The 144,179-nt window shown below is 43.0% G+C and overlaps 5 protein-coding genes and 3 long non-coding RNA genes across 15 annotated transcripts in view; 4 read left to right on the forward strand and 4 right to left on the reverse strand.

The window, feature by feature from the left end:
- The first annotated feature begins 14,813 nt into the window (after positions 1–14,813).
- LOC311018198 lies at positions 14,814–15,385 on the forward strand. Its single transcript, XR_014597690.1, has 2 exons — positions 14,814–14,947; positions 15,059–15,385. It is a non-coding gene; the product is annotated as an uncharacterized lncRNA (long non-coding RNA).
- A 919-nt stretch (positions 15,386–16,304) lies between these two features.
- On the forward strand, positions 16,305–17,044 carry LOC311018935. Its single transcript, XR_014597767.1, has 3 exons — positions 16,305–16,456; positions 16,571–16,787; positions 16,906–17,044. It is a non-coding gene; the product is annotated as an uncharacterized lncRNA (long non-coding RNA).
- An 8,246-nt stretch (positions 17,045–25,290) lies between these two features.
- cd59b (CD59 molecule (CD59 blood group) b) lies at positions 25,291–28,853 on the reverse strand. The gene is made up of 3 exons (XM_084017538.1): positions 28,580–28,853; positions 27,594–27,695; positions 25,291–25,654 (listed from the first exon to the last, which is right to left on the reverse strand). Exons 1-3 carry the CDS (start codon positions 28,836–28,838, stop codon positions 25,443–25,445), a joined length of 573 nt encoding a protein of 190 aa, XP_083873664.1. The 5' UTR covers positions 28,839–28,853; the 3' UTR covers positions 25,291–25,442.
- Positions 28,854–36,634: 7,781 nt separating this feature from the next.
- On the reverse strand, positions 36,635–46,365 carry prdm11 (PR domain containing 11). 2 transcript variants are annotated; one of them, XM_084016701.1, is made up of 8 exons: positions 46,187–46,362; positions 44,234–44,318; positions 44,011–44,076; positions 43,455–43,714; positions 42,861–42,928; positions 42,494–42,681; positions 39,492–39,998; positions 36,635–39,194 (listed from the first exon to the last, which is right to left on the reverse strand). In XM_084016701.1, exons 3-8 carry the CDS (start codon positions 44,036–44,038, stop codon positions 37,033–37,035), a joined length of 3,213 nt encoding a protein of 1,070 aa, XP_083872827.1. In that variant the 5' UTR covers positions 44,039–44,076; positions 44,234–44,318; positions 46,187–46,362; the 3' UTR covers positions 36,635–37,032. The 2 variants fall into 2 exon arrangements, with proteins under 2 accessions (XP_083872827.1, XP_083872826.1); XM_084016700.1 differs by lacking the exon at positions 44,234–44,318 and having other exon boundaries at positions 46,187–46,365.
- LOC311017989 lies at positions 46,275–48,622 on the forward strand. The gene is made up of 3 exons (XR_014597672.1): positions 46,275–46,407; positions 47,664–47,711; positions 47,859–48,622. It is a non-coding gene; the product is annotated as an uncharacterized lncRNA (long non-coding RNA).
- Positions 46,622–52,833, reverse strand: LOC311017988 (uncharacterized protein). 2 transcript variants are annotated; one of them, XM_084016703.1, is made up of 8 exons: positions 52,476–52,831; positions 51,828–51,948; positions 51,506–51,597; positions 51,116–51,416; positions 49,375–49,557; positions 48,659–48,807; positions 47,628–47,970; positions 46,622–47,247 (listed from the first exon to the last, which is right to left on the reverse strand). In XM_084016703.1, exons 2-8 carry the CDS (start codon positions 51,940–51,942, stop codon positions 47,186–47,188), a joined length of 1,245 nt encoding a protein of 414 aa, XP_083872829.1. In that variant the 5' UTR covers positions 51,943–51,948; positions 52,476–52,831; the 3' UTR covers positions 46,622–47,185. The 2 variants fall into 2 exon arrangements, with proteins under 2 accessions (XP_083872829.1, XP_083872828.1); XM_084016702.1 differs by lacking the exon at positions 46,622–47,247 and having other exon boundaries at positions 47,338–47,970; positions 52,476–52,833.
- A 1,206-nt stretch (positions 52,834–54,039) lies between these two features.
- On the reverse strand, positions 54,040–94,507 carry phf21ab (PHD finger protein 21Ab). 5 transcript variants are annotated; one of them, XM_084017554.1, is made up of 19 exons: positions 94,308–94,507; positions 89,234–89,273; positions 88,063–88,114; positions 87,635–87,724; positions 85,912–85,944; positions 85,641–85,706; positions 77,742–77,894; positions 76,439–76,675; positions 75,155–75,244; positions 72,500–72,841; positions 67,132–67,248; positions 66,504–66,555; positions 66,341–66,420; positions 64,460–64,520; positions 62,586–62,692; positions 62,022–62,177; positions 61,614–61,689; positions 61,432–61,535; positions 54,040–60,774 (listed from the first exon to the last, which is right to left on the reverse strand). In XM_084017554.1, exons 3-19 carry the CDS (start codon positions 88,102–88,104, stop codon positions 60,004–60,006), a joined length of 2,577 nt encoding a protein of 858 aa, XP_083873680.1. In that variant the 5' UTR covers positions 88,105–88,114; positions 89,234–89,273; positions 94,308–94,507; the 3' UTR covers positions 54,040–60,003. The 5 variants fall into 5 exon arrangements, with proteins under 5 accessions (XP_083873680.1, XP_083873679.1, XP_083873681.1 ...); XM_084017553.1 differs by having other exon boundaries at positions 67,132–67,251; XM_084017555.1 differs by lacking the exon at positions 62,586–62,692 and adding an exon at positions 62,792–62,814 and having other exon boundaries at positions 67,132–67,251.
- Positions 94,508–107,477: 12,970 nt separating this feature from the next.
- Positions 107,478–144,179, forward strand: part of dgkzb (diacylglycerol kinase, zeta b) — a 48,954-nt gene continuing 12,252 nt past the window's right edge. Inside the window, exons 1-23 of one of the 2 annotated variants that reach the window (XM_084017551.1) lie at positions 108,058–108,151; positions 128,567–129,587; positions 131,689–131,785; positions 132,938–133,033; positions 133,416–133,493; positions 133,574–133,630; positions 133,718–133,786; positions 133,864–133,935; positions 135,727–135,843; positions 136,496–136,570; positions 137,070–137,171; positions 138,178–138,260; positions 138,361–138,421; positions 139,004–139,117; positions 139,987–140,127; positions 140,208–140,286; positions 140,876–140,931; positions 141,111–141,173; positions 141,283–141,356; positions 141,565–141,676; positions 141,973–142,172; positions 142,969–143,069; positions 143,238–143,329. In XM_084017551.1, coding sequence (XP_083873677.1) covers positions 128,608–129,587; positions 131,689–131,785; positions 132,938–133,033; positions 133,416–133,493; positions 133,574–133,630; positions 133,718–133,786; positions 133,864–133,935; positions 135,727–135,843; positions 136,496–136,570; positions 137,070–137,171; positions 138,178–138,260; positions 138,361–138,421; positions 139,004–139,117; positions 139,987–140,127; positions 140,208–140,286; positions 140,876–140,931; positions 141,111–141,173; positions 141,283–141,356; positions 141,565–141,676; positions 141,973–142,172; positions 142,969–143,069; positions 143,238–143,329 — 2,919 coding nt within the window. In that variant the 5' untranslated portion in view covers positions 108,058–108,151; positions 128,567–128,607. Of the gene's footprint in view, positions 108,152–128,566; positions 129,588–131,688; positions 131,786–132,937; positions 133,034–133,415; positions 133,494–133,573; positions 133,631–133,717; positions 133,787–133,863; positions 133,936–135,726; positions 135,844–136,495; positions 136,571–137,069; positions 137,172–138,177; positions 138,261–138,360; positions 138,422–139,003; positions 139,118–139,986; positions 140,128–140,207; positions 140,287–140,875; positions 140,932–141,110; positions 141,174–141,282; positions 141,357–141,564; positions 141,677–141,972; positions 142,173–142,968; positions 143,070–143,237; positions 143,330–144,179 lie in introns of both variants that reach the window. The other variant, XM_084017552.1, reaches the window with a different exon arrangement.

A 144,179-nucleotide genomic window follows, 5' to 3' on the forward strand; every position in this document is an offset into this window, starting at 1 on the left:
GGCGGAAACACCTCCGACTAGCCAAACACTTAAAGGACAAGAACCCAGACCTCCACACTGAGCTCAGGGAACGACAGGTCATTTACTCAGGAAGAAAAGCCCCATTCAGTGCTAAAAGCAAGCGCCACCGCCCTTCACTCTTAACAAAAGTAGCTCTGGAAGAAAACAAAAAGAGCTGGTTTATTTATATTATTATATTTTATATTATTGTATTTATATTTTAACATTTTTAAAATTGTGTGCATTAGAAAAGCTTGTCTTTGTGGTATTTTATTTTATTTGCTGATTAATATGTTATTGTTCTAAGATTTTCTATTAAAATAAAGTCAGTAATGACATTTTTTACGTTCACTTTTTATTTGAAAAGTAAAAATTTCTAAAGTATCGAAAAGTACCGGTACCGGTACCAAAATGTTGGTATCGTGACAACACTACTCCTTTCAATAAACCTCTCTCTGCCCTCCTCCCCCTTGGAGTTCCGAGAGCTTCCCCCACCTACCCCCCGCCCTACTCAGCAGTCTCCCCCTCAGCGTCACTCCCCCCTCTTACCTCCTACCCCCACACTCCACGCTCTCAACATCCACCTCCAGCAGTTCAGTTCATCCCAGCTGTAACGCTGCTCACTCCCCCCCCCCTTTATGGCCACCCCTCCCCACCCTGACAGCAGTCCTGAATATTACTGAGACAGAAAAGGGTTCAGCAGTAGACCGCATTATCAGCTGGACCCAAGGTCGCCTACATCAAAACATGGCACCTTCTGCATTCCTGTTGTGACAACTAAGAGAGTAAACATTGGGAAACTTGAACACACAGCTAACCTAAACAATCTCATTCCTGTTCTCTCAAAATCAAAGTCAACCTCAAAGCTTGTCAATAACACCATCAGGATGGGTCTGCTTAATGTTAGGTCTCTTAATAACAAATCATTTTTAGTCAATGATTTTATTACCACTTCTAAACTAATTTTATTGATGTTTGTAGATCTGGGAAAAGAGGTGGAGGGGTTGCTGCTATATTTAAAAATACATTTCAGGGGAAACAGATGTCACTTGGTGTTTTTCCATCATTCGAATATCTTTGTGCTGTGTTGAAATGCTCTCCCAGAGTTCTCCTGTTAATTATTTACAGGCCACCTAAATATTCGTAAAAATGTTTTGATGATTTTACTGAATTATTGTCTAGCATCTCCACTGATTTTGACTGCCTAGTTATAACTGGTGACTTTAATTTTCATATTGATGATTTGAATGACAAGGGTGCAAAATAACTCTAGACACATTTGACCTTTCTCAACATGTGAAAGAGGCTACTCATTGTAAGGGACACACCCTGGACCTGATTATCACAAAAGGTCTCCATGTTTCTGATGTTTTTGTGACTGATCCTTCATTGTCTGACCACTTCTGTTTTCTTTATTATTGCTTTCATTCCTGACACATAAACTGAATCAAATAAGGTCAAAAAGCGGTACATCAATGAACATGCCAATGTACTCTTTAAAAATGCCATTTCCTCGTTACCACCTCTAAACCCATGTCATGCTGATGATCTTGTAAACATCTTTAATTCCAAAATTCTGAATGTCATAGATGTCATTGCACCTGCTACGGTTAAAACAGTTTCTGGTAAGCAAAAGGCACCCTGGAGAAAAGCTGCTGTTGTGACAGCCCAGAGAAGAGAGTGCAGGAAGGCTGAACGAATCTGGCTAAGTAGTACTAAACTTCATATTCACCATGACATCTATAAAGAGAGCCTCCGGGCCTACAATTTAGTCTTAAAAAGTGCGAGAGAAACATTCTACTCCAATATCATAAACAACAACACTAATAAGGCGAAAACCCTATTTGCAACTGTTGACAGATTGACCAACCCCCCCAACACAAATACCAGCTAAACTCCACTCCACACAGAAATGCAATGAGTTTGCATTCTTTTATACTAATAAAATTGAAGGCATCAGACGCGCCATCAATATCTCAAACAAAAAGTTGGATCACCACCCTGTTAAGGCAAAAGTAACACAGCAATGTTGGCAAGCTTTAATGCCATAGACCAGGGGTCCCCAAACTTTTTCCTGTGAGGGCCACATAACTTTTCCCTTCTCTGATGGGGGGCCGGGGTCAGTTTGTAACAGAAAAAGTTTGACGATCGCAGGTGTGCCTAAACGTAAAAATTTATTGTTTTCCAGAAAGCCACACATAACCAAATAACCCTCTCTGGGTTCTTCACAGAAAAAAGTCAGGAAATAAAGAATAACACTATTTATGAAATCAATAATAATCAAATAACCCTCTCTGGGTTCTTCACAGAAAAAAGTCAGGAAATAAAGAATAACACTATTTATGAAATCAATAATAATCAAATAACCCTCTCTGGGTTCTTCACAGAAAAAAGTCAGGAAATAAAGAATAACACTATTTATGAAATCAATAATAATCAAATAACCCTCTCTGGGTTCGCCTGGACTTTGCAAGTTTCGTGCACCGCGCAGGCTCGCGCAGGCACACCTCCCGTCTCGCCCACCGGCGCAAGTGGGAAAGAGGGAGGAGAAGAAGGCGTGAGTGGGAGACGAGGAGGAGACGAGGCGTGGACTGGGATTAATACAGCCGATTCAGATCTTCACCAATCAAATGAGCTCCTCTCCTCACCTTTAATGCGTTAGGGGAGGTTCAGTGCAAGTTCCGTCACTTGACAACCCACTAGGCTCGTTCGACTTGATGTAGCCGCCTGCAGCGCGCCATCTAACGTGATGTATTGTGGGTTGAAAGCGATGCATGATGGCTAGAATTTGTGTCCGACTTAGCAGCCGACTGCAAAGACGTCACAGGGTCGCGACCATATCACGTGACCCAAAACATCGCGAGAACAAGTTTTTAAGAGCCGCTTCTTGCGGCGCTTGGCAGCGCGGTGAACGGTGGCTGCAACCGGCTTGTCCACACCTCCGCTACAGCGGAATGGTTCTCATTGGTTAAAAGTTCAATGACGTGTGTTCAGGTCCGCACTCGGCGGCCACCTTGTGGTGAAATGATACTTTTTATTTTGGTCGCATTGATCTCATGGCTTGATCTAAAGTTCCGTGCATTGTGTTGTGAGTAGGCCTATTATAGGTCTGGTTATAATACAAACATAGAATGATAATACAAATATACTGGGAAAAAATAATGCTTCCACATGTTGCCTTGCGTGTGTGTGTGTGTGTATGTATGTACCGGTATTTATGTATATATGTATGTGTGTGTGTGTAATATATATATATATATATATATATATATATATATATATATATATATATATATATATATATATATATATATATATATAGCAGGAGTGCGTAAAATCTATATATATATATATATATATATATATATATATATATATATATATATATATATATATATATATATAAAACATATCCTCTTTGGTTTGCTGCTGTGTTCTATCGCTTGAGCACTATAGTCACGTTGATTTTGTTGTCCGACTTGACGGCGTTTGGCTGCCGTCTCTTTTAGAGCCCGCCCCCTCAGACACCCGCAGCTCTCGTCGGCGTGATAAGTCAAGTCAAGCCAAGCCAAGACCATCCCGAACGAGCCTGATGACAGAAGCAGCGCCGCCGCTCCCACCACGCGCTGTGCGCGCGTATCATAATAATAACAATGCCCATATTATAAAAAACAGGAGAGAGAGAGGGAGATGTTTTGGTCCGAGAGGCTGAGTTTCCGTTACGCGTGCCATCCGCCTTTGATCTGACGTCAGATGTGACGGGACAAAAAATTCACGTGTTGATTCAATCAGTTGCATTAAATAGTGTTTGTTGTGATTATTTATTGCATTTAAATGTGCCTGGAACTGTGGAAACCTGCCTGTGAGGTCTCGGTGACGTGTGCGCACTGCGCGCCGTCAGCCAAACTTCCACTCCGCCAGCTGTGATTCGCCTTGAATGAATGGACTTTATTTACGCCTTGCGCCGAAAGTAGACCAGGTTGGAGCTGGCGAGCTTTCAGCGCAGTCTCGGTGAGGCTTTTTGCCACGAAACTTCCGCTACGCCAAGCTGAATCTGTGACGCCTCCCCCTGCTGCGCCGCCACACCCACCTTGGCGCAGGCGATCCACCAAACTGCCAAACTGACGGTGCGCAAGGTGAAACATCCGTTTTAATGTGGGGGTATATGTGGCAGGGAGGTAGAGAGGAGTCAGGAACTAGGACCCAGGCAGAGGGCCAGAGTCTACAAAAGGGGGCGGATAGCTCACCTGGGCCCTTCACTTCAATTGATTCACCTGAGTGAGAGCAGCTGAGGTGCTTGTGGTATGTTCCTTTTTTTTTTAGAATGTCTCAAAGCATGATTTTAATTTGCCTCTTTATGTTCTATGTCTTTATATTCAGTTGGACTATTTGGGTGGGTTTTGTTTGCACATTGAGTTGCATTATTATTTTTTGTATGGTCTCCATTTTGAATTCCATGGTTTATGCTAGATTGTGATTTTCATCTCTGTGATTATTTCAGAAGTAGAACTTTGCTACTAGAGTGCTCCTTCATGGTCCTCCCGCAGGTTTGATTTTACTATAATTACTGGGATGTGTCTCTTGTCTAAATACACCTTGAAGAAGGCGCAAGCCGACACCCGTTGGTGTTTTTTTTTAAAATTACCCACTAAAATAAAGGGTTTTTAACTTTTTCAAACTCACCTGAGTGCCTGTACTTTTTTTCTTCATGATTTTAATTATTACAATGTCTAATTAAATTGTACTGAAATTAATTATTGAAGGCATTTGTGTTTTAGATTCTGCATGTTCGATGGGAATTCAAATTGCTTCAAGTGGTTGTTTTATATCAGCCAAGAAGCCAGGCTACATAAAAAACAATGTTTTTTAATAGGTTCTTAAGTCCTTTTATAAAATAATGACTTTTTTATGTTCTATTCCAGTCACCTGAAGCAGTAAACCACTGTTTTTCCCATGTTTTCAGATTTTTAGTTTACTTCTTAGCTGGGGCCATTAGTTATTTTAATTGTTGGGTTTTCAGCCATGTCGAGGAGGGCAGTACAGATGGAGTAGCCATCTTGTGCGGGTGTTTTTTATAGTTGTAGTGGTTAAGTCCCATTAGCATGCTGGGAATGAGTAAATTGGGGTAGCTGTAGACTAGTTGATTTTGTGTGCAGTGGTGACAACGTCCCTTATTTAGGCAGCACTATATACTAACCCCCCTCGGAGTGCAGTTTACCCCACCTTGGTTACTTTTCGTTTGCTTTATTTTCTTGATTTGTTTTCATTTATAGGTATACTCAGTTTATGTTAGTCTATGGTCTTGCTGTTCACCGAGTCTATGCAGGCAAAATAAAATATATATTTTTGTATACTCAGTCTCTGGTTCCAGTTTATCCTGGGTTTTACACACGAAAAGTACCTGGTCGCATTGATGCACAGGTGTTCAGCAGGTTACCAGTAGTGGCCTCAGCAACCATTGCATCAGTTGTTGTCCAAGCATTCCAGTTCATATGCTCTCCTGAAGAAGATTCTGCCACCTTAAATGCTGCGCAGCAATCCCTGAAAGAAAAAATAGACACAAAGTATAGCCATGAATGTTAAAGCAGTCATATCAGTCACCATGTGTTGTCCAGTGCATTCAGTCATGACAATACAATTATTCGTATGAGCTAAATAAATGCAAAGGGACTTTTTTTCATCAAACTGAACATATGAAATATGAAAAGCAATGTTGTGATTATGAGCTGTTTGTGTCACCAGTGAAAGCAAAGAATATTGATCATAACTAACCTATCTACCCACTGGTATTGTGCCTTCTCTGTGCCTGCAGTGCTGTAGCGGTGTGCTAGTCCCTCGTACATGGGCTTCAGTGACTTCTCCGTCTCAGACTGCACCATCCCCCACGAAAGGATCATCCAGTTCTCGTTCATGACAGCATATGATGACATGGTACCGGATGAAAAGGTGACCTTCCTAGCAACTTTACGCGTGTGGTCTGAGCGGAAAGCCTGTCCAAAGGTGCCCTGCAGAAGCTTTTTGATGGCAGCCTCCTGGTGGTGGTACTGATACAGTAGGCAGTCAGTTAGTCAGGTAGTGTGCAGACACAGAGATTTCCAGCCATGGGATCTTGTGGCAGCTGAATCACATGCAGGGTGAAGGCGCGAAAGTTCCTGTATGGATCCCCATCAGAGGCACATCCCAGCAGGAGGGCTATCATTTCCATCAGGCTCATGGGTCACTGGAACTCACGTTTCCACAGAGCTGTTTCAAGCTCAGGGGATGACGGGGGTGGTGCGGTGGAATAACCAACGCCTGGTGGAGTTGAAGCAGCTAGGTGTTCAACTTCCAGCCCACACCCGTCGCTATGGGCGGGCCATGCTTACTTTTTCATTTTCTAGTTCATTATGGATATTCGTAAGTGGTTGAAAAGGTGGAAAACACACGAGGCCTCGGAGCGGAGGTTCGCGTCGAGGCCACGGGGCTGCTTCGTGCCATTACGCAGCGCAGTTTTATTTTCTTTGCACACCTTGTTATGAAACTGTTGTCACTTTTCGAGCCGCCCAACAGACTACAAGCCGAAGATATGGACTTGTTCACCGCGGTGACACTTGTGAACAGCGCTTCTGACTGCGTGAAGACACCGCGCACAGAAAAGGAGTTTTCTGCACCGAGGCTGTGCCGGTGACCGACCCCGGTCCAAGCAAGAGAAGACGCCCAAGTAACAAGAACCTCCGCGGATTTGCAGTTGAAGAAACAGTTGGTCAGCCACAAAGTGACATAGACGAAAAGACTGAGTTTAAGAGAGTATTTTACAGTGTTATCGATGCTGTGCAAGAAGAGATGGATGCGCGTTATGGAGAGCGCAGTGACGAGCTCATTGGCGCACTGGCTGCTTTGAACCCAGAGGCCGGGGACATTTCCTGGACCCATCAAAGGTCTCTCCTGGTATTAGCTGGGACTGATGTGGCTGAATCTGAATATACTGTGGCTCATGAGTTCCTGCTGAAGAAAATGACTGACATCCCGGTTCCCCCTGAAGACGGAAAATGGACAACAGCCAAAATGTCCTCAGCACATTCAACTGTGCACTCCAGGCTATGCCGACTATTCTCACAGCCTACACCCTTGCCCTAACTTTAGGAGCTTTCACAGCAATGTGTGAAAACTAATTTTCCACGCTCAAAAGCGTCTTCTCGGAGCATCGGCGCAGTATGCTGCACAGACGCAAACCCAGCTGATTCAGCTTGCTTTTGAAAAGGACCTCACTCACAAGTTTAAGTCCGAGTGGAAGGATACGTTGATGAGGAGGTTCAGCTCGGAGAAACGCCGCCTCCAGCTGCACTGGCAGGAGGGACTGGAGAGAGGGCAGCGCTGCCTCCTCTACCGGTAGGTTCAAAGTCTCTGTGCGTGTGTATGTGCGTGCGTGTGTGTCTAATGGCAATGCTTTCAAATGCAATGTTCGAGAGATGCTTCTGGTGTTACCTGCTTCTAATATGTTGTATAGGCAAGTGTTTTATGGATATTCATAACATTGCTTCTATAATAGTTTGCTTGACATTATTAGGACTGATGTTGGCTATACCTGGTCATATTGCTGTTGGTTATGTTTAACGTGATGCTTACGTGCTGCGCGAGTAAAGGATTATTAAAAATATACGCTCTGTAGGCTAATAATAATTGTACCCCCCCATGCATTTCATATGCCCCCCTTAAGACTGAGGTCTGGTGACGGGTCTGTTCCAGCTGTCTTTGATCCAGCATTAATGGTGGAAATGAATGTAGCCTCTGAACGGGTATTGGGGCATGCAAAATATCCAGCTTTTATTTAGCAAAGACACAAGAGAGAAGTTTGGCTTGGAATACGTTGTAATGGGAATTTTGGATGTTTGTACTTTATAATCAGAATATTTGTCAGGCCAGACGTCGATCCGCATCTCCTCATCTGACTGTTATGCTATGACGAAAATGAATGCCTGTTTGTAGATGATATGAACATGAGTGCCACATTGACATAAGATAATTTCAGGACTATGACGCCTGTGTTCTGTAAATCTTGACCTTGCCTGTACATCTTGTCTTTGTAAGATAGGACATGATCCGTCCTTTGTCCATGGTTCCTCCTCCTTAAAAGGGAGATTGTTGTTAGACTCAGAGTCGTTCCTGCTGATTCTGAACCTTTGCATCAGAAGGCAGGGGTGAACAGTACTTTCTTCTGCAGATGAGAATACTTAGTGGAATAAACCTCGGAGAAAAAGCTGATCCTGGTTGTTGATCTTTATTGGGCAGATTCATTTTTCCACAACAACGTCGATCCTGGTTGCCGTCCAGTTCCTGTAGACTGGGATAAGCGCAGGAGCAAGACAGACTCCAGCCATGCCCTGAATGCACCTCCTCAAAGCAGCCCACCTACTGTCCAGTCCGAGCTTCTTCAGTCTTCCTCCATGGCACCACCCAAGCTGTTTCAGTTTCCTGCTTGCCCTCCTGCTGATGTTGCTGTCAAACCAGATGTGACTCCAACTACAACTCCCGAGCCTCAGACAGAGCCAGGTAAACTGTTGACAGACACACAGAGTAGTGGCCAAAAATTCAGAATCAGTGCCTGGGGTTCAATCATATTTATTTTGACAAATAGCCTAATAAATGTGTTGCATCTTTCTTTTCTTAGATATGTGACAACATGAGGGCCTTATGTAATGTGTTGGGACCTAACCGTTAGGACTACACAATGCGGCCTACAAAGCCTACACAATGCGGCCGGACAATGGGACAAAGGAGATAAAAAACTACAACCACCATTTTAGTGTCACCTCCACCTGGTCGCGAGATCTGACATCACACAACTGGGGCCCTATTGGCTGACAACTGCATGGGACTCCAGGGGGTCCCCCGGACCTGCCGTGAGCTATAAATCCCGGCGCCACCAGATCCCTCCCTCTCTCCAAAGTAACTCGCGTTACGCCAGGAGGTGAAGATTACGTCTGCAGCGTTTCCCTTTGTCCTAGGCCGCAGTCTTTCCCCCAAACTCGCTGGACGAGCAACAGACTGTTTTACCCCTCTTTTTCTTTTGTTTATCATTTTGGATCCCGAGGAGACCACCGCGACAGCGCGACTCTTACGTTCCCCGCGGTAAGGAGAAAAACTTTCTTCGTCCCAGCTGCCAGCAGAACGGATAACTCGACCCGTCTTTGTCTGAAATCAGCTGACTAAATCGCTGAGCCCCGCGATTCATCATTTCCCTGCAGAAGGAAGAATAACTAACGGTTTTCTTCAACCAATTGGATCCGGCCCTGAACGAGCGCCCACGAACTACCGTCCGTTGCCGGCGTCAAGGAACGCCATCACCGCACGGGACGAAACCCTCACATCGACGCATCTCGCATCGACAAAAGTAAGAGGCTATTTGTCTGGGCAGAAGCAGAGATTCGATAGTGTAGGACATGCTTGCAATTCTTGTTAATGTGTTTTTAAGTTCTGATCGCGGACCGCCGAGTCCGTTTGTTCATGTGCTGCTGTATGTGAATGCTGATCGTGTACCCACGCAGCTGGGTTGATTTCTGTAACAGTGTTTCCGACTAACCTCCGCCATATTCGCGAGCTCAGAAAGCCTCTACTATCAGTTAAAAGACCGGTCTCGCGGAATAAACGCCAGTTCATTCACGCGCGCCCGGGTGATAGCAGCACGTTTTCTGTGCCTCAGAATATCGCTCGCGCATTCTCTCTCTCTTTGTTTGTGTCCCGCTAACACACACACACACATACACGCCGCACACACGTGTCCTAAGCCAGCTGTTCCCGGCGGACGCTAGGGACATAGCTACATCTGGTGGCTACATACGGCTATCTCTCTCTCTCTCTCTCTCTCTCGCTACTCCATCGGACGTCAGTGGCTCCGCCCCTGAACGCTGCGAGGAATAGCTCCACCTCTCTCTCTCTCTCTCTCTCGCTACCCCATCGGACATCAGTGGCTCCGCCCCTGAACGCTGCGAGGAATAGCTCCATCTGGTGGCCGCACATAGCCATCTCTCCCTCTCTCTCTCTCTCTCTCTCTCTCTCTCGACACGCACGCACGCACACGCACATGCACACACACACATACGCACACACACACTCCACGTGTGTCTCTCCTTCTGTTTAGCTTAGTTTTGTGTTTGGTAGTTAGGTAATACGGCTTTGTTAATTGCAGTGTTATTGATTGTGATCATTATTACTGATTTTAATAAATCTTATTATATTATAACTAGCGGTCTCTTGTGCTTGTTGTGTATATGTCACTGGATAACAACAGGTTGTGAAGGCTAGTGCTTGAATTTCACGCCCTTCTTAATTGTTAGATTGTTTTTATGCTTCCATGCCAATGATCACGATGATTGGCATGTGAGTATAAAACCTTTATATTGAGACTGAATACAGTTTTAGGTTATCTTTTCCCTGATCCCAGGGTGGTGCCCCGTTTATTCATGATTATATCATGATAATATATTAAATATAATTATTAATACCGATAATCATATTGATATTGATAATTAACTGTTGATAACCAAATCTGCTCCTGCTACAACCCCAACATAAATGGTGCCCCGTGTGAGGGCTTCTTAAACCAGCTTTATCCAGAGATTTATGCACAATAACCTGAGAGGTATAGTAATAATAATAATAGCAAATATTATTATTATGAATATGATTGTTTAGAAATCGATTTTCAAGAATCGATTTGTTTGTTCCCCATTACTATTTGCCAAGCAAGTACAGTTGAGGGTTGCATAATCATGTTGTGATTAGCCATTTATTGTTTAACAACAATACTAACAAACACAGGGTTAGGGATACTAAGACGCGTTATAACACTGTTATCACTCACCAGAGGTGCTAGAGACACCTCACTACCAGTCCACAGACTGTAGAAGTGTATTAACATTTCCATTGTAAGTCACAGGTCGACGCCGCTCACCTGTGCACCCACATCAGCATAACAACATACATTCTTTTCGCTGTTAAAACCAAACAAGTGAAGCCACCGGGTTCTGCCTTTTACTAGAGGTAAAATGAGCAACTACGGCCCGAAAGAACAAGGAGCTGAGGCTCCCCAGGTATCAGTCGACGCAGACCTGCAGGATGCGGTCGCTGGTCTCCTCCCCCTGTCCCTTGAGGACAGGGAAAACCTGGAGCACTACGATGTAGTGACATGCAATGATCAACTGCAGGAGCTTGTTGATTATGTTCATCACCCGTCAGGGAAACCACAACACACAATCACTGACGTGGTGGGTCGAATCCTCCTCCTGTCTCAGCGCAGAGCACAACTGCAGAAAGCTGAGGATGAGGAGCTAATCAATCGACTGGGTCATGCAGCCACCTCCCTGCGACAGGAAGTGGCCGAACTGAAGGTGGAGAGGGAGGAAGCCCTCCGCAGGCCGTGCAGGGAGGAGGAGAGAGAACTCCAGCGTGAGGAAACTCAGGCTGCCCAGGTAGGTACACCCCCAGACACGGATATGCCTGACCTGTCTGACCTTGAAACCGCGCCCCCCACGGACGCACACCGTCCCATGCGCAGGGAGAGACTTGTACAGTCGGAAGAGCCCGAACGTTGGCGCTACCAGGCGCCACCGTCCACCCACCCACTGGAATGAGAAGCCCCACCTCACAAGTGGAGCTACTCCCAGCGGGACGAGTCCCCACGCCGAAGCGTGAGCCATTTCCCAGTGGCTCGGAGCTCGACGGGGGATTCCAGATTCCCACGTATGCACCACCGACACTCGTTAGGAGAGTCACGCATGCCTCGGACTCCATCCCCACCTCCAAGGGGGAGGGGTCACTCTGTCCGAGACAATGACCGTGGTGATAACGGGTCGTCAAGTGAATCAGATGGCCCATATCCAGCCGCAAACCATGGCCTGCGCACCCGACAGTTAGAGTCCCTCGCCAGAGGTACGATACGATGTCACCATGCACTGCAGGACATACCGACTCACCATGCAAGAGGTTCGTAATTTCGCACAGATGTCATGGGAGACCCGGATGCGACCCGCACGGTCACCCGGGGAGGACGCCAGAGTCCTGGGGATCCAAACCGCGGAACACACAGGCCTAGGTCTGGAGGGAGATGAAGTGCCTCAGCCAAGGGTAAGTACCAGACCAGTACAACAGGCACACCGGGAACCTAACCAGCAACAATGGCGACAGAACCAAGGGGGTGAGCAGAACGCCCCTGGAATCACACAGAGCCCAGGAACGAAAATAACCCCAGGAATAAGGTCCAGTTTGAACGCAAACAAGAGGGTAAGTATAATTCCTGGACGACAAACTCCCGAATGAAAGAAAAGGATATGGACGACCTGGTCGACAAGCTGACAAAAGCGATAGGGTTACGGCTCGACGCGGCCCAATGGTCACAGCCGGCACCAAGCTCCCCACAAAAGCCCGGCAAAAACCCGGACATGAAGCCTCCGCCTACATGACTAGGACGGGCTTTTCCCACTTCCACCGCCAAGGTTTGCTTGGTAGGATGGGCGGGGGAACCAAAATCAGACTCGGCAACCAAGGCCATCGACCCGTCGCAACCCCCTTTCTTGACTTTCCTAGGAGATCTTGTTCGCAAAGGCCACGCTAGACGCATTTATACCTCGGTGGTGGTAGGGGGGTGTGTCAACATCCTCGCCCTACTCGACTCAGGCTCTGAGATCAGTCTAATGTGCCAACGCACCTTTGCGGAGGTGACCCGAACCATGCTCTCCCTAGGTAAACCACTTCAAATTGAGCCCTGCCACTGGACCTGTGAAGACTGGTGAGAGGGTGTTTGTGTTGGACCACAAGTGCTGGCCAGCCCCTATGAAGAAAGTTATCAATGACCTTCTTAATAAACACATTGGGCAGAAGGACATGCTCAAACTTGTGGACCAGGACTATGCTGCTCTAGTTCACAACTCCTGTAGAGACCCAAACAGCATGCTCCACCCAACAACAAAACTTCATATTGCACAGTATGTTAAGCAGCTCAGCAAGTTGTTGAACACCAGCTCCTCTTTAAACACTAGTCCAGAAAAACTGCAAGAGAGGCGGGAGCTCTGGCATTCTCTGACAGAGGGGAGTGAGATGACAAGTGTGCCAGTTGTTACCATGCCTGTTGCTGTCAGTAACCCACCTCCACCTGTTCAGACCCTAAAGGCCCCCACACACCGCCCAGACGTCCAACTGCCTTATCCGACCACTCTCCGCCCACTCTGTTGCCTCTCGTCTGACCCGTTCGGCAGAAAAGTTGCGTTGTACACACCGCGTCGACGTGCTTCCGACACCACAGCAGCGTGTACGTTCTGCGCTTGCGCGAGATGCAATAAGCCTCCTTAACAGCGGGTGGCGCTAGTCTCGTGCCAGTACTCCAAAACAGGAAAACAGGAAATGACGGAACGGAGTGCAGATAAAAACAATGCACACACAGTCTTGGTTCAGTATTCGTTCGACTCGAGAAGACCTTTGTGGACTAAATACTTGGCATTTCTGGAAAGATGGCTCTGGCTAGGGTGACACTCGCGTTGTGTGCTCTCAGGCTCATTATTTTACGAAGACATCGTCTCAGTAGGGAACGAGTAATACGGAGTTTACCATCGTCACTTCCGCCCCGCCCACACACCGCCATTGGATACTCTGATTCGCTAGCACACCGCCAATCAGAGTATCCAATGGCTCAGACGTCCAACAGCCCACCTCCTCAGACTTCGCATGCTCAGTCTGATCAGACAACGTCCGCGCGGCTCCGAAAGCTTCCGACGCAGCTGTACACACCAAACATATGTGTTCCCGACCTCGTCCGAGCCTCTCCAAACGCTTCAGACGTCCAGCGGTTGGGCCGGTGTGTTCCTGCCTTAAGACTCTATTGAGATAAATAGTACATAGCATCATGGAGAAGAAGCAGCAGCAGCCGGAACAAAAGAAGGCACAGACAAAAACGTGTCTTTCCTGTAGCCAGCCAAAGTCGGAGGTATAAGAATGATGGTTCGTCCATCCACTTTTTTTACCAGCAGGGCCCTGTCACACCAGTAGTAGGACCCACACCAATAGTAGGACCCACACCAGTAGTAGGACCCACACCAGTAGTAGGACCAACCAGTTCAGGTCTCATATTTAGATCTACATCTTGATTCAAACAAACTCACTGTTTCCTCACCAGGAACTCGTATGATTCCCGCTGACTTAAATGGTAAATGGTAAATGGTAAATGGCCTCATTTATATAGCACTTTTCTCCAAAGCGCTTTACAGGAATGACTGTCTTTCACCCGTTCACTCACACATTCACACACCGACGGCGGAGTCAACCACACAGGGCGACAGCTATCTCGTCAGGAGCAATTAGGGCGAGGTGTCTTGCTCAGGGACACCAGGCACTCAGCTAGGAGGAGCCGGGGATCGAACCGGCAATAATGTGTCATCTATTGAATGAAACCAGTTCACAGCAGCCATGAAAGGATCTGTCAGTCACATAAATTCACAGTTTTGAAAATATAAATACCTGTTGATACTAATTCATGGTTGGTAATTAATGTATCAATCTTAAACACGAAGGTGAGATGGGTCCATCTGGTTGTAGCTGCAGTTTTATTTCAGCTCAGATGTTCTTCGTTAATAAATGAAGTAGACTTCTTTATATATGGTCTCAAATTTCTGTTTGTTATGTTACAATGTTAATATCATTAGTATCAAAGATGAAACGGGAAACAGAACCTAAACAGACCGGTTTTATGTTGGCCTGCAGTTAATCTGGACTCAGTTTCCCATCATTTAGGACCATTATTATTCCTATAGCTACAGCCAAAAAGCATATTGTAAAATAATTATTGGACTGAGTGACTTGATTTGATTAGAATCCAAAAACTATAATAAATCCTGTGACGTGTCTTTCTCCCAGCAATGTACGAACACAAGATCTTTGTGCAGGGCGTCATGTGGGACATCAACAGCTATGACCAGTGGGGGTGAGTGAGTCCAGTCTGCCTGGACTAAATCACAGTAATAGTAATAATAATAACAGGAAGTTGATTTAATGATCTACATGAAACACTAAATGGCCTTTAACTGTTTCCCAGCGTTGAACTCGGGAAGCAGCTTGCGAAGAAGATCGAGCCGGAGCTGAACGACTCCGAGGTCACCTCCCATGACTCGTCCACCAACGGCCTCCTCAGCTTCCTGAAGAAGAACTTCGTCTGACGACTCCTCCTCCTCCTCCTCAGCTAGCTCCTCCCACCAACTTGTCCTGTCTGATTGGCTGAAATCCTGTGCACTTTATGTCCGTAGATGTGTTACAAAGGGAATTTATCAGAGAAATGTGCAGATATTACTGTAGGTGATGACACGCTGCGACATTTACACAGTCAGCACTCACTTTAAAAATAAAAGCCCCGTTTGTCACTGAATCTGGGTGTCTTATTGTGATACATAAATGGTCCTCATTTATATAATGGTATAAATGAGGACCATTGAAACATCTCCATTGGTGTCAGAATATGGTTTGCATCAGCGGCCTGCAGACTTGCTTGTGCTGCAAGTCGCTTGTCACAGGCGGGTCTCTTTCATCGGGGATAAAGGGTTAATCTGTGATTTTCAGGAAATGAATGGCCAGCAGTCTTAATATTTAATTGTCTGCCATCACTGAGCATAATAAGTTATTTCCACTATCTTCATGCTTTATCATCACTAAATTCTCCCTGATCTACATTCCAGACTTCTGGAAAAAAATGTAAAAATGGTGAATTATGAAGAATAAAATTCATATTATGGCCATGCACACTGCACGACCTTGGTGTCGTAACTCACGTGTAGAATAGCATTGTCGAAAGAAATGTCTCCAAGAGATATACAACTGTAAGATGAATGTACTGTCCTCATGTTAGTATCACCCCTCCACTGTTTATACAGCAATGAAGAAGGCAACGCGTCCGTTCCTGGATTGTTTAACTTTAAAAAATATATCAAACTGTTTGTGCTTTTTCAGTTCACATTCACTGGCCTTCAGTCGGCGGCCCGGCCGACACCTGCCAGTGGTCTTCAGTCGGCGGCCTGTCTCGTTGTCGGTTCATTGGGCCTCATTTATCAATCTTGCGTGAAAACGGGCGCAGATCTGAGCGCAGATTTGGTCTTACGACAGGACACACGTGCGATTTATGGAACGTTCGTATCTGACCAATCTCAGCGTACGAATGAGCGGGCCTTGATAAATGCGGCGGCTGATTTCGATCGTCATTAACATGTTACGCCCATAAATATTCCTGTTTCGGAGGTCAAACATGGAGAGACGAAACATGGGTAAGAAAAGAAACTTTTCTGACACGGAGATCGGCATCCTGACATCGGAGGTGGAACACAACAAGACAGTGCTTTTTGGCAGCCTGAAGGGTGGCATAAAAGGGGCTCACAGAAACGCTGTCTGGAAAAAGATAACGGAGGCAGTCAACAGCGTTGCCGTAGAGGAACGGACTCCAGCTGAGGTTTGAATATAATTCTCAATAACTTAACCCATGCCTAACGACTTAAATCGTCTTTTCATCCGCAGCCTAAAAGCTTATGTCTGCTAACTGATCAAAACAATTCTTTACATTTAGGTCAAGAAAAAATGGTCGGATATGAAGCTGGCCACCAAGAAACGCGTTGCTGCGTTTAAACGCAGCATCAGGCAGACTGGAGGAGGCCAAACAGACTCCAGCCTGATCTTGACGGGGACGGAGGAAAAAATTGCCTCCTTAATTGGGTCGGAGTCGATCTGTGGCATAAGTGGTGGAGGTGACACAGACGCACTCGCAGCAGACCCAGAGCAGAATGGTAACCAACAACCCCCTTTTGCTTGCATTAAAAAAATCAGACTGTACACCATTTCTTACAAATAATTAGGCTTACACATGTTACATGGGTGACATTTCTATTGTATTAAATATTTCAGAGCCAGGCACCAGCATGATGTCAGCCAGATCTGCTCCCCAGAGCAGTCCCACTACTGCCGAGTGTGAGCGTGTGCCCTCGGCCCCCCGTGCTGCGCCCAGACCGAACCTGATCACGGCAGAGGTCCTGGAGAGACAAGGGGAGATATGCAGGTTATTGGCCTCAGTCGTCGGCGCACTTGACGCATTAATGAGACACTAAAAGAAATCAATGAAACTCTAAAAAAGCCATAATAAAATGTTTAAATGACTAAATGTTGTCTGTGTTTAGTATGCCTTTAGCCAATTCCACCAACAATACTTCACATTACTGATTCATACTGCAGAGCATTTGCAAGAGTTTAAGGTATACTTTACGTCTCCTCCGTATAGCCCGCTGTGGAGGCTGTGCGGGCCACGGCTCCATGGGCATGGGCTCATCCGGCTGCGCCGGCACATCGAAGGGCACTTGTGGGAAAATGTTTTCGTTTTAATAATCCGTTTTGATCTGTTCTAAATATGTGACTGCTTATGCTTAATGACAGCTGAGGTTTGTTCATTATTTTACGCCAGATTTTGCTGTGCTGCACCGCAAATCCACAGACTCGAATTTGCGTACACGAGCTCAGACCTGACGTGAGATCTGATCGCAGCTTCCGCTTACGTCCAAATTGATAAATGCCGAAGTTTGCGTGGAAATGGTCGTACGCACGGTTTTCGGTCGTACGTTCGTTTGATAAATGAGGCCCATTGTGTTGTCGCTGTCGCTGTCGTTCTCTTCCCCTGCATGCTGCACCACGTCTTGTCTCTGGATTTTTGTACCACGTCTTGTCTTTGGATTTTTGTACCTGCGTCCTGCCTCCTGTGTCCCTTTGTGTTTTGGATTTTTCGTAAGTGCTTCATTGACTGTCGTTTTTGCCCTTGAGGTCTTCTTGATTTGATACTTTGTTTTTGTCTTAGTTCTTGTTTTGTATTTAGTTTATTATTTAAATAAATCTTTTTTTGAACTGCATTTGGGTCCTCACCTCCCCTTTTTTCAAGTCCACGTCTTGCCCGAACTTGACAGCTAGGCTGATAAACCTGTGTTGGGTAAGGGGAGATACCTGGCTGGTTAGTGGTGGGCTGCTGTACGACTCGTGTCTCTGAGAAGTTAGGACGTGGGAGACTTTGAGGTGGAAGGGTGGCCGTGGGCCTGTGCACGCTGGTCTGGGGCAGATGGGCAGAGGCGATGGTGGTCTGCACAGTCGGCTGAAACACTGTAGGGGTTGCACTTGGGGTAACAAGGGCTGGTAATGTGGACACTTGAGCTGGAGCTGCACGGGCATCGGTATAGGGTGACAGCCTTGGGGGTGCCGGGGTATAGGGTGACAGCCTTGGGGGTGTCGGGGTGAGCTGTGCACCCAGTCCTGAGTCTGTGGGCTGCCGGACTGGAGTGTGATACTGCAGCTGCTAACTAGGGACCTGGAGAACTGTTGGTTGCTGGTGCTGGCTCCTTCACTGGAGAGGTGAGTATGCATCCCCCTTGGAGAGTCATAGCTGTGGCTTGTTACTGGCCCAGGGGTAGGTGGGGGACCTGATGTTGCTGCAGAGGGACCATGCTTCAGTGGAGAGTCTGCATATTCACTCATCATCTTCAGTGTTCTCTATTTCAGATTTAAGCAGCAAAATTCACATGTGTGTGAATTACTTGTTATATGCTTAGCTGCGAGTGAGTGTAACTATGTTTAAATGTAATAACCAAAATAAAATGTGTGGGACAATTATCACGTGATACTCCAAAAACTCACATTAAACTTAAATTTTAATTTTTAAACTTAATATTAATCACAGATAGACTGGCCACCTGTCCGGGGTGTACCCTGCCTTCGCCCAATGATAGCTGGGATCAGCTCCAGCCCCCCGACCCTGAATACAAGATAAGCGGTAGACAATGGATGGATTAATCACAGATTGTCCTTATAGTGGAGCAGATAAGTGCTTATTTTTGTCAGAATCTTTCAGTTGATGATACAAGCATGAAAATTGGCATGAGCAGTCTCCATGGGTCACTTAACAAGAAAATTGTCCGAGACATTTGACATTTCAAGATGGCGGCCATGTTTCAAGATGGCCGACACCTTAGTGGAGCAGTTAAGTGATATAATGGTTTATTTGGTGATACAAGCGTGAAAATTGGGATGAGCAGTCTCCATGGGTCACTTAACAAGAAAATTGTCCGAGACATTTGACATTTCAAGATGGCGGCCATGTTTCAAGATGGCCGACACCTTAGTGGAGCAGTTAAGTGATATAATGGTTTATTTGGTGATACAAGCATGAAAATTGGCATAAGCAGTTTCTGTGGGTCACTTGACAATAAGCCACCCACAGCTATTTGAAATTTCGAGATGGCGGCCATTTTAACGGCCAAATAACTCCCTTCTCGTTTCAGGTCACTTGCCCTTCCTCATGTGTTCCCTGGTCTTATGTCATCCCTGGTCCCTGATTGTTGTCACCTGTTGCTCGTTATCCCTCTGTGTATTTAAGTCTGCGTCTCCCCTTGTCTTGTGCCAGTTCGTTCCTGTTTCTCGTCACGTCACGTTCCACGTCATGTTCCATGTCACCTTCCACGTCACCTTAAGTTAAGTTGGTATTTTTGTAGTTTTGTTTGTAGCCTCGTTTTGTTTCCTCCCGGTGGAGTGATTTTGTGTTAATACCTTTTATGTTAAGAATAAAAGCCTTTTTTTACACTGCCCCTGCATCTGAGTCCTCCCTCCTTGCCAAACCTGACAGAACGAACTGGCCAGTAAGGACTCAGCAGGGCAGCAGCAGAAGCCAGCATGGACCCAGCCATCTTCCGGATGGAGTTTACTGAGGTTATGGACAGCCTCCAGTACCTCCAAATCTGCTTCGACTGTGAAGAAACCAAGGGGGAGAGGAAGACTTTCCGGAAGGAGGCGGGGGAACTGGTTTCCTCCAGGCCGGGGCTCAGGGGCTCTCTGCCTGACTGGGTTACACACCTGGTTTCCGCCCCTGAACCCCGGCCATCCACAGCCAAGCATCTAGCCCAGGCCTTAGCCATAGCCAGGCATCCAGTCCAGGCCTCAGCCACAGCCAAGCATCCAGTTCAGGCCTCAGCCACAGCCAAGCATCCAGTCCAGGCCTCAGCCACAGCCAAGCATCCAGTCCAGGCCTCAGCCACAGCCAAGCATCCAGTCCAGGCCTCAGCCACAGCCAAGCATCCAGTCCAGGCCACAGCCAAGCATCCAGTCCAGGCCACAGCCAAGCATCCAGTCCAGGCCACAGCCAAGCCACCAGCCCACGCCTCGGTCACAGCCAAGCCACCAGCCCACGCCTCAGTCACAGCCATGCCACCAGACTATGTTGTAGCCACCGCACAGCTTCCCGGCTCCGGCCCCGACCCGTTTTGGGGTACTCGCCTGGCCCGGGGAGGGCCAAGGAGCGTCCAGCTGGCTAACCGGCAGTTGGCTCGTCGGTTGCCGGCCTCGAGGAGGGGCGGCACGAGGAAGCGAGCCTCCCCGATTCTGCGCTCATCGGTTCTGACGGGGGTTCGTCCGTCACCAGTTCCAGCGGAGGCCCGCCCGTCCAAGCCAACGGTCCAGGCCTTAGCCACAGCCAAGCATCCAGCCCAGGCCTCAGCCACAGCCAAGCATCCAGTCCAGGCCTTAGCCACAGCCAAGCATCCAGCCCAGGCCTTAGCCACAGCCAAGCATCCAGCCCAGGCCTTAGCCACAGCCAAGCATCCAGCCCAGGCCTTAGCCACAGCCAAGCATCCAGCCCAGGCCTTAGCCACAGCCAAGCATCCAGCCCAGGCCTTAGCCACAGCCAAGCATCCAGCCCAGGCCTTAGCCACAGCCAAGCATCCGGCCCAGGCCTCAGCCACAGCCAAGCATCCGGTCCAGGCCTCAGCCACAGCCAAGCATCCAGTCCAGGCCTCAGCCACAGCCAAGCATCCAGTCCAGGCCTCAGCCACAGCCAAGCATCCAGTCCAGGCCTCAGCCACAGCCAAGCATCCAGTCCAGGCCACAGCCAAGCATCCAGTCCAGGCCTCAGCCACAGCCAAGCATCCAGTCCAGGCCTCAGCCACAGCCAAGCATCCAGTCCAGGCCTCAGCCACAGCCAAGCATCCAGTCCAGGCCACAGCCAAGCATCCAGTCCAGGCCACAGCCAAGCATCCAGTCCAGGCCTCAGCCACAGCCAAGCATCCAGTCCAGGCCTCAGCCACAGCCAAGCATCCAGCCCAGGCCTCAGCCACAGCCAAGCATCCAGCCCAGGCCTTAGCCACAGCCAAGCATCCAGCCCAGGCCTCAGCCACAGCCAAGCATCCAGTCCAGGCCTCAGCCACAGCCAAGCATCCAGCCCAGGCCTCAGCCACAGCCAAGCATCCAGCCCAGGCCTTAGCCACAGCCAAGCATCCAGCCCAGGCCTTAGCCACAGCCAAGCATCCAGCCCACGCCTCGGTCACTGGCCTTCAGTCGGCGGCCCGGTCGACACCTGCCAGTGGTCTTCAGTCGGCGGTCCGGTCGACACCTGCCAGTGGTCTTCAGTCGGCGGCCCGGTCGACACCTGCCAGTGGTCTTCAGTCGGCGGTCCGGTCGACACCTGCCATTGGCCTTCAGTCGGCGGCCCGGTCGACACCTGCCAGTGGTCTTCAGTCGGCGGTCCGGCCGACACCTGCCAGTGGTCTTCAGTCGGCTATCCGGTCGACACTCTCCAGTGGTCTTCAGTCGGCGGCCCGTCCGTCACCAGTCCCGGCGGAGGATCGTCCGGCACCAGCCCAGACAGGGGACCGTCCCACACCTGCTCCACGCAGCCTTCGGGAGGTCCGCTCGTCACCCGTTCCTGTTCCGACGGGGGGCCGTCCGACGCCTGCTCCACGCAGCCTTCGGGAGGTCCGCTCGTCACCAGTTCCTGTTCCGACGGGGGGCCGCCCCACGCCTGCTCCACGCAGCCTTCGGGAGGTCCGCTGGTCACCCGTTCCTGTCCAGACGGGGGTCCGTCCGACGCCTGCTCCGCGCAGCCTCCGGGAGGTCCGCTCGTCACCCGTTCCTGTCCAGACGGGGGTCCGTCCGACGCCTGCTCCACGCAGCCTTCGGGAGGTCCGCTCGTCACCCGTTCCTGTCCAGACGGGGGTCCGTCCGACGCCTGCTCCACGCAGCCTTCGGGAGGTCCGCTCGTCACCCGTTCCTGTCCAGACGGGGCTCCGTCCGACGCCTGCTCCACGCAGCCTTCGGGAGGTCCGCTCGTCACCAGTTCCTGTTCCGACGGGGGGCCGCCCCACGCCTGCTCCACGCAGCCTTCGGGAGGTCCGCTCGTCACCCGTTCCTGTCCAGACGGGGGTCCGTCCGACGCCTGCTCCACGCAGCCTCCGGGAGGTCCGCTCGTCACCCGTTCCTGTCCAGACGGGGGTCCGTCCGACGCCTGCTCCACGCAGCCTTCGGGAGGTCCGCTCGTCACCCGTTCCTGTTCCGACGGGGGGCCGTCCGACGCCTGCTCCACGCAGCCTCCGGGAGGTCCGCTCGTCACCCGTTCCTGTTCCGACGGGGGTCCGTCCGACGCCTGCTCCACGCAGCCTCCGGGAGGTCCGCTCGTCCACCCGTTCCTGTCCAGACGGGGGGGCGTCCGACGCCTGCTCCACGCAGCCTCCGGGAGGTCCGCTCGTCGCCCGTTCCTGTTTCGACGGGGGGCCGTCCTACGCCTGCTCCGCGCAGCCTCCGGGAGGTCCGCTCGTCGCCCGTTCCTGTTCCGACGGGGGGCCGTCCGACGCCTGCTCCGCGCAGCCTTCGGGAGGTCCGCTCGTCACCCGTTCCTGTCCAGACGGGGGGCCGTCCTACGCCTGCTCCACGCAGCCTTCGGGAGGTCCGCTCGTCGCCCGTTCCTGTTCCGACGGGGGGCCGTTCTACGCCTGCTCCACGCAACCTTCGGGAGGTCCGCACGTCACCCGTTCCTGTTCCGACCGGTGGTCGTCCTATGCCTGCTCCACGTCGCCTTCCTGAGCGGCCCCGCCCGCTGGGTCGTCCTCATGCCCGGCCTCCTGAGCGGTCCCGCCCGCTAGGTCGCCCTCATGCCCGGCCTCCTGAGCGGTCCCGCCCGCTAGGTCGCCCTCATGCCCGGCCTCCTGAGCGACCCCGTTTGCTGGGTCGCCCTCATGCCCGGCCTCCTGAGTTAAGTTGGTATTTTTGTAGTTTTGTTTGTAGCCTGGTTTTGTTTCCTCCCGGTGGAGTGATTTTGTGTTAATACCTTTTATGTTAAGAATAAAAGCCTTTTTTTACACTGCCCCTGCATCTGAGTCCTCCCTCCTTGCCAAACCTGACATAGATAAGCTTTGGCTTCTCCCGCTTTCCCTTTCGGCCATGTGTATTGTATTATTTGAACAAAGATGAAGTGTGATGATGACGATCTAATTGACATGCCCGAAATAAACAAATAAATAAAAATTAAAAAATTTAAAAAAGCATGCAAATTGGTATGAGCAGTCTCTAAGGGTTGCTTGACAAGAAAACACTCCCAGCCACTTGAAATTTCTATTTTCAAGATGGCCGCCCCGTGGATCCTCAAAAGATTAATTTGGATGCAGTAGTCCTGTGTAGTCATGAAGAGGCAGACTCTGTCCGTACTCTCCGTAATAGGTGGAAGTAGAGTCCAAAAGACTTCCCACTCCTCGTCCTGTTCCACCCATCCCCAGTTGGATGGGCTTGCCATTTGTGAATCTCGCTTCAATGCCTGTCCCCACACGTTTCCAGCTTCATAAGAAGCACGTTTGGCATGTTCTTTGAGTGCTGCTTGAGTTGGTGGGATCAAGTCTTATTGTCTTTGCTTTCTGGCAAAGAGATCAAGCCTGGCCTCGTTCACAGTTGTGACATCGCTGGACCTGTCATACATTAGCACAACAAATCTCTCCAAAGCTTGCAGGTCACTTATCTTCCACTGCAGAGGGACATTCTCTGAGTCTTGCAAATGTTTTTGAGACCTCATCACACACGTCCCATGTTTTCCAGGCAGACTTCTTTGATTTGCCATGGAAGGATGACATAATGCCACTACCACTGAAGGCATGGAAGAAGAGGATACCACATGTTTTCTCTGGTCCTATGGCTGAAACCACCTCATGTATTGGGATCCATCTTGTCTTCTCTCCTTTGCCAAAAGTCACCCACATTTTCTCAAGGCCAAGTTGCATCAAAGAGGGCATAACAGAAGTGGCTATGATTACAATGTCTGTGTCATTGGCATCGATCAACAGGGATTTGTGTTCTTGTTTCACTGCATGCTGGGCATGGAGGAAGATACGTGTGTCTGCCTCTTCATGACTACACAGGGCTACTGCATCCAAATTGATCTTTTGAGGATCCAGGGGGCAGCCATCTTGAAAATAGAAATGTCAAGTGGCTTCGAGTGTTTTCTTGTCAAGCAACCCTTAGAGACTGCTCATACCAATTTGCATGCTTGTATCACCAAATAAACCATTATATCACTTAACTGTTCCACTAAGGTGTCAGCCATCTTGAAAAATGGCCGCCATCTCGAAATTTCAAGTAGCTGTGGGTGGCTTATTGTGAAGTGACCCACAGAAACTGCTCATGCCAATTTTCATGCTTGTATCACCAAATAAACCATTATATCACTTAACTGCGCCACTAAGGTGTCGGCCATCTTGAAACATGGCCGCCATCTTGAAATGTCAAATGTCTCGGACAATTTTCTTGTTAAGTGACCCATGGAGACTGCTAATGCCAATTTTCACACTTGTATCACAAATTGAAAGATTGTAGCACTTATCTGCTCCACTATATAGTGGAGCAGATAAGTGCTACAATCTTAAGTGCTACAATCTTTCAATTTGTCTTCTTTCAATAATATATTATGGAAATGTTTCACACAGAATATACTCATTTACCACTCAAGTAACTTTACATTTTCTCCCTTTTTTCCCCAAATGAATAACCCAAGACAATAAGATGCACTTCAACCTTCAAAGGATATGTTCGAGAGGATGAAAATCCTGGCAATGCATCTCCACACTAGTAGCTCAGTTCGTCACACGATCCACTTGGAGAATAACAGTTCAACAGCGGCGTAGTGGAGGTTGCTGCCCAGTCTGACAGCCGACAGCTTCACTTCCTCTTCGGTCTCGAAGCGCCACGATCCGGAACAGGACCAAAGATGTAACCCGCAAGCGACTACTGGCTTTCTATCTTCTTTGGATCTACAATCTGAGCTTGTTATATCCCCCGGTGGCAGGGGAAAAGGCATTGTAGAAGAGGCTACAGTTTTCCAGATACCCAGATGTAGGTAAACAAGTACTTTAAGTAATGGTGATTTAATTTGTGGAGTTTTCAGACAGCATGTTACGAAACCAGAATGTGAATTTGATGCAAAATTACAACAAAACAAATATTCTTCACTTTTCTTCTTGTATTTATTGTTAAACTGGTAAAAGGTATAAAATGACATTAACCTGAGAACACAAGCAGGCGACTAAAAACAAACAGCAACACTCATTTAGTTCATGTTAACTCTACAGAACATCAGTTAATAAATCCACTAAACAAAATTTATTTCAGAGCCAACACCACCAGAGACTCAGCAGGGTCCCGACCAGACTCAGAGCCAGAGTCAGTACCGGCGGGGACGTGGCGGCAGCGTAGCCGGCATTGCACAGGTTGCTGCTGCAGCAGCGGTAGGTGAAGCCAGAGATCGCCGGGAACATCTGAGTGAGCCGGGAGTTGTCGCAGTCGGTGTACCTGATGCACTGACGGATGGTCTTCCCACCTGGATAGACGGACACACTGTGAGGACACTCATTGACCTTTAACCCAAACCTAAACCTGAACCTGAACTTTAAAACCAGGTCCGAACTCTCAAACAGCCCTTTGAAGAAGTGAGAAGCCAAAATGTCCTCACTTCCCAAACATGTCCTCAATTTCCAAACTCAGGGGTTTAGCTCAGGAGGTAGAGCGGGTTGGCTGGCAACCGCAAGATTGCTGGTTCCATCCCCGGCTCCTCCTAGCTGAGTGCCTGGTGTCCCTGAGCAAGACACCTCACCCCCATTGCTCCTGACGAGCTGGCTGTGGTTGATTCCGCCGTCGGTGTGTGAATGTGTGAGTGAATGGGTGAATGTCAGTCATTCCTGTAAAGCGCTTTGGAAAAAAGCGCTATATAAATGAGGCCATTTACCATTTATGTCCTCACTTCCCCTAACATGTCCTCACTTTCCAAACATGTCCTCACTTCCCAAACATGTCCTCACTTCCCCCAACATGTCCTCACTTCCCAAACATGTCCTCACTTCCCCCAACATGTCCTCACTTTCCAAACATGTCCTCACTTCCCCTCACATGTCCTCACAAAAGGGCCTTTGACACCGTTGACCACCGAGTACTGTTAACTAAGCTGTCAAAATTAAACACAGGCCCTCAATTGGTTTAGATCATATCTTGCAGATAGAAAGCAGTGTGTGGTGGTGTCAAATCCTCTTACCTGGACTGTCCAGTAGGGGTCCCTCAAGGTTCCATACTTGGACCTATTTTGTTTTCATTTTACATTAATGATTTCTTTGATGTCTGTAAGGGTGTAAATGCACAGTTGTACACGGATGATGCGGTGATTTTCACCCCTGCGAAAAACACGACAGAGGCTGCTCAAATACTCACGACAGCAATGGCTCATGTTCAGGGCTGGCTCACTGATTCATGCCTTTCTTTAAATGTTAAAAAAAAGTGTCTGTATGTATTTTGCTAAAAGGCCGCCAAATACTGATCATTCTGGTGTCTTTCTGGGAGGGGAGGAGCTCGCTTTGGTGAGCGAGTTCAGATACTTGGGAGTTATTCTGGACTTGACACTCTCATTCAGGAAACACATCAAATAAGTGTCTAACTCTGTCAAATACAACCTGGCAAATTTCAAACAGATTAGGAATTCATTAACCAGCAGTGCAGCTTTGATGTTTTTACATTGTATGATCTTCTCACATATAGACTACTGCTTAACGAGCTGGTCACTCGTCCTGTCCTCACTTCCCCTCACATTTCCTCACTTTCCAAACATGTCCTCACTTCCCCCAACATGTCCTCACTTCCCAAACATGTCCTCACTTCCCCCAACATGTCCTCATTTTCCAAACATCACCTCACTTCCCCTCACATGTCCTCACTTCCCAAACATGTCCTCACTTCCCCTAACATGTCCACACTTCCCAAACATCTCCTCACTTCCCAAACATCTCCTCACTTCCCCCAACATGTCCTCACTTCCCAAACATGTCCTCACTCCAATGGTCTACAGCTTTAATTGGTGCTCACAAAGATAGATGTACACACACAGACACACACACAGACACACACACACACACACACACACACACACACACACACAGTGCAACATTTATGATTTTCTTTTTGATTAATTGATTAATCTCAAGGTCAATAACATCTACACATTCTTGGACAATTTTGCCCAATTCTTATCATTATTATTATTTTTTTTGAATTTTGCAATACTTTTTTGCAAATTCCTTGTATGTGAAAACTGAAAAAATGGATTCTGATGAAATGTAAGAAAGTTTCCAGCTGCTTCTACAGGGCTGATAATGTTGAGTTGTGGCTCCATCCAAATCTGTGGAGCCAGGAGGTCCTCGACATTACTTTTACTTGTAACAGAGTATTTGTATTGTGTGGTACTACTAGTTTTACTTCAAAAGTACTTCACTCACCTCGCTCACTGAGAGATATACAGGAGTCTTCATACGTGCATTCCTGAACATCCTGACAGCGTCCTGTATAGTCAGAGCACTTATAGCAGCGAAGACCAGAACCTGGGGGAGGAAGAGGAGGAGGAGCAGGAGGAGGAGAAGGAGAAAAGTGTGGAAAGGAAGAACAGGAGAGCGAAGAAGAAGAAGAAGAAGAAGAAGAAGAAGAAGAAGAAGAAGAAGAAGAAGAAGAAGAAGAAGAAGAAGAAGAACAACAACAACAACAAGAACAAGAAGAACAAGAAAACAACAATAAGAAGTAGGAGAAGAAGAAAATGAAGAAGAAAAAGAAGAAAAGAGAAGAGGGAGAAGAAGAAGAAAATATTTGAAAATAAACCATCAACAACACTTTAATGTTCAACATAAAAGTCTCTCTCAAAGTGGACATAAAACATCATTTCCAGAGTATGGTGATGTATTTCTGAGTGGGAGGTATTTGATCTGATGGTTGAAAAGATGAGCTCACGACGTTCTCTCGCACTGTGCTGCTAAATATTTCCGATTGATTGATGGTTGGATGGATGTCATGATATTATTGGCTGAAATGGGGTGGTACTAGTCGATTTGAGCATGTTTTCCAGGAGTAAATAGATTTGATTTTGATATAAAAATATGAAGATATTGATTTATTTTGTAATTTTTTAAATTGGTGAGCAATATGACCGGGGATGTGATCTAAAAGGTTAAGATTTTCAGCTGGACTTTAAGTTCCACCCTGTAGCCAGTTAACAATTCATTAATTTCACACAAAAAAAGAAAGTCTGAAAACAGAAATGTCTCAAACGTCCTGCAGGATAATCTTCATCTGTATGCTGGAATGTAACTAAACAAAAGCAATGTAATTAAGTAAAAATTTGTACTTTTATCTTTTTATACTTTCTACTTCACTAGGTTTATCAGTTCCTTTGCAATTTAAAAACATGTAATGTGGTGTGTCATGGTCCACTCACCCTGATGAAACATCCCAGAACAGAGCAGCAGCAGAAGTAATCCGCGGCAGCGCTTCATGGCGTCTCCCTGCTGAGGAGGACTGAAACCAGGAGACAGAAGGAGTCGGGTCTGAGTCCAGCTGGGTTCTGGTGTCCACTGGGTTCCTCTGTGAGGCAGGCAGGCTGCTGTAAACTGAGAACGGCTCTTTGTCCAGGGATCCACAAAGACTCGCTGTCTGGCCAGACCTCCTCCCCCTCCTCCTCCAACAATCACTATCATGTTTGTGTTTGCTGCGTGTCTTCTGTTTAAAGTCACATTTAGTCTCTGCTGTATATGTGGTGATTATTATCTTGAATTTATGGCTGAGCCTCATTCACCTGATAGACATCTGTCACATACAAACAAATATCACAGTCAGTCTATAGAGACGCTTTAAATTCATCCAGATGATACACATTTTAAAAATCTGAAGCAAATGTCTGTATTAGAAAATGGGGCCAAACCCTGTAGTTAGTCACGTGTTTCAGGTCTGAACAAAATGATGTAACACTTTAGTGATGTTCTGTCTTTTTTCATGATCTGTGTCCACTGGATATTATGTTTGAACCCAGTCTCACTGCAGTTTGTGAAATAGCCACAAAAAGTAAAAGGGAAATGAATTGTCAATTTTTTCTCTCTGCACTAAAACAATGCCAATGGAAAGTCACACTAACATTCTACTCTTCTACTCTTCCTTCAGTCAAATGTCTAAGTATGTCCTCACTGTGTCTCTCTGTTGTGGGATTGGCATTTCAATGTTTTTGTTGCTCCAGAAACACTCACTGACGTCATCACCACAACAACAACATTTATATTCAGTTGGTCTTCTTCAGTTCTTGTTATTTAATAACTTAATAATAATAACAACACAAAAGTTGTCTCTTAAAGTAATTTATGAATGTTTAATTTCTTTATTGTGAATTGTATTTTCTTTATATTTCTTTACCTTGTTGTATAATTGTGTTTGAGCAAAGGGTGGATCTGAAAAACACAAGCGGCAGAGCAACAACCTTACTGGATTTGGATCCATGTGGATTCTGGTGTGAAGCTGCTCACAAAGGGAGGTTCGTAATTCAAGGTGAATGTTATAGCAACGTGTTGAAATCATCGTAGTAGCTAACTGCATTGGTAGCGTGGTAACGGTGGTAGAGAAGCCATGGCAACCTGTAAATCACAAGGTAGCCCCGCCCCCTAAAGCATCCCCTGCTTTCTGGTCTACTTGACCCTAAATGGACCATCATGTACTGAATGAACATCATGCTGGATTGAAGAAGACTTGAAACTAGAGCTTGAGACCATAAAGTCATGTTTACAATATTTACTGAGATAGAGTCATTTTCTCACAGACTTCCGTGCAATCAGACTTCTTTTTTTCAACCAGGAGTCGCCCCCTGGTGGCCAGTTTAAGGTACTTCAGCTTTGGCTTCACTTTTCAGAAGAGCATGTTCGATATACTGTAGATTAACATAACTTTATTTTTAACTCATGGAGTGATAAACTGAGAAAACTTTCACACAGTATCTATCTACATCTAGATAGTATCTATCTCCCATTCCTCAGGACAAGAATGGGAGGCATCTTGAAAAATGGTTTCCATCCTAAATTTTTACTGGCCACTTCCTTTTTCTAACAGTGGTCCTTCCTCTCTGTGGACTGCACCTTGCTGTGGTGGAGAGGCTTGTGTACTCGAATGAACATGAGAGCTATGCCGGCAGAGATTTTATATCCCTTGCAAGTTTAACTAAGCCGGACAGGTCGAAGGAGAGGAGGCAGACAAAGCAGACATTATGACTATTTGACAGAAATGGTGACTGTCTTGAAAATGGTCGCCATCCTGAATTTTTGAGTGGCACATACCTTTTTCCAAAAGAGACTCCCTTGAAGAGTATTTCTGCCTAATTTTATGCTTGAATCACAATTTGGACAATTTAAATAATTAATATTCTACAGGACCGGTGGCCATCTTTAAAAAATGGCAGCCATCTTGAATTTGGGACAAGCATCTTTTCCCATTATCATGTCTTTTAGAGAGTATTTATATTGAATGTGCTTGGATCACTGTTTGAATAATTTATATAATAACCATTGAATAGCAATGGCGGCCATTTTGAAAACCGGCCTGCCATATTGAATTTTTGAGTGGCCAACATCTTTTTCCAAAATAGTGGCCCTTAGACAGTACCTGTGCCAAATGTCATGCTTTTATACCAAAATGAACGATGTCTCACTAATCTGCTGCACTAATACCAAATGAAAGCTTATTATGTCAGCTAAATGTTCCAGAGTGGCAGGTTTAGTTGATTGTAAACTATTCACGTACTTAAAGTGATTGTGGGCGTGGTGCAGCATCTGGCTGCAGGAGAGATGGGTGTGGAGGGCTCAGGGAGCGGCGTCAGCTGATCAGCCCAGCTGCAGGTGATCAGGTGATGAGAAGGCGGATATATCAGAGAAGGGGGACTCCAGTCTTGTGGCTTGACTCGCGTCAAACTGATAATACAAGCATTTATAAAAATTCAACGAAACCTTTTCATACTCTCGCGTGAAACTCGTGTCATGGAAACAGCTGGGTAAACACGGAAGTGGCGTCGGCGCAGCGGTAGCGTTAGCAGCCGAGGATAGAAGCTATCAGGCAAGTGTTCTTTTAAATAAACTCCTAGTGTACTTACAAACTTTCAAATGCCTCGTTTTGTGAGTACAGACCCTATGTGTACTACTGCAGAAGTTTGGTAACATTCCATGCATTATTAGTGGGGTAATTTACGAGATATACATAATGTACCATCGGCTGATAACCCTATCGTGACCAATGCTGACCATCACTAAAATTGCTTCTGAGGGGGTGTTTTGCTGGATGTCATGGTGGAAATGACCTAGGGTGCATTTTACTCCGAACAATCACTTTAAGACCTGAGACTTGCATATGTGTGACTTACTCCCATCTCTGGGATATACAATACTGCACGGCAGGGGACCGGAGGAGACACACGGAGGAGCTGGGACCGAAGCAGCCCGAGTGTGGCGTTATATGTGCATGCGTTTGTGTGAACAAAGGGAGAAATAAATAACCAGAACGTCAATGGTTGTCCTGAACGAACACGGGGGTGGCAACGATCCATCCTACATTAATGTTTAAAGGAACCCTTTAATGATTATCAACTAGTAACTATAAAATGGCTTCAAAATTAAGATGCTGCTTGCCTGTTGCATTGTAAGTAATACTTTTACTTTGATACTTCAGTATATTTTGCTGTTGATACTTTTACTTGTAGCGTATCTCTACTTTGACTTCCGTGAAAGGTCGGAGTACTTCTTCCATTGTGTCTCTCTGATGTGGGAGCTGGCGTTGGAATGGTATGTCAGTGTTTTTATTGCTCCAGACGCCTGAGCAGAGGCTCCAGAAACACTGACATAATGTGTTAAATATGTTTCAGCTCTTATTCTTCTTGCTCTGAGAGTAGTGTTGTAAAATGTTGATGATAGTCACTGTGACAAGGCCCAATGTTCTGTGGATTACGGTTTTAAATCCTTGTGTTTGGAATGTTTTTGTTTTGGTCATTGCCGTCTTGGATGAATGAATCATAGCCTCGACATCACGGATTTTAGTCGTTGCCATCTGCATGGCTGTGTATGCTAGTGATTAGCATGCACTAGTTATGTGTATATGAGCAATCAGTGATTCACTGATATGTCTATCTGTATAAACCAGTATCTACAAGTGTGTCACTGCAGCAGGTGATGTCAGACTCTGGTTAACAACAAGAGAACAGACGTCTGCAGACAAACGTCATTTCATCCGTCAACACTGGGAAAACAAAGAGGTCACAGTTCGCCCATCAGCCAGCGTGCATTCACATTTAGACTGTGATGGCAGCACATCACTGTTGAAGCCAGTTGAAGCCGCTTTGGTTCCAAATGCATGAAGATATTCAGAGTATATTATGGGGTGTCAGATCTTTTCCTGCTTGCTTTTATTCGTGCTAGTTGATCCGTCCCCACTAATGGAAGCATTTCCTGACTTTTCTATAGACTTGAGTCCAGGCGGCTGTTAAACTTGGCAGGAGATGGTTTATTTTCAGTTACTTCCTTCCACACACTGAATAATAATAAGAGAAACTGCTCTGATGCAGAAATTGGATACATTCTCGATATAATAACAGCCTCCCCACACCTTTCCAGCTAAACCAAGTATATTTTCTTGCTTTGCTGAAAGTCGACAACGAGTTTTCACCTCACAACCAGTATTAATTCAACCGACAAAACTACTTCAGATCAAATGTCTTTTAAAGTGTATTTTGAAGCATTTGAAACAGAAGAAACAGTGAACAGAGAAATAAAGTAAGCAGTCATTTTCTTTTGGTTAATCTGTAACCAAAACGTATTTCACCATTCAGCAAACATAAACTACTTCCAGGCGACTCCAGTCAGCTCCGGAGTCACGTTACAATCAGCCAGACGTCGGTAGAAAGACTACGAACAGCCATTAAAACACATACAGAATAAGGCAGAGCACAAAATATTGGCATTCTTGAGTCAAATGTATTTGGATTGAAATAAAATGTGATCAAACCAACCGTTTCTGCTCTGAAGAATACAATCAAAACAGTAATAACTGCATGCATACGATACAAACATGCACTATATACTATATGGATCAAAACAAAGGCGTTTTATCTTTCAATGAAATGAAAGAGCGTGGAGCTAAACATAACCAACCATTCAGAAATAGTTTGACATTTTAGAGAAACAAACATTCACTTTCTTGCTGAAAGTTACATTAGAAGTGTAGAGCTGGAGCTCTGAGGTCGTCCAGGCTCATAATTCACATCTGGACAGAAAGTAACATTTGCTGCTTCTATGGGGCTGATTGGGTTTAAGTGATATCTTCAAGTGTGTGTCGTAAGACGGCCCATAATTAAAGAGGCTCTGGCAGATACAGGTCGACAATACAACGCCTCACTTGGACACCTAAAACCGATGACTAGCAGGTGTTCATTTGTGACTCCAAACAGAGAAAGTGCAGGTAATACAGAGATAGTTAATGTGGAGGGAGTATAATAATGTCATACAATACATATGAAATGTGAGTATTTCATCAAATATATATATTATACATTTACTTGAATTTAATGGTGTATTACGCAGTTAAAATAAGCTCTACATGATAAAATTCAGATCGAGCTGAAGGTCATTTTAGGCAGGTGTGAAGTCGTTTAGGTTGATGGTTGAAAACATTATTGACATTATTGGTTAAAACTGGTTACCATTTTCACTTGTGTAAAAGATCAGCAGCTCATCAGATCAATTATATTAATTAGACTCTCTCATCTGGCGCTCAGTGAATAAGCCTATTTCCCAAATGTCTAACTATTCCTTTAACTTACCAAAGCAAATACTGAGTGAGCGACCGAGTGGCCTGCTGACATCCTGCTGTCTCAGCTTGCCATCTTACGTTTATTAAATACAGGCTTACAACTAAAGTTTGGTATCAACATGCAGATTTCAAAACGGATCTCAAATTTTAGTTCAAGCCTGAGCTTCGGATCATCCAAACATGAAACCGATGCATCAGAGAAAATTAACATATTTAAAACAAATATACAACTTGCAGCAGTGACCATGGAAACAAGTATGCACAGTACAGCATGGCAGAGCAGGATAGCACCTTTTTCTTTCAATCATTATGGCACATCGTCAAATTCAAGAGAAAAATACTCTCCTTAAAAACAGGCTCAAAAGCATTTGGAATCGTTTATACAATATATACAGTGTGAAGCAGCGACGTCTGCATTTCATATAGAAATATAAAGCCTTTATACATCGTAAACTTTCTGTCAGGCACTACAAGACTGAATGTCTTCAGCAGAGAGCAGCTCAATAGATGTTTAGTTCCACACAGACTGATTGTTCCCAAAGAATAAGTGACTTTTATTCTGCCAACAAGTGTTTTATTATGTGATTTCTAAGTGCTGAGTAGCCCTCAGTTGAACCGCGTTCATCGTAGAGACAAGTCAGTCAGTCAGAGTCCGAAGACTTCAGCTGAACGTGGACGGACGGACACTCAGCAGGACGACCACGAGGCAACGCAGCTGGAGCTGCAGCTGTTGTATGCCTCTTATATCGTCCCTCTTTCTGGTCGCTGAGTGACTTTTTGGAGCCATTGTGCATCTCTATGGTTAGTTTGTGTCTTTGTGGTAGTTCTGCATCTTGTCTCTGTGGTTATATTGCATCTCTGTGGTTGTTTAAAGTCTCTTTGTAGTCATTTACATCTCGGTTTAGTCATTTTGCATCTCTATTATCATCTGTCCCTCTTTATGATTGTTTTGTATCTATTTAGTCATTTTGCATCCCTTTGCAGCCATGTTGCACCTCTATGATCATTGTGTGTCTCTGTGGTTGCTTCTCTTTGTAGTCTCTTTATCTCTTTGAGGACATTCTGCATCTCTATGGTCATTTTGTCTCTATGGTTGTTTTGAGTCTTTATGTAGTTACTTTACATATATATTGAGTCATTTAGCATCTCTGTAGCTGTTTTGTATCCCACTTTTTTGTCTCTGCTTGTTTTGCTTCTCTTTTGTAGTTACTTTACGTCTCTTTGTAGCCATTCTGCATCTCTATGGTCATTTTGTCTCTGTGGTTGTTTTGAGTCTTTATGTAATCACTTCACATATATATATTGAGTCATTTAGCATCTCTGTAGCGGTTTTGTATCCCACTTTTGTGTCTCTGGTTGTTTTGCTTCTCTTTTGTAGTTACTTTACGTCTCTTTGTAGCCATTTTGCATCTCTATGGCTTTTGTATTTTGTTTCTGTGGTTGTTGCGCATCACTTGGTGTTTTTTTTTTGCGTCTCCTCTCTGGTTGTTTTGTGTCTCTTTGTAGTCATGTTGCATCTATGTGTGGTCATTTTGCATCTCGATGGTCATCTTGTGTCTCTTTGTAGTCATGTTACATCTATGTGTGGTCATTTTGCATCTCAATGGTCATCTTGTTTCTCTTTCAGTGGCGTTTGACAGGTGAAGCCAGTTCTCTAGTCCATCCATTTGAGGAAATTCTCAGAAATGTTTGCTCAATGGAATCTATACTATGAATCAAATTGGTAAATGACTACGTTTGTTGGTCTTTTTGTTTTTAGTCATAGTTCTACATTTGTACTAGAGCCAATCTGAGTGACAATGGATGAATGATTTACAGCATCTTTACTTTTAGTAAACAAATACTTTAAAATTGAGAATAGTACGTGCAGTGCGAGTCTGTTATATTATTATTATATTATTTGCAGTATATAACCGCTGACTGTGTGCACAAACAGTTGGGTTTATTGTGTTTTAATGTTCCCAGACACTCATGAGGCCGTAAACAAGCTCCTATTGGTTAAAGTCCCAGTCGGCAACATTTTTTTGATCATATTCACCGAAGCCGACACTATGCTCCGATAGAACAACATAAATCATCCGGTTTTAGAAAAAAAAGTGTGCCTCTACGTGCACATAGAGTTTGTTTTTCAAAGATCGACAGCGCCCGGATCATCCTGTCCAATCAGCACGCAGGGATGTGTTCATGCACACACAGAGCCCCTCCCCCCTCGGGTCGTACCACTATTAGGAGGGAGGCGGAGGGAATTAGCAACAATCTTCCAATTCCTTGTTTAAAACTGGAACGAGGAAGTCCAAAACAACCAAGGAAAAGAAAACACCGGTGGAAAAGAAGGAAAAAAAGAAAGATTGCGACGGTGCCCATGATAAAATCAGAGTCAACATCGGACCCACGTTTCAAAGGTGGCGTGATCTAAGGGATTTCAAATGGCACGAAGTCGAGGGGAAGGAGCTCGGTGGTCGTGGGGGAGGAGCGTGAGAGTTGGAAACATTCAAAATCTGACAGAGTGCCCTCGATCCGCCAGACTTGCCGACTGGGACTTTAAAGACAGGACGGTGACTCGTCGGGCAACAGGAACCCACTTACTGACCTTTCCCCTTTTGTGTGTACTTCCTCCTATTCCTTTCTATCCACACACACACACACACACACACACTTTAATTTAGTTATTTGTGCATTTAGTTATAGAGGTGTAATAGAGATGTTACATGATCATCATGACTGGGATTTAATACATTCTATTATATCTGAACTAATAGTTTCTTGTGTTTGTTGTGCATGTGTATCTGGGTAACAGCTGGTTGTAAAAACCAGTGCTCAGAATCACTCCATCAACTGTTTGTACTCGTATGCAAATCGTAATTAATGATAGGCAATTAAGTGTTAACCTTTGATAATGAGACTGATTTCAAGGTTTCTCTCCTGATTCCCGTTATTGTTAATTTTCATTAATAATCCTATAAATATCAATCATTTTATTGATATAAATAATTATCTGTAAATAGCCCAACCTGCTCCTGCCTGTGCACAACACTGTGTTGTAGCACTACACTACCTGGTCTGTCAGATGTCGGGGTAAAACTCTGTGTTGACGTCAACGCTGTGCAAGACAGACTTTTGGTCGCCAGCTGACATCCTGTTCAACACATCAGCCGACAGAGAGTAACTGCTGCCAGACTTCTCCTCAAACCAGCTGTCTAACGCTCGCTTGCCATCAAAGTTGGCGATGGGCGGCCCATTAACAGCCACAGTCAGCAGGTCGTTCATCTGCTCCAGAGTCAGCCGGGAACGATTGTTCTTACACATCTTCTGGAGAGACCCACGGCCTTTATCGCAGCAGGCTGTAGAACTAGGCAGGACCCTGACAACCTGTACGATCCGATTCAGCAGAGGAAACCGCTGCTTGTACCTGCAGATGTGACTTATGACCTCTTTAAAACCATTCATGCTGTAGTAGTCGGCTTTCAGATCCTTCCACTCCACCACCAGGCTGCCTCTCGCCTCTGTCCTGGTCTGGGAGCCCTCCTGACTCCCAGAGGGAACGGACTCTAGATGGTTGAAGATCACCTGGATGTCTTCCTCCCCGTAAGCTTGGAGGTCCTTCCGGTTGTGAGGCCAGGTGGACAGGTCCAGGACCTTGCAGGCTTTGGCGAATGAACGGCTCTGCAGGTCTAGCCTCTGAGACAAGATGCCCTGGCTTCTGTTGCAGATCTTTTCTCGGATGGACTGAAACTTGGACTCTGCAACACGCAGGTTCTTTAGTGCAACGCCATTGAAACTTTCACGGAAATTTTCCTCAAACTCCTGCAGATACTCTCCGGGGCAGTCCACCAATTGGCCGATCTCCAGAATGGCCCCCTCTATCTTGGCTTCTACCTGCGACACCAGGAGGTACTCTCCCTGAAAGGTGAAGGCTAGACGTGACAGGACAGCTATGATGTCCAGAAGGAAGTATATGAGCTTTACCGACTGATAGTCCATGAGGAACTGGAGGAGGGTGAGGGCGATGGCTGCAGCATCAGCCCTCTGCGTCTGGCTGCTGATCTCCTTCAGATGGGCGACCACCTCCAGGTAATCTTTGATGAGTGCGTTAAGGACATTTGGTTCTCCTATGATCCATCGAATGGCTCTAATGTCTCCAAGGAACTCGGCCTCCTCTGACAGGGTCGGAGCAGTGGATCGCAGCTCGGCCATCATGCGAGGAGAGTAGCGGTAGAAACTAAGGAGCTGCTTGAGGTTGTTTTCCAGATCCTCCAGGCAGGAGAGCTCCTTCCCACTAATGGCGTCCAACACCTCCAGGTGGGGCCGATGGATCATGACAGGAAGGCAGAGGATCCAAGGAAAAGTCTTTTGTACAGCTATGTACAGGTTGGCTCTCATTCCTGAAGAGATGTTGGTGCCATCAACCCCAAGACCCACTACCAGCAAGTCCTGAAACCTGAGGCCGAGTACACCAAAAGCTCGATCCATAGCCTGGAGATAACCGTCTACACTGGCCACGCTCAGTCTCTGCAAGGACAGGAACTCTGTGTTTGGGGAGCCCTCGTTGGTAATGAACTGGACGTAGACTGCCACCATGTCTGAGAAAAGGTCGTCATTCTGGGCGTCCATTATGACACTCAGGAAGGGGGACAGGCGCAACTTCTCAGCCAGGTCTTCTTTTAAAGCCCGAGCGATGTGGTGCAGGAGGATCTGACAGTCTCCCTCATTCATGTACTGGTCCACCACTTTGAGCTCACATCTCTTCAGAAGCTCCGCCAGCGGACGGAGGTCAGAGAAGGGCCGTCCCTCCAGGGCCAAGTGGTACGCCGCGTTGAACAGCAGCATCATGTTCTTGCACATCTCCTCTGTTTTCTCTGGATGCATGCGCAGCTTATACAGCTGAAGACACTTCTTATGGAGGTTGCTCTGGCTGTGGAGCTTGATGGTGTGGATCTTAAACTGCTTGGAGCCGATGATAAAGGCGGAGGTTCGGGATGACTGGACGGTGTACTGGCGGCAGACGTGGCACCACATCTCATTGAGGGTCGGCGAGTAGCGAAGGAACCAGAACTTTTTCAGCCACTCCTGCTTGAAGCGACGGATCCGTCGGCCTCCTCCAGAGGCAAGCTTCAGCGACTCTTCTGGAGAAATCACAAGATCTGCAGCAATCGACTCATCAGCCGAGTCCACGTCTTGGTCGTCTTCATCCAGAACCACCTGAGTGGGTGTCAGGGGCTCCATCCCTGCAAAGACAAACACATTCAATGTCTGCTGCCAGCTTTACCTTCACATCATCTTGCAATGTAAAGAACCACATTAGCCACTTTTACTTTCCATCTAGCGCCATCATCAGGTGAAGCTGAAGTACAGCCTTCCAGAAATGTGTCAGTATTGTGATGTGAAGAGCGAAGAGCTCAACAAAAATACTGTAAAATTCAAGACAAACCTATATCGCTAAAGAATTATGTAAGTTATCACACTGACATCGAATTAAATGCGGTCTTAAACTTTGGGTCCAACCATTATTTTTCAGAACGTACCATGAAAATCTTCGACAGGGCCTTGCTCAGGATGGGGAGGGGCCTGATGCTCAGGATGGGGCAGACCGTATTGGGTCAGGGTCTGTCCAGACGTGGGTGGAACGACCACGTCCCCCCGTCCCCCTCTGACACGGGATAGCTCCTCCTCCAGCTCCTGGATCCTCCTCTGCAGTTTGACACAGTTAGGACAGAAGGAGGTGGAGGGTTCCTCGCTGCTCTGGTTCTCCTCCTCTTTCTCCTCCACCTTCAGGTCTGAAATGTTAAAATTGCCTTCAGACACCTTACAGTCACTGTGGAGGGAAGACAGGGACCTGGACTTGCTGGAGTCCTCTAAAGAAGCCTCCAGGGCGTCTTTGAAGATGAGATCGATCTTCTTTCTCTTGGTAGGAGGCTGGCCATCTGATGGCTCGCTGGGTGGTTTCCCGGGGCTGGGTTTGCCCCGCAGAGCTGACTGCTGGGATTTCAAGTCCTCCTTAATGTTGGGCAGGGCTGCCGGCTTCCCGGTATCTGGAACAAAGCAGATTTCTTTGAGATATAAAGCTGAAACCGAAGACGAATGGCAACCAGTCTGAGAATCATCACACTGAGCTTCTCTGTGATTGTGATACTTTCTAAAAGACAAACAGGTAAAACAAACAGACTTTGCAACCAATCAAGGCTCTTGATTTTGAATTAATAGGCATCTCAAATAATAATAATAATAATAAAATAAAACTCTCAAGGTGCTTCACATACTGGGTAAAAACAAATTAGGGTTGTCAAAAGTATCGAAACTCAAAAAAGTATCGATACTAAAATGTTGTATCCGGATACGATACTCATTTTCAAAAGTATCGAATAATTCTGTGCACTTTTCAGTTTCAGACTTTTTTTGTAACAGGTGTAGCTGCTGAGAATACAGCATTTCAACAGTGTAATGTTCATGTTAACTGGTTTGGCTAGTGTCATTTAGTTTATTGTTATGTATATAAAGCATAGCCAAGGAAGGAACACTTAAGTTAATTTAGTTTTTATCAGGCTTGCCTAATATTTACAACCTCAAAATATTGTTCCAATTGTTATTGTTTATTTTATTTATTTATTTTTTGCACTACCTCAGACCTGAAACTTGTTATTTTTGCATTTTTTTTGTTAATAAAAATATTTCTTTTAAATTTTGGGGTCTTTTTTTCATCCTTGTGGTATCGAAAATGGTATCGAGTATCGAATATTTTCCTGAGTATCGGTATCGAGTTGAACATTTTTGTATCGTGACAACCCTAAAACAAATACAGAACAACATTAAAACTAAACGATTTACATAAAAGAACCAGAATAAACTTTCAGGAGAATAAACTACCACAACAGCGTGACCATTAGGTCAGTGAAGTGCCTATGTATGAAAGATTTAAAATAAAAAACAGTAAATGACGACATTTTTGACTACTGGCATATTGGAAAATGTGAAAGCAAATGATCACAGAAAAACGAACAATTTGTATTATCGTTCTTCATCCACTGTACATTTGTTTTGATGTTTTAATACATTTTCTGATGAATGTCATTATTAAACATATTTTTTTAAAGAAATCCCTAAGTTAGTACTTATCTGTCATTTAATTTATGAGGTGACTGACTGATCTATAAGTGTTTTGGTAAAATAAAGTGAATGTCTACGTTGTCTCTCTCAGTTTTAATGGCATCAAAATAAGTTTGATTTCAAAGTGGGTCATCCAGCTGTGATCAGAACCTATTCCCTGTGAAATGACTTCAAGTGTTGGTTATGATGAGTCCTGTGGATTTCAAATGAACAAAACTAAGCTTGTGCTGTAATTTATGGTGGTTTTTCCTTTTAAATGTCAGCGTTAACAACACAGAGCTCTCAGTGGGACAACAGCACCACCTGCTGGAGAACTAACTTTTATATGGTGACGTATTAAATGGTTTCTTAATACTGGTGCTTATTCAGTTTCACACAAAAAATCACCAAATTCTGATATTCTGTGGGAATTAAAGTTATAAGTTAAAGTGATGGTTCGGAGTGAAATGCACCCTAGGTCATTTCCACCATGACATCCAGCCCTCGGAAGCATTTTTAGCGATGGCCAACATTGGTCAAGATAGGGCTATCAGCCGAATGGCTTAGTACTAGCGCTAATGGTACAGAGGGTATATCTTGTAAATTACCCCACGAATAATGCATGGAATGTTACCAAACTTCTGCAGTAGTACACATAGGGTCTGTACTCACAAAACGGGGCATTTGAAAGTGTGCAAGTAAACCAGGAGTTTATTTAAAAGAACACTTGCCTGATAGCTTCTATCCTTGGCTGCTAACGCTACCGCTGCACCGGCGCCACTTCCGTGTTTACCCAGGTGTTTCCGTGACGCGAGTTTCACGCGAGAGTATGAAAAAGTTTCGCTGAATTTTTATAAATACTTTTTATATTATGTGTTATGTGTTGTTTTATATATGTATTATCAGGTCAACACTTGTCAACAAGTGGCGTCTACGCTGCGACAAGAATGAGCAAAAGCCCAAAAGGGTGTGTATCTCATCCTGAATCATAATTACAGTTGAGGTGAGTCATTAGCAGATGTGTGTAACTGGGGCCAAATAGAAGCGGCACTGCAGGATCTTTGATTTGAAAGATGTAACAATTAAGCAAATGACATTCATTATATGGTAGTTAATTCATTAGTCAGTATTTTATAACCTTCATATAATGTGAAAGATATGAGCCCATAAAGTTGAAAGCATTTCTTATTTTTTTTTCTGTACTTTACTCTGTCTGTAAAAACAAAACAAGTAATTTATTTTGTAAAAAATTAGGTCTAAACTTCATCCCTGTTGGTGAGGAGTTTCTCTCATCTCTGAAACACTTTGTAGCTCACTAGAGTCTAGACTCAGTTTCTCATCTCAGTCAGCTGTTAGCTTCCAGCGAACACCTGCCGTAATCATAGCGGTAAAAGGGTCTATGGAACAGTAAGCGATTCCCTCCGAGACGACCTGTCTGGCTCACCTGTGTCCAGGTTGCGGTCAATGCTTTCCTGAGAGACGCAGTGAAGTCGTTGGATGTAGTCGTCGCTGTACCAGACCCTGAGCTTCTCTCCTGCCGCCAGCGTCCGACACACTCTGAAGTAAATGTTTTTACCGCGTTGAAAGGCTGTTAAGTTCCTGTCACTCTCCTCCGACGAGGTCCGGACAAATCTGCAGGTCACAAACATCAACAGGGCCCTCTAAGACCTCCAGCATCAACCCTACTTCCTGTCCAGCGACTGATTCTTTCAGCTCTCATATCCTGTATCAGCATTTAGTGCTGACACAAGCAGAGTTTAACAGAAAATCAAAATGTTGCTTATTGTTTGTTAAAATTAAAGAGCATGGACCTCATCCAGTTGGCTTTGGTCTCATCGCTGCCATCGATGGATTGATACGCGTTGTTAAAATCAACAATCTGGAACAACAAACAGAAAACGAGTTCAGAGCTGGACTTCTTTCATTCTGGGTGAAAGATGGAACTGAAACAAGTTTAGACTGGTTCTAACCTGATGTAGACTGGTTCTAAACTGGGGCTGGACTGGTTCTGGCCTTGTTTAATTCTGGGTGAAAATTGGAACTGGATTGGTTTAGTCAGGTTTAGTCAATTAGTCTAGACCGGTTCCAAACTGGTCTAGACTGTTACTAAACAGGTTTTGACTGCCTCTAAATGTATGTCAGACTGGTCCTGAAGTAATGTCGGACTGGATCTAAACTGGCGTTGGACTGACTCTAAACTGGTGTCGAACTGGTTCTAAAACGGTATCGGACTGGTTCTTAACAGGTCTAGACTGGTTCTAAACTGGTGTACTGGTTCTAAACAGTTTTATTCCTAATCTAAACTGGTGTTAGACTGGCTCTAAACTGGCTCCAAAGTGGTGTCCGACTGGTCCTGAACTGGTTCTAAAGTGGTTTTAAAGTGGTGTGGGACTGGTTGAACTTACTATCCAAGAAAAGAAGCCAGAGGATTTGTCCTTGCACACTAGCTCTCCCTCGTATGGTCCGAAGACCGCCCCCCTGGGGATGTTTGGATCCAGGCAGCGAACATCCACCTCTTCCCCCTCGGTGAAGACCTCAAGGCCTGATGGGACAGTTAGCGCTGCCCTGTTGGCCGACCCTGGGGCTGCAGGTGTATCGGGGACGAACAGCGGGGGACCGTGGGATGGACACTCCTTCTGGAAATAGTCCTGACACTCCTCACAGACTGGAGGACGAATATTACGTTGGGATTTAGTTTTTTTTTTTTTTTTACCATTAACAACATTATAAATACCCAAGGTTTAAAATATTTACAAAAATCAATACACACCTTCTAAAAACATTTTAGGATCAAATACATAAAAAAAACAATCTTTGGAGAAAATAAATCTGTAAATGACAATGAGGACTCCCCTGACCATCAACTGGCCAATCACATCTTAAGCAGTGTAACTGTCAACAACAGCCAGAACTGGCTGCTCTTATTGATTGATGATTGACAGAAGCAGAAGTGAAGCTTACACCAGAGGTCCAACGACTGCTCGCTCATCGTGGAACCATGTTGGGAGGAATCAGCACGTCACAAGTCTGCAGAACGATAACAGAACACGACCTTAGTGCTGCTGGAGGAGACAACCACGAACATTACACACAGAGGGAAACAAGTATAACTGTTTTGTGTTTTGCATTGGATATTTGCATATCAACAACAGATGACTCATGCCAGTCAGAGTAGTGAACTCACAGAGAATATCAGCGACTCTGTCGTTGGTTTTACAACTTTACTGTAGTGAGACTGGACACCCGGGTGCAGACAGCATTGTTGGTTTCTGACACGCGAGCAAAATATAGCAAAATAAATAATGCTTTAAGATAGAAATACACAACAGGGTACTTTAGTTTATAAATGACTTGTATTAGTTGTTGTTGGTACTCTTGAAATAGTCTTGTTAAGTTAGGATGAATAAAACAAATCATTTCAGCTTATATCCCTTCATGAACAATGTTTTCCATTATTGATTAATCTGCAGGTATCAGAATCAGAAGGAAGTTTATATTATATATATACACACACACACACACTCACTGGACACTTTATTAGGTACACCTTGCTAGTACCAGGTTGGACCCCCTTTTGCCTTCAGAACTGCCTTAATCCATCGTGGCATAGATTCAACAAGGTACTGGAAACATTCCTCAGAGAGTCATTCCTACAATTCACACAGGCTCACCAAAATTGGACAATAGAAGATTGGAAAAACGTTGCCTGGTCTGATGAGTCTCGATTTCTGCTGCGACATTCGGATGGTAGGGTCAGAATTTGGCGTCAACAACATGAAAGCATGGATCCATCCTGCCTTGTATCAACGGTTCAGGCTGGTGGTGGTGGTGTAATGGTGTGGGGGATATTTTCTTGGCACACTTTGGGCCCATTAGTACCAATTGAGCATCGTGTCAACGCCACAGCCTACCTGAGTATTGTTGCTGACCATGTCCATCCCTTTATGACCACAGTGTACCCATCTTCTGATGGCTACTTCCAGCAGGATAACGTGCCATGTCATAAAGCGTGAATCATCTCAGACTGGTTTCTTGAACATGACAATGAGTTCACTGTACTCAAATGGCCTCCACAGTCACCAGATCTCCATCCAATAGAACACCTTTGGGATGTGGTGGAACGGGAGATTCGCATCATGGATGTGCAGCCGACAAATCTGCAGCAACTACGTGATGCTATCATGTCAATATGAACCAAACTCTCTGAGGAATGTTTCCAGTACCTTGTTGAATCTATGCCACGATGGATTAAGGCAGTTCTGAAGGCAAAAGGGGGTCCAACCCGGTACTAGCAAGGTGAGTGTAGTACTTACAGGAATAGAAAGACAAGCTAAGATTATATCAAGGTGCTCAGAAAATCCAAGGACCAAGTTATAGAAGAGACGAGACAAATAAGTTGTAAACAAAACAGTGCAAATAAATAAATACTGTATGGATATAGACTGGTTGACTATGTACATATTAAAAATCAAAGGCTGCATTTTTTTAAACTGTTCAATTATAATGTATAGCGGCAGCAGTGTGGGTCTGGTGTTAAGAGGCTTATTGACAAAGTATGAAGAATGACTGAAAATAGTGAAAGTGCACATCAAATTGTTCATTATTCACTTTACTGAGACGTAAATCTGAGAATCTTTGTCAAAAAATGTTTATGTAAAAACAAACCCCACACACAGTTCTTATATCGTATACACCAACATTAACAGCGACACATAACTCCAGCAGCAGGGGTTTATATGCAGTTTATTTTTAGTAGTATAGTATAGTATAGTAATAGTATTAAACTGTGAGACTAAGGCGCAGCGTTCATATATAATGGCTCGTTGTTGTAGCTCACAGAGACTTTTGAAATGGGAATACTGTAGTAACAGACTCAGACTGTGTTCATCATGCCGCTGGATCCTCCTCCTCCCTCTGCAGTCAACACTAAACTAACACTCACTAACTAAACTTGTCTTTAACTTGGAGCCGTCTCGCCGTCTCGTTACACGTGAATGGACGTGCAGCAGCTTTCGCTTTTAATCTGCGCCACGTTTCTCTGCTCGCTTTCGACCTGCAGACAACATGCTGGCAATCTGCCTGCTGTTTTCGGAAGCCATTTTCGCTGGCCACAGTGGCTACTGACACGGACACCCACCTTGTGCACGGACGCAGCGGGGACACGGACCCTCCGTCCCGGGTGAAGCTCCGCTCCTCTCCTCCCCGGCCAAAGAGCCTCGAGCCCCGGCCGCTGGCTCCGCGGCCGCCCGCCGATGCAAAGTTGCCCGTTAATTTTTTTTGCAGCGACTCAGTCGCCTCCTCGAGCTGTGACCACCATTTTTCATCACAGGAAATGACATAAAGAACGGAAGAAAGACGGTGCGCAAAAAGTCAAGTTAACAGCGTGAGCGTGACGGTTTCACCTGCACGAGCCACCTTCTACCTGGAGACCTGGCGCGAGGCACGCGCAGCTCTACACGTCATAACAAAGCCTCCTGATGTCAGCGCTGTCCTCGTATAATGAATAACTAATGAAGGTTCATTCATGATCCGGATTTACAACAGTATATTTGATCGCTTCTATATTTATTACGTTGTGTGTATATACTCTACAGTTTATACTAAACATATCAGAGGCTGATAATAGAGTGCAAACGGGTTTAATTAAAATACAAACAGAAAATATATATTTTAATATACATATATAGAAACATATTGTATTAAGATATTTGACTACAGTATAAAAAACAGCAGAGAATATTTGCTTTCAGTCGAGATGAAATTGAACCCTTTTAAACATATTTAACAATATATGGAACTTAGAAAAAAACATACATTTCTTCATCTTCCATTTCGAACAAAATCCAATGATATTAAAACAAAATATGGCATCTGTTTACCTACGTTACTACCAACCAATAACATCATAACATCCATCCATCAATTTGCAACTTTTATACATAAGGCAGGTGTGTGTGTTGAGTCTGTAGCATGCTAAGCCCGCCCTCTCCGTAGCGGTCCAATCAGATGTGATGATTTGATTAAAACCCCCTTGTAGCTGTACACCTCAAAGATTCAGTTTCAGTGAGGAATAATCACAGTACAGAAGATAAAGAACCTCCAACTTCTGCTTCATGTGAGATGTGTAAATAGCTCATCAAACTTGGTTCTCTCCAAACAGGGTCGTGAGTCTTCTGTCTAGAGAAGACCTTTGAAGCCCTGTGAAGACAGACGGACACATTTCATTTCATCTAAGTAAATAACAATCATTCTCACGCAATAATTACATTTATTGAAGTGCAATCATTACATTTATTCTAATGCAGTATTTACATCTATTTAAATAAATTAATACTAATCTTTTGAATACTCAAAGATGCAGGACAAATGCATATAATGCAATAATTACATTTATTCTAAAGCAAAATTGAATGTGTTCCAATGCAAGTACAAACAGTATTCCAATGCAACAACTTCATTTATTTAAGTTTAAGAAATCTATATATTTTCTAATTATTTTAGGACATTTTCTGTCGGCTGTGGATGTTTGTTTGTTGAGATTGTTTTTGCTGTTAAATTAATAAAATCCTGGGACTTACATGTAGGGTCTTCAACCTCTACGTGGTCTGTCTCAGGTCTCTGCAGGTCCTGGTCTGGTTGGAGGGGAGCTTTGCTGAAGACGGGTGAGGCCTCCTGTTGTCCTGTGAGATATAACAGCTTCTCCTCCAGCTCCATGTTCCTCCCCTGCAGCCTGACACAGTTCTCACAGGAGGAGGAGGAAGAGGAGGAAGAGGAGGAGGAGGACTCACAAGTCTGGTTTTTCTTCACAGCTGGGAGCTCTAAGTCCAGCTCCATATTGCCCTCCTCGGACGGAGACACCTGTCGAGTCCTGGACCTGCTGGCGGCCTCCAGAGAAGCTTCCAGAGCATTTCTGAAAAAGTTCTGAAACAATTATTGGCCTCTTAGTTCATCAAAACAAAATGTCTTCATTTAAGTATGACACAATGTGAATACAATAAAATGAGCTGAATCTCCTTAAATTAACAACATCAAAGGATCAGCCCGCTTTAGTTTTTCACTATTGAAATCTCAATGTCTTTACTTCTATTTTTGAACTTTTAAACCCTTATTTTGACCCAGATGTGTTCTCTCTTTCCTTCTCTGATTGATGACAGCCTAAATTACATCATATTGATTAGGGGTTGAGCTTCATGGCTTTTTTAGGGCTGATACGATTATTAATAATCTAGGAGACTGATAACGGATATTTGAAATCGTTATTTGTCTCCAGTAAAATTGTTAAAAGGTGTCCACATTTAGAAGAACACAAACTCCTAACACAAAACTTTGTTGAAATACCTTAAAGCATATGTTAAATTCACAGAAACTTTAACATCACCTGAACACAGCTATCAGCAGCAGTTAGAACAAAACAAATAAAATAGTTCTGTGAAGTTTTATAAAGTAAAAATTATCAGCAGTGATAGCAGCTGTATCAAAGGCAAAGTAGCATATTTTAAAATTTAATTATTTTATCTGCAATTCACCACAAAAATGCCGGCCGATAATCAGTCGACCCCTAATTATGATTCAGCCAAAGAGAAATCATGTGTATTTTCTGCAGTCATACCCTGAAGTCGAGGTCCAACTTCTTGGCAACAGCAGGTCGTTCTTGCGTCTTGTCTCCAGGCTGTTTGCTGAAGTTGGATTCACGCTGGAGGGCTGACTGCAGCAGAGACTTCACTTCTCTCCAGGGTCGGACGTCCGGCCGCTCTGGACCTGAAACACAACACACAGCAGAAAGAAAACAGAGTTTCATGTCTACAGAACAGCCTGAACACAAAAACAGAACGCTTCACCACGAGGTGTCTCTCGGTTAAAGCAAAGGACAGACGTAGTTTGGTGACCTAGTGAAGCAGCAGGGGGTCATGTGATTCGTTAGGACTCCTTCAGTGTTCTTGGTTCGGGAGGATTTTAGCACCGAGGTCTCATCCTCTCCAAGACAAACACACCTGATTAAATGAAGCAGCTTCAAAATGTAGTATTTTACACATAATTAATACGTGTTCGCAATAACTTGATCGTTGTGGGCTAATCATCACGAGTGAGTTGTGTGTTCTTTGTGACGCTTTCTGAACAAAATGGAAAGTGATTCCAGGATGTTTTAGAGCCATTTTTAAGCAGACATATTATGCTTTTCTGCTTCTTCCCGTTCCTTTAGCGTGTTAAAAGAGTTTTTGTTCATGTCAAAGCCTGAAGTCCATGTCCTAAGTCTGACGCTCGGGCGTCCATCTCACTGAACACACACACATGGACTGTTGCTGCAGAGACACACGGGAGTCTCACCTCCTGCCGTCTCGGTCTCATGTGGAGGTCTGGTCTCTACGCTGCGTCTACCGTTCTGGTCTTTGTCACTCTGCACAGAATGGAGGAGGCGCTCGGTGCATCGGATGTTTCCTTCACTGGAACCAAAGTGGAGCGACGGCATCCAGTCTGGATCCGACGTCAGCATTTCATACGCTGGTTTACCTGCAGAGTCATCAATGTTAAAATCAGGAACAGCCTTTTAAATATGAGACTGATTCACAACAAAATCACCCCATTTCTATCAGGATCTCTGCTATATACAGATCAGCCATCACATTATGACCTCCTACCTAACACTGTGTAGGTCCCCCTTTTGCCCCCAAGACAGCCCTAACCCGTTGAGGCCTGGACTCCTCTAGACCTGTGAAGGTCTGCTGTGGTATCTGGCACCAAGACGCTAGCAGCAGATCCTCTATGTCCTGTAAGTTGTGAGGTGAGCCTCCATGGATCGGACTTGTTTGTCCACCAGTCATGTCCACCCTCACCGGTCTGTGGACAGGGGTCAGCATGGGACCCTGACCAGTCTTTGGCTACATAGCCCCAAAAACAACAAACTGCCATGTACTGTGTGTTTTGACACACAGTACATGAAATGAACAGTTCTCTGTTTTTATTTTTTTTTCCTAATGACCCAGTTCTCTTGTCCCTTGAGAACCAGTATCTGATGAAGTCACAGAGGCAGGGATCCTCCATAAGTACTTCTCAGAGGGTCACACATATGAGGTGATCCTGGATTTTCTTGAAAAAAACAAAAAACAACAACATTGTTCTGAGTCTGAGAACCTTAAAGAGGAGGCTAAAGGAAGCAGGCCTAACTAGGAGGACAGACTATACTCCCATTGCCACTGTGCAAGCAACTGTTGCCCATGAACTAAGTGGCTCTGGTCAACTGTTGGGTTACAGAGCTATGTGGCAGACATTGCAACAAAAGCATCACCTTTTGGATCCATCTGGAGTTCAACTTCGCTCCCGACGCAGGTTTGTCCGGAGAGAACAAGTGTGGCATGTTGATGGCTACGATAAACCGAAACCCTTCGGTATTATATGCAGTGCCTATCAGAGTTTGGAACTGAAAATGGCTCTATGGCAGCCATTCACTGTGCATTAAGATCGCAACATACTGATGACTTTGCAGGAGCCCTCAGTCACATGTATGGTACCTCAACTGCAAACCAAAGAATCGAGAGTTGGTGGTCTTTCTTTAGAAAGCAGAGGTACATGCTTTTTAAGGTCTTTTCCAAGAAAAAAAGTGTGTTGCTATGTAGTCAGTCCTGTATTTGTTTTTTTCCATCACTGGAAAGACAGTTAAATACAAGAATACTATTAAAATAGGACTTGTTTTTTCCCCCCTATCATTTTTCCTGTTCATACTGGCCACAAACGAGACCACATGCCTCCAATGTATGAGGTACTCTTCCGTACAAAAAAACTCCAAAGTTTACCTCTCACATCTCAGAGTAGTGACAGGGGTATGGTAACATATATGGGGAATTGTGTCAGAAAGGGGTGACATATTGGGTGGCACCCAAACAACAACCTCATCCTCCTCCTCAGCTCTGTCACCTTCCAAAGATTTTGTGATCACTCTCCATTTAAAAATATATGCCCAAATAACATGCTAAGAAACTAAATTGTAGCTGGAATCAAACAAACTCAAACTACTAATCACAAAAGAATCTGATTTGTTTTGCATTGATATGTATTGTCTTTCAATACTTACTCAAGTCCTCAAGGTTGCAGATGTACAATGTGATCCTTTGATAAGCTTTTCCAATGGCCTCTTTGTACTTTTCAATTGTAAAGGGTGCCTCAGTCCCAGGGATATGTTTTACCTGCGAGCCATCAGGATAGAGCAAGACACATTCTCCATCTTTCCTCTCTTGGTAGAAATATTTAAATTGTTTCCAGGCAGCTGCCAAAAGTTTCTCTGATGACCACCGAGGTTCAACTTGTAGAGGAAGTGTGTTCCCTCTTATGGCCTTAAAGCCATGCTTGGTCTTGTGCATCATCCCAACAGAAATCTAGATGAGAAATCAGAGGCAGAAGATAAGACTGTTGTGTCAGACAAAGCAACTAACAGCATCAAACATCAATATTAATATTAACTTACCTTGACTGTTTTCTTTTTGGGTTTTGAACATGTCTTCCTCTCAGTTTCTATTAGTTTGCTGTATCTCATGAACTGATGCACAGCTGACTTTGCTGGGATGGAACATGCATCAGTCCGAGAGAGAGAGAGAGAGAGAGAGAGAGAGAGAGAGAGAGAGAGAGAGAGAGAGAGAGAGAGAGAGAGAGAGAGAGAGACTGATTAAAAGTAGTTCCCTGCTAAAAACATCCCACATTACAATGCGGTACAGTAAATAACCCATACAGGCACTTCAGTAAGAGAATATTTGCTTTGGGCACAATTTGAGATGACAAAAGGTCTTCACCTGCAGTCCTAGATACTGTAGAAGATGCCTTGTTTATGAAGCCGATATCTCGGCCACAGGAAGAGCAAAATGTTGGCGAGTTATCCAATCCCACACCACAGAAAGGACAATACATTTTGATCTGAAAAAGACGTTTAGATATCATGTTACATTGTCTTCTGCTGTCAGTTCTTTCTTTAAAGAATGGGTCGGTATACACGTTATATAATATTCCTGCTGTCAAACTGCATAATTCGAATTTATTTCCGTCCTTGAACGTTACTTGGTGACAGTTCTGAGTAACTATAGTAAATAACTAACTAACTAAATAAAAAACACTTACTTTTTATCTAGTTTTCCAACACCACTGACGGAAGGAGACGGTGACTGAGCTGTGACTCGAAATCCGCGTCAACAAAAGCCTGTCTGGACGTGTGCATCACATTTAAGTGTCCCCTGGAAACACTTCCGTTGTGTTGGGGTCTATTTGCAGCGCGTTTTTGTAATGTGTTGTGTTTTGGTCTTTGCAGCGCGTTTTTCTAATGTGTTGAAGAAAATGTTTCCTCAATTTTCTGTTTTTTTTTTTATCGTTTTGCATGTGTTTTAAGTTGCGTGCTGTGACCTTTCAGGGCCACCGTATAAACGGTTGTTTTCTTGGTTCAAACTCACCTGAGTGAAAGTGGCCGGATCAGATACTTATGGAAGTGGGGATGTGGTCGAATGTGATGTCGTCCCGTCCCGGTTGAGAGCAGCCACCCAGGCCGCCCTCCTGCTCTTTGTTAGCTGGGATATCTGCTCTCCTTCATGCATCCTCCAGGCTGGAAATCAGTGGGAAGTTAGTCCGTTTGGGAGACTACTCCTGCGGTGGTCGTGAGACCTGCGGCGGCAGTTTACCACGCAGCAGTTTCTCCCCATTGTTAAGTCTGACACACATGAATATATATAAAAAAGTTAAAGTTACTTAGAAAACAACAAGTACAAGAGCTGGCAACAGTTAGGGCCGATCTCCCGGACGGTGAATTACGAAGTTTTACCAGCGAAAGCATGGACCACCGTCCTCTGTCTCTGATTGGCTAGTACTCATCGTCTTCGTTAGTTGGATTGGTTAGTTTTGGGCACGAGGAGTGCGATTGGTTAGCGCAGAGTAATAATATCAGAGTAAGCCAATCAGTGGCATAGTAGGGCGGATGTTGCCTTCGACCTCCGAGGACATAACATCGCCACCAAGGAATATATAAATTGATATATTAAATTATATATCACATCATAGAGCTTCATCCATTCACTGGAAACTATTAAGGATTCAAACCACACATTATACTAATTATCCATAAATTATATTCTTGATTCATGGCTATTTGGGCATCACCATCTTGAATGTTGGCTTCACCATATATAGCAGGAATCGTACAGTTTATTGTAAATATGAATATGATTGGCCTGTTTTAATGTTCCCAGCTAGTCCGATGATCGGGGAGGATAAAAAAAAACTAGCAGAGGATGGTTTCGATCCATCGACCTCTGGGTTATGGGCCCAGCACGCTTCCGCTGCGCCACTCTGCTGCTTCCGTGACGTGATCCTTCTTTGATGTATAAAACTATTAAACACACCACAGCCTGTGATAAGTTTTGTGTGGCTCCAGGATTGAATTTACTGTAAAAGTACTCTTTAACAAGTACTCAAAGCTTTAGCAAAGGCTTTACAGCGCCACTGTAGCAGGGGAATCCATTCGCATATACAGCAAGTATTTTTAACAATGTTTATGTAGAATGAACCCTTATATACACTATATTGCCAAAAGTATTCACTCACCCATTCAAATAATACATATTGAAAAATATATAGTAAATGGTAATTAAAAAAACACTAATATGAATCTTTCGTCTGCATTTGCAGTTCTCACCACATCTACCGGCATCAAACCAAGTGTGAGGTAATGTAACGTTCCAGTCGTTCCTGTTAAACCTCTCCTCAGTGATCTCCTGCTACGTTGAATTGAATGGGAAGGTCCCTGTTACTACTGTTTATGTCTATGGTTAACCACAGCACTAGATGTCATTAAATCATACACACTGTGCCTTTAAAGAATGACATAAATTGACAGCCACATCTCTGATTCAAATAGTAAACAATAAATAATGTAGGGAAACTAAATGTTAACTGGTTATCAGGTGAACGTGAGCCAGATTTAACACCTATAAAACAGTTGCAAAGTCAACAGATGAGACACGCTGCTTTTCACAATTTATTAACAAAATGATAAAATAAATAAATACAAATTGATCAAATGCTCCTAATATCAACTCCTCCCCATGTTCCCTACAGTATTTCCTAAACACTGCATACAAAGAATTCATCACAGAAGAGGCTCAATACAGAGGTAAGAATCCCACCAGACCAGTCACAATGTCAGGCCAACAGAAGACACATCTGGAACAGAAGTCAAAAAAATAAACACATTCCTTTCCAAAATCATTATGAAAAAATACAAACAATTATACAAATATTCAGATTGTGTAATTACCAATTTACACATTCAGCACACCAGGTGAACTTTTTCTTTATTCATATCGCTACAATGCATCTCACCAAATGGAAGATTAAAAAAAGACTTCTTGTATTTTTTTAATATTTTTTTTGCACTCAACACCCTCAATAATGGAATTTGCTGTGGATGAGGTAAGAAGCTTCAGGTGTACAGTTGGATCCGGACAGGATGGGTGGCGAGCGTTGTTACGGGTTGATGTCATGTTTTGACAGAATACTAGAAGGCCACAATCATGACGTGATCATTTTTAAAACTTAAAAGACTGGAGGAGGAGTGAACAAATTTACAGGACGCTTCCAGAAGAATCCGCCATACAAAGAACTGGACTTTTTTTTAATGCATATAAGACTTTCTCAAACACAAACTGAAAAGCTCTCAGCTGCCGACCTTTTCCAGCTTGGTGAATGCACACGATGCTGAAATTAATTTCCAAATGATATGCATCAACTACATGAAAGGCTCCCAAACAGAAATGCAGTGTTCTTTGGATAAATTCACTTTTAGACTGAATAGAAATCGAGGACTTTTCTCTAGAAGAGCACAATGACATTCAGCATGGTGCATTTGCCAAGTTCAAATCAAAATCTAAAGTGTCCGTTAAACATGACGTCAGGAAGAAATGTTTCTTAACTCCTAAACTGCACACTTTTGGCATCAGGATGCCAGAATGTTCTAAGAAACAAAAAAGGTGACTTGAGTTTCACATAAAAACTTAAAAAAAGCATATTAAAAAAGGTTTGACAACTCTTGTATAAAAATTTGCATAAGAAGGCATGCGTTCCACCAGACTGAGAGGACAGATGTTGCTAAATGGGTCCAAGTTGTTCACTCCAAATGCACGCAGGCTGCGGCTCACATGACCTGATTTAGCAAACTCATAGAAAAAGAACCACAGCACAGAGGGAACGATGAACGAGTCGGAGAGTCGGGACTAACTAACGCCTCTAGGAACCAGATTCATGACTGCGATTTGTGCCGCTGGCGGATCCCATTTTTACACTCCGATAATAAAAGTAATACTGGTCAAACCAAAAGTGCATCACAAAACAACTGGTTGTCACACCGAGAAAACATCTCATCAACAACAATCCCTCTTTGGAGCATTTTATTGACCACGACGACCAAACTACTCTGACCTTCGCCGGTGTCTGCGGCGACTTTTTTTTTTATATTCTTCATAATGTAAATCACGTAAAAAGTAAAATAAAACACATTTAAGGCAACTCCTATGATAAACAACAACAAAACACTATCTGGTCAATCTAAACGGCATAATATGAAATGTAGTTTCCACTTGCATTGACTACTGGCAGCCTGAGGTGAAGGGAGCGGGTCCGGGTCCGGGTCTTGGTGGGATGGGGCAGACCAGGGGAGAGCGGGTTGGGGTCGGATGGGAGGATTATCTGGAGGGTTAATAAGGTTCTACAAGTCACAGTGCAAGTCAAGAGACAAATATTATCTGCTGTTTGAAGAAAGGCACTCGAGGTACCTACTGTACAGAGGGAGAGGTCCAGTTTGTCTGGAAACATAAGTTCTGGCTTGTTCAAAGAAAAACGTGGCGACTGCTCTGCTCTATACATGAGTGACCAACGCGTTGAAAGAAGAAGATCCACCCGAGTACGCTGACAAACACAATGAACGGGATTCATAAGGAATTTGGGGACATGTTTCTGTTAGAATAGCATCCCTGGCCAGGCTGGTCCTTCCATGTTTGAATGGCTCAACTCTCCATCAGACACACAACATTTATTGGACAACAATGTGGCCAAACATGTGGAGATGATTTTCTCATTCCTTTTCCTCATTCTTCTGAATGAAGGCAGTTTGTACAGCAAACAAAAAATTAGGTGATGAGTCAGATATGCTGATTCAGATACAGAGCCTATATGATATGAAAAAGAGACGCCTGCAACCGCTTATGTTATAGTCGCCCAACAACATATTCACCCACATCCTCAGAGGACACCATTCTTGGTCTGTACAGAAATGTATAGTTTCTTTTGTTGTCATCCTGCAACGCGACTCTACAGCCATGTTAGCAACTCTGCTCAGCTAAACGGTGATTTCGTGCATCCAGAAAGTCCCATTTTTTAGTATAACTGAAGTATAAGACTGTGAAAATATGTAATTAGAATCATTAGAACCAGGATGTAATGTTACTCGCTGGATGAAACACATTAGGAAAGACAACGTTACATTTGTGATGAAACATAGCTATGTTACCAGGTCACCAAAGAACCACGAACATCACTTGCTGAGATATTTCAGTTTGGACCGACAGACAATGGATGCGGCTAGCATGGCTATGAATACATAAAAGCAGTTTGGAGAGCTGAACCTTCAGGGCTACTTGGGTGAATATGTTTTTTGGACGACAAAATTCAAGCAAAAGCGGTTCAATATTGCAAAAAGAAAGAAAAGACAACCAGAGGCACCGTTAATAAACAGACCAGAGTTTGTTAATGTCCCGAACCCAACAAGAAGCCAGAAGTCATGATCAGTTCACCAGACAAAGACAGACCCCAAGCCAACGAATGACAGCATCACATTTCAGCCCAGACGTGCTCCAGAAAGAAAAGAGATGCACTAGTCTAACTGTGAGGCGTTTCAGAGACACTCCTGCTCAAATTATGAAGTAGACTTGAGCCTTGATGTCAGACAGAGGTTTGTATTTCCTCCTAGAAAAATATTGGCAATGTGGGGATAAGTCACATCACAAAAAAGAGATGCATACTCTGTTAAATTCCATATTAACATACAAAAAGCTCTTCAGCACTTCTTTGTAATGCAGCAAGCTTGTGCTTTAATCTCAGGATTTGTGGTATTCCATCTGAAGGAGCAGGTTCATACAACAAATCCCTCCGTTTCAAGGAAAAAAAGTTCCTTTAATGTTATTGTTTAATAAGCTCTCCTGTCTCAATCTGGGGACTTCCAATTTCTGAAATGGTAGCATCTATATCTTACAACGCCAATGATTTGATCTTTCAATACAGTAAGTGGACGTGTCCCTGCTGAATTTGAATACAACATCATTTTGGCAGTTCAGGATTCAACAGAAATGTACACAATGCAAAGATCACCACTTCAAAAAGAGGACTCCTTTTAGTGTCGAAAATGCCAGTACAGCAGGTTCAGGAACAGAAAGCACTTATTCTGAAGACTAGGAAGACCTGAATATCTTTTCCTATAAAAAAGAAACACAGCCCAGATATAGTTTGTGTGTGTTGACATTGCAATATTGCAATTTCACATTTAGTGCTCACAGTTGACACACTTGACTCACGAATGAAAACTCAATCACTACACTTGACCGACACCACTGAAAACATCTGTTAGGCTACGGCGCCTGTTCGACCTCGTCCTTCATACCTGCTGAACGTGACGCTCAGTGTCTTTTCTGCCTGAGCTCAGGGATACAGGTGGGGGGAGACTGGGATAGTTGGTTGGAAGGGAGCGTTTGGTCATTGGTCGACTGGGAGAAGGTAGAGTCTTCAGGTAACTGGGTGAAGTTTGTAAGGGGGTCCAGAAGGAGGTCAAATTGGATTGTTGGTGGACTGGGGAAGGTACGTTTGGTTTTTATTCACCAGCTCAATGTCTTGTTGAAAGTAAGTTAAAAAGCATCAGTAAACTGCTGTTGCTCGCTGAACGGCGTGTGAAACTCCACACCTTCCCCAATGTCTGAATTGTTCCGTTTGGTTTTGTTGAATGAATACGTTTAACTGTCATAGACTGATTTGGAAGTTTGGGACGTTGGCATCAGCATGCTTCAAACAAAGTGTTTGTTGGATCATCGAACAGCGTATGAAACTCCCCACCTCTCCCAACAAGTTAACTGGGGACGGGGTCTGCGTCAGACAACGTGACACTTTGCCCTTTCGGGTTCCCTTTTGGGTTTCCGAGGGAGGTTACGTTCGATTGTCGGCAGACTGGGAAGGTGAATTTGGGTTTCAGTCACAAGGGGAAGGTTGCTGATATTGCAGTCTGATATTGCAATTGAGGAGGAGTGCATTTGACAAAACAATGAATGTGTTTGAGGAGAGATTGTCCGGATGTGTGCTCTATTATCACCATTTCAAGGATTCGCGCGGTCGGCTTTCAACCTTGCTGTCTGGTGAGGACATTTAGATGGCACTTCGTATGAGCTACTTTATTCTAAGCGTACCGAGCCCTTTCGAGTTTAAGAGGGAGGTCAAGTTGGACCAATAGTGGACTGAAGGAAAGTAAGTTGTGGTTTAGTCACTATAAGTCAAAAGGAAAAGTTATGTAATTCCGTTGATTGAAGACTGCTAAGCTTGTAGGTTATAAGGTGTCAGTACCCTGCAACCAAACAAACAGCATGATATTTAGGCAGGATTTGAACTTTTCATACATGTTCAGATGGGCCTTTGTATAAACTAGTGGATTTGAACGGTTGGTCAGGGAATATTACGGTCATTGGTCAACTGGTAAAGGGGAGTTGTCAGTTCATTAGGTTATGGATGTTAAGTTAGGTTGTTGGTGTTTAAAAAGGATGACATATTGGAATGTTGTGGACTAAGGAAGGCAAGTCCAGGTTTCACCATTACTAATCTCGTCTTCCTCCACCACTTTACAAAAATTAGTTAATTTGAAGAATAAAAACCTTTTGGATCAAAGAGGAGATTGCTGGAATTGGAAAGCTTTGGTGTTAGTCACTAGAGGGAGACTACTGGTATTGATTGATCGGGGAGGTTAAGGTTTTCAGTTGACTGAAGATGGTTTGAATCATAGGCTGATGGGGAAGTATGCTTCAAACAAAGTGTTGAATGTATGACATTCCCTCCCACCACACCTTTCAGATTTGTTCTATCTTTTCAAAACCAACAATCCACAATCAAGCCCTCTTTTTGGATTTGGTGTGTACAAACAAGTGCAACACCGTGAGGGAAAGAATGTCTGTAAGTGTCTGTCATCCAATTTAGTTGATCCCTTTTTTGGACTTAAGAGGAAGGTCACATTAGATTGTTGGTGGAGTGGAAGGGAAAGGTTACAGGTTTTTGTTGGCTGGTTAGAAATGTTGGTTAATGGGGAAGTCAGGGAAGTCTGTTTAAGATCGGGGTTATGGATAAGACTCATTGGTTAAGGTTTAGGGTTTTTCAAAGGAAAAGATCAGGGACGTGGGATGGCAGAAGTTAAAGGTTGTTCACATTAATTCATTGGGATGAGAGGATGGCCAGGCTCTTTTCAGTACTCTATCACAACACTGCTTTTTTAGACCAGTAACCCCTGACAGATGTTTGGTTCCATGTTCTCATTTTTCTCTGTAACCATGAGAAACCATCTCCCCACCCCACAAGAGAACACAGGGGCCACTAGAACAGGCACACACTGGTGTGATGATGAATTAAATCTCCCTTTGAGCATTCCCACCACTGACGTCTATCACTAATTGGCATGATGACACTGGTTCGCAAGCCTTCCTGTACCCCAGCTCTGTGGGAGGAGCAGCCTACGTCTTCCCAGAGCCATGAGACTTGGGCTGTATATCTACCATTGACACAGTCTGACAATACAATGCAAACAAACAACATTTATACAGATTGGCAACTTCAGGACACCATTCGGTGCAAGCAAAAGTCTTTTTTTTTTAATATATATGTTTGAATTCCCGCAACTCAAGAGATAGAGCATTACTTTTTATTGTCCAAACTGCTGACAAGAGCTGGCAAAGAATGCTGGGAGGGTTCTGAGGTTTTGCTGTTGTTGTTGTTGCTGCCGTCACTGTCAGTGATCTCCTCCTGTTTCTTCTCCACTGCTGTCTCTGGAGGGTTGACGGCAGCCATCTTGTTCTCAGAGTTGCTGGGCGCATTGGTGGTGCAGGATCCTGCGGGGCTGATGTCAGGGCAGGCCGGTTCGGCCATACCGTTGGTGGTGGCAACATTTGTGACCACTGAGGAAGCGGGAATTTCAACCAGTGGAGCTGCGTCAGTCTCTGGCTTGGCCACAACCTCCACCTGAAGACCAGTCCCTGTGTCACCCCCTCCCCCTGCCCCGTCACCAGGCCCTGCCTTACCCCCTGCCCCTCCACCGGGGCTGTTCTCTGTTGTTGGGACTGCACTGGCTTCTAGGACAGCCTGGCTGTCGGTGTCTCCTGTTGTCTGGTTGTTCCCGGCGGCTCCGTGCTCCTCTTGTTTGTCGTTTCCATCAGTGTTGCTGCTGGTTGGGGAGCTCCCAGCCTTCACTTTCTCTACAGAGTTGGTGGCTTCTGGTGCAGCTTCAGAGCCAACTGCACCTTCCACACTGTCCTGGACTCTGACACTGACGTCCTTACCCTCTCTCTCTGCCAAAGCCTGGTTGAAATTGAAGGCTTGGATGAGGCGAATCAAGTGTTTGACTTTCTCCAGGGAAAGATGCATGTCTTTCTGACGAGCCAGGATGGTGTTTTTGGTCTCCATGCATTTCTGATGGGAGAAGAGCAACAGGGTCAGATTTGACACCAGCTGTTATTTATAGAACTACCAAAAATAATTTATCAACAAATAATGTATCTGCTCAGGTTCCCATGCATCTAGATTTTGGATCAAGCTGTAATTCTACTTGCTGTGTGTCTTAACAATTGATTTTTGTTAAATAATGAGACACCTAACTTTTCATTTCGGGTAGCATTGGTTGGGATTTGAAAGCAATTTATTGAATCGGAGTGAAATCTGAATACTTTGGAATCCCAAGATAAGGAACCGTATGACCGTCCAGGGCGTCGCCCACGACATGTCCTCAACCCTCGCCCCCCACTGAATAAAGCCGCCCACACATGACGCCGTGCGTAGAGTGTGTGCGGACCACAGTGCCCGCCCCGACAGTCCGTAGGCTTGGGGGATGCACTCGCAAAGCCATCCCGCCAGGTGTATCTTTACAGATAGAGATTTACCGGCCACAGCATCCCCAAAACGCACCAATGCAACTTTGCTTCCCTGTCCCCCGCATGAGGTGGAAGACAAAAGACATCCAGCTGGATATCACTCGATCTGGACAATGGGGGATATTTAATGAACCTGAAACCAGCGTTGAAATGGAATGGGCTTTTGTCATTGTGGTGCTGAACTGTGTGTGTTTCTTACCGTTATGGAGTTACTGAGCTGTTTGACTCTCTGTTCCAGCTGCTCTCTCTCCAGTTTCAGTTCAGCGCTCCATTTCATCAGCTTCTGTTTCTCCTCTTCTTTAGCTGCAGCAGAGAACAATAAAACTTAATCTGGTGAACAGTTCACATTCGTCCCAGCAGAAGAATATAATCTAACGTCACCTTCTTTGTAGGCGATGTAGGAATGAACAATAGCCAGAGTACCAGGCCATGGAATGGCTTCTTCTTTCTTCAGGATCTGAAGAGAAAAGCTTGCAGTTGTCATAGAGGCCGGGAAATAGAAAAGGTTTGAGGGAGACAGATTCAGCCGCCACCTTGTGGTGAGGCTGAGAAGGAACAAGCAATGGAGTGGATGGATGTGAGATGTGAGATCTTTACACAATGAATGAGGCACAAAAAACAATACTGCATCATGTATATGCTTACAAAGTTCAGGACAGTGTGGCAGAAGGCCGGTCAGCAGAAGCAGATTTTACAGTCAAGTACAGCTACTGACTCTGATTGGCCCTTTTCTGGGCTGCTGTACCCCCTTCCCCCTGACTCAGGATCAGTCACGGCTGCTGTGGTTACCTGATCTTGACATTTTGGACAGATCCACATGCCTTTAGGAATGGTTTTCAGGGGTGGATCCAGGCAGTCCAGGTGATAAACACGAGAACACGTGTCGCACATGAGCAACTGGCCACTGCGTCTGCACACAGTGCAGAAATCCTCATGGATGTCTCCCTGTGAGGAAGAATTGGACCAATCAGTTTCCCTGGCCAACCGAGCCCCACCAACCATCCATGGAGAGGCAGGGGGAGGCACCGTGATCTGGTTTGGTTTAGTCTACAGTTGGCCTCGTTTTAATATCTAATGGACATGGTGTGTTAAATTACTGAGCCCACAGAAAAGTTACTTGAAATCTGGGAGTTAGAATGTGTTCTGAGTAGTAGTTATTAATGGGCTACAGGACACTGTTCACTTTGTAAGGCTGAAAGTAAAAATCAACTGATGACTGATGGTTACCACATGGAGACAACAAACTAATGAAGTGTTGTGGAGGTCTTGGGGTGCAAATGAGTGACAGAGCTACTGGGCCAATAAGGACTGTGTGTGACGGGGTTTCTGTCCGTCTCCCCCATCATTACTTACATCCCCAGAGCTGGGGCTGGGCAGGGGGAGGGGACGGACGGGGCTGGAGGGGGAGGTCGGGGTGATGCTGCCCAGCTCCGGGACGCTGCTGTATTTGGGTGGGCGACCTGGGTGAAATGAGACAGACAACAAAGACGGAAAACAAAGAAAAAAAGAAAGATGGAGAGGGGGGAAGAAAACAAAAACAAACAGTCTGTATGACATACCTTGGAAAGGGAGTCTTCGTTGGCTAGCATGAGACAAGGGAGCGGTAAGGGAGGAAGAGGAGTCAGAAGCACAGACAGCAGTGTTAGTGCAGGAGACTAGAGCCGAGCACTAGTACAACCTACTGCAGTTGTCTATGAAGCGTTGTGCCAGATGTTAACACACCTCAGTCACAGGTCCAGATGTTATTATTGTTGTTATCAGCGCTGCAGCCAGGACGCTAGAAAACACTCAACCCCCCAATGACCCCCCTACTTTAAACAACAACATTATGTCATTTCTGCCCTCATGAGTCTCTCAATCAAAGCAATAACAAAAGACGGACTTTGACGACGTTGTGAAGTAGCCATATAAGACCATATAAGAAGCATGGCGGAATGAGCAAGCTAGCTTAGTAGTCTGTTGATGCCAGCTGAAGTTTATTATTTATAAAAGGTTTTTAAACGTTCATTATCTGAGAGTTATACAAATCTAACAGTGCATATGTATTGTGTTGTTTTTGTACATAATGGTGTTATCTCTGGACAAACAAAAAGTGATGCAGTTTAACACATCATTAACATTTCTCTATTGCCATATCTGATATATCTGCAATAAGCTGCTGTATCATTGGTTTATATAGCAGCCTGGACATTCCCTAAAGTAATGCAAAGGTAACGCTCTGGTCTTTTCTTTATACTGAGTGGAAACATCCCTAGCGTGTTTGATGCATAAGCTCCTCCCAGGTCTCTTCTGTAGCTGCAGCGCTTTAATGACAACCATCTACACTTTGTTCAGGTGACTGACGTGATAAAATCTGACACTGAGAGTTACATGTTTACTTTTTAAGCCTTTTCTCCTGATTAAATGTAAAGTCAAATGGAGGTTGTGTAGAGAGAAATCAGCGTTAGATGTAAACAGACAGTAACATGTAAGAGGAAGATTCTTGGGATTCAATTTTAGTGTTATTGAGGTGTGAAGGAATAAAAGCCGATTCATGTTAGTCGTGTTACTCCGGACTTTCGCACAAGTCGCTGTGATTTTGTCCTGGATTATTTGAGCTTCAACTTCACTGAACTCAACAGCATGTAATGCCTCTCTGGTCTGCTCTCACATACCTCATTCATATCAGGAACTTATGATGTTCAACACATATTTACTACTAGGACTACTACACTTCCCTACGCCTGCCGTTCAACAAATCCCAAAGATGGGAAGAGGTGAAGGTTCAGCCGGATATTTCCTTCTCATCAAGCTCAGGAAAAAAACACAGTGAAGCGATTGATTTCCGGTAGGGTATAGATCAGCTGAGGCTGCAACTAATTACTTTTCGATTAAGCAGCCCGAGCTGAAATATCGCATTTCAAGTGGTTCATGTGAAACAAGTATAGCCCCAGTGTTAAAACATGAAACCTGACTGAAGCAACAGGAAGAAGCAGCAGGAGGAGGAGGAGGAAGGACTTGTTTTACAGCGTGGCATTAGTACTGAGTAGGATATTTGGCTATTCTACCACTCCTATTGTACTGAACGTCGGCCATCTTCTCTTTTTTCTGCTGCACTGTGCTGCATCTTGAGTTCTATTTCATGTCTCTACCTGATTCTACTCTCATACATCAGTCTCGTCTCTCCTCTGTCTCTCTTCTACCAGTTGTTGCTGGTCTCTGACCAGTTATCAGTGTTTCATACAGACCTCTCTTCCTGGTCCCCTGGTGCAGAGGGCTGTTCAGGTAACTCACTGCACTCTTTTTCCTCTGAAACAAAAAACAATAAACATGTTAATGAAATAGTAGACACTCGTACGAGCTCCAGGCTTCAGTTCGCCTGCATAATGAAATGTTTCATGAAAGTAAGAGCAACCTTTGTTCACTCGCTTATAGTTCAGTCGGATGCCGTATTCTCACACACACCCGAACGACTACCGACATGAGCGCCATTCTGCGCTTGAACGAGACGTAATGTCTCCAGCAGGCGGCGCTAATCTGTATTGTCACCAAAAAAAAAGAAAACCGGAAATGACGGAACATCTATAGAGCATAACACAGAGCACGCATGCGTCTGCGCTTTATCTGGTTTGTTTACCACCGTCACGTTCGGTCTTCTCGTTCACTGATTCGCTAGTCAGCTAGCTCTCCACCAATCAGATCGGCAGACTGAACGACTTTGTCGTGGTTGATTCGACATGTGGAAACGGCTGAAAAGAACGCCGACGGCTATGATGACGGCCGATGGCACAAAACACCGAACGGACTCATGTCACGGACGTCGGCCAATAATCCTCTTGGTGTGTCAAGGCCTTAAAACGCTGGTTTTCTGAATGGAGTCTGGATTGGTGGGTGCTAGCCTATGCTAATGTTGTAGCATCTCCATCAACACTCCAAATAAGGTCATCTAGACATAAATACAGCAGAGACCTTGTTGTTTGTATCATAGACGGTCTCTGGTTCCTCCACATGGTCTGGTCTGGTCTCTGGACTAATATGAGCTACTCTGGTAGACCTCTGAGGGACCACAGACACAGGAGAGGGACCACAGACACAGGAGACAACATTTGTTTCCTTTCCGATTCAGCGACGTCACGACGACTGCCGGACAATGTCAAAGCTGATAGGCTTTTGCAACACCGTTGTCACGCAAATTTCTCACTTGAGTTATATATTTTAACTTGCACGGATATGCGAACGATGCAATTTTGGCATATTTGCGTCACATGATTAGTGTAAAAATTTGATGTGAACACATGTCATATGCCCCATAGCTTTTGTCAAGTTTTTAATCTATTGTTGGTTTATTTGATTTCTCTTTCATTTTTACTTGTCTTTGCTTTTATTCATTAGGCACTTCGGATCAAGTCCTGTTGCTTATGAAATAAACTGACTTGAGTAAATAAACAGATTTCAAATATCCACGTGTTCATCAACCACACATTCATATATCAAATTTACAAAATTGGACAAATCCTCTTTAATGTGCATTATTTTACTATTATGTCATCTTTTAAACTTTTTCCTTTAAGTCATTTATTTATACATATAATAATATTGTATGTAAAAAAAAAAAAAAAAAACGATATAAATGTGCACGATGAGCAGAGCGAACCCAACTCTCGGTCCATTGTTGTTTTGATATGCTCGGAGTAATCGTATTTCCGACGCTTATACATCACACGCTTATACGTCACACTACCGCCAACAGCGCTACGCATCACGCTTTCACTAGTTCCGCAAAGCCGGGATGCTTCTGTAAAAGGACACATCATTGCGCTATTATGGAGACAAACTAAAGTTGAGGGGTCTTCTTTCAGTGATTATGGAGACAAACTAAAGTTGAGGGGTCTTCTTTCAGTGATTATGGAGACAAACTAAAGTTGAGGGGTCTTCTTTCAGTGATTATGAAGGAGTCTGTGTAAAAATGCCTTGTATCTACAGAGACACCTGCCTTGTTTATAGATATTTAATTTCCTATTTTCTTTTGACCTGTATAGACATTTTATTTCTTATTTTTTCCTTATTTCATTTCGACCTGTATACGGACATTTTACTTCCTTGTTCATATAATCCTAGCTTTTACTTACCTCGGGTTCAAACACGGCACCGCTGTACACCGGGTTGGCGGTCGTTCTCCTCTTCCTCTCCTGTCTTTTGCTCTGAATTTCTGCAATCAGAATATCAAATTTAAGAAACGCTCCTGCTGGCAGCATCTGGACGTAAAGGAAGAACCTCCAGATGATCACTCACCTTCCAGGTGGTCATGTGTGACGAGGCCCAACGACACCATGAAGGCCAGTTTCTAGAAAAGAGAAACAGTTTTATTTGGAATTCATTATTTTGGGAAAGATACATCAACACAGGGGCAATTATATTTCCTCTGCTGTTCACTGAATTTTTCAAAGATGAAGAGATACATTTCCCCCAGAAGAGCAATAAAACATTAAAAAAAAACACAATATGAAAGATACTTCATGCGGAGACTTGGTTGAAAATAGCATAAAAATGTATGAGGTTTGCTAAACTAAAACAACAGGATAATTCGATACCTCCACAAAACCACTTTTGAATAAATGTTTCTTGAGACGAAGAAAACATGATATTTTCCGTAACACAAATGCCATTTACTAAATCCATACAGTCCTTTATCGTAACACCTTGTGAGTTACTAAATCAATGCCTAACATGCATTCATCAGGACCCCTTCCCTGAACATAAATATTTCCTAAAAGTTATGTGGAAAATTCCAGGGAGATCAATGTTGTGGTATGCTCTTTTGTGCTTTGTGAAACTGACCACCCCCAGACAAGTTTAATCATAGGAAGCATTTGGTGACCCTGAAGGCATCATGCATCAGTCATCTCTCTGCAGTACAGACCTCTGGGTTCTCCTCTTTCTTGGGTCTGGAAGGAGGAGGAGACAAGGGAGGAGTGGAGGAGGAGGGGAGGAGGCTGACAACGACCTTCTGTTCTGCTGCACCTCCTGATTTAACAATCTGCTGAGAGGAGAAGACGACGATTCAACCACAGGTGATATAGTTCATCCACGTGTTTACCCACCAAATCCAATCTAACCAGTCTATCACAGGGCTGACATGTAGAGACAGACAGGTAACCAGTCTATCACAGGGCTGACATGTAGAGACAGACAGGTAACCAGTCTATCACAGGGAGACATGTAGAGACAGACAGGTAACCAGTCTATCACAGGGCTGACATGTAGAGACAGACAGGTAACCAGTCTATCACAGGGCTGACATGTAGAGACAGACAGGTAACCAGTCTATCACAGGGCTGACATGTAGAGACAGACAGGTAACCAGTCTATCACAGGGCTGACATGTAGAGACAGACAGGTAACCAGTCTATCACAGGGAGACATGTAGAGACAGACAGGTAACCAGTCTATCACAGGGAGACATGTAGAGACAGACAGGTAACCAGTCTATCACAGGGCTGACATGTAGAGACAGACAGGTAACCAGTCTATCACAGGGCTGACATGTAGAGACAGACAGGTAACCAGTCTATCACAGTGTTGACATGTAGAGGCAGACAGGTAACCAGTCTATCACAGGGCTGACATGTAGAGACAGACAGGTAACCAGTCTATCACAGGGCTGACATGTAGAGACAGACAGGTAACCAGTCTATCACAGGGCTTACATGTAGAGACAGACAGGTAACCAGTCTATCACAGGGCTGACATGTAGAGACAGACAGGTAACCAGTCTATCACAGGGAGACATGTAGAGACAGACAGGTAACCAGTCTATCACAGGGCTGACATGTAGAGACAGACAGGTAACCAGTCTATCACAGGGCTGACATGTAGAGACAGACAGGTAACCAGTCTATCACAGGGCTGACATGTAGAGACAGACAGGTAACCAGTCTATCACAGGGAGACATGTAGAGACAGACAGGTAACCAGTCTATCACAGGGAGACATGTAGAGACAGACAGGTAACCAGTCTATCACAGGGAGACATGTAGAGACAGACAGGTAACCAGTCTATCACAGGGAGACATGTAGAGACAGACAGGTAACCAGTCTATCACAGGGCTGACATGTAGAGACAGACAGGTAACCAGTCTATTACAGGGCTGACATGTAGAGACAGACAGGTAACCAGTCTATCACAGGGAGACATGTAGAGACAGACAGGTAACCATTCTATCACAGGGAGACATGTAGAGACAGACAGGTAACCAGTCTATCACAGGGAGACATGTAGAGACAGACAGGTAACCAGTCTATCACAGGGAGACATGTAGAGACAGACAGGTAACCAGTCTATCACAGGGCTGACATGTAGAGACAGACAGGTAACCAGTCTATTACAGGGCTGACATGTAGAGACAGACAGGTAACCAGTCTATCACAGGGAGACATGTAGAGACAGACAGGTAACCAGTCTATCACAGGGAGACATGTAGAGACAGACAGGTAACCAGTCTATTACAGGGCTGACATGTAGAGACAGACAGGTAACCAGTCTATCACAGGGAGACATGTAGAGACAGACAGGTAACCATTCTATCACAGGGAGACATGTAGAGACAGACAGGTAACCAGTCTATCACAGGGCTGACATGTAGAGACAGACAGGTAACCAGTATATCACAGGGAGACATGTAGAGACAGACAGGTAACCAGTCTATCACAGGGAGACATGTAGAGACAGACAGGTAACCAGTATATCACAGGGAGACATGTAGAGACAGACAGGTAACCAGTCTATCACAGGGAGACATGTAGAGACAGACAGGTAACCAGTCTATCACAGGGAGACATGTAGAGACAGACAGGTAACCAGTCTATCACAGGGCTGACATGTAGAGACAGACAGGTAACCATTCTATCACAGGGCTGACATGTAGAGACAGACAGGTAACCAGTCTATCACAGGGCTGACATGTAGAGACAGACAGGTAACCAGTCTATCACAGGGCTGACATGTAGAGACAGACAGGTAACCAGTCTATCACAGGGCTGACATGTAGAGACAGACAGGTAACCAGTCTATCACAGGGAGACATGTAGAGACAGACAGGTAACCAGTCTATCACAGGGAGACATGTAGAGACAGACAGGTAACCAGTCTATCACAGGGCTGACATGTAGAGACAGACAGGTAACCAGTCTATCACAGGGCTGACATGTAGAGACAGACAGGTAACCAGTCTATCACAGTGTTGACATGTAGAGGCAGACAGGTAACCAGTCTATCACAGGGCTGACATGTAGAGACAGACAGGTAACCAGTCTATCACAGGGCTGACATGTAGAGACAGACAGGTAACCAGTCTATCACAGGGCTTACATGTAGAGACAGACAGGTAACCAGTCTATCACAGGGCTGACATGTAGAGACAGACAGGTAACCAGTCTATCACAGGGAGACATGTAGAGACAGACAGGTAACCAGTCTATCACAGGGCTGACATGTAGAGACAGACAGGTAACCAGTCTATCACAGGGCTGACATGTAGAGACAGACAGGTAACCAGTCTATCACAGGGCTGACATGTAGAGACAGACAGGTAACCAGTCTATCACAGGGAGACATGTAGAGACAGACAGGTAACCAGTCTATCACAGGGAGACATGTAGAGACAGACAGGTAACCAGTCTATCACAGGGAGACATGTAGAGACAGACAGGTAACCAGTCTATCACAGGGAGACATGTAGAGACAGACAGGTAACCAGTCTATCACAGGGCTGACATGTAGAGACAGACAGGTAACCAGTCTATTACAGGGCTGACATGTAGAGACAGACAGGTAACCAGTCTATCACAGGGAGACATGTAGAGACAGACAGGTAACCATTCTATCACAGGGAGACATGTAGAGACAGACAGGTAACCAGTCTATCACAGGGAGACATGTAGAGACAGACAGGTAACCAGTCTATCACAGGGAGACATGTAGAGACAGACAGGTAACCAGTCTATCACAGGGCTGACATGTAGAGACAGACAGGTAACCAGTCTATTACAGGGCTGACATGTAGAGACAGACAGGTAACCAGTCTATCACAGGGAGACATGTAGAGACAGACAGGTAACCAGTCTATCACAGGGAGACATGTAGAGACAGACAGGTAACCAGTCTATTACAGGGCTGACATGTAGAGACAGACAGGTAACCAGTCTATCACAGGGAGACATGTAGAGACAGACAGGTAACCATTCTATCACAGGGAGACATGTAGAGACAGACAGGTAACCAGTCTATCACAGGGCTGACATGTAGAGACAGACAGGTAACCAGTATATCACAGGGAGACATGTAGAGACAGACAGGTAACCAGTCTATCACAGGGAGACATGTAGAGACAGACAGGTAACCAGTATATCACAGGGAGACATGTAGAGACAGACAGGTAACCAGTCTATCACAGGGAGACATGTAGAGACAGACAGGTAACCAGTCTATCACAGGGAGACATGTAGAGACAGACAGGTAACCAGTCTATCACAGGGCTGACATGTAGAGACAGACAGGTAACCATTCTATCACAGGGAGACATGTAGAGACAGACAGGTAACCAGTCTATCACAGGGCTGACATGTAGAGACAGACAGGTAACCAGTATATCACAGGGAGACATGTAGAGACAGACAGGTAACCAGTCTATCACAGGGCTGACATGTAGAGACAGACAGGTAACCAGTATATCACAGGGAGACATGTAGAGACAGACAGGTAACCAGTCTATCACAGGGAGACATGTAGAGACAGACAGGTAACCAGTATATCACAGGGAGACATGTAGAGACAGACAGGTAACCAGTCTATCACAGGGAGACATGTAGAGACAGACAGGTAACCAGTCTATCACAGGGAGACATGTAGAGACAGACAGGTAACCAGTCTATCACAGGGAGACATGTAGAGACAGACAGGTAACCAGTATATCACAGGGAGACAGGGCGTACAGCGACATTGACCGCCACATATTGATTTTATTTTTTTCTCACTATTTAAAACTGGTCAAATTGTAGCGCTGCGTGCATAGCATCAGCCCCTCCCATGTTGTCGCTCTGTCTCGCTCTCTTGGACCGTCTGTGAACAGCCCCTCATCTCCGTGCACACTCAATGCTCGTGCACAGGAAGGGTTGTCTTCCCCGCAGAGAAGACGGCTGGCTGAATTCCCCAATAAAATCAAACTTTGCTACAAGTAGGCTGTAGAGAAGTCACTTAAAGTGTAGCAATGGAGCACTCACTGGATGTTTTTTTTTTTAGCTATTTGACACAAAATGTTGGCAATGGAGCACTGTATATTTTTCAGTTATTTGACAAAGTGTAGCAATCAAGCACTCACTGAATTTTTTTTTTATATGACCCCCCCCTCCGCTCACATCAAAAAGTGTACATCTTCAGTTCAGTCACAATACCAAGATTGAATTCAATATGATATCCAGCCGAAATATCTCGATACCGACACTGGAACGAAAATAATGGAATAATAATTCTAGGGGAATCACTGGGGTGGATTTTGGACTGAGCGCAGAGTGGCATTTTAAAAAGTCGCCCTATATCCTGCTCCAATTTCGCTCCAGTACCACTCACACCACAAGTCTGAAGCAGGCCCAAGCCCAACCCAGAACCCATGTGCCTTGCACAGTCATCAACAGTATTCTCAGTCAAATATTGGCTCGATAATGCCGAATTGTACTTATCAGAACTACTAAAAGTACTGCTAGTCCACAGACACCAGCCAGTGAGTGGTTCATGTCCTGCTTTAATATTCTTTTAACTTAATTTCTTGACTCCATCCTTCTAGTAAGCTATGCTAACTAAATCCTGGACCTGTAGTTTATGTTTGGACTGCTGCAAAATTAAAATGATCCTCTTGTGGATCCATTCATGCACACACATCACTGCCCCGCTGTCACACATATGTACTTCAATTATGGCTATTAAAATGAGGTATCTTACTGTTTTAACACAGCAGGGTATACCAATACTTTGCTAGTAATGGTATACCCTGCAACACTACTTTAGTCAAACACCAGAAAAGTTGCCACATTGCGCAAATCTAATTGTTACATAACATTGCTTTGGCGAAGAGAAAACATTTTGAAAAGTAAGACTATGACCAAAGTACTGACAAATTATCATGGATGAACTTGTGTCACTACAGGTTCATTTCAAAAACACTACGGACAAAGCAATGTATGTCATAAGCTTACATAACACTGTTGTTATTCTGCAAACACGACTCGGGGAGTACCTTGGGCTCAGTGGTCAGGCTGCTGATCTGGATCGGCTTGGCAGGAGTTTGGGTGAGGATGGGGGTGAGGTTGGGTGCCTGGGCGGGACTGGCAAGGCGGGTGGGGGCGGCAGTGACCGGCGTGGTGATGACGATACCAGTCAGTGGGGTGGAGCCAATCTTGCTGCAGGGCTGTCCGTTCACAATGCGGACCTGGTGGATGGGAGCAGCCGAGGGCAGCGAGGACGACAGCTTGGTAGCCAACATGACGGGCCTCTGGAGCAGCTGGGGAGCCGCCATCATGGGTGGGGGAGGGGCCGGGGCAATGTGGACATTGGTGGGTGTGGCTGGTTTTGGCCTGACCTGGTGACAACAGATAGCCAATCAGAAAATTACAACAAATTGCCAACAAAATGAACCGACACTGCTGGGTAACATCACTGTGGAGCTCTGCTCTGCTAGTAATACTATCATTACTGCTAGTGCTGCTTCTCCTACTAGTACTATTACTTATATCCATCCATCCATACATCTGCTGTTACACTGACACATCTGCTGCTGTTACAATGCCATGTCTGCTGCTGTTACATTGACACGTCTGCTGCTGTTACATTGACACGTCTGCTGCTGCTACACTGACACGTCTGCTGCTGCTACACTGACACGTCTGCTGTTATTGACACGTCTGCTGCTGCTACATTGACATTGCTGTTGTTACAATGACATGTCTACTGCTGTTACACTGACGTCTGCTGTTACATTGACATGTCTGCTGCCTGTTACATTGATATGTCTGCTGTTACATTGATATGTCTGCTGTTACATTGATACGTCTGCTGTTACACTGACATGTCTGCTGCTGTTTCATTGACATGTCTGCTGCTCTTACACTGACGTCTGCTGTTACATTGACACGTCTGCTGTTACACTGACATGCCTGCTGCTGTTACATTGACACGTCTGCTGTTACACTGACATGTCTGCTGCTGTTACATTGACACGTCTGCTGTTACACTGACATGTCTGCTGCTCTTACACTGACGTCTGCTGTTACATTGACACGTCTGCTGTTACACTGACATGTATGCTGCTGTTACACTGACATGTCTGCTGTTACACTGACATGTCTGCTGCTGTTACATTGACACGTCTGCTGTTACACTGACATGTCTGCTGCTGTTACATTGACATGTCTGCTGTTACACTGACATGTCTGCTGTTACACTGACATGTCTGCTGCTACACTGACATGTCTGCTGTTACATTGACATGTCTGCTGCTGTTACACTGACATGTCTGCTGTTACATTGACACGTCTGCTGTTACAGACATGTCTGCTGTTACATTGACATGTCTGCTGCTGTTACACTGACATGTCTGCTGTTACACTGACATGTCTGCTGTTACATTGACATGTCTGCTGTTACACTGACACGTCTGCTGTTACACTGACATGTCTGCTGTTACACTGACATGTCTGCTGTTACACTGACATGTCTGCTGTTACATTGACATGTCTGCTGCTGTTACATTGACATGTCTGCTGCTGTTACATTGACATGGCTGCTGTTACACTGACATGTCTGCTGCTGTTACACTGACATGTCTGCTGTTACATTGACACGTCTGCTGTTACACTGACATGTCTGCTGCTGTTACACTGACATGTCTGCTGTTACATTGACATGGCTGCTGTTACACTGACATGTCTGCTGCTGTTACACTGACATGTCTGCTGTTACATTGACATGGCTGCTGTTACACTGACATGTCTGCTGCTGTTACACTGACATGTCTGCTGTTACATTGACATGTCTGCTGCTGTTACATTGACATGGCTGCTGTTACACTGACATGTCTGCTGCTGTTACACTGACATGTCTGCTGTTACATTGACACGTCTGCTGTTACAGACATGTCTGCTGTTACATTGACATGTCTGCTGTTACAGACATGTCTGCTGTTACATTGACATGTCTGCTGCTGTTACATTGACATGTCTGCTGTTACACTGACATGTCTGCTGTTACACTGACATGTCTGCTGTTACATTGACATGTCTGCTGCTGTTACATTGACACGTCTGCTGTTACACTGACATATCTGCTGCTGTTACACCGACATGTCTGCAGCTGTTGTTGGTCTTTTTGTTGTGTAAATCTATTTATTCACCATTTGTAATTACTATTAAAATAAATAAAAAGAAGTTAAAAAAAGCAATCAGGATTACCTCCACCATTATTATAGATACAAATACTACTACTAACATTATTATAACAATTGCTCCCAGTGGCATTACTCAGCACAGGTAAACAGCATGTTTCCACTCAAAGGGTTAAAACACACCAACAGCCAGGAACACAAAATACCAAGAAGCTGCAGGAAAAACAAGCCGTAAAAATGCACACACACTCACACACACACACACATTCACAGGCAGGAAACCTTCTTAAACAACCTGTTCACAGGTCAGTTGGAAAATTAAAAAAAAAGCACAACGAGAGGAGAAGAGATGAGTAGAGACAGAACAGAGCAAACAATGTTTTAGTGCCACGGAGCAAGGCATGAGTGTTTGCTTTGCTGCTCTCTGCTGGAGAGTGAGCGAGTCACCTCAGGTGGGCCACACACACTGATCTGAGGGGGTTAGGGTTGGAGGCGGGTCTTACAGGGACGCACCTGTGGCTGAAAGGTGGGTCGAGGCGTCAGTCTAGGAGGAGGGACAAACTGAGGAACTTTGATTGGCTGGGCGGTGTTGGTGGCCTGCACCTGAGACAAAACCACAGCAGAGGTGGATCTGTGCTGCTGTTTCATTGACATGTCTGCTGTTTCATTGACATGTCTGCTGTTATATTGACATGTCTGCTGTTATACTGACATGTCTGCTGTTTCATTGACATGTCTGCTGTTATATTGACATGTCTGCTGTTATATTGACATGTCTGCTGTTACATTGACATGTCTGCTGTTACATTGACATGTCTGCTGTTATATTGACATGTCTGCTGTTACACTGACATGTCTGCTGTTTCATTGACCTGTCTGCTGTTACATTGACATGTCTGCTGTTACATTGACATGTCTGCTGTTATATTGACATGTCTGCTGTTTCATTGACATGTCTGCTGTTACATTGACATGTCTGCTGTTATACTGACATGTCTGCTGTTATACTGACATGTCTGCTGTTACACTGACATGTCTGCTGTTATATTGACATGTCTGCTGTTTCATTGACATGTCTGCTGTTATACTGACATGTCTGCTGTTATACTGACATGTCTGCTGTTACACTGACATGTCTGCTGTTATACTGACATGTCTGCTGTTATATTGACATGTCTGCTGTTACACTGACATGTCTGCTGTTACACTGACATGTCTGCTGTTATATTGACATGTCTGCTGTTATATTGACATGTCTGCTGTTATACTGACATGTCTGCTGTTACACTGACATGTCTGCTGTTATATTGACAGATCTGCTTCAAAATGGAGGAAGTTATATTAGCTGTGTCACACAACTCACAAGTAGTCACTATGACACCGATCTTCATTCTCGTTCTCAATGATGTGTGGATGAATTTCAGTGTGCCACTTTCGGGTGTGACCAGACACTTTCACACACAGGACATTTTGGTTACATGACATTTGACCTCTACTAGTCCTCCTCTGTTTTACGTGGTAATGTGAGATAAACTGAGCCCACCTGACTGTTTGACTGGTCAGAGAGCTGCTAAAAGACCACCACTCACATCACAGCCTGCTCGAGCACTAATGAAACATCCTTCACCAAGAGCAAGGACACACTTCAAATCCCTAAATTGCACTGAAGGTCAAGGTCAACAGACCACTGTCAAAATGCTCATTTACCTTCAGTAGCTGACAACACTGTACAACAAATCACATTAGAGGAGGCTGTTGACACGTGATTGGACGGCAGCATGGACAGGAGGGTCTTACCACCATGGCGTTCTTGGAAACCAGTCGCACAGGCTCCAAGCTCTGATTGGTTAGTTTGCTGGCCACCTGCAGGTTGATGGGGACGCTCTGCAAGTCCGGTTTGGTGATAGCTGTGGTTACCATAGCGACAGTGGGTGGGCGTTGTGGCAGGACAGAGCCGGGTAGGGCAGGCATGGAGGCAGCTTTCAGCACCAGAGGTAGAGTCTTCGTGGTGAGGACTGGCGTGACTGTCAGGGTCTGTTGAGGGAGAATTTAACCCATGAGACAGATTGATGTGTCGTTTTTCTCCACCTGCCAAGTTCCTACATATTCCAGTATGCCATCGGCTAAAAAAAGGTTTGTCACATTAATCTGTGGCTGCAATGAATTTCTCCCTCTATGACTGTTTGCAGTCGATATAATTTTCATATATTTTCATATTTTTTTCATATCGTCAGTTCTTTTGTCAGATCAGAATACGATTTATTGATGTGTTTTTGCGCGCTGCCTTTGCAAAGAAACAAATAAAAAGACGCGTATCAGGTGAATGTGTGAAATTTACGTTGAATTTTGCGTTTCAGTTGAAATATTTCAACTTCAGCTAGAAATTATTGTGATGCTGTATCACGAAAGCCTATCAGTGTCACACTTCTCCTGACGTTGGTCAATCAGAAATGGAGGAAACAAATGTTGTCGGGGGGTTAGCTCAGGAGGTAGAGCGGGTTGGCTTGCAGCTGCAAGATTACCGGTTCGATCCCCGGCTCCTCCTAGCTGAGTGCCTGTGTCCCTGAGCAAGACACCTCACCCTAATTGTTCCTGACGAGCTGGCTGTCGCCCTGCATGGTTGACTCCGCCGTCAGTGTGTGAATGTGTGAGTGACTGGGTGAATGTCAGTCATTACTGTAAAGCGATTTGGATAAAAGCACTATATAAATGAGGACCATTTACCATTTACCATTTGTCGTCTGATAGCTCCTGACCAGAGGTCTACAATAGAAGCTCACATTAGTCCAGAGACCAGACCAGACTATGCGGACTATGTCCTCTTGGAAGTGTTTTCCTAAATGGTGGTCTGTGTATTTAAAAAAAAAAAAAAAAAAAAAAAAAGATTAAAAACCATGAACGGCAGAAAATGGAAAGCATTTTCTTTGAATGTAAATCAAAAAAGTACTTAATGAAGTGTATTGCAGAGATATATAAGATAGATAAATCTACTTCTACTACGTCTCAATTACATTCAAAGAGAGAAGATTGTTTTACATGGAAATTCAATCCCTTATGTTGTGTCATTTCCTTGGTTCTTTTGTAACTGTGCGTTTCCTACCTGCTGCAGTCCTCCAGGTAGCTGCTGGCTCAGCAACAGGTTGGCTGGCTTGATGTCGCCGCCTACTGGAGGAGTTTGGACGAGCAGCTGCAGCTTGGCCTCTGGCTCCTGCTTCACCATCAGCTCCTTCCTCAACTGCTCCACCACCTTTTTCTGCAGGAGGTTAAACAAAGAGCAATACTATTTACAAACAGCAGCAGGATCTATGCATAATAAGCTGCTTTGGATCACTCTGTATTAATCCCAAACTTCTGTCTCATCTCATTTAGAAAAGAGAAGGGAGAGAAGAGTGGAGGGGAGTTTCCGGCCTGGTGGAGGAGGAACAGTAGCATTCACATTCGGCCTGTGACGAACCTGTAACATTAGCCTCAGTTTTTAGTAACAATTAATAGAGTTATGGCTCACAACATTCCATCCTGTGAATGTCAGCCGCTCACCAGGTAGAGAGCAAGCGCAGCTCTGGAGACGGATGTCCAGCTAGCTAGCTAGTTAGCTTGTCGCTCTACAGAGCAGTGTGGATTGAGACGGAGGGAACTTTAGACCCAGCACTGCAGCTGTTCACGCAAATACATAGTTTCCTAAGTAATTTCATAAAACACCCGTTGTTATCAAAACAACAGGAAATCATGATTTGTTGGGGACTATTTCAAGCGGCGGATTAATCCACATGTGGCCAGTGTTTGGATTTTGATTGACTCAAAATAAACTACCAGGTGTGTGTGTTGCTAGTGATGAAGGATTATGAGGCTCATTGGTGTGATTTAATGGAGCTCTTTGAACAGAGCTATGAGGCTGTGATACACACAAAATACTTGTTGATACATTCACTGTCGCTCTGAGTCTGAACATTAGGAAACATAAAGAATATCACCAGACTCATTCTAACCTGCCCTGTGTCTCCTCTGCTGACTCTGATAATTGTATCTTCATTGATTCTGGCAAGTCAGATGGCGGCGAGGAAGCTCTCTGTGCTGCTGCAGCCAGTCCACTCTGTGATGCTACTATATGAATACATTCCCACACTGCACCACTGACACATCTATATTTGAAAAGCTTGCATGATGAGAACTGCTGCATCGGCCATTTTTTACAAGACAAACATTAAGTTAAAGGAAGAAGCAGGTCGAAGCAACTGATTGCAAACTCACAGCAGGAGATGCTCATCAGTGATTCTCCTGAAAAGCTCGATATATAAAATCAATCATTGCTGCCGCTGTAACAGCAATCATTGCTCTGATCTGATTGACTGCTACTCATTAAGAGAGTGGAGAGATCATAGCTGCATTTAAATGGTGTCGGAATAATAAAAAAAAGAGATCCCATCTGGGAAAACTCACATGAATGACCTCTTAAATGGGAAAGTCTGCAGGATTTTTGGTACCTAACTTTCTGAGTTGATGTCATATTACTCATAAATATGGAAAGTTAATGTTGGGTTGAGGTTCTTAGAACCTTTTTATTAATTCACATATTGCAGATGACATGTAATCTGCAATATGGTATCAGGTTGTAGCCATTAGTTGCCACATAGACTCTACTAAGCTACAGCTCTCTATTTGATTTATTTATCATCAGCAGATATTGGAAAGTGCCATCAATGTATCATTTAAATGTATTAAAATGTTTTTATAAAATACAACACATTTTCTCTAGAAGAATCAGGTTGTTTCCACATTACAACTTAACACCCAAATCATTTTCCACCTGAAAACCAATGTACCTGGGCATTTAATCGTGTTATGGATTCAGGCCCAAATCTTTCTGACATTTCAGTGTAGTGAAGTATTTGAATTCTAAATAGTGACTGCCCTCTACTGGTTGAAAATCGATTTTGCAATTCAATTTTGCAATAATATTTGCTGCCTGTGTCTCCTATGTCTCCCGTGGAGACAAAAGAGATTAGTTAGTAGAAGTTACCTGTACCTGGGCTGTGAATCGCTAATGCTAATCACTAGCATAAACACAGCTAGTGTTAATGCTAACCGCCAGCATACACATACCCCAGCCTTTTGTGTTGACCCAAATTCATCAATGTGATTGCGAGTTTAATCTGTATTTGGTCACTCTGTAACAGAACTTTACAACACTTACCTAACCTAATCAACGCAACAGCATTATTAACTAATGCTAGCGATTAGCATTAGCACTAACAATTAGCATAAGCTTATATAAAGGGCCATCATGAATGGTAAGTGGGGCTGCATGGTGGTGTAGTGGGTAGCACGGTCGCCTCACAGCGAGAGGATCCCGGGTTCGATTGCCGGGCCGGCCCGGGTTCCTTCTGTGTGGAGTTTACATGTTCTCCCCGTGTAAGCGTGGGTTCTCTCTGGGTTCTCCGGCTTCCTCCCACAGTCCAAAGACATGCAGGATGGGGATAGGTTCATTGATGACTCTAAATTGCCCGTAGGTGTGAATGTGAGCGTGAATGGTTGTCTGTCTCTACATGTTGACCCTGTGATAGACTGGCGTCGTGTCTAGGGTGTACCCTGCCTGCCTTCGCCCCCCCACCCCCCGCGACCCTGAATGATGGATGAATGGTAAGTGGAGTTCTATGTTAAAGTAACGTAGCAGGCTAGCTAGCTAAGTAGCCAGCCACACAATGAGTAAAATGGAACTACTGAATGCTTCATCCACACACTATAAGAAAGCACATTATATTATATAGCACATTCCTATCACCATATAACACAATAACAACAATAACACAGATTCACCAGATGGTTTGTTTCATTTACAGTCCCCAGAAAAGAGAAAATGTTTGTGCTGCTGTGATTACAATGATGCACTGGTTACTGAAAATGAGCACTAGACACCAGCGGCATACGCTTACGAACTCAGAAGAACGAATTCCAAAATCACATGAATGCACCATAACGTGAGCACAGGACACATGGTAATATAGATGAAGGTCACACAGACAATAAGCATGGACAGCTGAATCAAAAGATAAAGCCCATCTGTTGCTTAGCAACACTCGACTCAGCAGCCTCATGCAGCTGCCACACAATTGTGAAGAAGAAAATCCAGAGTGAAAAGTGCCCCAGGTCCGGCTGAGAGAGCAATTTGACCTGCAGGACTTTATCTGCTGCCGAGGGACGTTTCATCACACAGGATTAGACTGCTGACTGCTCTTATCAACTGCTGTTTAAAGGATCAGTCCACACAAACCACAGACTGGAACACATATTTTCCATTTAACCTCTGGTGGTATCGAGTCCTGCAGATACTTCAGCTCCCCTCAGAGATTTGCCCAGTACAGTTTGGAACAATAAGCAGGAAAAGTATTCCAGTTTCTTCACTTATTCCGAAAAACACAATATTCCTACTCAAAATGGCCTCATTTATATAGTGCTTTTATCCAAAGCGCTTTACAGGAATGACTGACATTCACCCATTCACGCACACATTCACACGCCGACAGCGGAGTCAACCACGCAGGGCGACAGCCAGCTCGTCAGGAGCAATTGGGGTGAGGTGTCTTGCTCAGGGACACCAGGCACTCAGCCAGGAGGAGCCGGGGATCGAACCGGCAATCTTGCGGTTGCCAGCCAACCTGCTCTACCTCCTGAGCGAAACCCCCCTACTCAACTGTTAGCATGGTTCATTAATAATCCTGATTACATGCAGCTGTTCATACCCTGATAAACTGATGGTAGTCGTGTCCTGTTGATGTCCAAGTCTTGTATAATGTTGGAAGTGTATTTTTGGGGCCTTACAAACTCACTGTCTGACTATAACAGATATTACATGACCTATATCAAATTCGCAATAGATCCTTTTCACAGCAGCCATTTTGACATGTTAATGCAGGGTAACCACAGGTGTATTAATAATGTTAATTAGGGCCCTGTCTCATTAAGGTGGGCCGGGGCTCTGGTATTGTGAATGCTGAACGGGAACATAATCAATTTGATCATATACACCTCGTTATCCTAGTCTATATGTATGTCAAAATAGCTGCTGTGAAAAAGGCCTTTAATAGTGGAATATTAATGTGAATGTAAACACAGTCATACAATTGTTTCTGTGACTCCTGTGTAGTTTTAAGCAAACTATTTTTTTTAAAGTTGAAAAACTATTAACAGTGAGGCCTGTGGATTATGATGACAGAGCAGGAGGATTTTTTTTAGGTTTCAAATGTCCGTTTTCAATACTGTGATCAGCACATGCAACATTTTATTATACCACTCGGTAAGAAAATATGCGTATTTGACCTTTGCATGTGACCCATCCTACGCAACAGACGTGTCCTAGACGTGTGGACACTGTAGGACCTGGGAAAGAAGGTTAAAGGACAACCTGCTCTACTGAGCTGCAGCCGCCACAGTGAACATAAAATTACATAAAGTGTTTGGGTAAACTGGCTCTTTAATTCAAGTTTCCCCTCAATTCAAAGTAATTAAAAGAGATTTTCCATTTATTGAAGCAGTAGCCTGAGGGCGGTTTTCAAGATAAAATCATCATTTGTCTTACTTCTATTTGGGGGATAATTATGCTCCCAGTTTGGTTAACTAGTCAGCCTGTTTTTATTACATATATTAGTTCACATGCCGTAAAGGTTTCACCATTAACTGAATGATCTGTGATCAACTGTTGTATGATAGACTAGTATCGCCCCTTTGCCCCTTTGGGAGCAAATGGAGGACAAAAAGTAATGTTAAAGGAAAGAGGACGATCTATCCGTTACCTGTCATGTCTTCACAGTGAGGTTGCCAGGTTTGCTACCATCACTACTGTACAGAGAGGAAAACAGCTGAAAGCCAGCTCTTACGCTGTGTTCACACAAAACGCAACACTATTTTTTTGCTCATATTCCAACTCAAGTGAAAAATTCATGTGATGCTGGGTCTTGAAAGCCTTTCAGCGTTGAGATTGTTCTCCTGTCATCCGGATGTTGCTGAATCAGAAATGGAGGAAACAAACATGTCCTGTGTCTGTGGTCCCCCAGAGGTCTGATAGTAGCTCATATTAGTCCAGAGACCAGACCAGACCATGTGGAGGAACCAGAGACTGTCTGTGGTCCCCCAGAGGTCTGATAGTAGCTCATATTAGTCCAGAGACCAGACCAGACCATGTGGAGGAATGGATGTCGTGCAAGTAATGGGAATAATTATCCTGTGATCAAATTTGTGCAATAACTAAAGACAAACATTCGTTTCACACATTTACATTATGAAACCACTCATCTAGAGTTTCTCTATCTTTCCAACATTGCATCATTAAATCATAGCAACAGTAGAGGCTGCTATTCAGAAACACAGAAAGAAAACAGGTCTTTACAAGCAGACAAATGACTGAGCTGGAAGCGTTGGATTTGAACCGTCTTCAGGTATGTGTTGAGTTGAAACACGTTCACCTCCAGGGTCTTATTTATAGTCACCAACAAAGAGTCTGCTTCGGCTTTGCACAGTTTGCAGTGCTACAAGCTGCTGCAACCTCACAAGAAATAACAACACTAATTGGACGAGGACTGTTTTAACTTGGACTGCAAACTGTTCAGCGTGATGCCACCAGTGTCGTCCCTCCAGACTGTAAAGCTAACAGTCCACTAAAAGACAGAAATCAGCAGGTAGCCTGACCAACTCCTCATGTGGTCTGGCTGGATACCAATGAGATATTCCCTTTTCTGTCCAGGCCAGTGGCGTGTTCACACCGAATGCAAAGCTTTAATTGATATAACTACCAACACCAAATACAGATCGAATCCAAGAGCCTGTCTGCTTGAGATTTCTGCTTTTCTGTTAAGGCAGTTTTCCTCACCACTGTCATGCTGTAACATGAAAACCATGAGCGTGCTCTCATCCTGCTTGTTGTGTAAAGTGTCTCAACTTTTGTTGAGATATGACACTATAAATAAAATGTAATTGAAAGCAAATTTTCTCCTTCAAATAACCACTGTTGCTGCTTTGTACATGTTGTGAAGTCGCCGTCCTGTCATTCATAAGATCATCCAGAGGTGCTCGGTGAATTTCACAGTGTCACACAAATTTCTCGCTTAGGTTGAAAGATTTAAACTCGCACAAATGCGTGCATGGTGTGAATTCCACATAATTGCCTCATTCACGGCACCCGGCGCAAATTTGCGACTGCAATTGCATCGCACAGAAAATTAGCTTTGCGTTTGGTGTGGACACAGCAGAAGGGCCGGCCGTGATAACGGTGAGGGTACCAACCTGGCAACCTCGCTGTCAAGACAAGATGGGTGACAAGATATAATGATGTGTTTGTTATTGAGCTTTGAGGTGCTCATAGGTGTAATTCTCAACGTGACATTGATATCAATCTGAAGATCTCACTATTTCCCAAAATGCTGAAATATTCCTTACTTTTATACTTCTGGTTTATAATAACATAATTCCAATTATGCAAGTAAAAAAGCTGCATATAGTACATCTTGTTGTTTTCCTCCAGTATCTCTCAGTGGTAAAAGCATTCATCCATTAACATTATTCTCCTGCTGGAAGCCGCTGGTACAAAGTGTTTTACAGGAGGACATGGAAACAGTGGAATATGGAGGGAGGAGATCAAAATAAGGAGCTTGCTAGAAGAGATTAAAAATAAAGACACAAGACAAAAAAAACATGAGCAGCAAGAAAACATTTACAAATAGGATATAAACAAGAGGCAAAGGACAGAAACTCACTGTCTAATTGGTTAGCTCAGGTTTTCTTAAAGATCTTTCTCAAACATCACGAGGAAAAGCTCATGTGAACATTAAAAGCATTATTAGTTCCCTCCTGGAATGTGGTTGGCCACCTCTGTCGACCCCCCTTCCAGACCACAAAGAAACACAATATAACCACAGAGATGCAAAATAGACCAAAAAGAGATGCTGAACGACCCCAAAGAGACAACACATAACCACCAAGATGCAAAACAGACATCAAGTGACCACAAAGAGATGGTAAACAACTACAAAGAGACGGGAAATGATCACAAAGAGACTTTAAACAACCTCAAAGAGATGGTTAACTATCACAAAGAGATAAAATGACTACAAAGAAACACTAAACGACCACAAAGAGATGCTAAATGACCACGAGGAGATGCTAGATGACCACAGAGACGATTTAATGACCACAAAGAGACGCTAGCGACCAAAAACAGATCCTAAATGACCACGAAGGAAAGCTAAATGACCACGAAGAGACGCTAGATGACTACAAAGAGACGCTAGATGACTACAAAGAGACGCTAGATGACTACAAAGAGACGCTAAATGACCACGAAGAGACGCTAGATGACTACAAAGAGACGCTAGATGACTACAAAGAGACGCTAGATGACTACAAAGAGAAGTTAAATGACTAGAAAAGAGACGCTAAGTGACCACAAAGAGACGATGAGCAACCACAAAGAGTTACTTAGCGACCACAAAGAGTTGCTACACGATCATAAAATAATACTTACATTATTACTATACATTATTACTGACATATTTTGTTCACGACACTTTCCCTACTATTAAGAGAAATATATTATACATTCCTCCGCTCAGATAATTAGCTACAGCCCAGCTCACCTACACCACTCTTAACTCCTCTACCAGCTACAGGAGCCTCATGTTTACCTGTCGGTTTCAACGTCTCTGTTCATCATCTGTGAAATATCATTTATAAAATCCTCTCTCCTGATTGGCTGTTGACAGCTCTACGTTCACGCAGGAGGTTGTACCAACGCCTGGTTTATCTCCTGTCATGTTGTATCCTCTACTACACTGTGTTTAACGATGCGGCACAAATCAAATAAAAACAGCAGTGATTTGACTGAAAACGAGATTTGATTTATTTGATGCTTCTCAATTGATGAGTCAAATTGATACCCAGCCATCAATACTCATCCTTTCAATGTGAAAATGTTTGAAAAAAGAGATGTTTTGATTATATAGAGAGACCGTACCTGCTTCTCACTAAGTGCTGTGATCTTTGCTTGAAGTTCGTGGAGCTGCTTCTTCAGATCAGCGTTCTGAAAAAAGAAGCCAGTTAGTCGCTGCCAAACTAAACTTGAGTACAACTGTGAAAGCTGACTTCTTCTTCATGGATCAAATAGTCTGCAGAGATAATGAATCCTTTGATGTAAACTGTGGTGTGTTGGTGCGGTGCTACAGTTATCAGAACATCTGTGATTAAAGTCAGTGCAGCCACAGTCACAGTAACATGAGCTGGTTTACCTGAGGGTCCTGCTTCATCTGGGCTACCAGTTTCTGCAGAAGAAGACAAGAGACAGTCACAAATCACAGTGACACCTGCTGGCCACAACAAGGGACTACAACCACACCTCATAACACTAATGGACATCAACTGGTGCGACCAAAGCTTATATTAATATGCTGTTGATAACACATGAGGAGATGTGTTTCTGGAGAGAATGACTGAAGGTGTGGTGTCAGAGCATGATCTCACGTTTTAAATTAAACATTATAGAAATATATATTATATATATATAATAATATATATTTTAGTTTGTTACAGTTTCTTTATTAATATACTTGTTTTACATCCTCTGTGAGAGCAGAAGCAGTGTGTATGTTATTTATTCTGAATTTGCATCTGTATTTATTGATATTCTGATTGAAAATTAAATACTTCATAACCCAGATTATGATTAATTTGAACACTGGAAATTGTTTATTAGTATAAATGTCTCGGGGTAAATCTAAATGATGTAACTCATATCAAAGCTGATGCTCAGGAACGATCAGCCTCGTGACTGAATGGAAATAAATTAGGTAAAACCCGTTTCTTGCTGACAGACAGACTCGACTCTCTCGGGCTTTAATTATATCTATAATAAAGTTATTTGTGGTTGTTTTGTTGTTTGGACCTACAATTAACTCGATGTTTAACTCGACAGTGAATCAGAAAACGTATCAAATATTAATCTCTGCACTCCGGTATGAAACTCCAGTGATGTTGAGATGTATAGGATCAGTCCGAGCTGCAGCATCATATCAATAACTGATATCCAATGAAGGGATGCGGCGGCCGTTCAAAGGCTGCTCTCCTGTATCCTCGCTCCTCACAGCAGAAATTTGGGACGGCCTTCAAGATGGCGGACCCGAACAACTTACAGTTCAAGCAAGGGGCGAAGAAATATCAAAAAGGAGACTTGAGATGTTCCCTCTGTCAATGCGTCCCTCACCGAGTGCCTGGATCTCTCCAACCTGAACCTCATTGGATCGATAGGCATCAATTTGAAAGACGCTACGTCATTAGACTAGCTGGAGATGAGCTGCTCTTTGCCTACATCCTGTTAGATCTGATCTCTAGGAGACGTGTAGTTTTACCGACAACTTTCACATCATTGTAGTTATATATGTACACATATACAGAATATATGGCACGCTCCATGATGCCGATGGGTGACAGCGCATGCATGTTTCCAGCTGCTTTGCACACATTGGACTGGGCATCATGGAGCTCTAGTGCTCTAGTCTAGAGCTATAGTGCATCTACAGCTGCTGAGCACGCGAGTGTGTGCCCTGCTGTGTCACTTTAAGATGCAGATAAAGTGTTAGTGTTGAAAATGGCTTTTAAAGCCTTTAAAGAGACCACCGATCAAACTAATTAGAACAAATATTAGCCGTTAATGATTGGTGGCTGATCAGCTGCACCCATAACCTGAACCAAACCTGGCAATAAGCTTCAGCAAAGCCAACAGAAAATAAAGTGAAGACATATAGATATAGTCTCTCGTTTTGTTCATTTTGTGTTTTCTCTTTTTTGTAGTTAGTTTATTGGAAAGCTCAATTAACTGAAACTGTCACCCCTAATTCTGACTGACTAGAAGAGTTTTCATTGACGAAAAGTACAGAAAAAATTATTTTGTTTAAACTAAAACTGAAAAAAATGAAAACATTTGACACAGGACTAAAGACTAGAACCAAAGAGTACCTGATGGATCTGGATCTCCACCTTCAGGGCCTCCTGTAACGTCTGTAATTCCATCATGGATCCAGTCAGTCTGCCAGCCGATCGATCAGCCTGCACACACACACACACACACACACACACACACACACACACACACACACACACACACACACACACACACACACACACACACACACACACACACACACACACACACACACACACACACACACACACACACACACACACACACACACAGTTCAACAGAAAGCGGCTGTCACGGCAACACGAGGTACCACCATATAAGGACTTCCTGTGTGAAGCTGACAGTAATATTTTCCCTGTCAAGGTCAGACAAGGTCACAGCATCGGAATCAGGACCAACACCATCACAAACATGTTTGATGTTACATTATTACATTATACATTATTGTTAATAATACTTTTACCTTAACACCGTCTCCTGTAGGAAAACCATCCAACTGAAGCATTAAAGTGCCGCTGAAAACAAAACAAGACACATTTAACTTCAATTTGTCTTCCTAAATTAAACTAAAACAGAAACATTTAATTATTAATAATTAATAATAATTTAAGTTATATGCAACTATTTGAATCAGTATACACGAAACATTTTTAATAAAATAAAGCTGAATAGGTTGGAAATGATTTGATTACATTCATATTATCCACAGGTTCATCATTTGTAGCTAACACAAAATGTTTCTATATTTCAAAATAAAAATCCAGATGTTGTTTTACTTTTTAGAACACTTTCATTTATTATTGAGTTTATCTTTACTTACTTTATATTAATAATAATAATGAAACCACTTTACAAGTAAGATTTAGTGATAACTGGCACGAGTTACATTTCTACACAACAAGTAAAGTAAAGTTACTTTACATTATTATATTACATACATTATATTTTATATTTATTATTTTGATTATTACTCACTAATTACAAATACTTTAATGTTGCAGTTCCTAGATTTGTAGTAAAGAACAACTATCATATAATATACATTTGTTTTTTTAAATATAAAAGGTAACCATATAGTTCAATAAATGTAGTGAATATTATATAATATTTACCTCTGACACGTGCAGCACCTGAGTTAATGTACTTCCACCACTCTGATTATCATGATTACTTACATATATTATACTTAAAAGTAAAAATATAACTTAAGTAACTTTACCCTTGAAATAAATTACGTAACTTTATTATTACATTAAATCAAATGATGAAAGTCATGATTATTTTTCATTCAAAGTAGGTTTATTATCACTGAATTATCATCACAATTATTATATATTACTACTACTACATCTACTACTACTAATAATAATAATAATAATAAACATTATGATAATAATATAATCCAAAACAGATTATATGTACATTTACTGTACTACATTATTGTACAAATTGATTACAAAACATTATTACATTTAAACCAAAATGAAAGCCGCAATTATTTTTTGTGCAAAGCACGCTTATTTTTACAGTTATTATTATCTTAAACAGGTTATACACAACTTAATATGCCTTAACTTATGATGATTTACATGAACATTGACACCATTATTATCTTAATAAATCAGGTGACTCACCACCTGGCTGTGGGACTGCACTCCACCCCTCTGTGCTGCCCTGTAAAACAAAACAAACACATGCAGTTACAAACTCAGCCTGTGATTCAGTTCTTTGCAGTTTCACTTTGCACTGAGTCTGTATAATGAGCCTTGAACGCATCTCGATCTTTCTGGTTTGCCAACATTGTTAATATAAAGAAAGGCAAAAACACAAAACAAAAGACGGAAATAAATATATTTTAGAGACTCTAAATAAACGTCAGATAATTAATTAATAATAAGAGGTAGTTGCAGTCCTAAATGATACCCAAATTGCCTCCACTCTCTGCTAATTAAAATCACTTTTCTATAAATTGATATCAGAATTCTTTTCTCATTCTCTCTATAAAGTGAGTGTGCCACTTTACAAATATATGTTCCTATCAAAACTGACTCCACACAGATCATCATCATCTCAGGATGAAGACGGCGTCACTAAATGTCAGCCGACATGGTGTTTCAGGCTCATTCGTTAGAGGATTAACAAGAAGAAGAAGTGTGAGGTCACAGGTCGCTTCAGCTGACAGCAACGCAGCACTTACTTATAACTATTATTACTTTAAATCTGTTTTAGCACCGATATTAGTGAAACCTGCATGTATTAGGTATTTTTGTTTATATATGTATTCAATTAAATTTAAACCTGTTGTGCAACTCTTTTCTAGTTAGCTTATATAGGTTTATAAAACAGAATTACACCTTTTCTTCAAAAAACACCATTTACAAGCTATAATTCCTCTTTGTCGATACGAAAACATCAAATATTAATCATCTTGAGCAAACACCCTTTAATCTGAACCCATCAGCAGGTAAGAATTTTGAGTAATGGATATTAAACCTTTTTATACAAGTAAACAAATCCTAATTACTCAGACTATCCACAGATAACTCACTTCCATCACTCAACGTTTACTCAGAACTAAAATGTCATTTGCATTGTCAACTTCAGACATCCATTCAGGAGCCTCATTTCCAATTCTTCTTAATATTATTATACTATCAATATAATATCTGTTTTTCTTCTCAAATCCAGCAGACTGAACAGAAATGGCTTCAAGGCAAATTCATCTCCGAACCCTCTCTGGCTTAAAAGTATTTTAAAGAATAACATGACTTATTAAACTGTTTCAGGAGGGCAGAGGTTATTATTCCTATTAGTAGGTGAGACACAGCAGCTTACGTTAATACTCATTAGACAGGGAACATAAAGTGATGTAACTGACTGGTTATCAATACACAGAGGCCACATTCATTTATGTGCTTCTATGCTGAATTAAAGTTGCTCCTGTTAATTACGGTCCAATTATCCATCCATCCATCCATCCATCCATCCATCCATCCATCCATCCATCACACCAGAGTCATCAATTAACCATCCTGCATGAGGAAGCCGGAGAACCCAGAGAGAACCCACACAAACACGGGGAGAACATGCAGAAACTCAAAGAGAACTCTGAGGCGACAGTCCTCACCACCACCGGGGTCACCCTGGAAAGGTCGCCAGCCTATCACAGGGCTGACATGTAGAGACAGACTCACATCTACGGGCACCATATACTCAATGAACCTATCCCCATCCTGCATGTCTTTTGACTGTGGGAGGAAGGCGGAGAACCCACACAGGGAGAACTCTTCAGAGAAGAAACCGGAGTCTGACCTGGGACTCGAACCCTGCCCCCCCATCTCTTACTGTGGGGCAACAGTGCTAACCACTGCACCACGGTGCAGCCTCCATCGTCAACCGCTTATCCTGTTCAGGTATAAGCAGCACAATTTAAATTTAACAACATTAAAAATATCTGCCGAGCTACTTGATATCTGATGAGCTACTTGATTCAAAACTACACAACACAAAAAACGTATTTTGGCCTCCTCGTTAAAACTCATGTAAATGTATTTTTCTTGTATAACTCATAGTTTTTTACTATCCATAAACTATGAACTGAAGGTTTCATCCGGAAGCTGTTTGGTCATTATAGAAATATAACTACTTCACTTACTTAAAAGTACAATAAGCTCATGAAACTTGACCCTTTACCAAAGTTAAAACTACAAAACATTACACAAAGTACTCAGACTTTACACCACAAAAGTAATTCTTCATAATTGAGTATGTTACTCTTTTGATACATGAGTAGATTTTACCGTTTAAACTTCAGTTTACATTGCATTACCTTTTACATTGTAAATTGTAGTACGAGCTGTAAAAGTACATATGCTTCATGTAGTTTAGTATCAACAGTAAAAGTACACAAGTGCAGTAAAAGTAGCAGTAAAAAAGTTCAGAAGTATCAGATTTGTGTAGTTAAATTTTCAGCAGTAAAAGTACACAATCTTCATGTAGTTAAAGTATCATTACTAAACGTAAACAAGTATTATCAGGTTCGTAGTTAAAGCTTCAACAGTAAAGGTACACAAGTATTATATACTTTTTGTAGTTCAAGTATCATTAGTGAAAGTAAAAAAGTATTATCAGGTTCATAGTTAAAGTATCAGCGGTAAAGGTATGCAAGTATTATCAGCTTTGTGTAGTTAAAGTATCACTAGTAAAGGTACAAGGCGTTATCAATTTCATGGAGTTAAAGTATCAGTAAAGGTACACAGGTATCATTTCCATTTAGTTAAAAAAATCAGTACGTACATGAGTATTATCAGGTTCATGTCAGCAGTAAAAGTACACAAGTATTATGAACTTTGTGTAACTGTATTGTCAGTTACACAAAGCAACAGTACAAAAGTATTATCAGCATGTAGTTAAAGCGTGTAGTTAAAGTAGTAGTAGTAAAAGTGCAAAAGTATTATCAGCTTCATGTAGTTGAAGTATCTGCAGGACAGGTATACAAGTATAATTGTGTTATTATGTTTGCATTATTATTACTGTTATTATCTTAGAATGAGTGAAGCTGTACAATACAATATTTCCCTCTGAGATGTAGTGGTAAAAAGTACTATAATTTGGAAATACTCAAGTGACGTACGAGTACCTCAAAAAGATACTCAAGTAGAGTGTAAAAGAGAAATCCAACCAAACTTCAGTCATGCGTACACAGTGAGAGATCGTGACCCCTGTGACTAACTGTGTGTCACTGATGGTTCACAGCTGATTCTCTGACTGTTTCAACCAATCTCCTACTTAAAAAACAGCCTTTAAAAGCCCCTCGTATAGTGTCTGTGTACAACAGTGGCCCAGATCGGAGTAACTGAAGTTTTCTAGATAAACTTCCATCAGCATCACATGCAAGAGTACAAGTGCAAGTAACTGAAAATGATACTTAGGTACATGAGTTGGGTAAAGTACTTTCTGATTAAGAGAAAGAGAGGCCAAACTGCTGTGGTGAGTAGTTGAATGTATAGTATTACATTATAAAAAATTTTTGTTGATTATATTTACCATCTGAAAATGAACTACAGCTGTTAGATAAATGGAAGGTACAACATTTCCTCTGAATTAGTGGAGTAGTAGAATAAAGCCTAAAATAGAAACACTCAATTTAAGTACAAGTACCGTGGAATTGTAACTAAGTACAGGACTTGAGTAACTGTACATTTCACCACTGCTGAAAATAAATTTAAAAATGCATGTCATACGGGAAAGAGCACAATGAAATGTTGTGGAGTGGTTGTATTAAGTAGCAGAAATTGGAAATACTCAAGTAAAGTACAAGGACGTCAATGTGATACTCGGGTTAGATCAGATGAATGAAGTCCAGTAAAATAAAAAAAAGAAAGCACAGCATTCCCCTCTGAAATGTAGTGTAGTAGATGAATAAAGCATAACATGGAAATCAAGTGAAATACAAGTACCTCAAAATTGTAGCTAAGTACAGGATTTGAGTACATGTACATTCCACCACTGATGACTGATGTCGTTTTAAAAATGAATGTAATACAGGAAAGAGTACAAAAAAGTAAAGTACAAGTACCTCAATGTGATACTTCAGTACGTCACAGGACTTGTAAAAAGGCTGTAAAAAGTACTTTGTGACCACGGGAAAGGAAATAAAACTGCAGCAGTGTGTAATCGGTGAGAGACGCAGGTTACATCGTGACCTCTATGACTAACTCCGTGTGTCACTGGTGGTCCACACCAAACTCCTATTTATAAAACGTCCTTTTAAGTCCCTCGTAGTGCTGCTGTACATCGGTGCCCCGGCCGTATGTAAACGCTGCCGGTTAATTGGAGTAATTGTTCCCTGGGTGGGACACGAAGTTGTCTGGATAAACTTCCATCAGCATCACATGCCGCTGCAGAGGGCCCCGAAAAGGCAAGAAATGAAGCTAAAATGGAGGTTTTCAAGATGAGAGCCGTTAAGTGTTTCTGCTGCGGGAGTTGAAATACTGAAAAGTGTTTGTTTTTTTTGTTTCGGGCGGCGGAATAAATGTTTTATAACCGTCTTATTAAGCCACCATGGCCGTCTGAATGTTCAACCTACACCGTATAAATTCACCGGAGCTGCCTCGGTAAACTAGCGTGTTTAAAGGGATTTTAAATGTTTCTCAATGTTGGTAAAAAAAATCATCCAAAGCGACCCCCACACACAGTCACTCATCCGACATTGCTCCGCTGTGAAATGTTACGGAGAACAAGTGGATAACGTTAGCCGTAGCCGCTAATGCTAACCATCCTGTTAGCTGCTCGGGCTAACGCTAACCAGCCACGCTGATAACTTACATCAAAGATAAATAATAACGCCGTTGGTGGCGTGACGGAAAAACAGCGAGGAAATAAAAAGAAAATTCGCATAGGAATAGTCCCCCAAACAGGACGCCATCTTTCAAAATTATGACACCGAGCAGCAGGCGTTGGTGGGTCTAAGTTATATCGGCCCCTTGTCCTCCAGAATATCAACTCCTAGAATAAGAAACACACCAGCTAAATACACAGAAACACAGAGGAACCCCGCTGAATGCAGACAAACACCGCCGGCCAGCTCACACACCTGCCCGCTAACACACAGCGACACACCGATGGAGACAAACATCAGCACACAGGTGAAGTTTGACAACACAGAAAATTAAAGTTATGAAATTAAAAAGCCCAATGTGCACTTACTCAGCAGCAGTCCTCCTCTAGATTAATTAAATATATATATCTATAAGAAGCCGATCCACGATGGAATAACAGCATATATAAACAGTCCGGCTCACTACTTCCCACCGAGCTTTATTTTGTTGCTGTATTTTATATTTAGTTTTAGTAAATTTGTGTAAAAACAGAGAAACTGAAGCTACAAAACAAGAAGAACTCTTCTTCAATCTCATTCAGCTCAGCCTGAGCACAGCACAGATCCATGCGCTGCGGAGCTGGAGGAAGGGGGACAAAAAACTACTTACGCGTCCAACTAATGCGCGTTAGTCCACGACAAAGCGTTTGATGTTAGCACGTGTTGTTGTTAAAGTTCATTAAATCGAGCCGATCAGTGGCGCGAGGTGCGGAGAAAATGTGTTCGAAAAGCGGCCTACTTTTTGTGTCGGTGCAGCGAATTTATTTCACTTTGCCTAAGGAACGGCGGTGCTGCGACTCCCATTGCCTAGGGAAAAAACCCGGATGTAAACTCAGTGAAACTCTATGGAGAGAAAGTCGACACACACACACACACACACACACACACACACACACACACACACACACACACACAACTCGGCACGGGAGCGGAGCAGTTTGTTGTGTTTCTGTTCTGGTTCCCCTTCATGGCTCCAGATACCCGGGCAGTCCGCCCTCAGCCTGCCGCTGTCACGGCTCCATGATCGGCTGCTCGTTGCTGGAGATGCCGGACTGTTGCACTCCTTGGAGGTGGAGGAGATGGAGGAGTAAGAGGAGGAGGAGCACAGGTGGCAGGGCCTGTTCTGCTGCTAGAGTTACTGCCTCAGTGTCTTCAGTGTACTTTACACATACTGTATGTAGACACATAATAAGAAACCAGTGGTGGAATGTAACTAAAAAGTACAATATTTCCCCCTAAGATGTAGTGGAGTAAAAGTAGAAAGTAGTATAAATTGGAAGTAGAAGTACCACAAAATTATACTTAATATAGGACTTGTGTACCTGCCTTCATCGTCAACATCAGTAAAAGTACACAAGTATTATCGTCTGATTATATTATTTTATTATTATTTGACTCCACTACATCTCAGTCATGTTATGACATGTGAATAATATATAATACATAAAGAATATTTGGGAATCCCTTAACTGATTAACTGATTGATTATAGGAGTAAAGCTTGGTTTGTGAATCAAATGCTAATGTTTTGATTTCATTTTTTTTTTTAAATATTCAATATATTTTGTATAGAATTTATATATGTTTTGAAATATAAAAAAAAAACTACCTACCTACCAACCTACTATAGCAGGTCATCTGTATTTTTTTGTTTTTCATTAAAGGCAGAGTAGGTAATTTGGAAAAACCACAGAGATTTTGACTTCAAACGCATCGCCAGGGGGGCCTGTGGGGCCTGTGGGGCCTGTGGGGGACCCAAACCAACTACCTGTTTAATTTTTTACTGGATTGCATTTATTTGATAACCCAAATTACTTATAATACAAAATATAAGTCAGAAAATCATTTTTCTGTCTTTTAATGTGAGTCACAATGACATTGGTTTATGGACTGCCGTTTTGAAGCCTCGTGTTCAGCACTTCGGCCGTCGGCATCTTGATGTTTTGCGACCAGAAGTGACACGTGAAGGTGGAGCCAACTACAACCAAATGCTGAATAAGACATTTTTAGGGCCAAAATGTTCCTGTAACTTTAATGGACTGAAAACACGCTGTGAATGAGTTCAACTTGTAAGATGGAAAAACACAGACACCGCCCAGACAACTCTGTGGTAGCAACGTGTCATACCCTGCTTCATGGTCTATTTCACTCTAAATGGACCATCATTTATTAACCAATGAAGAGGGATCAGATAAGCCCTTAAGCCCAGGTCAACCTCTCGCTAGCTTTAAAAACTCTATTCAAGTGTACATCCTTTAAAATATACACATTAACATCAAAAATGAAATATCCCAGCTTCATTTCTACATTAAAGGACCTTTATCTTTCAATCAAGATACAAATACTGGATCAAATAATATACTGATGAATATAAGGTTTTAATCAATTTAAGATTTAATTTCTTCTGCCTTATTTTTAACTGATCTGACTTTTGCTCATGAGGGTTTATTTATCGGTAATCTGAAAGATGTAAGAAGATTTCAATGTTTATTGATCAAACTGAAAATCCTGCAGCCATTTTCATTCAAAGGATCCTTGCTCAAATGATTGTGGGTTTCTATTTCGCATATACCATCACAACATGAATACACTTGAATAAACAACTATATTATTTTTGTGTGTTTATGTTACACAATAGTCTGTTTGAGTTAGTGTCTCTATTTTTGTTTTTCTATTTCCTGCACTGTGGACACACTGACTGAGAGGAACCACTAGAGGGCGATATAGGACCTATATACAGATACACTGTAGATATACATAGGTGAAATGAACCATCTGATCATTTTAAGTTGCTTTGCAGATTCATATGATTAATTAAAATAAATCAAAAAATAAATTATGTATTTATTATACGGTATATTAAGGAGACATTTTCTCATAATTGTTACACATGAAACTACATCTATGTTAGTGTGAAAATTGACCTGTGTGACAAAGTGCCCCGCTCCCAGGAGGCCGACTACTGCTGACAATGATTTCCCATTGCAATTAAATAATTGTCCCATTGAAAGGCTAATTTTCACACATACTAACATGTGTGACAAGATGACACACTCCCAACACCAGAGGGCGCCATCTAAAAACACAACTCACTGTTCTGAAGTCCCTCAGAGGGTTTTACAATCTGGACAGAGGACGAGATCCTCAGTCCCAGGACCCTCCATAAAATAAGGAATAATAATAATAATAATAAGGATAAAATAACTCCCTAAAAACACCTTTAACAGGGAAATAAGGGAAGAAACCTCAGGAAGAGACAATGAGGAGAGATCCCTCTACCAAGACGGACAGAAGTACTAGAAGTATGTTACAGAATAGAGAATGCACATTACAACTTAGTCAATTCATATGACTACATCTCACGTGGGAGCGCCAATTAACACGATATCATATGGTCAAACTTGTGAGAGGAATTTGATGTGAACACAACATGAGGCAATGTGTCATTGTGGAGATGGAGACAGCAGAGAGATCCTCCCACTTTGAGCTTCACACCAGCTCTTCAGAAACCTCTTGGGTCATGGAGACTTCGTCCATGTTTTCTACAGTCTATAATGAATATAAATAGACGTCTGTCCGAAGGTTTGATGAGTCAAAGTTGATCATTTCTGATCAACTGTGGTTTTTGGTTGGTACAAACGTGTAAAAATGAAACAGATATTTTACTTTAAATTGAGATGTTTTCTGGGATGCCCTTCCTCCAGGTGGACCGGTGAGTTGACCAATCAGCTAGTAGCACTGTTCTGTTATTGACAGCCGTTTTTATTTTAACCCAATCAGAGAGCAGAGGATCCATCATCTGTCGGATAACAACTTCCTGTCCTCATTAGAGGCTCTAACCTGGTTAACATTCTCGGCTGTGTGGAACAGTTTCCAGTTGCGTCTGCTCTACTTTGAACAGCAGCTCTGGCTTTTGACGCTCAGGAGCTTCTTCTGATCACATCTGGGTTTTAACACATTAAACCAATCAGGAGGCTTTCATGCTGACGGGAGACGGGGCTCACGCAAAGTGGGAAACCTTCAAAGTAAAACAGGCACAAGATAACACATGGCACAATACAATGAAGACACACGTGGAGATGTTGTTTTTCTATTTGCTTAGCTGTGTGGATCTACAAATGTTTGTCCTTCACTTTGGAGACTGCAACTACTGAGCTCAATCGGATCGTGTGATTGCATTGTTTAATCATGTTTTCCTGAAATGTGTGATTGTATTTTATATATGTCTTGTGTCTTGTGCAACTGATCTGCTTGTGTGCTGCCGTCTTGGCCAGGTCACTCTTGGAAAAGAGGTTTTAAATCTCAATGAGTTTTTTTTTTACCTGGTTAAATAAAGGATATATATATATATACAACTATTATGGGATGGATTGTGATGACGTGGTTCATCATCATACATATCAAGATACATCATAGAAGCATGCTGTTTTGCATTGTATCGATATAGACGTTGAGTATCCATCTTTTATTATAACTCTAACTATTGCAGATACAAGTTAAACCTTTAGGTAACATTTGTTTTTGCTGGTGTGGTCATGGGTAAAGGCAGAGGGGTTGGCAGGACGTTGGTCTAAACACAGATGGAGTAACGGGTGTGTAACAGCTGGCCCCTTGTTCTTCAGCTCCTCTTCTATTAGAAGTCCATACGAAGGACATCCACCTTTGCTCAGCTGAAAACAATGTCTTCTCAACATGAAGACTCAACTCTGCTCTTACCTCTGTTTGAGGGCGTGACAAACTACTGCAGATATTATGCAAATATGTTACTGGGTGACTTCAGCGCTTTATAGAAAAAAGGCAATATTTCACTGAAGGTGTTTGAAGCCGTTCAGGAGCAGAGTTCCTGTGTTGGAGAGGAATGCTGGGCTCAAATGCGAGGCACATTTCATGCAATGTTTCATGCAGAGACGCAAATTAAGCAACATTAGCTTCATTCATATATGAGATAGAAATTTTCATGACACTGTGTCTTAAAGCCTACATCTTCCTGTCGTCCTGATGTTGCTGAATCAGACATGGAGGAAGCAAATGTTGTCTCGTGTGTCTGTGGTCCCTCAGAGGTCTACCATAGTAGCTCACATTAGTCCAGAGACCAGACCATGTGGAGGAACCAGAGACCTGTCTGCGGTCCAAACAACAAGGTCTCTGCTGTATTTATGTCTAGATGACCTTATTTGGAGTGTTGATGGACACTCCATTCAGAACAACAAGCATTTTAAATGTTGTTTGATTGTCGTCTTGCTGACAGATCTAACAAAGCGTTACTTCAGACTTTGTTACAAATAATAATCATCATGTTGTTTGATTGTCGTCTTGCTGACAGATCTAACAAAGCATGACTTCAGACTTTGTTACAAATAATAATCATCATGTAGTTGTTTCAGCATCCTTTTATCTCTTTATTGTAATTCAATCACAGCTAAATTGTTTATCCAGCTGTGGTAAACCAGCCCACGTGTGTCTTGATCCAGTGAATCCAGCTTGGTGAATTCAGCTCCTCTGGATGATGTCATGAAGTCAGACCGATGTGTATCTGGGACTTCAACATGTACAAAACAGCAATAGTGCAAGCCCCTTTTATGTGCACAAAAAAAGTGATATAACACACGAAAGGAGAGGGAAAAGCAAAATAGGTCCTCTTAAATGTCTACAGACCACAACAGACGCCAAAGTCAGCATCGACATTAGTACACAACACTACAGCAACAACACCTGCGAGGAACATGTACTGATTATAAACATTGTGAACTCACACAGAGCAGCAGTTTAGTAGAGGCAAATAGAATATGACAATCAAGATGTTGAGCCTGATAAAATGTTCACGCATGAACTTCATGTCACACTGACATGTGAGCCATGCTATTCTGTAGGATCCCATCCTAAATGGACATTTACAAGCACACAAGGGGAAAAACCCAACAAATAAAATGACTAAATATACATTTATTATGAGTATAACTCCTCTAAAGAGTACTACAGTGTAGAGATGAGCCCACGGTACTCCGGAGTATCATCTTGATGACATAATCGCCGCTCCACTGCTTTTTATTTTTCAGGTCTTGCTGGAAGTGACTCACGAGCTTATGGATCACAGCAGATTGTTGACTGTGTTTCATAAGCTCTTTCTATAAAAGAAGGCAGCAGTGGAGCCTCAGAACCGGCCAATGACACTGCAGCTCCGCCCCTCATCTGATAACTGGGACCAAACCACTTCAAGGATTCAAGCATCATCTATTGTCATTGTGCAACCCTGGGATACACAATGTAATGCAGCTGTACATCATTTACACAAGAAAAAGATTAGAAACACAGCAAAGCAAACTGTCAGGGGCTCTGTAGACTGTTATATAAAAATGGCAACACTTGATAGATTATTTGAACAGACTTTAAACACTCCCCCCTTGAACAGAGTCAGCCTGATCAAGAATAAATCCATGATGGACCGGGTCTCTGTAAAGGTGAGGGACCAACAGTCAGAGACTCAAGTCTTATTTCATCCATCTTATTTTCCTGACTGAAATTATTGATGAAGTGTTTCATTTCTTTGTCTGTGTCTTTAATAATTCCAGTCAAACGGCAATAAATATCCACTAGATTTTAATTGTTGTTTAGGATTTGAATGCCTTAAACTTGCATTCTCCCTTCTGGCCATCAGGGGGCCACTCGATAACGAGGTTATGGTCTCAATCTAGTTTCAAGCCCCAACATTTGAAATGTTGCTGTTTTCATGACAAAAGCTGAGGAAGCCCCCCCCCAGACTAAAAATTGTCCACCCCTATTTTGCCCCGGTGGTCCATTCTGTAAATATTGAACGGTCCCTTAGTAAATAATTGTCCATTTAGAGTCAAACACAATATAAAGCAGGGGATGCTTTAGGGTGGGGCTACCTTGTGGTCACCTCCAGGATGTCCATCTCCACACTACCAATGCAGTTCACTACACAGATGACTTTAACACTTAGCTGTAAAGTTGACCTTCATCAATGGGCAACGTCACCATGACTAAGTTTATAAGTGAGAATTAATATAACAATAAAATCGAATACAATTATAAAATGTAAATACAAAAAAAATAAGGAATAAATAACATATCTTAAATAGAATTAAATTAGGAAACTGAAATATAGTTTAAAAAAGTGAAAAAACAATAAATAAAATATAAATGTTCAACTTAAATTTAATAAAATAAGTTAATAAAATAATAGTAAAAATATTAAATAATAAATCAATGAAATAAACCTTGATTCACCGAAGCTTTTTAGTCCTGAAGAAGTACCTGGAGCCTGTGGGACCACAGCGAATCATACTGTAAACATGTCATATATGACATATATGACGTATGTCTGTAAGAGACCCTAACGTTCTTTAAAAACAAGAAAGTCAATACTGAAACTGAGAGGCAGCCAATGTAACTTTAAAACAGGTTTCACGGGCTGGCCCTGGTCTACACAGAGTCCTGAATCAGCTGAACTTTTGTTGGGTAGACCAGATATGAGAGTATTACAGTAGTCTGAATATAAAAGCATTAGTACATTATCTGTGTGTCACTCAGAGTAACTATACTAGTAACTATTTCTACTTACTGCTGCTTTCTACTTCTACTCCACTCCACCTCAGAGGGAAATGTTCTTTTTACTGTACTAAATATTAAGAAAATATAATTACCATATAAATTATGTATGATTATTATTATATACATTTATGAACCTACCCATTAATATTTCATCTGAAATGGGCCATTGTTCTTAATGAGTATTGAGAATTAATACTTTTCTTTAGGTACTTACAGTATATTTGGATGCTAAAGAAAAAATGTATTTTTCATCTTTCACATCAGTTAGAATAAATAAAGTAATACTTTTTCCTGTTTTGATTCCTAATTGTGTTGATGTTTTCTGTGTGCACGTTGTCACCAGGTCAGTATCTGTAATATACTTACTGAAGATCTAACAGTAGTGCATTATGGGCCTGTGTTACTGGGGAAAGTAATGAGATTACAGTAACCTGCAGGCCAATTATTAGAGCAGCAGCAGCAGAGAGGCCATCAGCCTGCAAACAAGCAGGCTGATGTGATTATGTAGAATGAGGCCAGCTGCGCCCTGGATGACATGTTTTATGTCATAGTCATGACTTGATGTATTTATTCATAGTTAAAGCTTCACTTTGTTCAAACATGTGGACTGAAGAAGTAACAACAATATGACAGACCCTCATGAAGTTGTATCTGTCTGTAAAATGGTGAGTGATCAAACCTGTAAACTATGTGGTGGACACAGTTTTTCTTTTGTAAAAATGTATATTTCTATTTTAATTTATGGGAAATATGCAGCTCCACCGACAGTGTGACCAATGACCACACGTCAATAAAGGTATATAGAACAAAAAAGAAAACTTTTGTGTTTATAGTTTTGTCAATATTAACTCTAAATATAGCTTCAAAACAAATGTGTAATGTCTAATAATATTCTGACTTATTATTTGATTCCAGCTAGTAAAGTTCAGAATGAAAGATTCCATGATTAATAACTTTACACAACCTGTTCAGGTACTCTGTTCACTACCTGCTCAGGTACTCTGTTCTCTACCTGCTCAGGTACTCTGTTCTCTACCTGCTCAGGTACTCTGTTCTCTACCTGCTCAGGTACTCTGTTCTCTACCTGCTCAGGTACTCTGTTCTCTACCTGCTTAGGTACTCTGTTCTCTACCTGCACACATAACAGCACTGATTTTAACAGGTGTTTGCTCAAAAAGGAGCCAGACCGGTTTGCCTTGTTACTGAGTAAAGAATTATTTAACTTCCTTTCTGTGATATCCAGCTGTAGTGTTCTGTGATGCAATTTAACAATTTAAGACCCAGATAGCATGGCATAGTTAGTGAGTAGGTTCTATTTAACCATTAAATGTCAAGTGTAAAAGTAGTAAAACATGATGTAAGACCAGCAGGGAAAAGGAAAGGAAAGTAAGAATTAGATATCACAAAACGCACTTTGCAATACAATCTTTTGGTGTCTTATGTAAATAAACAACATAATGCTTCTTACAAAGCCTTGATGTTGAGAAATGACATGTGCAGACACACAAGTACAACTGCACTCTTACACATGCGTAACATGTGAAATATAAATGAAATTGTGTGCTCTAGTTTGTGTTTCCTCTGTTTCCTCTTCAATAGATGGAGCTCAAAGTCTCTAATAAAACAATTTAAGGCTTAATATACTTGCTTTTAATAATGCGAATACACAAACACATGCCATCAGCCTTGTGTATCCTTCGGCAGTTTGGACCGTTGGTTGTACTCATCCTCAGAAATTAACGATACACGTACACAAGATGCAATATGCATATAAACACTAGGAGCGGTGTGGGGCTTGTGTGGTGATATGCATGGATGTGATGAAATCGGAGGCCAGAAAGCTATAAAATGACAGACAATTATGAAAGCTTTGAAGACAAATGAATGGAGCAAGTCTGCATTAACCCACATGATGTCAATGATGGAGCGCCTTTCGCCTTTTCTTTCTTTGCGCCCTCTAGTGGAACCATGAGTTACCCACGTTACGCATTTAGGTCACAATGCAGCCGGTTGTCTACTTGTATGTAGGGTTCAAAAGCAAGTATGTAGGACCCCTAACTGACCCAGATCGCAAACACAGACCAGAACTAACCTTGTCCAACTGTAGACTGGAACAGACCGGGTCCAACTGGTATTTATTTCAAGTCGATGGTACGTCCTGCATACAATACTATATTTATGTCTTGATAACCTTATTTGGAGTGTTGATGGAGCAGCTACAGTGCTAGCATAGTCTAGCACCCATCAACCATCCATTCAGAAAATAAGTATTTTAAAAGTTGTTTGTTTGTCGTCTTGCAGACAGATCTAACACAGCAACATCAGACTTTTTTCCAAAACACCATCATGATGTAGTTACTTCAGCATTCTTTTTATCTGTTTATTGCAATGAAATCACAGCTAAATAGTTTGTTTTGGGTTCATCCAGCTGTAGTAAACCAGCTGTGGGTTATGAATTAGACAGGAGGAAGGCATTTGGTTAGCCAGCATATCTGGGACTTGACAACTTGTAAAAAGCAGCAATGGTGGTTACTTTAACCATGACTAATGAAACCTTGATTGTGTCTACATGGTGGTATGTCCACTCCCTCTGAGTGCGAGTGACACGAACAAATGATCCTGGGGTCAAACTTGCATGAGCAAGGCACAAATACACGTCCCATTTGGTATGAACACACCGTTAGTAGCTAATTGCATAAGTAGCGTGTTTGCAAGGCTCCGTTAGAGAGGCTGTGTTAGCAAGGCTACCATAGTGACGCAGCGGGAACAACCTGTCAATCACAAGGTATCCCCGCCATCTTATCATCCCCCGCTCTGGTTTATTTGACTCTAAATGGACCATAATGTACTAAATGAACACCATGCTGTATTGAAGAAGACTAAAGATTGAGTCCAAAAAGTTGTGTTTACAAAGTTTACTGAGGTAATAAATCAAGTGAGCGGTAGGGTAATTTTCTCATAGCCATGCAATCAGATTTAATGTTGCAACCAAAGGAGTCGCCCACTGATGGTCAGCAGAGAGGATGCAAGTTTAAGGCACTTCAGACTTGGCATGTGTGTGATGGTTGAAGAAACATGTCAGTTCACCCAAGTAACAAAACAAATACATTCTCAATTATACCTTTAAAGGTTTGGTAATCACTGATACTCTGACTTCATTCTTCCAGATTTTCATTTTTAATATTCTGTTCAGTGATGGAATAAGTACTTAGATCACTGAAGTATTATCTGCAAAATGTACTTAAAGTATCCAAAGTAAAAGTTCTCAACATGCAGATTGTTCAGGCCCCCTGAAGGAGCTGCAGGTCTGTTTATTTGATAAAATCATATGTGCATATTGTGTATTTACAAGTTATTGTCTTTCAAATAATAATTTGCTTATTTTCTTTTATTTATGCTGAGAAATCCCAATACCTCCTTATAACTAATCTAACACAACTGATAACATTTTAATCTGCAATAACAAATCTTTTTTTAATAAAATGATCATACATTTTGTGAGTGAAATAAAACCGCTTTATCCTGTTTTCAGGGTTGCGGGGGGGGTGGCTGGAGTCGATCCCAGCTGTCATTGGGCGAAGGCAGGGTTCACATGGACAGGACGCCAGTCTATCGCAAGGCTAACATGTAGAGACAGACAACCATTCACACTCACATTCACACCTACAGGACATTTAGAGTCATCAATTAACCTATCCCCATGCTGCATGTCTTTGGACTGTGGGAGGATCACATCGCTACCATCACATCGCTACTATCACTACCATAGCATCACTACCATAGCATCGCTACCATCACATCGCTACTATTGCTATCATCGCATCGCTACCATCGCTACCATCGCTACCATCACTACCATCGCATCGCTACCATCACATCGCTACCATCGCATTGCTACCATCACATCGCAACTATCGCTACCATCACATTGCTACTATCGCTACCACCATTGGATCGCTACCATCTCATCGCTACCATCACTACCATCACTACCATCACATCGCTACTATTGCTACCATTGCTACCATCAAATCGCTACTATCGCTATCATCGCATCGCTACCATCACTACCATCACATCGCTACTATTGCTACCATCACTACCATCACTACCATCACATCGCTACTATTGCTACCTTTGCTACCATTGCTACCATCAAATCGCTACTATCGCTACCATCACTACCATTGGATCGCTACTATCGCTATCATCGCTACCATCGCTACCATCACTACCATCGCATCGCTACCATCACATCGCAACCATCGCATTGCTACCATCACATCGCAACTATTGCTACCATTGCTACCATCACATCGCTACCATCACATTGCTACTATTGCTACCATCACTACCATTGGATCGCTACCATCGCATCGCTACCATCACTACCATCACTACCATCACATCGCTACTATTGCTACCATTGCTACCATTGCTACCATCAAATTGCTACTATCGCTACCATCACTGCCATCGCATCGCTACCATCACTACCATTGCATCGCTACCATCGCATCGCTACCATCACATCGCTACCATCACATCGCTACTATTGCTACCATCACTACCATCGCATCGCTACCGTCACATCACTACTATTGCTACCATCACTACCATCGCATCGCTACCATCACATCGCTACTATTGCTACCATCACTACCATCACATCGCTACCATCACATCACTACTACTGCTACCATCACTACCATCGCATCGCTACCGTCACATCACTACTATTGCTACCATCACTACCATCGCATCGCTACCATCACATCGCTACTATTGCTACCATCACTACCATCACATCGCTACCATCACATCACTACTATCGCTACCATTGCTACCGATGCAATTAGCTACTAACATTACTTTAACACAGCTGTACATTTTACGTTAATTATGAATATAACTTTTATAACAGCTTCACACCAGAATCCAGATGGATCTTGATCCAGTAAGGTACTCAGGATGCTGCTCTGCCACTTGTGTTCTTCAGACCCACCCGTGATGGCCGAATTCGAGGCTTGTATAAATATATTTGCTGGTAATTTACAGAGTATATAATGTGCAAGTGCACAAAATGTTTTTTATCATATTACTTCACAAAAGTAAGAATTAACAGAGACATAGCATCAAAATAAACCACATGGTACATTTGTTACATCATTCAAAACTAATGAAAGGTAGAAATACAAAATATATACAAATGCAAAATACTAAAAAAAAACCAAGTCCAGAAATAATCAACATATAGGTTAATCATTAGTGTCTAACAGAGGAACATAATTATAAAGGTACTTGAATGTTGTAAATCATCATTTTTAAGAGAAAGGACTCAACCTACACCTCTGTTTTAATGGGCTGTCAAAAATAACATCCTTCAGATCCTCCTCGGGGCAGGAACCCAGGGGAGGGAGCCGCCACGTGCCCACGGTGAAGGGCTCTGTGTGGGCCTAGCTGCGGCCGTGCGACCTCCGCTTTACTGCAGCATACTCTCTCTCTGTTGGTTGGTGTGGGCTGGTTCACCATCTTTATGTAAAACCTATGTGGGAGGGCAGCACATTGCAGAGTAGAAATGTGATCCAAGTGAGAGGAGGCTGCTGTTTCCACTCATGTTCACAATATTTTGTTCTATTTACCAACTCAAAATTTTGCTTTCGGTGGCTGTTTTGACTATAAAGAAGTAGAAGAAGAAGACGAAGCACCCCTCTTGCTTCTTGTAAATCTGGTTTGACCTCAGCTGCTGCTCCAGCTCTGGAGAGCAGAAAATTAGTTCATTTCCTCCTCTTTTTTTAGCAGCTGTACAGCCGCAGAAGCTCCAGCAGGTGGCAAAGCTCTCACCTCTCTCCGCCAGCCAATAAGAGCAGGCAGAGCTGAGTGCTGGGCGGGACTTAGGAAAAAGAGAGGGAGAGCCACAGAGCTGAGATAAAAGTAGAAGCAGCAGAGACTCACGACTACGAGGACAGAAAACAAAATTGTGGAGTGAACAAGAAGAGGTAGAAGAAGAAGAAGTAGAAGAAGTAGAAGTAGAAGTAGAAGAAGAAGAAGCTCCTGCTACAGACTGCTTGTTCTTCTTTGTGTTTTTCTATCAAACTTCCTGGATTTGCTGGTGAGCGTGTGCTGTGGGGAGAAAGAGCATGAGGAGGAGAGAGGCTTCCTCAGGCTGGGAGGGTTAGGAGAAGGAAGGAAGGAAGTCAGGAAGCCAGTGTGGAGAGAAGCACCTCCTCCTCCTCCTGACTAACTCGGGCCGTAACAGTTGGTTTTGTTTTGCTGCTGCTTCCTGGTGTAAGCTGAAGCTCTACTTCCTGTGTTGAGACTGAACTTTGTGAGTGGAAGTGAGGCTGTCAGAATGGCTGACTGCTGCTCAGTGCTGACCTCAAACCAGCTGAGCTTGTGAGAGAAGCAGTCATGAATCAGCAGCCTGAGGAGGAGCACCCGGCTCAGCACAGCACCTCCTCGCTGCAGGATGGAGCAGAGGGGCCCTCCTCCTCCTCCTCCTCTTCCTCAGCCTCCAACGCAGAGCTGCCCTCCGCCGCCACCGCCCCCCACCCCCACAACACCAGCAGGACCTTCACCGGCTTGAGGATCTTCGGCAGGAGGTGAGTCTTCTACAGCTGGTCCAGGGTCAGATCAGCAGCTACAAGCACAGCTTCATCAGCATTAAAGCTCTTAAAACGTATTGATGTTGCACAGGAAGTGATGCTTTATGAGGCACGCTACATCCTTCACAAAGAGGTTATCCCATAAACGATAAGTAGATTTAGTTTAGTAAAGTCGTTTTCTAGCTTTTTTTGTTCTTCTGTGTCAAACAGTTTTTTCCCGTAACTCCCTCCATCCATGTTCAGTAACTCCGTCCACTTTGTGGTTTGCAGCAATGATTTGTTTGTCAACCACCAAAAGTTGGTATTTATAAGTGGTACTTTTATGTCTCGTTAAACCATTTAAACGTTACCACATGAAAATCAATATTTTATTCCAGCAGCAGAGAGAGACAAAGAGAAAAGGAGCGTGAAATTAGGGCTGAAAGGCTTGGAAACAGGATGTTTTGGGATTTAGTGTTTGTCGGCTGGAAAAAAATGTTTAACCCTCTCATATTTTTTTAAATGAAAACCTCACTACTAGATGTAGATCAGTTTTGTGGTCCAGCTGTTTGATTTCAAGGTCAAACATCTGTACAAACTACATAGTGACTGTGTCAGAGGGTTCAACCATAAAAACAGCCTAAATGTAAAGGGGTTTTGGAATTTCGGCTGTGATGAACATTTATTTTCCCTATCAGTCTTCATCATTTTGTCCATAAAACGAATCTGTGGTTGAAATGTCCAAGGTGATGTCTTTTCCTGAAAAAAAGAGGAAATTGTCACATTTGAGGGACATTTGGCTCAACTTTAGCTTGAGAATATATTTACAGCAATTAACAGTTTAAGTAAATGAAATGTAACACATGCTGTTATTGTTATACAGTGATGCAGTATTCTCTCTGTCGTGTGCTTTAACTGCCGACCAGGTGAATTGATTTTAGTAATGTTTTGTATGGAGGATCCTTGGTGCTGTGAGATTAAGACCTCCTGTCTCAGGGTTGATATGTTTTCATCATCATATTCTAAATTTAAACACATTTTATTTATTGTTTGATCTTGAAATAGTTTAACAAATTCACGTTTAAGTTTTTAGATTTGTTTTTCACATCAGGATGTGTTTGGGGTCCTTTAGTATCCTACAAATAAATAATATAAATATCAACCATGTAAAAATACTTTCACTCTCACAGGCTTTCATTTAACCTGGTTGTCTCTTTGAAGTATTTATTCTTTTTTACAGAGAATATCTGTTTCACTGTTCCTAAATAACCAACAAACTTATGTTTAAGTTTTCTGTTCCTTTGTGAAAACTGTTTGCTATTTGCAAAATATTCCAAGAAGCAGTAAAAGAGAAATAATGAGTATAATTTTAGTAAATTCATGTGTACCACCACCTGTTTGATGATGTTTATATTTATTTATTGTCATTGTGCAACACAGGGATGCACAACGAAATGCATTTGTATGTTTCATACAAAAGAAAATCAAGACAGAAAAATAAATAAGTAGTGCACTTTTTAAAATCAGGAAAAATGAAAACAGCAGCAGATTAATCGCTGAAAATAATTTCCCAAACTGACAACATATTGAGAGGGTTCACTTGTAAAATCCAAAGATATTCAGTTTAATATTACAGAGGCAAAAAAGCAGAACTGTTGAGAAGGTTGAAGTTAGTGAACATGCAGGTGTTTTTATATGTAAATGTGTTTATTGGTCTTAAACAAAGAACAAACGGCAACAACACAAACAACAAACATATAAAACTGATGTCAAAGATGGAAATCATTCCTGTCAGACCTAAACACTTCTAAATGCTTTTCTAAGTGGACAACAACCAGTGAATGTGTTTTCTTATACTGGGAGAAGACCAGTTGAGTCTGTCATCAAACATTGTGCGCTGATGAGCAAGAGGACAAATCTGCATTATAAACATAACAGTTTGATCTAAAATCACTTATAGAAGCATGAAACCGGTTTCTTTCTGAAACTGTTTCCAGAAACGCTGAAGTAAATGTAATGTAAGATGATGATCAATATGAGGTTTGAACGTGAGTCAAAGGCCCAACTATTTAATGTGATTAGTTCTATCAGATGAGTATCATCATTATCATCATTCAGCAGTAGTTTGAGTTTAATATACAGTACATATATATCTGTTTGTTTAAAGATGAACAACACCCCCCAACTGGTTTATAGGACTATATAGGAGTATAATTTTGAACCAAAACAAAAATGGAACTGATCAGATCTCCAAGAGCGACGGTCCAGGATGTATGAATCCAAATCATGTTTAAGCTCACACTCCAAACAATCTTCTTCTTCTTCTTCTTCTTCTTCTTCTTCTTCTTCTTCTTCTTCTTCTTCTTCTTCTTCTTCTTCTTACTGGGGAGAGAACCAGTAGAGAACCTATAAAGAACCATACAATCGGTGTTCTATAGCACCTCAACCCATGCCAGTGATCAGTGATTAGTGAGTGAGTGATACATCACTGTGTGTCCGTCAGTGCTGCTGTCTGTCTGTCTGTCTGTTAATGAACTGCACATCCAGCAGTCTCACTCGCATTAGACACATAGTACATTTACTGCAGTACTCTGCTTAGGAATAGTATTTCCATGTCCTGCTACTTTTAACTTCTAATCTACTACATCTCGGAGAGAAAGATTTATTTTTACTCGACTACATTCATCTGATAGCTTTCGCTACAGTTTATTAATTCTACCATCTACCATGTAAGAGTTCAAGACTTCTGTCAGACTACTGGAAAGACAACATTTGTTTGACTACTTTGTCTATTTCTGTCGATTTCTCCTAAATTCGCAAAAAGTTTCCGTTCGGTGATGCCAAATTTGCATATTTCAACATAACATTTCAGAAAACTTGTAATACAAAAAAGAAACTGGGGAAGTTTGATTGTGTGTCTGCAGGTCTTGTACTGGTACTGGAGTATTTCTTCACTGTTACCAGTACTATTACTTCAGTAAAGGATCAGAATACCAACGTGGCATCATGACTTTTCGTAAATATACACGCCACTTCCTAAAAGCCAAGTGGCGTGTTATCTGTACGCAATTCGAGCTATCCGCGTGTATGTGTACGTTCTGAGCGAAACGACCCATCACATCCGCGTGTATGTAAACACCCTTTAGGGTTAGGGTTAGGGTTAAACGGCGTTGATAAACACGCGCAAAGACGATTGTGATAACACGCCATAATGGCATACGAGTTGGCGTGTCATACATACGGCACTTCATGAGATCAGTCTGGGAATACTTACTCCACAGATCTTTTCACGTATATAGAAGAGGTGCAGTGTTGGATCCCAAATCAACTCCGCTGTGAATAAAAAGGTAACAAGTCCATTCAGGAGGCTTAATGTCCCTCTGATCTCCACGGTCCTCTAATTATAGCTGCTATTAATGGAGCGGCAGAGCAATTAATTAAAGGTCGTCACTTTTAGGGCCTGATGGGAATATTTCACTCCAGAGGAGAGGATTCAATCTGGAGGAGGAGGAGGAGGAGGTGGAGGAGGTGGAGGTGGAGGAGGAGGAGGAGGAGGAGGAGGAGGAGGAGGAGGAGGAGGAGGAGCGGCTCTAGAAACGGTCGTTGATCATATACTTGTACAGTATATGTACATTCATGTTACTGCTTTCAAATTTTAATGTAAACAATAATATTTTGATCAAGCACCAGGCATTGTCGTCAGTGGTATGACAAGGCGACACATTCGTTCAGTAACATATTCAGGGACAAAGGCTCTCCTTTGAAGACCTCTGTAGCATGTTCCACTTTTTTATTTCTACCTATTTGAGGACAGCCTTGAAGACCTATGGGGGCTCCTTGGCAGACTCCCCTTGATGAGCCTTCATTGCTCAAATAATATTTTAGAGAAATGATTTCCCCCACTGCCAGTAGACTCGTTCTGGTGGGCAGACCTGACCGTATCCCTGATTCTGATTGGCACGGTGTTTGGGACACAGTAAAGCAGTCATCCAGAAACCCTGACCATCAACAAATCCATTTAAATGTCATTCACAGCAGATACATGACTCCACATAAACTACACAGTATGAAGCTTAATGCTGTGTTCACGCCAAAGAGGCGAATATTCACCCCGCATCACTCTGATCTTTTTACTCTTTTATTACTCGGGATCATTTGTGTTCATTTGTGTCACTCACGCTAGACGTGCTGGAGAGGGAGGGAGCTTAACTTCATGCAGACACCAACAAGGTTACATCCATCATGGCTGAAATAACCACTATCGCTGCTTCGTACATGTCCAAGATTCAAACAGCGTCCTGTCTGAGGTCATAACATCACCATGAGGTGCTCGGTGAAATTCACTGAAGCTATCAAGACACACGTCGGCTGGTTTACTACAGCTGGATGAACCTAAAATAAACAATTTTGTTGTGATTTGCAATAAATGGATACAAAAGGATGCTGAAATAACTACATAATGACAACGAATTCTAAAAAGTGTAAAGTCATGGTTTGTTAGATCTGTCTGCAAGACGACAAGCACACCATTTTTAAAATGCTTGTTTTCTGAATGGAGTTTGCATCGATCGGAGGTCGGCTATGCTAACATTGTAGCTCCATCAACACTTAAAATAACGTCATCTAGATATAAATACGGCAGAGACCTTGTTGTTTGTACCATAGACCGTCTCTAGCTTCAACACATCGTGAGGGGGTCGCTTCAATCCTGACGTTTTTTGGAGAGTTTGCATCTATTGAAGTTGATTTACTCTGTAGGCAATGTGAAAGGTAAAGCTGGCAGCTTTTATCACATGAAAAGGGTAAAGGAATCTTTCCGCTATGTTACACAATCCTGTCCCCATCTGTAACTAATTTGAAACGATTTCTCTCTGCTCCATTTACAAAAAGCCCAGAAATGTGTTTTTTGCCGGTGTGACTGTTGCTTAAAGATGGTCACAACCTCCACATACATGATAGATTCTTTTGAATTGTCTTTGACCAGCATTTATGGGGCATTTGATGAAACCTTTCAACTTTGGGCTACTGTCTCTTGTACTAAATATTCTACATAATATATTCATTGTTAGAATAATGGCTCAATTCATAATGGTTACAGCATGCTGCCTATGTCTATACCATTAGCCTACATGTTATGTTTCCCTTGTATGTTAACTGTATTTTCGTATGTATGTGGAGTGTTTATGTAAGTGTGTATGAGTAGGTGTCTGTATCTGTGTGTAGGTGGATATAAGTGCTAAAGCGCAACCTTTTTTATAGTGACTTAAACGTAGACCTTTTAGGTCTGTTTATTCATTCTTATGCTTTACTTACCAGACCGCATAAATATAGTTTGGGCCAATTGCTCTCACTCACTGCTGTGAGTGTGCTGTTTTGCTGATTGAATGTCTGCTCTTTAAATGATAATAAATATATGATCATAAAAAATAATATACCAGAAATAATATACCAGGTTAATTCAATTCAATTCAATTCAATTCAATTTGATTTATAATGTCAAATCACAACAGAAGTCATCTCAGAACACTTAACACATTGAGCAGGACTAGAATACGCTCAAAATTTCAAGAGTCAACACAATTTCAAATTCCCAACAACACCCAGGGGCAAGCGTTACAGCGACAGTGGCGAGAAAAAACTGCTTACATGGTTCATTGTACAATTTACAGCATTAGTTCTCTGGGAATCTCCTTTATATCCAAGCATTTTATCAGAAATATAAACAGAAATCTGATAGTGCTGATATCCAGCTGTAGCATCATGTGACCAGAGTGGGTGGAATTGTCTTTTTTGTGTGGTGTGGAGAAAATGGGAGAAATGAAGCTGGTGCATTCAGAGTTTTAAATGCAGCAGACAAAAACAGTCTGTTCTTATAGCATTTGTTTTGGTGGAGACTGAAACTGATAGTGGATCAGTTTGCGGTTTTAATGATGTTTGTTGTACAGTGATTAAATGGGAGTGGTGAGCCTGAGATTTGTGTTGATGATGTGCTGCAATGTTCCTACGTTGTCAGAGGAGGAGCAGTGATCTGGTCCCACGTCATGATCCACTTGTTGCCGATTGTATTGTATTTAAATGTTGGTTCTGGGTTGATATATGTCTGCAGAACCAGAGACATTCCCACCAGCCTCAGGCTGTAGCCTTTTGTAGGTGTTAACACGCTAACGATAGCTAAACATCATGTTTGCTCAACAGCCTCACAGAACTCACTAGAATCTATATCTATGAGCTCTGTCTATCAGCCCTATCACCTCCGTCAACTCCATCAACTCTATCACCTCCGTCAACTCCATCAACTCTATTACCTCCGTCAACTCTACCCACATGTTGAAGTCGGTTCAGCTCCAGAGACCCAGTCTGGTGTAAAACATGCTCCGTCATGTCTTAGTTATGTTCACTATAATAATCCTTAGTGTCCACAAATATGGAACACTGCCTTTGGCTTCACAGGCTGCTTAAAGCTCATAAATCACAACATGCACAGCTCAGACAGGAGTAGTTAACCGCATTTTATATTTAAATCATCATTATTTTTGCTCTTTCCCAATATCTTTACTGGCCATGTTTGTAATTTTACTGCCTATTTTAGTATTTCCCCCAACCATTTTTACATACAAAAAGTTAACAACATGTAAACGGCCTTTAAAATACTGTTGCTTATATTCCATGAATCCTGATGAGATGCAAGCGCTGCATTGCTATATATAGTTCACTCTGTTTACACATGTAAAAAAGAATCCTAAAATGTTACCAGAGGTATTCAAAACTGCAAATCAACGAACATGACACTGTCACAAACAAGTCACCAAACCAGTTTATGTTGACGTGTTAAAAATAAACTGTCTGCTTTAATGGCACGACTGGTTTACAGTCATCAGCAGACAGACAGTTTCATTTTAATTTACTGGTAGGAAATATAATGGACATCCAGTTAAACTACAAATAGATTTTCAAACTAGACTGAAAAGTACTGGAGCTAAAAAGACTACAAAGAAAGTGACTATATTTTTTTCTATTTCAAAGTAAACACAATTCAGTAGTGAAGATGAGTAAATGGGCATGCCGGAGATGTCCCTGCACAGAGGGAACTGCTGCATCCGTCTCCTGGACCTGGAAGAGTGGGGGTTGGAGGCCATGAAGACATACCTGTGGTGGAGAAAACCAGGGAGTTCTGGGTATATTCTTCCCAAGGAAGGAGGGTCGAGCAGGAAGAGCTGCTTCCAGGTCCAGATTTGCCCGCTCCGTCCAGCCCTTGGTTTACGGGTGGTAACCAGAAGACAGGCTGGCCAGTGTCTCCAACGCATGGCAAAAGGCTTTCCATACCTGGGAGGAGAACTGTGCCATGAATCCTGAAAACATGACGTGAGCCAGTGGGAGAGTTGAAGTGCTGGGAGAGGACCACCCCAACACCAGAGGAGGCGTCAAACTCGGCCATGATGTGAGCTGCAGGATCAGGGTGAGAGAATATGCAGACAAAGACGAGTTCTTTAAATTAACAAATGCAGCCTCTGCTGCAGGTGACCACACAACAAAGGGAACCATTCTCAGCTTTGACATAGTCTGTTTTCCTAACAGTCTTTAAAGGTCCAATCCAACGTGCTGAATGTGTTCCTGAAGTGTGCAAGGAAACATCTAAATGTTGCGAGCATGTCACAGAGGACATCATTAATAAGTGCCTGGAAAACAACAACGTGACATGCGACTCAGTAGCCTACCTGTGTGGCTCTTGTTTATGAGCAGGATGGTAACCTGTCATTTGTAACCATGTTGCTTAAAATGGCAGGAGTTCCCTCCTCTTGCTCCTTGGAGCGTTTCTTACTGAATTTAAATGAAAATAACCTGCTTCGCTTTGCTTTGCGTTTCATTTTAGCTAATTAATAGATACCGTCTGTGCCTGTCTCATTGAGCTTGCACGGCAACTTCATTCATTTCAGTGGCTCACTTGCTGGTGACGATGCAAGAGTCCACACGTGGGGTAGAAGCCGCTGCTTGGCTGAGAAGCTTTCACTCAAAGCTTTCTTCAGGCTGTTTATTGGATGAACTGCTAGAATGAAAATCACTCACTACTCACTGTAGGACTGGGTCAAAATCATGGTCAAAATAGGTGGGCCCGGGCCTAAAATGGGTGGGCCCAGCCCACCCGGGCCCAATGGTAGTGCCGCAGGTTAGCCCAAGCCAATGCTTTCTCCGGTAACAAGCTGATGATAAAGGGGACTTTAGATTTGTCAGTGGAGGAGGTTAACAGCTGCTGGTCAAACACAAGAAGACATTGGTGGAGGAAGTGACAACGTGACCCGAACATTCCTGAATAATGGCTGGGCTGAGTGGCTGGAAGAGCTGGAGCTGGAATTGGAGGAGCTGGAGCATGTGAAGGAGCTTGCAAAGTGTCTCCATAATCTTCTGTAAGGCTTCCTCCTGCTCCCCAACAAGAGCCCCTTGGGTACACGAAGCCTGCTTGTTCATCTCTGCAGGGTCCATGTGGCCAGTTCATTCTGTCAGATTCTGGTTTTGTTTGGACCCAAAAGCAGAGACTTACGCTGGTAGGTATATATAAAAATAGTTTCTCAAACAAAAAGAGAAGGCAGTGGAGGCAGGAAGCTGGCTGGCTTGAAGAAATCACTGGACCGGAGAGAACGGCTTCCCAGAGAGATACAAGTGTTGCACATGGAAAAACTCTGAAGACACTTGAACAGGTGAAGCCGCCAGGCACACAGGACACCTGAGCACACGGAAAAACACGGGTAAGTATAGTAACACAACGCAGAGCACTGCCAAGATGTGAGTCAATTCCAAAAACCACTGAAAGAACAAGAGAGAGCACACTGACAGAGTCGAGGGGTGAAGACCAGGCTTTTATGAACAGGTTGATGGAAGCAGGCCTCGTTTGCTGCAGTGGGAGAAACCATCACATCCGTTGCCTCTGATAAAGCATTTTAACTGACCAGGATCATATTATTTTGTATCTATTATTTTACAGTTAATCATTGAATTGTTTTGTTGATAAAATGTCAGAAAATAAAATGTTCCCATTGTAGTATCCCACAGCCTGAGGGGCGACGATAGCTCGACCCAAACTTACTGACTGTCTTACTCTCTAATAACATCACATAATAAGATTACAGTAATTTCCTCTTTTTTCGGTTTACAGATATATAAAATGGAGAAAAGCAACAAAAACTCACATTAGAGAAGCAGGAAAATATTTGACAAGTTGGACCTTTACTTGTGATGGAGTACATGGAGACACGGCTGGAGCAGAAACAGCTAAGAACAGCTGGTCTCTCAGTTTATTAGAAGTTATTTACGCCTGTCTCCATCTGATGGTTGTTACGTCACTGTGAGCTTGATCTATGATCACACACACACACACACACACACACACACACACACACACACACACACACACACACACACACACACACACACACACAGTGTCTGGATCAAGTGTTGCAGGGTGATATGGACTCTTGGTCTTCTTCTTCTGTTTCACGTTTTACCGAGACTCCTCCAGTCTGTCACAGGCCAAGCCCCATGTCTGTGATGTCACGGCAGGTCTTTCACCTTTGATAGGTGATAAGATGACATCACTGTCGGGTGTCTCAGGCTGCTCAGATCTCTTATTATATCAGCAGGTACTTTGTTCACGACCTGCTTAGGTACTCTGTTCTCTACCTGCTCAGGTACTCTGTTCTCTACCTGCTCAGGTACTCTGTTCTCTACCTGCTCAAGTACTCTGTTCTCTACCTGCTCAGGTACTCTGTTCTCTACCTGCTCAGGTACTCTGTTCTCTACCTGCTCAAGTACTCTGTTCTCTACCTGCTCAGGTACTCTGTTCTCTACCTGCTCAGGTACTCTGTTCTCTACCTGCTCAGGTACTCTGTTCTCTACCTGCTCAGATACTCTGTTCTCTACCTGCTCAGGTACTCTGTTCTCTACCTGCTCAAGTACTCTGTTCTCTACCTGCTCAGGTACTCTGTTCTCTACCTGCTCAGGTACTCTGTTCTCTACCTGCTCAAGTACTCTGTTCTCTACCTGCTCAGGTACTCTGTTCTCTACTTGCTCAGGTACTCTGTTCTCTACCTGCTCAGGTACTCTGTTCTCTACCTGCTCAGGTACTCTGTTCTCTACCTGCTCAGGTACTCTGTTCTCTACCTGCTCAGGTACTCTATTCTCTACCTGCTCAGGTACTCTGTTCACTACCTGCTCAGGTTTTATCTCGAGTTTGTAGAAGAATGGTGTGATTTGTCCTCCAGTTTGTAACGTGAGATGTCCTTTGATGAATTATTCATGGTCTTATGTTGTTCTTGTTATCCTCACCTTCCACTTGCTTGTGTGATCTTGTCTTAAATGAGCTGTTTTGTTAAGTATAAGGATCTTGATATTAAAGGGAGGATAACCTTCTAATATAATCTGGTGTGTTGCGCCTGTAGTTTGTTTTATGTTTGAGGTAATAATATTGTAAATCAGAAGTTGTTAAGCAGGAACTTCCTCAGCCTCCTGCTGGCTGATATCCTTCAGATCCAAAACTTTATGTCACTTATTTATTTATTTATTTTTTAAAAGTTGAAATCTAGAGAAAAAGCTAGTAAGTGGACCTTGAGTTGGGTTGCAGCCACATACAACAATACCAATTGTATTTGCTCCCAGTGTTGAAGAATTCCAGTATTTTTCAATCAAGACATATTATCTGTTATAGCAATGACACGGAAACATCCCAACAACTGTTTGATGGATGTTGTTAATAACCCTAACTCCTATGACTTTTCATCTAGCGGCATCATTGGATCAACATGTCATGCTTGCGCGGTGCTATTGCATACAAAGTCAATGCAAAGACTCATCTAAGTCTGAATTTGTGCCGGGTTGCTCGAATGAGGCGAATCCACAAAATTTGCTTAATTCAGGTACTGCGTGAGTTGAAATATTTCAACCTGAAACCTTGTTGGGGTCAACATGGAGGTCTTGGTCATACTTGTGTGTATTCACACCCATTTTTGCCTCGTTACTCGTGAACATAGATAGTAAATGGACCTACATTTTCTATAGTGCTTTTCTAATCTTTTCTACTCCTCTAGGTGCTTTACACTACATTCAGTCTACATTTACCCGTTGACACACATCCATACACTGATGGCAGAGGAGCTGCCTGCCATCTTTAGATCAAACTCATTCACACACATTCACAAGGGGGCAATTTGGGGTTAAGTATCTTGCCCAAGGACACTTCGGCATGCGGACTGGAGGAGACTACTCGCTCTTCCTCTGAGCCACGGTCTCTGGTTCCTCCACTTAGTCTGGTCTGGTCTCTGGACTAATATGAGCTACTATGGTACTCTGGGGGACCAGACACAGGAGACAACATTTGTTTCCACCATTTCTGATTCAGCAACATCAGGACGACAGGAGGACATGCTCAACACTGATAGACAACCTCATGGAAACATAAGGCAAAGATTCACATTGCGTTTGGTGTAAACATACCAATAATGTGTCTAGTACTTAAGTTTATTCATAGATTTTCCATAAAAGGTGATGATTAAAGAATATAACTGATAATAAGCTAGTACTAGCATGTCCATGCTCTAAATTACTGCTAGCATGCTTTGGATGTCTATACCTCTAGATAAAATGATATGAATGTAATTAGAGTGAACTGACCACTTAAACGTGTGTGTGTGTGTGTGTGTGTGTGTGTGTGTGTGTGTGTGTGTGTGTGTGTGTGTGTGTGTGTGTGTGTGTGTGTGTGTGTGTGTGTGTGTGTGTGTGTGTGTGTGTGTGTGTGTGTGTGTGTGGTCCCAGGGATTACACAGACCCATTTCCTGAGCTATCTTTGTCACTCACTTGCCCTGTTTCTATAAATAGTCTGGTCCAGGAGGGACTTTGGCTCTCGAGGAGGAGGAGGAGGAGAGCTAGAGACGAGTAATAAGAATATGAGGAGGAAGAATGAGGAGTAAAAGGTCTATCAGGAGGCGGTCCAGATGGACAAAAGGAAGAAGAAGAAGATAAGGAATATGAGCTAGAAGAGGAAGATGAGGAGCATGAGGAGTAGAGGATAAGGAGGAGAAGCAAGCTAGAAGAAGGAGGAAGAAGAACAGAGGCTGAGGGAATAAGGAGTAAATGGTCCACAAGGGGGGCCATGAATAGTAAAAAGAAAGCGAGTGAGAGGTCATAGGTAAGACAAAGATGAGGAGGAGGAGTAGGACCAGAAGGAGGAGCAACAAGAGGAGAAGGAGCCACTGAAGGAGACTTAGGAGCTGTAAGAGGAGGTGGAAAAACAGATAAACAGGGTAGGAGCATCATAGGTAAGAAAAAGGAAGGAGGAGGAGCTAGAAGAGGAGGAGGAGCATGAGGAGTAGAGTAGAGGATCGGGAGGAGGAGGAGGTGCTGGGAGGTGACAGCTACTTTAGACATCTAGAAAGGTGACAAAGTGCAAGAGCAGCAGCGGAGGAGATTTGCCTAAAACAAATAAAATCAAGAGGAATGATAATAAAGAGCTTCTCCTCCTTTTGAGGAGGCAGACCTGAGCAGGAGGAGCAGCTTAGTTAGCCTCACAGGGAACTGTTTAGCACAAAGGAAAGAAGACGAGGAGGAGGAGGTGTGATGGAGCATTGAAAGGTGGGACGTCAGGAAGGAAGGAAAGAACAGAGGTCAAAGGTCAAAAACACGTCCTGAACACAGGAAGAAGACTATTTTAATCTTCTGTGGACAGTATCGTCTCTGTCCACTAGGTGGCAGCAAAGCAATACCAGAGTATTCTGACATCCAGGTGAAGAAAAGAAAAAGTTCATCGTTAGTGAGGAGATTAACAATGAGGTGAATGCAGTATTTACAGTATAGTAGTAGTATTACTGATAACATGGATTAACCAGATGTGTCTCTGCTGACTGACTGAAACATTAGTTTATTTGTTGTCTGGCTCTGAAAGCTGATATCTCACTGTCACCTGGTCCACGGTCAGTTTTCATCTGCTTGAACGTGGCGCAGCAGCAGGACCAGATTAACTCCTGGGTTCCTCCCACTTTTTGTGCATTGATTATGTATCAGTCACATGATCATTCCCTAATCTAGACAGGAGGATGCAACATTTAAAGGCAGTAAAACTGACTTAATTAAGACTTAAGCTCAAGCTTTAGTGTCTCACTTTACCGTCTGTTTAATCTTAGTTTATTACTAGTGTATTACCAGCAACAACGTTGACGACACTGGTGTCACAACCTTGTGAGTGATCATGTGACCAGGAGACATGGACCACTTTCACTTTCACTGAGATAGCGTCACAACAATACAGTCACAAAACATGTATGTGTGTAGTTGGGATCCAAATGAAGGCAGAGTTCACAGATGATTGGGGTTACAGTCAAGGCAGCAGGGGCAGGGATTTGGGAAGGGGCCATTGGTCCCCTCTACGCCCCTGGACCAATTGCATTGCAGCTGATGTGATCGCATCACAAGATGGTATTATATATTATTCAGGATGTTGGGGCACCAGACATAGGTGGATAATGAGACAATGGGCCCATGGCTTTTTGTGTCTCTTTGATTCTGTCTTTCTAAGTCTCTTCTGTTTGTTTGAGTAACATGTTGTGCTGGTCAGGTTCAGGGGGCCCCTGACACTATGGTCCCCTGGCCCTGTGCCCAGTAGGCCTGTTCAGTGATCCATCCATGGCCCTGGGGCCACCTTGCCTCTCATGTAGCCTTGCTGTAACAGGATGCCGACTTTATTTAAGGGGAATCCAATATGGAGGACTGAATGAAGTATTTAAGCGATCAGCAGTCTGTCAGCAGCTTTCACTGGTTAGTTTGGGATGAGAGCTGGACTTCTCCATCATGTCGTCCATCTGCACACATGTCGATTAGAATTTCAGATGTCCACATTTCATAAAACAACAAAATAAAATAATCCTCATTAATAATCCATCCATTCTTCAGTCACTGTACTTTAATCTGCAAGCAGCACCAGAGCCAATCAGTGACAAGAAAGGACTTTTACTCAAGTCATGTTTCCATTGTAAAAAAAAAAAAAAAAAAAATTAATTCAACTAGAATTCAGAGGGAAATATTGTAGTTTTCTTAATCTTTATTTATGTGTTTACATGTTATTATAAAACAACTGCAGCTGTCACATAAATGAGTAAAAAGTAGAGTAGAAGCATAAAGCAGTATTAGATCAGTACATCAGTGTATTACTACGTATACTGGTTAGTTCCTGTAGTAACACAGTGATGTTTACTGAATGCAGCTTGTCAGTCACACAAGTGCTGATCTTTTAAGCCTCTTCCAGGTAATCTGCCTCCTCATTTAAATCTACCACGGAGGAAGTTGCACTGTCCACAACAACAGAAGAAGAAGGAGAAGAAGAACAAGAAGAACTAGAGCGACTCTTCAGGTTAAAGAGGACAAGTCACAGTGTAAAATGTCTTTTAAAAGGACGTGTTTATACCTCCTTCGTCTGTGGCTCTGGAGAAGAAAGTATCCCTGGTGAGGTCATAGTGATGTCATCAGGGTCATCGCTGTTCAGGCTTGGTTACAAGCTTTAAGTGAGGAGTTTGAAGGATGTGGATGTTTATGAGGCAAAGATGTTTTCTTGGTGTATTATGGGAAATGAAGGATCCAGTGTTATTTGACTAAAAGTCAGGATATTTGAAGCCACTGGTCTCAACAACAAGAGCTGCTGTTGGCCAATCAGATACAGTGTTTAGTTCTGAAGCCACCTTATAAATATATAAGAAGGACATGTGAACATCTTCATTATTGATAATCTGTTAATTTTTTTTGTTTTGTTTTGTCTATAAAATATAAAAAACCCCGAGAGCCCTTGGGGATATGATATATGTAAAATAAATTACAGAAAAGATAATGTTGATATGAAAGAGGCTGAAATCGGAAAATATTTTGCATAATTAAACAATCTGTTGATCAACTTGATTTCAGTTCTAAACTCCTCTGGTCTTTCAGTAAAAGAGCTTTTTATGAAGCTCCTGCAGATTTAAAATAGAAACATGTATTCCACTGGGAATTGTGCCGCTCTTTCACAGATATTTTTTATGTTTAATTTATTTAATAATGTACAGTTTTATTTTGGTTGTTTTATAGTGAGATCCAAGTTGGTTCTGGGATGCAGTTTTACATACGTATTAGTAGTTGAATCGTTTTTATTATTATGATTTTGTCTTTTGATTGGGCAAAATATTATATAATGCTTTATTTAGAACACATGTTTTTGTTTCATAATTAAATGGAGAAAATAATTGGCAGGTGAATCGAATTAAAATGAACTTTTAGTGATTTTTAATCTCAGCGAAACCTTAAAGGTCATATTTTCAGTTTACCACAGTGATCAAAATGATTTGGCCAAAGTGGCAACTCATCCGTGATCCTGACGGAAACGAGGCCTGGTTGCCATGCCAATCACTCCCTAGCAACGACAACAGCAGCCAACAGAATGCGGGTCCGCGCTAATTAGTCACGTGACCGCCACGCATGATTAATGTAGTTTACCTGTGGCGGTGCGGAGGAAGATGAACCGTCATGTTGCAACATATTCAGACACCGCGGATCCATAATAATCAGCAGCAGGAGCCTTGTAGTGTTAATGAAGGAGTATTATGGGATGTTGGAGAGGCCGGCGGCTCCATTCATCCGCGGTCAACCTGCGCTGAAGTGATTTCCAAAGGACGAGCCGCTCTTGAGTCAGCCCTGTAGATGAGCTGGTCCCGGGTCAGCTGTGTACATGAGCTGCTCCTGGGTCAGTCGATGGGCCACTGACACGCAGGGAGCTGCAAGAAGCTGCACTGAGATCAGAATGGGCTGCTGCTGAGTTAATGAGTTATTTTCAAACAGCAGCTTAGCGTCTCCGCTCGTCCTCTTCCTCGTCCTCCTTTGACGGAACGCTTCCTGTCAGGTTGTATCAAATAAAGCTCCCTTCTCTCTGCCTCTAGCTGGTCTTTGTGTTGTTTTATTCTGCTGGACCATCTCACATTTTATATCCCTCTCTGTGTTGACCTGCTGCCGAATCAGTGACTGACGACGAATAACACTTAACATCTGATTTACGATATTCTGTGTTGATGCTGCTGTTTAACACTCGGTTTAACTTTATTCAAGTGGTTTCCTTCACCACAAAAACCTGTTTTACATTTGTAAAGCGAACTAACAGCATTATCATTAAATGAAATGATCAACAATTAGCTTCAAACTAGAAAGTAGTGTTTCCCTATGGGTGGTGGGATCTGTGTTGTTGTTAGCTCGATATCTACCTAGTTAGTTAATACCTGGTTTGTTTAATACTGTTATAGCTGGTTGTTTGTTCATGCTGGGTGGGATATGTATGCTGTTACCTAGTTAGTTAATACCTGGTTTGTTTAACACTGTTATAGCTCTTATAGCTGGTTGTTTGTTTATGTTGGATTGAATCGGTGTCCTGTTGTTAGCTAGTTGGCTAGTTAAGTAACAGGTTTTTTAATACTTGTATAGTTAGTTGTTGGTTTATGTTGGATTCAATCGTGTCCTGTTGTTAGCTAGTTAGTAAAATGATGATGTTAACAATTATCATTCCAACCGAAGACCAAATACTGTTTCGAAGTCCCCTTTTTCAGATTTGTATTTTGCACTACACAATTCATTTCATTGTATTCACATTTACTTGCGTGCATTTTGAGTATATTTGCCACATTATGATGTGAACTTAAAAATAATTTCAGTGAGTCAGAGTCCATGTTTCACAGAATGATGAAACAGTAGATCAATATTGTAATGATTTTCATGATCATAAAGTTATTATCTGCCACTCTATTCTATATCCATTTAAACGTGGTTCCTTATCAGAGCAGCTATTAATACAATAATAGTATGAATTGTGTTTTCAGAGATAAACTGCAGCAGGTGCTTCAGGACTTGGTTCAAACTCATCTCCTTCTAACCTTCCTGTTTACTGAGGGAAGTTTGATCACTAAATTAATATTGTTAGTTTCGTCATGGCTACGTCAAGGTGCACGTTAGACACATCAGGAAGACATGTTATACTTTGAGTTAGTTGAGTTTCGTTAGGAAATGTTACTAAAAAAAGCAATTTCTGAAGAAATTGCAATGTGAATGTTGGATGACTACTGACACTACTGACACTACTGACACTACTGACACTACTGACACTACACTGAGTTGCTGCTTTAAATATGTAAGAGAGTGAAGTAGAAGAAATATTTGCTGTTTTTTTGTGTGTCCGTTAACAAGAGAGTCTATGCAGCAGTCTGTTGGAGATCCTCTCACTTTCAGGCTCCTGTGGCTATAAATGTGGGTCGGTGCTTCCACAATGACAATTGTATGAAAGAGCACAATTTTCACTACATCTTCACCTAAACTTATATATGAAGAGTGACATTTGTAGGGATGACAGCAGGTTAAAAAGTTAAAAACATTTTTTTTAAAGATTTTAGATTGTAAAGCTCCTCTCCCCTCTCCTGGAGTAGATTTTGCTCACACTTCCAATAATGTATTATCATTATTTTGCATGTTTTTCATCATTAACTACATTTTCAACCTCATTTAAACGTTCAACACATTTAGAACATGTGTACTATTATTTTTCTCATTCATACTTTTAATACTTATATAAATATTTATACTGTAAATGCATAGTTTGCAGTGCTAATATTAAATATCTATGTGTTTTTAATGATGTTTATGGTGTAAGTCCTGGCATACTATGAGAGCAGAAGAACAGAGGATGAAAAGACGTCTAGTGCGCAGTGGGCTCAGATGTTTCTCCATCTTCTGGTTGAAGATGGTTGATGGTTGTGTATTCTCGTGGTGAATGTTGGCATGTTTGCTCCAGTAATGAACCAGAGAGCTGCAGACTCTGTCTGGGTTTGGACCAGTGAAAAGTGAAGCCAATTCTGAAGTGTCTTAAACGTGCATACTCTCTGCAGGCCATGAGGGGGCGACTCCCGAGTTCCAAAAATAAGTCTGATTGCATGCAAGTCTATTGTACACATGAGTAAAAGTACAATACATGCAGTTCAAGTTGTGCTTTTCTAGAATTTAAATTAAACTAAAATACTTTTAGTACAGAATGAGATGTTCCAAATAGCAAACTTCAAGTTAACTAATCGTTAACACACTTGAAGCATACTGATGATTAGTCTGTCGGCAAGTACACTCAAGTTATTAACATTTTATGTACTTAGTATATTTATTTCTCAAGATAGTTAATTGTGAATTGCTGCTGTAACTCATACCTGAGTGAAGTGCTGGCGGTGAATGTAACCTGATAACTGATTGGCTGCTGGTCACACAGGTAACGGGTGAACTTGAGGACGCTGAGCTATAAATAGAGAGGTTTCACTGCAGACTTACCTGACGTCACATCCTGCAGATAAGCTGCCGTCATTAGAGCTGATCATCCTGAACCTGCAGAAAAACTGTTTTAATTAGTGGTTTATTTAACATCAAAGAGGACTTATTATTCTTCATTTCTGGTTGATATTTGTATTTCAGGTTCCTACGAGAACATGTTTACATGCTTTGATTTATCTTTCTATCTCACCTCCACTCAAAACGCTCCATGACCTCTTGCCCCTCCCTCCCAAAAAGCCCATTCTGCTCTGATTGGTCAGCTGGCCCTCTCTGTTTTGATTGGTCAACCTCTGAAATGTCCCTCCCCGTTCTGTAACCAGATAACAGGAGTTGTACTGCTGAGGAATAGTGCTAAAATACATGTTAGCCACTTGTTCTTCAGCTCCTCTTCTTTGAGAAGTCCATACAAAGGATGTTTCCTTTTACAACGTAGAAAACATGTGTTTAAATGCATATAAAACTATGAACACCCGAAAGGAACAGGAAAAAGCAGAACAGCATACTAGGTCCTATTTAACACACATCAAGTTAGTACTCATCTGTAGTTCTGGATATGAATATTATTGATTATTATAGTTATTGAGATGATTTAGAAAACAAACAGGCATTATTATCTGTATTATTAGAGTGAACACAGCGTCCTGTGAGTTTTTATTATGATTCTACTGCTGCAGCTGATAGACAAGTTCTCTCTTCTTCATATGGAAGTGAATCTCTTTGGGCTTTGGTCTGTACAAGATTAATAGATTCAATTTGTTTATATGGCCCGATATCACAAATCACAAATTAGGGTTTTATAATCTGCACCTGTCGCAGGTAGGCATGGGACTATATGAAAACACATCCCTAGTCACAGGACACTCCATTGGTCAAGGAGAAACTCCCTAAAATATTTGAACATATCAATCCATATGACAGAGATTATATGTGTGATAACAGCACCTGTATGACTTCTGATAATACCAGTGGTTGTTGTTGACTGTAGATCATGTGAACATGTGAATCTTCTTCACAAACTAATTACTGGAGCCATGTTGTTGTTTGGGGGAAGAGAAACCAGCAGGTAGTCATGGCCCTAACTACAGGTGCTTCCTGTTGACATGCTGCTGCTGCCCCCCCCCCCCCCCCCCCCCCCCCACACACACACACACACACATTTCCTGAGTGTTTTATAATTCATGTGATTCCTCGATTTAACACCAAGGGTTCTGCAAAAGAAATAGCATGAAGAAACCAAGCAAATCATCGCCTGTTCCTCCACACAAATATACATGAATAACAGAAACCTACTAATACGAAGATCTGAAAATTAAAAACATTATAGTCACATATACAGCACACAGAGACAAGAACAGGAAGTTTCACACATAGTGTTGCATTCACTGGTTGGGTCAGACATACTGTACGTCCTTTTGTGCTGCAGAGAATCTAAACGCATGGTTTAGAGAGTGAGATGGTCCAGTATAGAGAGCTGAAGTCACAATGTCACTTCCTGTCTAGCCTCAGTTAAATCTCTCATTCAGCATTTCTTTCATCGGTCTTCCTGAAAAACATTAAACACGTTTACTTTCTAAAATAAACACCTGAACCTCCTACAGACACTGGAATGTCCTGTTGTTATTACAGACACCTGAACTAACCACAGACACTGGGAATGTCCTGCTGTTATTACAGACACCTGAACTAACCACGGACACTGGGAATGTCCTGCTGTTATTACAGACAACTGAACTAACCAAAGACACTGGAATGTCCTGTTGTTATTTCAGACAACTGAACTAACCAAAGACACTGGAATGTCCTGCTGTTATAACAGACACCTGAACTAACCACAGACACTGGAATGTCCTGCTGTTATAACAGACACCTGAACTAACCACAGACACTGTTAGAACTAGAACCAGGAATTAGCATATTCACTTCGGCTCTCTTTAAGTCTGAATAGTGATTTTGTTTTTGGTGGATGAAATAATCAGCAGCTTCCTATTGTTTCCTTCATATAATATCTTAGTATTAGAATCATCCTCGGGTTTGAAGATCTCTGCTCTCCAGTCTAACTACTTTTTTGCGCTCAACAGCCAGAGAGGAGCATTTCAGACATCTGCCTCCTCTCTCCGTCCAACATGGACACTTTTTTCCGGCGTCACTTTAAGAGGAAGGAGGCTGCTCGGCCGGCTGGTGCCGAGGCCGCATCCTGCCGCCAGCGGAGGCCAAGTGTGGCCGTCCCGACCAGCAAGGCCCGCCGGAGGTCCAACGTTGGGATGCCGTCCTCCACTCTGACCCAGCGGCGGCGCCCCAGCGTCCAGCTGCAGGGGCCGCTACCGTGTGCAGGAGGGGGGCGTCTGGCAAAGACAGCAAGACACAACAGGTGGGCGGGACGCGTTCGCCGGCGCTCCAGCACCACCACCCCCAGCCTCAACCCGAGGTTCGCTGTTTGCAGGAGAAAGACGGGGAAACTGCGGACCATTGACACCCACCTGCTGGGCCCGTCCATTCTGCTCGCCAGTCTCATCCAGATGACTGAAGAGGAGGAAGAGGGGGTGGGGCTACCTCCTGGAGAACAGCAGGTGGAGGTGAGAGGCGGAGCCAACAACAGAAGGATGTTTTCACGCTCAAGCAGCCTCCACTCAGATGGTGACAATGACGGCAGTGATTACTCTACCGCCAACGACAGCCAATCAGAAGGAAGCCAGCTGTCTGAGGCTGAGCAGCTGCCCGAGGAGGAAGACAGTACCTCCTTTTCTGATGATCATCACACCTCCTCCTCCCTGGAGGTGATGAGAGCTACTCCCCAGCCTCCTCCAACGTCGCGGCCGCTAATCAGGGCCCCTCGCTGCCTGCGGAGGAACTCCTCCCAGGTGTTTGCAGGGGATGCTGCTCCCTACAGCCGCCACCGGGCCTCCAGTCGGAGGAGGAGGGGGAGGGTCTCCACCATCTCCAAGGCTGGGAGCCCCTGGCCCGGAAGAGGCCCCCCACTGCCCAACCGCAGGAGTTCAGTCTCCTACCTTAACCACCCGACCTTCTACAGGGGCCCTGGAGCCCTCAGCCCGCTGGGGGCCCGCGGCTACGACTCCCACCTGGAAAGCTGGAGTGGCTTCCTGCTGTATGTAGTCCTCATCACCAACACGGCGGCCGCTGTTAGCTAAACTTGTCTTAACGTGGCTCAGAGGAACAACGTTTTCTGGCTGTGTGGCAGCAGGTTTATTTCAGTGAGCTTCATGTCGCATGATGTCTTTTAAAGGACAGAGTAACGTTACTGGCAGAGTCTTTCCTGAAAACAGTGTGTGTCGACGTCATCCTTTCACTTTAGTTAAGAGGTAGTGATATCCCATATGACGACTTGATGCACGTTGTTGTCCTAGAAGACGTTCTTTTATGTGCGGCAAACTTTCATTCACCAAAACCTAAGAAAGAGGGACTTTAAACAACCTCAAAATCCTGAGAATAATAAAATATAAAGTTTTGATCAGAATACAAACTGCAAACTGGTGAAACTCGCAAAATATCTTATATTATATATGCACAGTGAATATGATGGAGCAGCGAGGAGCTAAACGTATCAGGACTGTGGAGTCAGGAGTGCCACAATATAGAATAAATCTGGAAAAAGGATAATAAAATGGATGTTGAAATATAAAGAGGAATAAATAAAAGAAGAAATTAACAAATTAGAAAATACAGTAAAATACAAATAAATACATAAATAAGACTAAAGACAGTAAATGAGCTTCAGTTTTTTTTATTTCATCAGTTGCTGAATGTGAGGCATAAATGAGTCATCAATTATTATTCAAAGATTCTTGTACTGAGATACAGAGTCAATCTCAGAGTCCTGCGATGTGGTAAAAGTAGAAGATTTAGTAGCTTTGATTTTGCATTTGAAAAAATCTTAAGTTTTGTTTTGTCTCCTTTCAAAACAGGAGAAAGAAAGGTTACTTTTAAATCTAGTTTTAATCTACTTTTAAACTTGTTTATAGGTAAAACAACCACAGTTGACCAAAATACTGAACAAGCATAACATTTAAATAAATACAAAGCAAACAACAATAAGAAGAGAAGAAAACCATAAAAATAATACACACTTAGTAGACCCAAATGAAAAGCAAAGTCAAATCAATCACAGTGTAACCAGAAGAAGTGTCTCTTCAGTGGTGATTTAAATGTTTCTACTTTCTGAATCTCTGGACCGTTCTAGAGAATAAAACCTCGGTTACTGTTTCTGAGCCCAGTTCTGGGGACGTCCAGGAGCATCTGATTGGTCAACCTCAGTGCTCTAGTGGAAGTATGGAAATGAAAGAGTACTGCTACATAATACTCCATTGAAAAGCATAAAAACAAGCAACATTCCTCATCTCTGCCTCTAGCGTTGATAACTAACAGTTTTAAATTTAAAATTGTATTTGACCAACACCTAAATTAGTCTTTAAATGTTCCTCTATTGTCTCGTCCTGCTGTCTGATATTCATCTATCGTTCTGCTAAATGTTGTTTGTCAGGGATCTTATGTGTTTTACATCCAGTGCATTGGTGAAAGTCTTGAAGGGTTCAGGAAATCTATATTTGCTTTGCTTTGTGACCTTCAGAGTTAGATGTGTCCTGCAGGAAGCATGAAAAGTATTCCACTGAACTAAGTCATGAGATGAAATGGATCTGATTAGCAATGGCATCACTTTTGACCCAGAGCAGTTATTTGTTGTTTGGTGGCGTCTGCAGCAGGAAGTGGACGCTACATTGTGCCTTTAAAAATGCAAATGAATAGGGAGGTCTTATTATATTAATACCTGCTGCTGTGTTGTTCTACAAAAATATGTTTAACTAGTTTAACATCACTGTAAATCAGTGCACACTTTATAATAGGCTGCAGGTAACCATAACAACACACATAATTAATGGTCAGCTTAACTGAGGTTTAAATCATTTTACAATGCTGCTTATTTGATTTAAGAAACTTGTGTTTTTATTAACTTATATCTGCTTATGAATGAACTCAAACTGGTTGTTGTTTTAGGTAAGTTGAGAGTCATTCCTCTAGATTCAGTCTGCAGCAGGAACTAGTCCAGGACCCTGCAGCTGTGTGCTAATGAAGAATAATTTAGAGACCACAAGGGAAACATTAACATGGCCAAAACTACAAGATGCTCAACTAACAATACAAAAGAACAAAATCTGAGGTCTGTTTTCTTAAAAGCTCTTTTGGGGTTTCAGGAAAGCCATCGCCAAGTCGGGTCTGCAGCATGTGGAGACTCAACCCAACGTGACGATGCCCGGACAGACGGAGCCCAACGCCACCGTAGACTGGAGCGTGAGTTCACAAACACACCACTGAGCAGCCAATCAGCATCCAGCATCAGATGATTCAATCAGTGAGGGAAGTTAAGGTTAAAATCAGTCAGGATGTTAAAGCCAGAAGGATAAGAATCAGGATGAAATTTGCTCTTATTCATTTGTATGATGAGGAAATGATGGTGCTTGATCTCATTTAACCACCTTTTCCTGCACCATAGAAGAAGAAAACTGAGTGGATGATTCAGTCTTTGTAATTCTGCTACTGCTCTTCTTCACTATTTTATATGGCGTTACAGCATATCTCATCAGGTCGTAATAATAATAATAATATATTATATATTATAATAATATGAATAATATAGATCAGTTGAATGGTGTAAAACCATCACGTGCCATCCCCAAACTTACTTCCATATACACTATGTTGAATGTATAGAAGTGACAATAACTGATTCTCATTCAACTGCATTGTGAATAACGTTTCGAGAGAAATGTATTTCGCTTGGTGGATTACATTTTCTATTGACGTATCACTAATCATTTTGAATGTGAGTCAGTGAAGTCTATAGGGAGGCGGTCTGGGTGGAGGAGGGGTTATAAAACACAGGACTTCCACCAGGAGATTGATTTGAGTGTGAAGGAGTTTTTTCCCTGAACCTGAACTATGTCGGTTTGTAGCTTGTTTTGTTTCGTTTGTTTGTAAATCACATGTTTCAAACTGAAAGCATTTGGTCCTGAAAAAATATTGATCCCTGGAAACGGTTCAGTTGTATGGGAACATAATTTTGTGACCGTTATGCTACAAAAGTAAAAAAAAAACAACTCTTCTTAAAGACTTCATTTTCCATCTTTAAAAACATTATCTCTTTGTTTAATTTCTTCAGTTCAGTTTTACCAAAAAGCTCTGACTTGTCAGAGATGATTCTCTCTCTGACTCTTCAGTCTATTTGGTTTTAAATCACTCTGACACTTTTTCTCTGTTTTTGCAGTATTTATATAATGTTGAATTAGTGTCCAGTCCCACTTATTGTATTACAGTAAAGTTGTCTGAAATAACTGGTGTTAAATGCAAACATTACTTGTTCAGACCTTTAAATGGATATTTATATTGTATATGTGACTCTGCTTACTGTAGAAAGGTTGTGTGACTGTTTGTCATCCATGGCAGGACAACGCTCAGTTCGGGGACCACATCTGGTTTGAGACCAGCGGCTCTGGAGACTTCTGTTATGTTGGAGAGCAGTACTGCATCGCTAAGTCTCTGGTGAGCTGATCAAACGCTGCAGTCTAAACTTAGGTTTTTACTTAAAGCCAGTGTGATTATCATGTTGTTTACATCCTCCTCTTGACTAAGAAATAAAGAAACTGCACAGAAGTTGTGTTATATTTAATAATGAAAAGTCAGACTTTAAGATGAATACTCCAATTTGAACCTTGATACATAATCATATCTAATAATAATTATATTATTTATACATTAAGATTGTAAACGTTGTAAAATAATAATAATTATTATAATATCAATAATAAAAGTAGTAGGTAATAGTAAAAATGCTTATGGTTTGAACGCAGCATTACACTTCCCTCTGTTACCAAGCAGTTAATATGTATCACTGTACAATGAATGCTGTTGTTATTTCCTGCAGCAAAAGTCGGTGTTGAGGAAGAAATGTGCTGGATGTAAGATATCGGTGCACACGATGTGCATGGAGCAGCTAGAGAAGGTAAACCCTCTCTGAATCCACAGCTTCACTCTCACCTCTTCCTGATGTGTCTCCTCTCAGTCTCTTGTCTCTCCGTTCAGATTAATTTCAGGTGCAAGCCGTCATTTAGAGAACCAGGATGTCGAGCTGTTCGAGAGGTCAGTCTGGCGACCTTTTGAGCTGTGTGCTCAGTAGTTTACATTCAGAATCTCAAACAGGAACTGAACTCTTCTTAATGCTTTCAGTCCAACGTGGTGCGACACCACTGGGTCCACAGGAGACGCCAGACAGGGAAGTGTCGACAGTGTGGGAAGGTGAGTCTCCATCAGTCATCAAGCTCTCTGACTGAGAGCATGCAGAGCTAACCACGCCTCTTCTGTATCACCAACAGGGATTTCAACAGAAGTTTTCATTCCACAGCAAAGAGATTGTTGCCATCAGCTGCTCCTGGTGCAAACAGGCGGTGAGTTTAATGTCTATGTTTATGTTTTAATATGCCAGCAGGGAAAACAGTCCTTATCGCATACCTCAGTGTGTGGATGCAGTATCCAGATGTGTTTTACTACCACAGTCGGGTGACTTCCTGTCTGTGTTTTACTACCACAGCCGGGTGACTTCCTGTCTGTGTTTCAGTACCACAGCCGGCTGACTTCCTGTCTGTGTTTCAGTACCACAGCCGGACGACTTCCTGTCTGTGTTTCAGTACCTCAGCCGGGTGACTTCCTGTCTGAAAAAATAGAAGAATTAAAAGAAAATAATAAAAAAAAATTAAAATGCATTACAGAAAGAAAAGAGAATAAAAACATATTTGCAATAATTAAAAACAGTGCAGACATTAAAAGATTTAGCAGAAAGCTATGGTGAACATAAACGTTTTCAGTCTAGTTTCAGAGTGGTCAGAGTTGAGCACCACAGCCGGGTGACTTCCTGTCTGTGTTCCAGTACCTCAGCCGGGTGACTTCCTGTCTGTGTTCCAGTACCTCAGCCGGGTGACTTCCTGTCTGTGTTTCAGTACCACAGCCGGGTGACTTCCTGTCTGTGTTCCAGTACCTCAGCCGGGTGACTTCCTGTCTGTGTTTCAGTACCACAGCCGGGTGACTTCCTGTCTGTGTTCCAGTACCTCAGCCGGGTGACTTCCTGTCTGTGTTTCAGTACCACAGCCGGGTGACTTCCTGTCTGTGTTTCAGTACCACAGCCGGGTGACTTCCTGTCTGTGTTCCAGTACCTCAGCCGGGTGACTGTCTGTCTGTGTTTCAGTACCACAGCCGGGTGACTTCCTGTCTGTCTGTGTTTCAGTACCACAGCCGGGTGACTTCCTGTCTGTTTGTGTTTCAGTACCACAGCCGGGTGACTTCCTGTCTGTCTGTGTTTCAGTACCACAGCCGGGTGACTTCCTGTCTGTGTTTCAGTACCACAGCCGGGTGACTTCCTGTCTGTCTGTGTTTCAGTACCACAGCCGGGTGACTTCCTGTCTGTGTTTCAGTACTACAGCCGGGTGACTTCCTGTCTGTGTTTCAGTACCACAGCCGGGTGACTTCCTGTCTGTGTTTCAGTACCACAGCCGGACGACTTCCTGTCTGTGTTTCAGTACCACAGCCGGGTGACTTCCTGTCTGTGTTCCAGTACCTCAGCCGGGTGACTTCCTGTCTGTGTTTCAGTACCACAGCCGGGTGACTTCCTGTCTGTGTTTCAGTACCACAGCCGGGTGACTTCCTGTCTGTCTGTGTTTCAGTACCACAGCCGGGTGACTTCCTGTCTGTCTGTGTTTTAGTACCACGGCCGGGTGACTTCCTGTCTGTGTTTAAGTACTACAGCCGGGTGACTCCCTGTCTGTCTGTGTTTCAGTACCACAGCCGGGTGACTTCCTGTCTGTCTGTGTTTCAGTACCACAGCCGGGTGACTTCCTGTCTGTCTGTGTTTTAGTACCACAGCCGGGTGACTTCCTGTCTGTGTTTAAGTACTACAGCCGGGTGACTTCCTGTCTGTCTGTGTTTCAGTACCACAGCCGGGTGACTTCCGGTCTGTGTTTCAGTACCACAGCCGGGTGACTTCCTGTCTGTGTTTCAGTACAACAGCCGGGTGACTTCCTGTCTGTCTGTGTTTCAGTACCACAGCCGGGTGACTTCCGGTCTGTGTTTCAGTACCACAGCCGGGTGACTTCCTGTCTGTGTTTCAGTACCACAGCCGGGTGACTTCCTGTCTGTCTGTGTTTCAGTACCACAGCTGGGTGACTTCCTGTCTGTCTGTGTTTCAGTACCACAACAAGGTGTCATGCTTCATGCTGCAGCAGATAGAGGAATGCTGCTCTCTGGGAGCTCACGCTGCCGTCATCATCCCTCCTACCTGGATCATCAGGGTCCGCAGAGCACAGGTACACACTCATGTTTGTCTATCTGTACTTGTGAGGACCATTACCGATATAACATACTTTTTATCCCCTAACCATAACCTTAACGATCACAATGAAATAGCTAAACTATTCTCATACTCACCTCAACTAAACGTACCTACAACATTAACCATAAACATTTAAAGTTTTAACCTTCCACTGGTTCAATCTGTCCTCATAATGCAGAAACATTCACAACAACATTACTTTTTGCTCAAGTTTAAACCTAATAAGTCCTTCTTTATAATTTAGTACTTAACTCTACATTATTAGTTTTTAAAAAGATAACCCTCCTTTTTATTTCTCTACAAAGCACTTAGTTAGCACGTAGTTTACAATATTTTTTTAAAACCACTCTCTAATTACTATACTTGACTGACTAACTACTCGTTGTCCATTCTGTATATATTCAGTATGTTCCAAACAGTCAGATATTATGAACCGCTGCCTCTAGAAAAAACATGATGGTCCTCCACTTGTTTGGTTGGGTCATAAACTGTAAATAAACTGTGTGTGTGTGTGTGTTTGAGGGTGTCCCCACAATGTGGGTGTGCCACCAGGCCCTCACACTGTACGATATTAAAGTGACACACACCCACACTGCATATGATGCTGTTTGTACTCCTTTGTGCAGGCGTCTCTAAAGTCGAGTAAAAAGAAGAAAAGGACGTCGCTGAAATGCAACAAGTCGAGCAAGAAGGCACCAGAGGTGAGGAGGTGAAGACACTCAGCAGCTTGTTGATACAGCGAAGAGGCTGTGCACTGTCCTTGTCACATAAACAAACACAGGAATAAGAAATATTATTATTCTTGTCTTAATCAGCGAGTTACAGTCTAAGTTTGTCTGAAATGAGCTGAAATGTAATTTCAAGTGTATCTTCCGTATCGTGAGGTATTTCCAAGTCAAACAATATAACAGGATGGTTGGCGCAAGCTGATGTCAGCATGAGTCACAAATTGTTTTCCAGGAATAAAAACATCTTGGATATCGAGTAAGAAATAGGAATGAATTGATTTTTGTTGTAATATTAGGTGAACAATATTATTGGGGGATGTTATCTAAAACAGTTAAAGGGCATTTTTCATTTCAGCTCTACTTTAATAAACTGAATTTAAGAAAGTGGCCGACTCTTTGGAGTGACTGTCATATAATTAGAATACCTGTTGTATTCAGGTTAACGATTTGTGTTTCTACTCTGCTTTGTCAGCTCCAAGATGGCCGCTGGAAGCCCTTCCTGGTGAAGCCTCATCCTTCTCAGCTCATGAAGCCTCTGCTGGTGTTTGTTAACCCCAAGAGTGGAGGGAACCAGGTAGATGTTCCCTCACTGCTACACTTTAAATAGGGATGATCACAGCTTGCTGTGTTTGTCAGCTGCCAGATATGATGACCTTCTGTTTTGTTTTGTTAATTTGATGCTTCCATCAATCAAAAATAAAGGACTCTGATCTTTGTAGTAAAGAGGGAAACACATTAAATATGAGGTGAGAATCACCAGACCCTCTCATACTCAATACGCTCTTATTGTGATTTGAATCATTTTGCGATATGCTAAGTATTGCAATAACATATAATGCAATGTATTACCCCTTTTCAACTGCTAATTATGCAAATTATTATATTATAATACGCCTGACCAACACTCCATTTTTGTTTTGACCAACTTCCTGCCTCCCACTTTACCAGTGACCACACCAGAACAAAACTCCTCATCTGGTTTAACTTGTATCTGCAATATTAATTGTTTACGGTATGTTATAAAAGATTGATATTTGGCAAATTATTACAAAACTATGCTGAATTGATTTTTTCCCCTACCCCTAATTATTTATAATCATCAAGGTCTCTCTCTGTCAAGGATATGAAACATTTCGTGTGTTATAATACAGAAATATAATACAGAAATGTACACAGCATTTTAATTTTGGAGTTTTATTTTATACCACCATTGTCAAGAAAACCTTGAATAATCTCAAGTATAGTTTTTAAAAAGAAATTATTCAATACATTGTTGAGGTTGTAAAAAGTGAAAATGATGAAGAAATTACAAATCGTATTTTCTCTGACCAAAAAAAAAAATGTATATTTCAATTAACGATGAAAGACAACAGAAGTAGATACTTATATTTAAAATTGGAATCACAGAATTACTTAAATGATTGGTTAAGGTACAAAATTAAACAATCCATTTTTAGTCGATTGTTTGTTTACATATCTGTTTTTCTCTCTGTTCTGCTTCTGAAATGTGGTTAAAAAGGAAAATAACATAATTTCTTTGTCTGGTTCCCTCTAAGCTTCTCACTGCAAATTACTTTCAGGGAGCCAAGATCATCCAGTCCTTCATGTGGTACCTGAACCCTCGGCAGGTGTTTGACCTGACAAAGGGGGGACCCAGAGAGGGGTGAGATCTGCCACACTCACCCAGGGCTGCATCCCAATTCCCTTATCTCTGTTTGTGGGAGCGGAGGGATCACTCATGCATGACTTTGTGTTTCCTGCAGCTTGGAGCTGTACGCCAAAGTGCCCAACCTGAGGATCCTGGCCTGTGGAGGGGACGGAACGGTGAGTCGTCAAACAAAATGTTAAAATCCCTCCAGCTTGTGTTAAACACAGACCCTATTTCAAGCATCTAACCAAAGACTTTACATGTGAACTCTTTCTGGTTTTAGGACTCAGTCCTGCAGAACTCCATAGTACACATTATTTAATTCCATTAAAAATACACAGATTCCACTGTTGTAAAGTAAATGTACGGCATCTATCTGGATGATTGTCCCGTGTGTAATAGAGTTTTATTTTTTATTTAAATATTTAGATATTTTCTGTGAAGTCATAACCTCCGATCTAAAAACTCCTTTATTCATCATCGGCTCTTCCTGTTCTCTCAGTACAGAGAGAAAAACAGTGTATGACTTAATTAACAGCTTACATTTAGAGAAGATTTTATATATCATTTTAACATATTTCATTCAGTCCCTTACAGCTTAAAATTAAAATAATTAGATAATTGAAAAATGGGGTTTCTGCCAGCAGAAATGTGCCTTCAGATTCCCCTCTCCCCGTCTAAAATGTTAAAACAGAAGACGTTCAAACCTTCATAACAGCAGAAGACCTGTTCACATGCTTGTCTCTGTCTGTGTTCAGGTGGGCTGGATCTTATCTGTGTTGGATGAACTGGAGCTCAGTCCTCAGCCTCCTGTGGGGATCCTCCCTCTGGGGACCGGCAACGACCTGGCCAGGACTCTCAACTGGGGAGGGGTGAGTTCTGCTGGGGTGGGCCTGGAGCTCTACTGGGCTTTAACTGGAGCTCTACTGGGCTTTAACTGGAACGATACTGGGGTGAAACTAACTACTGCATTGTAACTGGTGCTATTCTGTATTCTGTGTTTTATCGTAGCTCTACTTGGGTTTAACTGTAGCTCTACTGTGGTGTAACTGGAGCTCTGTTGGGATGTAACTGGAACCATTCTGGGGGTTAACTGTAGCTCTACTGGGGGTATGTCAGTAGCTCTACTGGGGGTTAACTGTAGCTCTACTGGGGTATTTCAGTAGCTCTACTGGGGTATGTCAGTAACTCTACTGGGGGTTAACTGTAGCTCTACTGGGGTATGTCAGTAGCTCTACTGGGGGTTAACTGTAGCTCTACTGGGGTATGTCAGTAGCTCTACTGGGGTATGTCAGTAACTCTACTGGGGGTTAACTGTAGCTCTACTGGGGTATGTCAGTAGCTCTACTGGGGTATGTCAGTAACTCTACTGGGGGTTAACTGTAGCTCTACTGGGGTATGTCAGTAGCTCTACTGGGGTATGTCAGTAGCTCTACTGGGGGTTAACTGTAGCTCTACTGGGGTATGTCAGTAGCTCTACTGGGGTATGTCAGTAGCTCTACTGGGGTATGTCAGTAGCTCTACTGGGGGTTAACTGTAGCTCTACTGGTGTATGTCAGTAGCTCTACTGGGGTATGTCAGTAGCTCTACTGGGGTATGTCAGTAGCTCTACTGGGGTATAACTGGAGCTTTACTTGGGTTTACTTAGCATAGCACTGCATAAGAAATCATCATTGCATCATAGATAAATATAGTGGAGTAAAAAGTGTATTTAGTAGACTGTACCTCTCTGTCCTCTCAGGGTTACACCGACGAACCGATAACAAAGATCCTCTCACATGTGGAGGACGGAAACATCGTGCAGCTGGACCGCTGGAACCTGAACGTGGAGGCGAACCCAGAGGCCCGGCCTGAGGACCGGGACGAACACCAGACAGACAAGGTGAGTCAGTCTCTCACATAAGACATCGCATTCAGCTGGAAGTCTTTCATTATTTTAATACCATTTATCCTGTTTCTCAGCTTCCTATTGACGTCTTCAACAACTACTTCAGTCTGGGTTTCGATGCTCATGTCACACTGGGCTTCCATGAATCCAGAGGTCAGTCCACTCGCACACTGAAGCCAGGTTACTCAAACATCGCCATAATGCTAAACCGTGGACTCAAACACTTCATCAGCGTATTCTTGTGATTGGTTTACTTGTCGTCTGGTCATTTTCATCGTCATGACTCATGACAGTCTTTTGTGTTTTAATGAAAAGACATTTACAGGATTTTCACAGGACAGCAACGTTTATTTTTCCACGCTGAAGTGTTTATGATGCAGACTATAAACTGTGAAATATCCACTGGCCTGTGACTCTTCCAACAGAGACATCGGGTGATATGTCATCCATGTTATCTTTAGTGCTCCTGCTGTATTTGATATATTCTAATCGACATCCTTTCCTCTGCTGCTCAGTGACCTGATTACCCAACAGGGATCAATAAAAACATATCTAATTAAATTACAACCTCATATAATGGAGCCAAGAAAGCAAACGATGGATGGAAATGTAAGCAAGCCACAGTGTGTGCTCTCCTTCCTTGGTTTTATTCAGATTAAGTGCAGTAAGTGGGTTATTGTTATGTGTTTAGTGTCACTGGTAGTTTGAATGTCAAACCAGAAACCACTGTTTGTCTTTTCAGAGGCGAACCCAGAGAAGTTTAACAGCCGCTTTAGGAATAAGATGTTCTATGCAGGGGTGAGTGTCCTCTCCTGTCTGCCTTTTTTGAATTTGTGTATTATTACATTAGCATGTTTTTAATGTCCAGTTATATCTGTGTGTGTGTGTGTGTGTGTGTGTGTGTGTGTGTGTGTGTGTGTGTGTGTGTGTGTGTGTGTGTGTGTGTGTGTGTGTGTGTGTGTGTGTGTGTGTTTCAGACGGCCTTCTCAGACTTCCTGAGTGGGAGTTCAAAAGACCTCGCCAAGCACATCAAAGTGGTGGTGAGTTTTAAAACGGCTGAAATCAAATTAGAGTCAACATCGTCGAGTTTCCCTCATTTAAGATTTGACATTTCCTGTTATTTCCTGTGACTCTGTGTTTCCTGCTCAGTGTGATGGTACAGACCTGACGGCCAAAGTCCAGGACATGAAGTTACAGTGTCTCCTCTTCCTCAACATCCCCAGGTACACAAGCCTTTCTTTATTCTGTTAAAACATGTGAGTGTCGTCCCCACCTGACAAATGCTCTGTAAATAATGTTTAATCACGTACTCTTTATCTATTTGGCTCATTTGTCTGTGAAGGAAATATGAGGCAGAGCTGTACTGGCAGAGTCCCAGTCTCCTCCAGTATGAACCAATAACCCATGTGGTCCCTAACGTGTAACCTGCAGGTACTGTGCCGGCACCGTGCCGTGGGGTCACCCCGGCGAGCATCAGGACTTTGAACCGCAGCGTCACGACGACGGCTGCATCGAGGTCATTGGCTTCACCATGACGTCTCTGGTAAGCTCTCAGCTGTAGTCCCCAGACCACATGGGACCGCTTCAGGCAGAACTACGGATGGGACGATGAAGGATTTTATCGCGGATCGGGATAAAAACATTCACATCAGTTGATCGTGGTGAATTTCCATTATCAGGAAAATCGACCTTATGATTTGGTCCTCAAACAAACAACATTAAGTTTAAGTTTGAATCAAACCGCACCATAATACTACATGCCATACAACCATGTGAGGTCACAATGGTTTGTACAGCAGCAGCACCACCTGTTGGTGAAAAGTGGTTGTTTGTGTCCAGGCCACGCTGCAGGTGGGCGGTCACGGCGAGCGGCTCCATCAGTGCAAAGAAGTGACCCTGACCACCTCCAAGTCCATCCCCATGCAGGTGGACGGAGAGCCCTGCAAGCTGGCACCCTCCATAATCCACATCAACCTGAGGAACCAGGCCAACATGGTGCAGAAGACCAAGAGGAGGATCAGCATGCCCCACCTGAACGAGTAAACAGGACACACACACGCCTTTACTGCAGTACAAGTACTCACACCACACTGAGAAAACACTCCACTGCAAGTAAAAGTACTAATACCACACTGAGAAAACACTCCAATGCAATAAAAGTACTAATACCACACTGAGAAAACACTCCACTGCAAGTAAAAGTACTAATACCACACTGAGAAAACACTCCACTGCAAGTAAAAGTACTAATACCACACTGAGAAAACACTCCACTGCAAGTAAAAGTACTAATACCACACTGAGAAAACATTACACTGCAAGTAAAAGTACTAATACCACACTGAGAAAACATTACACTGCAAGTAAAAGTACTAATACCACACTGAGAAAACATTACATTGCAAGTAAAAGTACTAATACCACACTGAGAAAACACTCCAATGCAAGTAAAAGTACTAATACCACACTGAGAAAATATTCCACTGCAAGTAAAAGTACTAATACCACACTGAGAAAATATCCCACTGCAAGTAAAAGTACTAATACCACACTGAGAAAACATTCCACTGCAAGTAAAAGTACTAATACCACACTGAGAAAACATTCCACTGCAAGTAAAAGTACTAATACCACACTGAGAAAAGTGTTAAAGTATTGTGTGTGCAGTATCATGTTTTCCTATTTCATCTGATGTTCCTGGATTCATATTTCTGCTGCTTTAATGTGTATGTTTCATGTTTTAAACTAGTTTAATCTAAAGCGTTTATTTAGCCTCAGAAGTAGAAGAATGTTCTCATGGAAGTACTACCTGATAAACTGTGTGTCTGTGTGCAGTCAGCAGACAGTTCCTGATAAGCTCCAGATCAGAGTGAACCGGATCAGCATGGCGGCGTACGAGGCTCTGCACTACGACAAGGACCAGCTGAAGGAGGCCTGTGAGTCAGTTACCTGTGGCCGATCAATACACTCCTCATGGTCAATCGATCAGCCAATGTCTCCCAGACCAGAATTGATGTGAACTGAGCTAAACATCTGCTGTTGGTTATAAATGGACTGGAAAGGTTGGATGTCCTCTGACCTTGACATGTCCTCTGTTCCTGCAGCGACTCCTCTGGGAGTGATCACCGTCCCGGGAGACAGCGACCTGGAGACCTGCCGCCTGCTCATCGAGCGTCTTCACGACGACCTGGACCAGGTACAGTCGAGACCAGCCGTCTCCTCGAGCTTACCTTACATGAAATCAAACTGCGTTCATGTTTAGAGGGAAACCTGCTTTGTTGTGCATTATGTTTCATTCTGACGCATCACACAGGGCTGGGAGTATTCCGGCACCGTGTCGGATTCCCGGCGTACGCCGTTTGGCTGTGAAAAAAAAAATCATATATTTAAAAGAAATATCACCTTCGAGTTCATGAGTTCGTTTGCCAATTATATGAGAGGAACACGACTCTCCCTCGCTCAAACTAACATTATGAGCCAATCAGATGTAGAATGGGGCTCGACTGGCCGACCAGAGACGTAGCGTAGGAAAGTAGGATGAGAGTACGTTCATGAATCCTGGAAGATACCCTCCTAATTGATAAAGGATTAGAGAATAGATGGCGCTGGGCGGATAGAAGAGCTGGGAAGACGGGAAGCCTTTTGGTGCAAGAAGTCAAGAGAAGCAGGTGCTTTCTTCTGCACTTTGTGCTCCAGAAAGCTAGTAAATGCAACTAGTGCTACCACGCCATGAACCAGACCCCGCTCATAGAGCAGCTGTTCACGCTCTCCAACACACAACACGGTTACCGGGAGCAACCAGCACGGCTGATGTACCATCATCAATGACCGCGTGTGTAACTTGTAACTACCATTATTTATTTTGAACAAATTAATGTAATGTAAATGTTGCAGTATAGAATAAAAGTATTATCTACAGTTCACTATTACACTATAACTGTTAACAAAATAAAAGGTGTATATTCTGTTTAGAAAGTGAATGGATGGTCAAATCTTATTCTGCCTGACTGAAGTTCACATTCCTTTATAACATGTCACCTTGTGAT

This window comes from Eutrigla gurnardus, assembly GCF_963514095.1.
Source record: "Eutrigla gurnardus genome assembly, chromosome: 9".
Classification (NCBI taxonomy): Eukaryota; Metazoa; Chordata; class Actinopteri; order Perciformes; family Triglidae; genus Eutrigla; species Eutrigla gurnardus.

Coding starts and splice junctions, on each gene's coding strand:
- cd59b (XM_084017538.1), bottom strand. CDS start 28,838: ATGATAGTGATTGTTGGAGGAGGAGGGGGAGGAGGTCTGGCCAGACAG. Junction 27,696..28,579: donor TTCTGGGATGTTTCATCAGG/GTGAGTGGACCA, acceptor TTCCTCCCCCAG/GTTCTGGTCTTCGCTGCTAT. Junction 25,655..27,593: donor TATATCTCTCAGTGAGCGAG/GTGAGTGAAGTA, acceptor CCGTCTATCCAG/GTGGGAAGACCATCCGTCAG.
- prdm11 (XM_084016700.1), bottom strand. CDS start 44,038: ATGAGCGAGCAGTCGTTGGACCTCTGGT. Junction 39,999..42,493: donor TGACCGCAACCTGGACACAG/GTGAGCCAGACA, acceptor GCTTTGTTCCAG/ATACCGGGAAGCCGGCAGCC. Junction 39,195..39,491: donor CCCTGTCGAAGATTTTCATG/GTACGTTCTGAA, acceptor TTGTCTTTGCAG/GGATGGAGCCCCTGACACCC.
- LOC311017988 (XM_084016702.1), bottom strand. CDS start 51,942: ATGTATTGTCCTTTCTGTGGTGTGGGATTGGATAACTCGCCAACATTT. Junction 51,598..51,827: donor TACAGTATCTAGGACTGCAG/GTGAAGACCTTT, acceptor GTTCCATCCCAG/CAAAGTCAGCTGTGCATCAG. Junction 48,808..49,374: donor TGAGACCGAGACGGCAGGAG/GTGAGACTCCCG, acceptor GTTGTGTTTCAG/GTCCAGAGCGGCCGGACGTC.
- phf21ab (XM_084017553.1), bottom strand. CDS start 88,104: ATGCTTCAGTTGGATGGTTTTCCTACAGGAGACGGTGTTAAG. Junction 66,421..66,503: donor CACACATGACCACCTGGAAG/GTGAGTGATCAT, acceptor TTCTGATTGCAG/AAATTCAGAGCAAAAGACAG. Junction 61,536..61,613: donor CTACATCGCCTACAAAGAAG/GTGACGTTAGAT, acceptor TCTCTGCTGCAG/CTAAAGAAGAGGAGAAACAG.